At 37.1% G+C, this 120,529-nt stretch overlaps 6 protein-coding genes and 1 long non-coding RNA gene across 7 annotated transcripts; 5 read left to right on the forward strand and 2 right to left on the reverse strand.

The window, feature by feature from the left end:
• Positions 1-442: 442 nt before the first annotated feature.
• LOC145813826 (uncharacterized) lies at positions 443-1,147 on the reverse strand. The gene has a single exon (XM_082909939.1). The coding sequence runs from the start codon at positions 1,145-1,147 to the stop codon at positions 443-445; it is 705 nt and encodes a 234-aa protein (XP_082766065.1).
• Positions 1,148-1,359: 212 nt separating this feature from the next.
• LOC145813827 (uncharacterized) lies at positions 1,360-1,677 on the reverse strand. The gene has a single exon (XM_082909940.1). It carries the CDS (start codon positions 1,675-1,677, stop codon positions 1,360-1,362), a length of 318 nt encoding a protein of 105 aa, XP_082766066.1.
• Positions 1,678-8,489: 6,812 nt separating this feature from the next.
• On the forward strand, positions 8,490-16,834 carry LOC145813584 (uncharacterized). The gene is made up of 3 exons (XR_014356749.1): positions 8,490-8,790; positions 9,494-9,558; positions 16,346-16,834. It is a non-coding gene; the product is annotated as an uncharacterized LOC145813584 (long non-coding RNA).
• A 2,999-nt stretch (positions 16,835-19,833) lies between these two features.
• Positions 19,834-35,568, forward strand: LOC114290775 (Class II aaRS and biotin synthetases superfamily protein). The gene is made up of 7 exons (XM_028234748.2): positions 19,834-21,363; positions 22,657-22,836; positions 25,003-25,260; positions 26,539-26,673; positions 32,147-32,428; positions 33,783-33,923; positions 35,029-35,568. The coding sequence occupies exons 1-7, from the start codon at positions 19,999-20,001 to the stop codon at positions 35,335-35,337; spliced, it is 2,670 nt and encodes an 889-aa protein (XP_028090549.2). The 5' UTR covers positions 19,834-19,998; the 3' UTR covers positions 35,338-35,568.
• Positions 35,569-48,109: 12,541 nt separating this feature from the next.
• LOC114290774 (pollen receptor-like kinase 4) lies at positions 48,110-53,296 on the forward strand. The gene is made up of 3 exons (XM_028234747.2): positions 48,110-49,419; positions 50,782-51,411; positions 52,320-53,296. Exons 1-3 carry the CDS (start codon positions 48,681-48,683, stop codon positions 52,910-52,912), a joined length of 1,962 nt encoding a protein of 653 aa, XP_028090548.2. The 5' UTR covers positions 48,110-48,680; the 3' UTR covers positions 52,913-53,296.
• A 14,935-nt stretch (positions 53,297-68,231) lies between these two features.
• Positions 68,232-77,234, forward strand: LOC114290773 (Mitochondrial transcription termination factor family protein). The gene is made up of 7 exons (XM_028234746.2): positions 68,232-69,274; positions 70,507-70,644; positions 70,812-71,057; positions 72,190-72,303; positions 73,633-73,815; positions 74,924-75,141; positions 76,712-77,234. Exons 1-7 carry the CDS (start codon positions 68,522-68,524, stop codon positions 77,052-77,054), a joined length of 1,995 nt encoding a protein of 664 aa, XP_028090547.2. The 5' UTR covers positions 68,232-68,521; the 3' UTR covers positions 77,055-77,234.
• A 5,346-nt stretch (positions 77,235-82,580) lies between these two features.
• LOC114290778 (vacuolar-processing enzyme) lies at positions 82,581-90,874 on the forward strand. Its single transcript, XM_082909211.1, has 11 exons — positions 82,581-82,615; positions 83,299-83,399; positions 87,544-87,862; positions 87,960-88,124; positions 88,218-88,374; positions 88,580-88,665; positions 88,763-88,962; positions 89,339-89,387; positions 89,621-89,830; positions 90,146-90,352; positions 90,533-90,874. The coding sequence occupies exons 3-11, from the start codon at positions 87,671-87,673 to the stop codon at positions 90,704-90,706; spliced, it is 1,440 nt and encodes a 479-aa protein (XP_082765337.1). The 5' UTR covers positions 82,581-82,615; positions 83,299-83,399; positions 87,544-87,670; the 3' UTR covers positions 90,707-90,874.
• Positions 90,875-120,529: the final 29,655 nt, after the last annotated feature.

A 120,529-nucleotide genomic window follows, 5' to 3' on the forward strand; every position in this document is an offset into this window, starting at 1 on the left:
CCAATCGTGACATCCACGAAGGGCGCTCCGAATTCGAAGGCTTATTCGGCCCAAAGGTGGCAACCAATGATGGGGCTCCGGATTTTGAGTCTTTTAGCATTGGCCAATCGTGACATCTACGAAGGGCGCTCCGAATTCAAAGGCTTATTCGGCCCAAAGGTGGCAACCAATGATGGGGCTCCGGATTTTGAGTCTTTTAGCATTGGCCAATCGTGACATCTACGAAGGGCGCTCCGAATTCAAAGGCTTATTCGGCCCAAAGGTGGCAACCAATGATGGGGCTCCGGATTTAGAGTCTTTTATTCGTTATCAAACCATTATTAACAAGACTGGGATAAAAAAGGGAATTGCATTGGGGAATTCAAAAGAAATACATACATATCAACAAAAGTTCATACATCAACGAAAATTCGAAGCAAGCTAGCATGCCGTACAGGTTGGCTTAATGATAAAATTTGCACAACTGTGTGGAATTCCAAGGGCGCGGCAAACTTCTCCCAACCATGTCTTTGAGCCGATATGCCCCTGTTCCGCAGATTAAATCAACCTGATAAGGGTCGTCCCAGTTGGGGCCTAATTTTTCGTCTGCCGGATTCTTGGTAGCAGGTAATACCTTCTTGAGGACCAGTTCTCCAGGTATATAACGACGCAACTCTACGTGCTGATTGAATGATTTAGCGAGTTGTTGCTGATACCGCACCATGCATGCTAAGGCACGATCTCGGCATTCTTCGATCAGAGTCAAGGCGAAGGCTAACATCATGTCATTACGGCCCATGTCAAAAACCTTGGATTTCAGCGTGGGTAGGCCGATTTCTAGGAGGAGAATTGCCTGGGTTCCAAAGCACAAAGCAAACAGCGTTTCCCCAGTGGATTGCCTTGGAGTAGTGCGATGAGCCCACAACACACTGGACAACTCTTCGACCCATTTACCTTTAGCTTTTTCCAATCTTTTCTTGATGCCATCTAGGATGATTTTATTGGAGGAATCAGCTTGACCATTGCTTTGTGGATAGGCTAGCGAGGAAAAGTATGGCCTAATACCATACGTGTTGCATAATTCTCGATAGACGCCACAATCAAATTGGGTGTCGTTGTCTAAGACAAGTGCCTTGGTATGCCGAATCGTGTTATGATGTTTTTTCATACAAAACGTTTAACATTGAGATCTCGAACACGTGTTAACGCCTCTGCTTCGATCCATTTTGTAAAATAATCTGTGACGACAATCAGGAATCGCTTGTTCCCTGGAGCCTGCGGTAATGGTCCGACGATATCAAGTCCCCATTGAGCAAACGACCAAGGACTAGTGATAGAGCTTAACACCTTCGCAGGCATATGAGTTAAAGGGGAAAACTTCTAGCATTGTTCGCATTTCTTGACATAGCTCTCGGCATCTGTTCGCATGGTTGGCCAATAATACCCTTGTGTTATAGCTCGATGGGCCAATGAGCATCCTCCAGAATGGGCGCCACAGCTATCTTCGTGTATTTCAGCCAAGAGTTCCTCAACTTTGTCTGGATGAACGCATTCCAAGTACGGTCCGGAAAAGGATTTTTTGTATAGCTTTCCATGAGGATCCAAATAGTATCGCAGGGCTTCATTTCGCAGTTTGTAGGCTTCTTTCTTATCCGTTGGGAGTTGCTCTGAGGAAAGGAATGCAGCAATGGGGTCCATCCAACTTGGACCTGATTCAATGATGTTAATCTGAACTGGTTCAGAAGAGGCAATGCTCGGCTCAGGGACAAATCCTACTTCGATTGTCCTTTTGATTTCTGAATCGATGGCAGAGCTAGGCAAACCAAGGCATCCGCATGCGTGTTCTAATACCAGATTATTTGATTCAATTCATGGTGGTTGAATTTCACGAGCAAGCACTACAATAAAACTAACTATTTACAGCATCATGTTTACGACATGCATTAAATGCATGTCGTAGTTAGTACATTCTACGGCATTTTTTTTTTTTTGCAAGCCATTTAATATTTTGTCAATAACAGCATGCATACCATGTAAGTCGTTAATTTATATATTTATAGCATGCAAAAGTATGTCATAAAAAATATATATTTTCACGACTTACAAAAATATGTCCTAAAATATTTGCACTTAAGACGACATACATTTCATGTTGTAAAATATTATTACTTTACACGACATACATTAACATGTCGTGAAAACTTCTGCAAAAAAAAAAAAAAAAAAAAAAATTAATCTGAATTTTTTTTATGGCATGCAAAAGCATGCCGTAAAAAATGTATATTTTCACGGCATACAAAAATATGTCATAAAATATTTGTACTTAAAACGACATGCATTTCATGCGGTAAAATATTATAACTTTACATGACATGCATTAGCATGTCGTGAAAACTTCTATTAAAAAAAAATTCAATCCTTTTTTTTTTTTTTTTTTGGATTTAAAAAAGCTAACAATTTCCAACCAAGCTTCTCACCTTAAATTTTCTTAATTGAGGACAACATAAAAAATAATTTATACATTATTTTATAATTTAGTGTCTCTTTTAAGGGATAATTACACTAAGTGAGATTTTAGGGAAAAAAATTACATATTGTGTGGGTGATTTTTCGACCACACTGCCCGCTTAGTAACCAAGTGGAGAGCACTGGCAGAATAGATGGCACCTGACTGACCTGCAACAGAAATATAAGAATCCCGCGGTGGTTTCGACCACCCGGGGGCACTCCGACGATCAAGTCAGTATATCTCTCAAAGATAAATCAAGTACTAAACTCACAAGCTTGAGTATAAAAAGCATACCTTAGACCCATGGGGGTGCCTCTCTTTTATAGCCAATACAATCCTAGTCCCAATAGCAGCCTGGCCCTAATGGACTTAGGATTACTGCTAATCTGGGACTCCCAGCGGGATAAGGATATACTCTCTAAGAGTCTTATCTTTACCCAAACTGAAGTCTTCTCCCAATCTTGGACTCTTGTCCATATCATAGTTGAGTTCCCTCTTCATTCTAGGACTCTTGTCCCTTATCCACTTATCTCGGATTCTGATATCTTCGGAGGCAACCTCGGCCTAGCCGAGATGACCTCGGCACAACGACCAAGACACGTGGCACCTCGGCTGATACGTCGGCGTCACCTTGCCACGTGTTGGTACTCAGAAAATATATCCCCACAACTGCCCCCTAGGTTCTATTACCTCGGCATTCTGAGGTGATGGAACCTACACTGTTCGTTTATCTGTGCCCCTCTGTCCGAGATCAAACTCGCCGACCTCAAAGTTCCCTGGACTTTACTATCCACTTCTGTTAAGTATCAAGCTTCATGCTTTCCAAGCTGCTCGAGATCACACCTCCTAACCGTGGTTCCAGTTCCATTAATTCGTAAACTCCAAGAGCTTTGCAACTGCTCCACTCACACTCTCTGGTGAGTTCCCGATTTCCAGTCATCTATTTGACTCCGGTGATTTTCATATCGGCGTTCATTTGGTAAGTTCATAAATTCTTACTTTTTTATTAAGCTCAATATTTCATAACTCTTCTGATTTACTTTGAATCTATTTATTTACCATCTGTGGCCTTCTGTTCTCGTCTGTCTTCAAGTTTTTGATTTATTGCTAAAATGCCTGGAACTGTTCTTGTCATATCCGCTTTCTGTTGCTAACATCGTGTCTGGTTCATTACTTTCTCGTTCTTCACGTACTTACTTAGTGCCTGTGTACTTGGATTTATTCTTTGAACTTTGTCATCTTCTTGACTTCTATTTTTTCATTCAATCCTCTGGCTTTTTCTCTTTCTAGCTCTTTTGCTTAAATTCGTCATTGTTCCAAGCTTTCAAGCTTCTGCAACTGTCTTCGTTCCTCTCCTCCGGTGAAGCTTACGTCATTCTGTCATTGTCGTCAGACTTCGGCAATTCTCATTCCAGCTTCCCTCTTTCTGGTAAGCCACTGTTCCTCCTGGTTTTATTTCTTGTTGCTTTCCAAGAAGCTCTGCTTCATTGTTAATCACCATTGTTGTTTTACCCGTTGTTTCCAAATCATCTTCTTGAATACACACTGTTCACACATCTGTTGATTTCTGCCACTGTTCTTGGCTTGACACACTTGTGCAATCTTTTTGTCTTGATTTCTTGATAGCTTCATCACCATTCTTGATTACGAATTACATTCTTGTTTCTGTTTTCTGTGTCTTTTTCCAAATTCTTGCTTTCGTTTCTGTTTTCTGCATAGTCTTAGAACCACGTCCCTTCTTGAACTTGTTGCCGAGATAATGGTAAAGAAGCTCTTCCCAGCTGACTGCCAATGCTGAACCACTGTCAACCGTTGAAGTAGATTAGTCCGACGTTCTTGCCTTAGTCCCTAGTTCTTAGGGTCTTCATCTCTGTACTTTTGTTTTCTTTGCATATGCAATCTTTTTTTGCTTCTGAAAAATGTCTGCTGTTGGCCGATGTTAACATTTCTTGCTCCTTGATTATCATTTCTTCTTCTACTGTATTTGATAGCCATGTCGGGTAATTGACTTCTCGGATGGCCCTGGGCTCTAGAAGTCTGTCTACTTCTTCCTCTACTGCTTCGACGTGCATCAACGTCGGTCCTCTTGCTCGTTGGATTACAGGTTTGGCCAACTTGTCGACATTTAATTTGTGGCATGTGATCTCGGGGTCAATGTCAGGCATTTCATAAGGTGTCCAGGCGAACACCTTTATATTTGCTCTCAGAAAAGTTTCCAGTTTTCTTTATTCTTCTTCGGCTAAGCCCGAGCCGATAAGAAATAAGCGTTCTTCATCATCCTCCTGGACGAGGACTTTCTTTAATGCTTCTTCACTCTTCTCGGCTGGTTCCTTGCCGACATCATCTAGGACCTTCATGTCCTCGTCTTCAATTTCTATCTTCTCCGGTTTTCGAATACTGCAGGTGGATTTCATTGCTGCCATGGAGCAATTCTCCGCCTGCAGTTGATCCCCTCTGACTTCTTCAATCCCATGTTCTGTTGGGAACCGCAATAGTTGATACAATGTTGAGGGAACTGCCCCCATTGCATGCAACCATGATCTTTTCAAGATTTGTAAGGAGATGGAGTGTCGATGATGGTCAATTCTGTTGTGATCTTTCTGGTGCCAGCCTGCACCTCCAAGCTTACTGCTCTTAGTGGTCATGTCGGCGTTCCATTGAACCCAACCATTGGGCCATTGGGTTACTCCATATCATCTAGATGAAAGTCGAGCTCCTTGTAACATCGGACATACATGATGTCACAAGAGCTTCCTTGTTCAATCAGGATGCGTTTCACTTTGGCACTCCCCAACCTGGAGGGATACTACCAAAGCATCATTATGCGGGTGCTGGACTATCTCAAGGTTGGCTTCGGTAAAAGACACTACTGGTCCCAAGCACTTATCTGCCCGATGTCCCTTGTCCCCGACTTGGTACACATGTTGCAGGTGTTTCACCTTCTGAATCTCCCCTCTAATTTCGTTCTCATTGACCCTCGAGTGAATTACATTAATTACCCGAGGTCTTCCTGTCTGAGGTTGTTGTGCTGGGGAAGGCGGAGCTGCTGGCGCCCGAGGCAGTTTTGCCTGTTCTTCCTTTGTTCTGGTCTCATCGACGAGGTCCCTTCAGATTGCCTTGCCTCATCAGATCTTCTAAGTGTGCTTTTAGTGTTCTGCAGACCTGAGTCATACATCCGCCTTCAACATATACCTTTAACTGTGCAATCTCCTCGGGGTTACATACCTCAGGTATAATAGCTACAAAACTTTTTACTTCGGTAAGATACTGACCTGCAAACTTTTCATAAATTCTAACAAGTGTGAAACATATACTACTCAATGTTAACTTTGCAAACTTTTTCTCAAGTTTCAACAAGTGTTTAAACGGTGATCTCGGTCTAGCCTACTTGTAAATTGCTACAAATTTCAACAAGGATTAACATATACTGTAACAGGGATCAACAAGGATTAACATAACAAGTGTTAAGCAATAATCTATTTGTAAATTGCTACGAATTTCAACAAGTGTTTAAACAACATACTTAGCTTTTTCCTCATCCTGTAAATTGCTGCAAATTTCAACGGATGATCATATGTCGGCTTAACGTTATCTTGTAAATTGCTACAAATTTCAACAAGTGTTAAGCATCTTCTCGGTTTAACCTAACTTGTAAACTTTTCTCAAGTTTCAACATCATCTCGGCTTTTAACTTGGGTTAAGCATTACCTCAGTTTAACTTCGGTTAAACATTATCTTCGGCTTAACTTCAGTTAAGCATCATCTCGGCTTATCTTCAGTTAAACATCATTTTCGGCTTAACTTCGGTTAAGCATCATCTCGGCTTAACATCGGTTAAGCATCATCTCGGTTTAATTTCAACTTGTAAATTGCTACAAATTTCAACAAGCGAAGATAAACAATAATCTCGGCTTAATTTCAACTTGTAAATTGCTACAAATTTCAACAAGTGAAGATAAGGAACCATCTCAGCTTAACTTCAACTTGTAAATTGCTATAAATTTCAACAAGTGAAGATAAGGAACCATCTCGGCTTAACTTCAACTTGTAAATTGCTACAAATTTCAACAAGTGAAGATAAGGAACCATCTCAGCTTAACTTTAACTTGTAAATTGCTACAAATTTCAACAAGTGAAGATAAGGAACCATCTCAGCTTAACTTCAACTTGTAAATTGCTACAAATTTCAACAAGCGTTAAGCATCATATCAGTTTAACCAACTTGTAAATTGCTACAAATATCAACAAGTGGTAAATGGATTCTTCTTCTCTCTGCCCCCTGTATGGCTTTCACATGCTCTTTTGTGGACCTTATAAAAGGTCTTCAACCTGGCTAACTGTAGTCTGACCTTGTATGTTTTCTTTTTATCTTCTAGGATCTGAGATTTGCTCATTGTGCTCTTCTCTTCTCGGACTCAGGTACCGAGATCTTATCTTTTGGAATCTTGGATCTGCTCACTCAGGTTGAGCTCTTCTTTTCTCGGACCTACTCATCTAGGCCGAGATCATGTCTTCTAGGATCTGGGATCTGGAATCCGGGATTTGCTCACTTAGGTTGAGCTCTCGTCTTCTCGGGCCTACTTGTATAGACTGAGATCATGTCTTCTAGGATCCGGGATCTGGAATCCGGGATCTGCTCACTTAGGTTGAGCTCTCGTCTTCTCGGGTCTACTTGTATAGGCTGAGATCATGTCTTCTAGGATCCGGGATCTGGAATTCGGGATCTACTCACTCAGGATGAGTTCTTCTATACTTGAATGCTATCTCCTTGGGAGCGCTCATGCCCCCTGACTTTGCATCCCCTTTGGAAGGGTCTTCGTTCCTCCGCAGGTATCTATCCTTCCATACCTGGAGGTCATCTTTGTTGTAGTATCCGCTTCGATCTGTTGTCTTTGGTGTGTCACCTTCCTGGCTGACGTCTTTCACTCCGTGACTCTGGTCACGAGTTTCTGTGTTGCTATTGTCCCCTTCAACGTCGAGTTTGATAGATCTCCCATTCCCAGAAGGAGCGTTGTCTCCAGTCTGATCCTTCTGTCCGTCATTGGCCATCTATTCTTCGTTCGATTCCCACAGACGGCGCCAAATTGTATGGGTGATTTTCCGACCACACTGCCCGCTTAGTAACCAGCTGGAGAGCACTGGCAGAATAGATGGCACCTGACTGACCTGCAACAGAAATATAAGAATCCCGCGGTGGTTTCGACCACCCGGGGGCACTCCGACGATCAAGTCAGTATATCTCTCAAAGATAAATCAAGTACTAAACTCACAAGCTTGAGTATCAAAAGCATACCTTAGACCCATGGGGGTGCCTCTCTTTTATAGCCAATACAATCCTAGTCCCAATAGGAGCCTCGCCCTAATAGACTTAGGATTACTGCTAATCTGGGACTCCTAGTGGGATAAGGATAAACTCTCTAAGAGTCTTATCTTTACCCAAACTGAAGTCTTCTCCCAATCTAGGACTCTTGTCCATATCCAAGTTGAGTTCCCTCTTCATTCTAGGACTCTTGTCCCTTATCCGCTTATCTCGGATTCTGATATCTTCGGAGGCAACCTCGGCCTAGCCGAGATGACCTCGGCACAACGACCAAGACACGTGGCACCTCGGCTGACACGTCGGCGTCACCTTGCCACGTGTTGGTACTCAGAAAATATATCCCCACACATATTTATGAAAAAATTTATAATTTTAATGATTAATATTTATATGACTTCTTACTAATTTGTAATTATTATTTTTTTAAATTACCTTGATTTGATATTTTTCCTTCTTTTAGTAATTTATTTTTTTTTTATTTTTTAGATGTGTCTAATATGAATACAACTAAAAAATAAAATATTTATAAAAAAATATAATAAAATAAAATATATATGAAATGTATTAAATTTTATATTTTTTTGAATTTAGTGATTTTAAAAAAATTAAAAATATTTTTGTTTTAAGTATATGTAAATTATTTGAAATTAAAAACAAATTATTTAAACTATTTAAAAACTTGCAATAACTAAAACAAAAAACTGAGGCCCCGTTACTCTCTCACTCACTCTCTGGGTCTCGATCTCTCTCTCTCAACCCTCTCTAAACCCTAATCTCTCTCAACCGATCGAATCAACCTTCTTCAGCCCCGTTTGATCTAATCTCAGAGCAATTGGTGATTCATCTCAGATCCAATGAGCAATTGGTGATTCATCTCAGATCCAATCTTAAAGCGATTGGAAATTTCGATTTTGAGATTTCGAAGCTCCACCGCCTCCACCATCTGCACTGGCGAGGGGAGAAAGCACCATTGTCTACTAAGGTGAGCACCACCGCCTCTCTCTCTCTCTCTCTCTCTCTCTCGCTCTCAGTTTCTTATTCTATTTCTCTCTCCCTTAAGCTCTTCCTTCCCGTCGAGTTTAGATAACGAAACCAGTGCATTTTATTTAAGAATTTCGTTGTTTGAGCAATTTTCTGTATAATAATTTGTATTTGAAAATTCAGAGTGCAATTGGGTTGACTTGCTGGAGAAATGTTGATATTGCTCTGAGTGATAGAATCAATGAGCACATTACGCTGTTAAATGAGTTGCCTATGCTTCCAAACCGAGGCGGTTGAAGAGTATTCAATTGATTTTGAATTTATAAAATCTTATAGGTGTACATTGCATACTATTTGCATGTATTTTTATTATATAATTTATGGTTTGAGTTATATATTTTTGTAAGATAGCTAATTTAAGTTTGTGAAATTTACATAATTTTGTGAATTTAAAATTTTTTTTAATAGATTTATGTAAATTTGTATTCAACTTACATTTTGTGGAAGAAATACCTTATGTAAGCTTATGAAAACTTACATGATTTTGTGAATTGTGTATATGATGTGCAATCCCTTGCTGTATAATTATTTATCAAATTCGTCACAATTTCATCCAAAATTGTAATCAATTTTCTTAAAACAAATGTGATCATATAATTGTTAATGTTTGATTAATTTAATTATTATGTAAATAATTTATACAGATCTTAACAGGGAAGGCAGCCTACCAAGAATCAAGTTAATGTTGTCATTGGTTTCATTGATACTGGTTAGTTTTCTCCCCCTTTAACAGACCAGTTGGTTCATTTATTAGACAATGCTACCAATATATGTGTGTACAAATGTGGCATCCTTCATTTATTAGTTCAATCAGTCTCTGAGTTTCTTTATTCAGGAACCCATGAAAAGGATACATCTGATGGCACTAGAAAGGCCAAAGGAAAATTTCATATTTCTGTGGCCTATTAAAAGCTACTTAGTTATAGCTATTACAAGGAGCAAATAAATATAGAGAACCCTAATGCAAGAGACACAAAATTATCCACCACCTCTTTATTAGCATGATGCACGTGTTGGGTGGAAGAGCTTTCTGTGTTCCCTTCCATGTTGATAGATAGATCATGCATTTGAAACTTTTTAAGTACCAATGTACCATCAACCAGGGAAAGTTTTTGAATTTAGGGTAGTTTTATAGTAATGAAAAACATTAATTAAGAAAGGAATGGTGGTGGAACATCGTGTTTTGATGAATCAATTCATTTAGAGGAGATGATATGGCAGAGCTTATGCTACTACACACCAGGGTACAAACATTTGGAGTCCTCAAAGTTAATCAAATGGGTTGACTTCAGAATCTTAGAAAAAAAAGGAGGCAATCAAACAGTTGTTTGCTTCAGTAAGATCACCAGTACATCGGCTTTCAGATAAATACGGGCACTGTTAAAATATGAGAGACAAGAATGATGGTATATCCAACACTGAATGTGTCACGCCCCAAACCCGCCCCTAAAAGTTCGGGCATGACCCATACAGAAACGGACACTTAACCTGATATACATATCATATGGGGCCTGAACGGAAGCATTTAATATAATAAAATAACACAGAAAAGCATCCATTGAGCTAAACCTAACATGCCAGGATCATATTCGTGACAGTCATTTATTTTTAGACATATCCATACACATACATGACCACATAAACAAACATTGGTATAGAGAGGGGTCATATACATACATTTTAACCTTAGGTAAATAATTAAAGTGCAAGCCAAAATCTTAACAAAACTTGACATAAATGCATAGACTCGGTCTGGGAGCCTGGGCATACTGAGGTTGACAATTGAAGGGTGAGCTTCAAGGGTTAAGACGGACTCCCAAAGTGATTACCTACAGAACAGACATAATATAAAGTGAGCGAAGCTCAGTGAATAATAGCACATAAACGATTCAATGCTCAACTTGAATTATAATACATATCAATGCATACATAAATAATGAGGCATCAGGTTAATTGATTCTGTATTAATTCTTGAACGGCCTAAGGCCCAGCCTTGAAACATATTGACTTGAAACATAATATCTTGGAACATAATGGCTTTAAGCCCTTGAACAAAGTGGCGATAGCCCTTGAACATATTAGCATTAAACTTTTAAACATGTTGGCATATAGCCCTTGTACATATGGCATGAAGCCCTTGAACATATGGCATAAAGCCCTTGAACATATGTGTTTGAATTCAAGAGGTGTCTCACACGGACTCTAGAGGTGACTCACATCGTAGCACTTAGTTCCGTGTAGCACTTTGTTTCATATTATAATAACTTATCCGGAATGGCCATAGGTCTCATAACTTGCACATATGTATGGACTCAAGAGGTGGCTCGTACGAATTCTAGAGATGACTCGCATTGCAGCACTTAGTTCCGTACAGCACTTTGTTCCATACCAAAAATACAGAATGGCCTCTGGCCTCATAGATCATATAGAATGGCCATAGGCCCAGATTGGCTATAAGCCTCATTCATATATGTATGAACTCAAGAGGTGGCTCACATGGACTCTAGAGGTGACTCACAATGTAGCACTTAGTTCCAAGTAGCACTTTGTTCCATACCAGTAATTAACAGGTTTTACAGACCAACCATACATATCATGTCATATCATAAACGGAAACAAATTTATACATATGCATTATGCTTAATTCATAAACAAAAATCAGAATTCAAACTTAATTATACCTGGCACTTCAATAGTGCTAACAAGTCAATATAAAGCATTCTTGTTCCTCGATACTAAGAACTTGTAATATTCTTGAACTTATAACATACGTGAACTTGTAACAGACTTAAACTTATAACAGACTTAAACTTATAACATACGTAAACTTGTAACAGATATAAACTTATAACATACGTAAACTTGTATATACTTGAGCTTGTAACATGCGTTTACTTGTAACATACTTGAAAACACGGTATTATTACCCCCGGGTAAGGGTCGTGTGCTACTGATGTCATGAATACTTTACATATATGGCCAACTGTTCTTTACTTCCAAAACGTAACATATTAGAACATAGAACATTTCTTGTTATATCATGTCATTACAGTACACTTAGCAAAAACAGAACAGGTAACATCATAATGTGGGCTACATGACAAGGTCATCGATATTGAATTCTGTCTTTGGGTTGAGCCATCCGTAAATCAATCCGTTGTTTATCATAATACTTAGCAGGTATTAACGTATAAAACAATCCGTGGTCTTAGCTAATTATTCGTTAAGAAATAGCGTAGTTCACTTGATCTATTAATAGCATATAGAAGCATACACCTTTGTTTGCTCGTTCATATATGTTACCATATTTGGCTTGTACTTAGCAGAGTACTACTGGTAGCCGTTACATCATTCACATGAGTTGACATAATTAACTTAAGTTTAACACAACGTTCCTGATAATTGCTAATGAGAGATAAGCACATTTACAAATTGAATGATTTCAGAGATACGTGAATACCATGATTCCATAGTGCTTATACGTTCCCTTGGTTCGTCATGAATCACTATAGATATCTTGCACATAATGTTAGTATTCTTTGTCAACAATAATAAAATGTATTGCGCAATAATGCCTTTAGATTTTCCAATCAACATACTCGCAAGAAATAGAATGTTAACAATAAGAATCATTAACGATCATTGAATGTACGACTACCGTACTACTACTCACAGTGTTCAGATGCTTGGTCCGCCCCTGTAGCTGACCCTACACAATTCATAATACACATAGAAATCGGGTCACATATAATTATTTCGTTCTTAACTTGTTTAATTCTCTTTATACCAATTACACATCAATTTGCAATTCAACATAATTCAAACTAAATCCTTGAATCCCATTTCAACATTCCACAACCGAGTTCATGTCATCCATATCCTTAATAAATTATTTCCCCAATTTTTTCCTTTACATTAAAGCATGAATTACAACGTTCATAACAAAGTTCATTCGCAAATTTTAAACATAATTTTCAAACATTTCCAAATTCCAATTAAACTTGTACATATCTAATTCAATATCTCAATTTCATTATTCTACTTTCAATTTGGGCCAAATCATTGGTTATCATCATTAATCAACCTAGGGTTTCAAGAAAATATTGAAATTTCAAGAAAAATACAAACTTATTAACCCATTACTTTTTATTCCAATTTTCCCAATGATTATACATCTAGGAGTCACAATCCATCATTTTAACCCACCAATTTAACTTTCAACATCTCCAACTCTAAACCCTCAATTCTCAAGTTGGACATAATATGCTCAAAACTATAGATTTTGTTTGTATATACACAAAATTCCATAATTCCATCCATGAATGCAAATATTGAAAGGGAATAAGGACCCCTACCTCAAGAATCAAGCAAAGGAGCAAAGATTGAGAAGAATCTTCCAAAAAAATTCGAATTTCAATCGGTTGGAAATGTTGACCCTTTCTTGTTCTCCATCCTTAATGCAAGATCCATGGTGGATTTGTTGATAAAAGTGGAGGAAATCAAGATTTTGGGAGCTAGGGTTTCGGACATGGAAGAGGGGAGAAGAAGAGAGGAAAAGAAAATGTAAGAAATGGGCCAAAAATCTCATATTTGAGCTGCTATCCCGCACAGCCCGCACATGCGGCGCTATTCCCCGCACGTGCGGCTCTGCTTCCAGCACAGATGTAAAAACTTCAAACGGGTATAACTCTGTCATCGGGACTCCGTTCTAGGTCGTTCTTGTGTCCAAATTCAAGCCCCGGAAATAAGCTTTTTAATGGTTCTAACCTCACATTCAAATTCAAAGTGTAGAAAAAGAAAAGGAAAAATGAGTGACGGCTGATTGTAGAATAACTATCCAGATTATACTCTTTGATCCAATCTTACTTTACCATCATACCACCACCTCAATCCATACCCCAAAATAAGATAAAAACATTCTCAATTCCAATAGATATAGTTGAATTAAAACACATTAACCCCTAATTAAATAAGGATGACTTTTGGGGTCATTACAGAATGTGAATCTCCTCACTACAAATTCTGGATCACTTGGTGATGGTCCAGCAAAGAGTAAGCTGGAAAAGAAGAATGAAAGAAGAAAGCTCTGTTATATAATTACATGATTTGTGATAAGTTTGATACACCAAGCAATCGATTCACATATAAGGCATGAATCAACGGAAATAGGAATCACATTGGAATTACTCTATGTAACTTTATCCACATGTTTTTACTTGCAAAAGAAAAAACTTTGGAGGTGTATCAAGTGAGGTTTGCAAAATATGGCGATTTGGGTACTCTGGGTCCTTTGAGGTAAGTATTTAGATGATTTGAATTTTAAGAAATTATTTATTTATTTTTTATTATTATGAAGATTGAAGAATTAATGAGTTTTGGAGGTTTCGAGTTTTTGTCTCCTAACCTTCGTTTTTGAGTGGTTTCTCTTTGACTCACGTATAAATTTATTCTTGTATATTAAATTGTTAAATTTTTGATATGCGCAATATATGGACTTTTAAAATTGTTAGAATTAGAACCTGAGAAATTATGAATCTTGTGATAGTTCAATTGAGGATGCAAAAGAGTCTCTGGCTCTTCCTAGGATTAGTAGTTGAAAATTGAACACGAACCAGTCGCTCTGTAGCTAGGGGTCAAGCCCACTAATGGGTTTCTCAAGTTTGATTTAGAAACTCAACAAGTTTCAATAATTTTTGTGTGTTGACTGTTATGCTACCTAACACACGACCACCCCTTCTTTTTTTTTTTCCCTGAACTTGAGACCACTTGTTTAAAAATTAAATGCTAAGCAGGACACAAGCGGAGTTCGAGTTGAGTTCCAGTTTAGGAATATGTTCAACCTTAACTTATCTACCTAACAAGTTTGATCAAATCAAAACAAGTCAAGCTCAACTACAACAAAGTAGCACCCAATGATTCAATGGGGTTTCAAATTTGACTACTAATCATAGTTATCAGAATCCCGATCCAGATCTTACGATCCTACGATCTTACGATCTATTTAAGTACAATCGATCCGGATCGTGTAAAAAACTCCTTATAGGTAGTATCTTTCGATCCTGGTAGTGGGATCTTATAGGATCGTAGAATCCCGATCCGAATACGATCTTATCCGATCCAATTTACAAGCCTTATTTTGTATTGTATGACATATTTTATTGTAAATTTTATGTTTGTTGTCTAAATACCAATTTATGTGGTCAAAATAAATAATAAAAATTAAGTAGTATTGAATCAAATAGACTAAGAAAAACAAACTAGAAAACAAACATTCAAATATTGCGGTAATTTAAAAAAATTAAATAGTCGAAAAAACAAACTTAGCTTTAACAGAGTCTGAGGAGGGTAAAATGATTGCAATTTTATCCCAATTTTTGGAGAGATTATTTTTGTGACTTGAATCCGCTCCACCAGGGATGCTAATGACAAACCTTATCATTCGGTTAAGTTATTCTTTTGAGTTTTTAATATATTTTCATATCCAACTTTGTTAATATTTTTTCTTCACTTTTTATGCATTATTGTAGATTGTAAAGTATTTTGTTATAGAATTCTTCTTCTTCTTCACCTTCTTTTTTGATGAAATACAATACTTTTGCTATCGAATTTTCTATTGTATAATATTATATGTACATTTTACATAGAGTATTATATTTTTCATAATATCTTCACTTTTTTTTAATAGAATATAGGCTCATTTCGTGTATACTTTATAAGAAATATTTATTTAAATTAAATTATTATGTAATCTGTCCTTTTCGGTAGGATTTTACGATCCTCGATCCAATTCTACGATCCGATCCTATAAACACCTCCAACGTAGGATCCCGATTTTAACAACATTGCTACTAATCTCTCTCTCTCATATTTAACTGCCAACTTGTGCTGCACATTTGAAGCTCCAAAGTTGAAAAAATTGCTGGCTCTATGTTGGCAAGTTGTTGCGGCTTATAGCATTGTGCTTGTTCTAGTAATAGTATTGAGTAAAGATTCAGGGGATCTCTGAAACCAGTTTGATTTTGTTGGACTCTTGGTGGTTCAATTAATGATTGATTTCAGCCCATTAAAGTGATTAAGTTAAAAGTGTGTATATGTATTTGCTGAATGAAGAGAAGAGAATAAAAGAAAGTAAAGAGGGGAGAGAGAATTGAGGAGTGGGTTTGGGGGGCTCTTGGCTCTGACTGAAGAGAATACAATGGGTGTGTTTTTGTATATAGGTCTGATGGGTAGTGGGTTGCTCGTCCTTATGCCCTTTGTGCTAGTATGGGATTGTAAGGCCCCCAATCTTGGACTCTTGAAGTTATTACTATTTTTGATGTTGCTTTGTTGAAGGTGAAGTTAAAAGATTGCAATTAGATGGCTTGAGTTTCCTTACATAAATTATGCAGTTGACCAATGTGAAATTCTGTACTGCTTGATCTTTGTGTTTTTCCCCTTCTCTTCTCCTATCTTTTATGTTTATTGTAGTTGTGTACTCAATTCACCATGTAATGCAGGCAGCACTGTGCTCTATTAGGATTATAAAGAAAGTCCCGGACCTGAATGAAAATTTTATAAACCCTGCTGTTGGCTTACTTAAGGAAAAGCACCATGGATTTTTAATAGCAGGACTCCAACTCTACATAGATCTATGTACAACCAGTGCAGAGGCTCTTGAATATTTTAGAAAGGTAACTTGACCATGGTGTAGACAATATGTTGTATATGTAATCAGGGGTGGAGGCGGGGAGGGGGGGGGTCCTGATAAATTGGATTAACAAGTGTATGTGCACACAAATTGTGTACCCTTTTTATTTATTTATTTATTTATGATTTGGTAACTTATTTGTTGAATGTTTGCTGTAACATTTTATTGAAGTTCTTTCTTTGCAAATTTTGTATTGGTAGTTGTCATTTGTATTTACATCGGGTGATTGTTGTAAAATAGGAACTATGATATGATTTTTATAGTATCATTGTGAATGAAGTTGGAAATAGTTTTGCAATACCTATTGCATATTGTTTTAATTTTCTGAGCAGCTTTGATGGCTATGCAACTAGTAGAAGGAAAATGATGAGAACAATCCTTCCACTTCATATGCAAGTATGCTAGAAATACATCTATGAACTAAAAATACATTTATGACATGCAAGAAAATGTCGTAAAAGACTATATACGGCATACAAAGTATGTCATAAATATATTAAAAATGACCTACGGCATACAAAATTATGTCGTGAAAAGTGTGATAATTTATGACATGCAAGAAAATGTCGTAAAATGTTATATATGGCATACCAAGTATGCCATTAATTTTTAAAAAATAACCTTCTACGGCATGTAAAATTATGTCACGGAAAGTACGATGATTTATGGCATGACAAAAATGTCGTAAAAAGTTATATATGACATTAATGTTTAATTTATTGTTTTTTATAACTTTACCTGTATGTCGTAAATGATGCTCAACTTTTCACGGCATATCATATAACGGCATTTGTGTGTATGTCATAAAAGAGTTTTTACAGCATGCATCGCAAGCCGTAAAAATTCAATTTTGTTATAGTGAGATTGACAGAAAGTGAAAAAAATGTGAACCCATGAATTTTTTAGAGAAACAAAAAAATAAAAAAAAGAGGAAGTGGAGAATAGAATATAAAAAAAAAAAAGGAAGAGGAAGTGGAAGTGGAGAATAGAATATAAAGAATGAGTGACTATATAAAATTTTGTATAGATGAGAGAGTGGTAGAGATTATTAAAAAAAAAAAATACAAATGCAAATGACAGGAGAAATTGAGAAGAAGAAAAAAATATTTTATATATTTTTAACATCATTTTGTATCTGTGATTATGTGAATTTTTATATTTTATTCTTTATTTAAAAGTAATCATTATTAAAAAAATTGAAAGTAAATAATGTTACCATTTTCACCAGTACTATATGATGGCAAAAAATATAGTGATATATATATTTTTTGATTCTGCACTTCTCATAATCTGTTAAAAAAAAGTTCAATATAATTGGTTTAATAGATTGTTCAATAACTTTTTAGTTATGCAAATATTAAAGATACTAGTAAAAAATTATAATTTAAAGCAAGAGATATTGGGGCTCTTTATCCATACCTAAGGTTTCAAATAAGTTACAAATTGCAAAGAAAATCTCATTTCATTTTATCTTTTCTTTTCTTTTTTTTGGCCACACAAATTGAAAAAAAAAAAAAAACAAAACAAAAACAAAAACAAATAAGCTTTGCGATCAAACACAATTTGTCAATTTGTGGAAAAATGTTTGAAATTCACAAAAAATTCTCATAATTTGACTCAGAATGATATGATATAATGGTTGTCAATTTTTTATTTGTTACACACTCAATAATTCCCTTACCAGATCATTGTGGTTGAATTTGTAGAACTAAAAGTATTGATTTCTAACATTTCTTAGGGAGGTGAGTGTAATTTACCCTTCTATATTGGTTGAATGAGAATAATTTTATTTCCACATATCAATTCATTTCAGTTCACACGCTTAAAGAATTTTTTCTTAATATGATTTTGTCTTACAATAAAAATATCATAATAATTTTATCTTCTTAAATCCATACTTTAATTCTAAAACACCATAACCATTCTCCATCACTATCTCCTCACATAGTCTATTTTTCTCTCTACTACGACTGCCTTTCACTATAAACTATACATTCTCACAACATTTGTTGCGAACCACTCACTTTCGAAATTGACTATGGAAGTTTAGGATAAAAGGTGATGAGCTGAAAGTGGCGGTAATAGCGATAGAATGTTGAGAACGGTGACAATCACAATGAAAGAGGAGTTGATAGATGGAAAAAAAAAATTAAATTAAATTGAAGATGAGGATACTATTAAAATTATATATATATATATATACTAAATATATATTAGGGCAAACTTCACTTTACCCCCTATAGTTTGGGCAATGTGCAGATTATCCCCTGACATTCGAATATCACCACATAATCCCCTTATGGTTTGTGGACTAAAATGCACCGTTCACTTTTCCATCCAAGTTAATGGGCTGTGTAATTCAAACGTCCATACAGAGAGTAAGTTACATTTTAAGACCAAAATATCCCTAGAACATCTTAAAATTTGCAAAGGCATGCCATGGGTCTTTCTCCTTCTCTCTCTAAAAGTATAACCCAAAACAAAAACCTAAATTAATTTAAACAACATAATTTCTATCAAAAATTAATGTATATATATATATATATGTATATATTCAAATCAACAAACCCAATGTATATATATGTATATATAATTTGTATTCTTATCCCGTCACACTTTCTGCACATAACCCAAATCAACAAAATTTCATGATCAAATTAACAAGGCTACATCTGATTCAACATAAACAAACTAAGGCTTGTTTGGTTTTAATTTTCAAAGCTAGCATCAATCACATCATTAGATCTGCAGGTTTTTTTTTTTTTTTTCTCTTGAGCTCATTCTTAAATTGAAGATCAAACCTCATAAATATATAACAGTAAATATATACATATATACACACTTCATAAAAACTATATATTTTTTATATTTCTTTTAATATAGTTTGATCTTAAACGTCTTAACAGATTTTATGAATATATATATTCATATGTATAGATTATATATATACAATTTGCAGGTTTATATATATGTGTGTGTATGTGTATTAGAATTGGTAGCATGAAGCTAAATCAAGTGTTTTGTTGAATGAAAGTGAAAATTTGTTAAATTGGTATGGAAGAAGAAGAAGAGAAAGAAGAGAGAAAGAGAGAGAGGAGAGGGGGGAGAGGAGGATATAACACTATATGATGAAGAAGAAGAGAAGGGTCTAATTGTCAATTTACAACTCCTGATAATAAAAGTTAATGTACGTTTTAACCTACCAACCAAGAGTAATGTGAAATTTTCCCTCTATATATGTTTCTAATGTTCAAAACATATATATATATATATATATATATTAGATGCGTGCATGGAGAGAAATTAAAAAAATAATTTCATAGGTAAATAGTAAAAAAATGGGAAAGAGATATAACCCTAATATATAATTCCTGGGACCAGTTCAGAGGTTTAGAACTCGAACTCGAGCATCACCCTCTTTCTCCCTCCTCTTAACTCTGGTTGACATTGGTAAGTATTGATATGGCGGCTGGGGGACGCGAAGTGTCTGTGATAACGGTGGGTGGGAAAGGCGCTTATCTGTCCTCAGCCATAGTCTCCGCCGTCGCCAATGGCCTCTCTCAGTCGCGAATCGACTCATCGGTCCTTGACAGGCTTTCCAATCCTAAGAATCCTCCTCGTCCTCCTCCGTCTTCCCAGTTCAAGTTTTCCCTTCTGAAGGATCTATCCCCTGAGGAATCCAGAGCTGCTCTCCTCATTCTCTTGAACAAGCTCTTGCTCTCCGGTGGTATTCGACCCACCCTCCCTCTTCTTATCTCCGATGCCCTCAACAACAACAACAATAATAAAACCCTAGATTTAGATTTAGATTTTGATCGTGCCTTTGATCTCACTGACGATGAACTCTTTGTTCTGGATAACTCATTGTTTATCTTGGATGGCATTTGCGCAATTCTCGATCACCAGTCCTCCACCTTGTCTGCCATCGCCGACGCCGTGGCCGCTTTGTCTTGCGAGGCCTCTGGAGCCGACGTCTCCGCATTTAATAATCTGACAGACTCTGGTGATGCTTCCTCTGCTAATAAGGACGAGATTGCCGTCGCTAGTGACTTGAAGGTTTTGCTCGTTGGCTCCAAATTGGTTGGCAAGCTCCACTCCGATTCCGTCTCTGAGATTCCCCAGGTCCATGCTACTTTTAGGGAGATTTCCAGATTGGTGCACTCGAGGATGCGTTCCGAATTGAATTCCCCTGTTGTTAAAACTACCGGTGGAACTGGCAAGGCATTGGCCACGGTTTTCTCATCTTTATCTGAGGCCCTGAGGCATTTGGGCATGAGTAGCTGGTCCCGTGCAAAACTTAACATTGATGTGATGAGTAATGTTGATCTCCGCTCTGGGTTGAATGAAGTTTTCGGCAGGGAATGCCCTAGTGTTGATAGTTTGGGGGACTTGCTTATGTCCTCTTCGCAAGCCGGTTTTAGAGGGCAGTACATCAAGTTCTTTCACGAGCTTAATAGATTATCAGAAATAGTGAGCAAGATTTTTGCATGGGAGGCAACGACAGCTTTTATTTCGCTCGAGGGGAATGAACTAACAGAAAAACTTCAGGGTAATGCCATGAATGGAGTTTCTGCCAAAACAGAGAAGAAGAGAGAAAAGAAAAAGAAGGTTTTAGGAAAAGGGACTTCTGTTTTAATGCAGTTTATCAAGGATAGGTTGCAGAGTGGAGTAGGTGAGGCAGTTGATCATTTGAGCCTACTGGAGAAATGGACGCGTGATCTTCTCTCATTCTTCGACCCGAAGCACTCGGGCTTTCACAGCTTATTGATGAAAGTGAAAGAGCTCGTGGAAAGCAATGAAAGTAGGAGACTTCCCAAGCTTCCCAAGGTAATGAGAGTTAATGACTTTGTACTTTTTTGAGTCAAATTCCAGGTGTGATTTTGTGTGTTTATTTTCTCAAAGATCAAAATTGTGTCCGTTGAATCCAGGGAAAAAAGAACAAGAATTGCACTCTCTCTCTCTCTCTCTCTCTCACTCTCTCACACACACACACGCATGCAACAAATTCATAACATAGTTCTTCTTTGATGGCCAATTAATAAACAAAAACATTGATGTCTTTTGGACTTTCTTTTATTACTTTTTTTTTTTGGTTCACTAGGGATATGATGCCCAATGACAAATACAATTCTGTTGTTGTACATTGTTCTTGAAAGTAGAGTTCTAAGGGTGTGATACCGAGACAAGTTTTGCTTTGTGTTTTATGACCTAGGATCGGGCTAGTCTGGTTTGTTTTGCTTAAATTTAGGACATGTGATTTTTTTATTTACCTAGATCCAGCAATGGTAGGGGCATAAAATTTAATCGAGATTTTTGACTGCCCATATTGCCTTGTCTTTCATGATTATCCCTCTCTTACATACGGCATTGTTACAATTATATAACTATCTCCATTTTTTCCCTTTTTCCAGCAAAAGTCCATTTAGGAACAAATGTTGACAGGTTTGTTGTGCACTAAATTTAAGATCATTTGCTTAAATTTGGTCTGGTTTGTTGTGCACTAAAATCCATTCATTGTCTGTGGTAGGGACCTAACAGATAAACTGCAGGTTGGACTTCTTTTATTGGGTCTTTAAAATATTCCAAGTCATTGACTCATTGGCTTAGGACACATTGTAATCTAAGGTTGGATAGGTTAGGGAAAGTAAACAAGGAATTGGGATTGTGTCGGCGTAGGATGAAGGAGATTTTGAACTTGCAAAGGGAGACCAGAGTCCACTTTTATTGGTTGTGTTACTGTGCAAATGGTGAAGCCTACTTTCTCACAACCCTAGCCCCCTCGTGCTAGCTGGAATTTGGTCAGGTCATTTTGGGGCATGTTTTACATATTTCTTTGTAGTTATATTTTTGTTGCATTGTGCCTATAGAATGGCTCTTTTCTTACAACCCTAGCCCCCTCCTTTCTATTCCTCCTTTCTACAGCTTGACTAGGTTTTCTGTTGCTACTTATGTTGTCTAGGCTATGATTTTGTTTGAAGTTGTATATCCTATCAACTATCATCATAAAGCGGTTGATTTAATTGTTCTTTATTTTGTTCCCTGATTAAAAGTAGTTAAATTATTTCAGACTGAATGAGCTTGCAACATTTTTATATTCAACATGGTTTTGTTACGTATCAGGGTACTCGTGATTTTGCAAAAGAACAGATGGCCATAAGGGAGAAAGCATTCTCAATTATAGCCCAAGTTTTCAAGAGGCACGGTGCCATGGCACTGGATACTCCTGCATTTGAATTGAGAGAAACTTTAATGGGAAAATACGGGGAAGATTCAAAGTTGATTTATGATCTTGCTGATCAGGTAAAATATGTTATTAGTTGAAATGGCGTCCTGTTCTTTTTCTCTTCTTTTCTTTTTGTTGAAGTTCTATTTGTAATTTTAATTGGTCAAAGGAATTAGTCATTGTCCTTTTTCAAGCTATGCTTTTAATTTCTAACATAATGCTGATTGAATTTGGTCTCTTGGAAAATGTGGAATGCTTGTTAAGGTAGGGTTGATTCACATGGTTTGATTGGGCTATTGAATGAAAGTTCTTGTTTCCTTGGTCATTTACATGGGGGTGCAATGTTTGGAGTATTCTTATTCCATTTATCTTTCTACAACAATTGCCAGCTAGTTTTGGCATAATAAATTGAGGGGTTATTTTGTTCCTAATTGAAGTTTAACCACTTTTCCATACAAGACCTTTGCCTTTTATTCCAAATTTCATGTTGTTTATTATGTTGTCTTGATCTTGAGTATTATCTTATTGGAGGACTTTTGTAGCGTAGCTCAAAGTTTCTCTTGAGACTATAACGCCACATCTGTTAAATGGCTAAATGCGTATAATAGGTTTTGGAAGCCTAAAGAGAAGGCTATGGATACCATGATGTCAAGAAGTTTTTTTTTTTGGTCCAAGGGGAAGTGTCTGTGGTAGTGTTTAGGCTCTTTAAGGTCTTTGTTTATGTTTATTTAAAACTAGTATAGTGCTGGGTTTATTAATTTTTGTTTTTTGTTGATTTGTACAAGATGAAGGTTTTTGTGTAATTTTAAAATTTGCTGGTATTGAGTTCTATATGGATTCATGAATCTTGTTTTGGGTCAAGTTATTAAATGTGTCATTATACTTGGGTTTTGATAGGTATATAATAGTTTTAGTAGTAAAGAAGGTCAAGGTTTCCTATTTGAAGTCCTAGTTATAGTTGGAATAAGATTAGACATAACCAGGAAGAATACAAAGTGGTATGGAACTCTGGGAGTGGGAGAGGAGAAAGTCTACGCTTGGAAAATTTGTGAAGATGGAGGTATCTAGGGAGGTATGGTTGAAAGAGGACTTCAATAATTCAAATCTCATCCAGAGGATGACACATGCTCATTGAAGTTATGATTATTTTTTTGAAGATTTGCTTAGGTGATGTGAGTAGTAGCAAAAAGGATATTAGATGTGGTGTGGCACTGATGTAGAATTTAACAAAGGATGATATGGAGTTTCATATAGTTGGGAAGCTATGGGATCACTTTATTGGTTAATGTAGTCTAATATTCAGATGAGATGTTACTCATTTTTTGTAAAGGTGCTGGATTGTGGAAAGAATGGATGTTATGAGGATCTTGGGTGTATTCACCTTATTGCATCTTCTTTTGTTGGCTTAATCTCTAGGAAGTGGCATTGGTGGATTAGGCCTGTCAATTTTTTTTTTTTTGGGGGGAGTATTTAAGAATTTTGCAGAAGTATTGGTGTTGACGAGCATGTGAAGAAGAAAAGGACAAATTTGTCTAGGGGTGGCCTTATATTTTAGAATGCATGTTTCTATATGCATTATGAATTTCTTTTGAGTACACTAAAGTTTGGCAATCTAAAAAGCTTTTTCGTTTTCTTTTTTTCTAGTTGTCCTTCATAAGAACTTCAAAATTTTCAAGATGGAATCTAATAACTTGTAAGATAAATGCTTTTTTATGATATGATTGAGGAAAGGGTTGCAACACATCAAACCATAAATTTCTTACTGTACATATCCTTGTATGTTGTTAAACTTTTTAAATATTTTTTATATCAGTTTTCATTTTTACATGATCTATTCTGATACAATATATTGTAAGTATTGTTATATATATACACATCAAGAAGCAAATGGAGGCTCTTAATAACTTAATAGTGCAGATTTAAATTCTTTTTAGCTTATTGTTTTTGAAGCTTATAAGCAAAGTTATCACATGTTTAATGAGCAAATGTGGGGTTTTCAATATGCATGTGTATATGATGTTATAGATTAAAAAGGTTGACATGACATGATGCTTAAAAGAAAAAGCATTGGCTTCAATAGTGACAAGAGTCACATCAAATGCCAAGAAATCCAACTTTTATGGAAATATCATGGTGACCTGGAACTTCGGTTTTATTAGAATAGTAAAATTGCTAGATGAAAAAATGGAGTTAATTTTTGAATATCTAACTAGTTTGTTACTTTTTGTTGGACTTGAGGACAGGGTGGAGAGCTTTGTTCGCTGCGGTATGATTTAACAGTTCCATTTGCTAGATATGTGGCCATGAATGGTATTACATCATTTAAAAGGTATCAAATAGCAAAGGTTTATCGAAGAGATAACCCATCTAAGGGAAGATATCGTGAATTCTATCAATGTGATTTTGATATTGCTGGTCAATATGAGGCAATGGGGCCAGACTTTGAGGTCATAAAGGTTATGACTGAACTGCTGGACGAGCTAAATATTGGTGATTATGAGGTACTTAGATTTTCAAATCATTATGTTGACTGTATTGCATTCACTTATGTTTGCACACTTAATAGTTGATATGAGATTTAAATTACTACTAAAGCTAAGTTTTTTGGCCTTTTATTTTCTATAATATTGTTTTAGTATTTGACCATTAAAATAGAAGTCATATTAGAAAAACATGATTAAGGAATTATGTATGATATTGCCTTATTAAGAGGATGATTAGAATCTCTATTATTAGAATCATATGATTCACGATTCGAATCGTACGATTCAATTCGATTCGATTCAGTAGCTAATCGATACGAACAGGTTGTGTGAATCGCAAATAGCTGTGAATCGTTGGTGAGTCAGTGAACCGAATCGGTGAATCGTGAATCAATTCGATTCACTAAAATTGATGGCTTTCTTTTTTGGTTTTTTATTGTTGGAAAAAGGGTCCACACAACCTATTTAAGGTCTTTAGGATTACTATATGCCATTTTTTGACTTTCTCCCTCCCTATTTACTCTCAAATACTCAAACCTTAGCCTAAAAAAATGAACTTTCTCTCTCTACATTATTCTAAATTTTACATATTCAATTTTATCTAAGTACTTGCATTTACAAAATGAAATTTTTTGAAGGCATCAAGTGAGATATTTGAAAAAGTTAGAAGATTTTGGTTTTTTAACCTTGGAAAAAGTTAAAAACATTGTTGTTGAGTTATTGTTATTTGGAACTTGAAAATTTGTCTCTGTTTGCTTTCTTTATTAAGAATGATTGATAAGAAATAGTATCTAAAAGGGAAAAATGTGAAGTGGTAAACATGGGAACCCATGTTAACTTCTTACCCATACCACATCTAAAACAATATTTTCATTGATTTAAGTTTAAATATTTCATATTTATTAGATATATTTAATATCTAAGTATGTAGATATATTTTTCTATGTAATTAAAAAAATGTGATCGAATCTTTATGATTCGCGATTCGATTTGATTCGCGATTCGGAACAATACCATTTCGATTCACAATTCGAATCCCAATTTGACAACTATGCTTAGAATCAATATATGTCTTTAAGTTTATGCTTTGGTACCCAAGAATCTTGGTGGTGTCAAGCGAGTTGGGCACTTGGATCAGTGCCCTACTATTTCTCATTTAAAACAGCCCTGCTTATGTTCTATATTCACCTGTATATTGTTATTTGAATTTCTGAAAGTGTTCTCCAGCATAATAATTGTTCTTTTTTTTTTTTTTTATAAATATTTTAATCTTTCTTTCTTTATATATTTTCACAGGTAAAATTGAGTCATCGGAAGCTATTAGATGGCATGCTGGATATTTGTGGAGTGCCACCTGAAAAATTCAGAACTATATGTTCCAGTATTGACAAGTTGGACAAGCAATCATTCGAGCAGGTTAAAAAAGAAATGGTGAGGACATTCATCATCCATTTATCTAGAGAGTTATGTTCTTTGCTAAAGAAAATTCATAAGGGATAGTTAGAGATTCTGTGTGTTTCCTAAAATAAGTTAAGAATTAGAATGCCCTGCCTTTTTTCCCCCTCCCTTCGCCAGTTAAGATGATTTTGAATGATATTGAGGAAGGCACATGCTAAGGGGAGATTGATTGCATGCTATTTAACATCCTCCTCTAGTATTGAAATGTGTGAATGGTTGACCCTGAGGTGGCCCGAGTGGAGTCTTCTGGGAAGATGGTAGGTACTAGATGGCAAGGGACCACCAAAGGTGGGGGAGGGGAGAGCTGTAACGGTCTTAGACTGAGAGAGAGAGAGAGAGAGAGAGGCAGTATAGAGAGAACTTATGATCTTGTTAGAGGAGGTTGATGGGTGATTGCTTGCAAGTTGCATGCATTGAAGAGGTCTCCTTATATAGGGGAATCGAACTATTGAGGCAACTAAGCAGTGCACAGTGTCCTATGTCGAGAGACAGGTGGCTCAACTCCTTTGGCTTTGAGCTAAATGCTGTCATTTTTTTGGCCGGAGGTGGTTTTGCACAAGACAAATTTATGATTGTGTTAACAATTATTGAACATATTGATTTGGTGATTATAAGTGGTATTTGGTCATAATCTGTTAGCTAGAGACACAGGAACCATGTGGTGGTTATATTGCTGATTCCAATGCTTCTGTCCAAATTAATATGGATAAAGAGGATAATTTTTGAAGTACGAGAATTGCAATTCTTTTGTAAAAATGACAAATGTTAGTGCCATATTATGAAGCACCAATACTTCAAAACAAGTGCCATATCTATGTCGGACACACAGACACTTCGGGGACACGTATGGGACGCAACGCATGGCGTGTCTCCTTATTTAATTAATTTATTTTCACGAGTCACGCCGGGGACACTACGGGGGCACACTAGGGACATGCCTAGTTGTCTTTTTCCTCATTTTATTTAGTGCTTTTGATGAATGTTGAATATTTATTATTTTTTTCTTATATTTAAATACTTAATAGATCATCCATAAAAAAAGATATAAACTATAAGTGTTAATTTAAAAGTGTTTTAAAAAAAAAAAATAGAATTAGAGTTAGTTTTTATTAATATTGATTGTTTGTAGATGCAATATTAATCTAGATAGTAAATAAAATATATGAAAACATATTTTATTGCTGTGTCCCCGCCATGTCTATGTCTCCATTTTTATAAAATTGTTGTCTCGTGTCCACATCCGTATCTGTGTCTATGCTTCTTAGGTGCCATATATTATAAATTTTTTGAAGAAGGTTTTGGAAGAATAGACTTTCTTGCACGAAGGGCTTGCCTATTGTCGAAGTTAGCATGATTGATATTTAGGCTTGGGACCTTGATTTGATGTTTGATTGGCAATTTTTTTTTTTTGGGTGGTGGGGGGGGGGGGGGGGGGATCGAAATAGAACCCCTTTTTTGTGTATTGCAAGTAGAGCTAATGGGGCTCAGAAACCTAGGGACATTTAATAAAAGCTCGGCTACATATGTCCAATCCTAATTTTATAATCAATACGAATGCATTATTTTGAATCCTAATCTGAATGAAATATGTGTTTGACAAGTACTTGAATCCTAGTAGGTGTTCATATATGTTTTATTCTATGTTACTTAGAATGTAGATCGTTCTAGTACATGGAATGAGAACAGGAACAGGGTACGCCATATGCTCTAAAATGTGGTACGATAAGGGTACATTTGTATATATTATACTTAAGAATATAAGGTACTTTTGAAGTATTTTTTGTTTCATACTCTTAGATATCCAATAAAATGTAATATTTTCTATGAGCATTATAACCCATTTTTTGATGTTTATGTCTTGTCAAAACTTATCTCAGTGTAGATTTTAGTTCATTTTTAATTTTTTTTTTTCCTCCTAAGGTAACATTTAAGGACATATATTGAAAAAAACTTTTGGGATTGCTTTGGGTCACTAAAGTTACCGTTTTAGAACGGAAGTGTACCATGTTTCGGAATGTGCATATCAATACGTAATTCGCTAGTGTATTAGCGTTTTCTGGTAACACAAGTTTTATTTTAGTTGTGGGTTGCATCCCTCTTTATGTGCTTTCTAAAAAAGTTTTTATTTATCAAAAAATAAAATATCTTTTGTGAATAGGTTTATTTGTTTTTGTGTATTTTTGTTGATCTTGAGTTATTAACTTATTATTGATTATTGTTAGAATTTACCATAACCCATTCCACCTACCACCTCCACTACCACACACACTCACCTACTTCACCTACTTTCCTACACCTACCACACACACTCACCTACTCCCAAATCCTCTCCTATATAATAGGAAGCCTTGTAATATCAACAAAACATCAATCAGATATCAATCAATAATATATACATCATTTTTAACATGGTATCAGAGCTATAGGTTAGCTCTTGGTGAGCTTCACCTTCCGGCGGGCGGCAACCTTGCCTTCACCGCCCGCCGGTCCCCTAACCTGTTACATAATCAAATCTCAAACAGACCTGATTCACACCTCCCAAAATATCTCATTTCATTCATCTGTTTCGTACCCTGTTGGCCTTCTTCCTTACCTTGCCGATCGGCGCCACCGCGCTACTTGCCTTGCTGTCACCGCCGTTAGACTTTCCGGCGTTGGTTCTCTACTCGCCGGCCTACTACTCACCGTCCCCCTCCGCGGAGACCAGTCGGCATACATCGCCGGAATCTGACTTCCGATCCTCGTATCAAAAAATCCCCAAGAAAACATTGTCGTTGTTCTTCGATCCAGTCGAGAAAATCACCGCTGGCGATTGCGAGGGAAGCCACCCATGGGAGTAATGTCCTTCTCAGTCCTGTCGAACTCGGTGACAGCAGTGTGGGACTCCTGCCCAGACTTTCCAAGCTTGTAAGCATCCACAGGAACTTGTTTCTCAAAGAAGCCATAAGCATAATCCACTTTCTGAGCAATAGTCCCACCATTGACCTGGATTGCCATCAGATGTACCTGCTTCTGCTTCAGTCCCTCCTCGGCCGCTGCTGGCGATTGTGTTGAACATGGCTTTTCTCTCACTAATCTCACCGAAGCATCTCAGATCTGCATATGATGATCTGTGAGATGACAAATAAAAAAATAATAATAAAATAAAAAATAACAAGAACAAGAAGAATCTCTCTCTTCTCTGTCTGCAACGCACATGGGTTGGTTTGCCCTTTTCATCATTAATATCACACTCTCTTCCACTTTCTTTTCTTTTCTTTTCTTTTCTCTTTTTCTTATCACTCACAAGACCACTCACATGAACCACCCACTATCACTTACAATAATTTATCATTTTTTCCACTCAAACCCTCGTCATTATATATTCTATCTATATTTTAATATATAAACATATACATGTATATACATTGAATTCAATTTCTTTTCTTTTTTTCTCTTTTCTTTTCTTTTCTATCTATACATATATATTCTTATTATTATTATTAAAAAAAAAAAAAAAAAAAAAAGGCCAGCAGAAGAAGATGAACTGCACACCCCCAAACTCATTTCATTTTATTCATGTTGGGGGCTCACCCCGATCACCATTTTACAACAACAACAAAAAAAAAAAAAACAAAAACAAAAAACAAAAAAAACAAAAAACAAAAAACAAAACAAAAAAAAAAAAAAAACAAAACACCCACACCCACAGTGGGATTTTTTTCTTCTCTACTCTGCTGCAGGTCTCTTCTTCTTGCCTCCGTCCTGGACGGCCCTTGCCAGTGTTGCCTCCGGATTTCCCACGCCACCGAGCACATTTACTCCCTGCTCCTCCACTGCAGCATACGGCGGACCTCCAAATCGGAACATCACGGTGGCCTTCCGCTTCAGCTCCTTGTTTTCTGCCCTTAGCACACTTATCTCTGCTCGCGCATCCTTATACATGCGTTGGAGCAGAGCCAGCTGAGAGTTTACATGCTGCACCTCATTTGTCCTACTCTGCAGCCGGTTCGACAAATTTGTGACCGCCGTCATGCTTTCCACACATGCCTTCAAAGTATACTGATTGGCCTCCACATCTGACTGCACTGCCATTTTTTGCTCCACCGACCGCATCGGAAAGTTCAAAGGAGCAAATCCAGAAGTGTTTGGTTGGGGTTCACTGGCCACCGCACCAGTTATTTCTCTTGTGGACTCGTTCAGTTCTGGAAAGAGCGTGAGCAGACCACGGGAAGAGGAGGCCATGTTTTGGGTAGCTGGACGGGAAGAAGAGGCCATGTTGCTGAGTGTTTCAGAGACGGGTTGGTTACAGCGTATTACAGAGTTTCTCTCTCAGGCAAGGAAGAGTTTTTCAGAAGATTTTTAGCAGGTTTTCTGCCTCAGCCTCTGCATTGATTTATATAGAACATGACGAAGCGGCAGCCACGCGCATCGCGCGCCTCTTACCACCAGCCGACAAACGGGCACGCAAGCCAAGGCGCCCACGTGCCTCGCCATCATGTCCGGCACACCTTTTGATGAATTGGGCACGCCTTTTGATGGCACGCCTTTTGACAAAATTGGGCACACCTTTTGAGGGTGCCACTTTTCCAGGGGTCCGACAAGACTCTGTAAACTGTCCCGACACTGATTCCGGTTAGCTCCTTTAGGGGTCCGACAAGACTCTGTAAACTGTCCCGACATTGATTCCGGTTAGCTCCCTTATGGGTCCGACAAGACTCTGTAAACTGTCCCGACATTAATTCCGGTTAGCTCCTTTATGGGTCCGACAAGACTCTGTAAACTGTCCCGACATTAATTTCGGTTAGTTCCTTTATGGGTCCGACAAGACTCTGTAAACTGTCCCGACATTGATTCCGGTTAGTTTCTGCAAGGGTCCAGCAAGACTCTGTAAACTGTCACAACAACTGTCACAACATTGTCTGCTACAACGGTCCGACATGACCCCATAAACTGTCTTCTACAACGGTCCGACATGACCCCATAAACTGTCTTCTACATCGGTCTGACACCACCATCCAGTGTCTTCACCAATGGTCTGACACGACCATCCAGTGTCTCTTATCCTTTTTTATTTTTATGTATTTTCTTGTTTTGTTCCTCTCTTCAAACTCAAGTTGGTTAGTTTCTATCCTCCTTGAGTTTGCGGGGGGCTGTTAGAATTTACCATAACCCACTCCACCTACCACCTCCACTACCACACACACTCACCTACTTCACCTACTTTCCTACACCTACCACACACACTCACCTACTCTCAAATCCTCTCCTATATAATAGGAAGCCTTGTAATATCAACAAAACATCAATCAGATATCAATCAATAATATATACATCATTTTTAACAATTATAAAGTTCACAATTCTTGTTATATTTTGCTTCATTTTATGATATTATTTTTGTTTGAGTCTAAATAATTAACATGCTACGTTTTGATGATAAAATCTACGTTTTTTTCTGTGCCAGGTGGAAGAGAAGGGCTTAATTGTTGAGACAGCAGATCAAATTGGCACTTTTGTCAAGGAAAGGGGGCATCCTTTGGAACTTTTATCTAAGCTTAAACAGGAAGGGAGCAAGTTCCTAGAAAACCAGGGGTCTCTTGTTGCACTGAATGAATTGGAGATTCTATTTAAAGCTCTGGAAAAGTCGAAGTGTATTGACAAAGTGGTTTTCGATTTGAGTCTTGCTAGAGGTCTTGATTACTATACTGGAGTCATATTTGAAGCTGTTTTTAAAGGGGCTACACAGGTATAGCTTTGATTTAGTTGCTAAATTTTCTTTATGTGATTGTCTTGCTTTTGTATTTGATGGCGGTGTCCCATTGAGCACTTTCTTTAAACTAAAGTTGATTTAATTAACAATATAAAATAAAAAAAAGTCTTTACATGTTCACCTTGTGGACTTCAGAAAAGGAATATATGACAAAGGATTTTTCTAAGATTAAGATGTAACCTGTGAAGAAGCTCTGCTATCCCCTGCTAGCCTCTTTGGTTCCTTACTTGTATGGTTATATGTGGGTTGCATTTATTATGGTATTTTATGTATGGTTACTCATGATGATAAAGGACTAGTCTTGGTTTCTCTATTATTAGTTCTGAGAATTGAGAGCTGCTACTTCAATTATTCTGGATAGCCTGGTTTGTCAATAATTGGCTATGTCTAATTGTATTGGTATGGTACGGTCACATTCCTCCAAGGATCAAAATATCTTATTGGTTTGTCATTTTGGTTAGCCTGGAAATGGAAATGTTTCGGAAACATAAGGGAAAAGACAGAAGAAATTACTAATGTATACAAATGCTTACAAACAAAATCTAAAACCTATATAAATGTCAACACATTCTCAATAAATGTTCGCAAACACAAATGTTTACAAACATGTTGGGGTCTATGAATATTTGAAGCTCAATACAAGAAGATTTAAAGACTTGGTTGGGGAAGGGGTTATTTATTTTTCCTTCTTAGTGAGCGTTCAATACCAAAAAAAGAAGATATATAATGGAGATCCATGCAAATCCCAATGGGCAACAAGCTTCTTATCCTCTGTTGTGCCTTTTTATACTCTTTCTTATATTATTTTGCAAGAATATTTCTTGTTTATTTCTAATCAAAAGCAACACATTGACAATATTTCTTAGAAAAAAGTACTTTATGGTAACAAGTGACTTACCATGTTTGTTTTTTCTTCTCCTCTATCTCTTATTGTCTGCTTTCTAGGTTCTTTAAATGTAAATCTTTTTTATTCTCAAAAATTTTCTTTTGATAAAAAAGGCAAATAGGAACAACCATTGTTTGATATTCCTAATAGGTGTTGAAACAACTCATTATTTCAATATGTTTCATAGTGTTGCAGTGAATTTATGTGAGTTTTGTTAGAAACATTAAAATTTTGATATTCCACAGCTGTTTTGTTTCAGTTATGGTTTCTCGGGAAACAGAAACATTTGAGCTGTTTCAATGGACAAGAAACAAAATTTTATTCCTAGCATACCTCAAATGTTTGAGTTGTTTTCCAGTTGGATTTAAGCGTAAATGCAATTATATGCAATAGAGACAAGCCATATAATGTGTCCTAATTGCTCCAACTTATGTATGTCCTCAGGTTGGTTCTATTGCTGCTGGCGGACGTTATGACAACCTTATAGGGATGTTTGGTACAAAGCAGGTACCTGCAGTTGGTGTCAGTCTGGGAATAGAACGAGTATTTACTATAATGGAGCAGCTTCAGAAAGACCAGAATCAGGTGATAGTAACACTCATTATTTTAGTCAATGTACTTGTACCATATATAATACACTATCTTTTTTTTTTTTTGGATAAATCATATATAATACACTGTATCATTGTCAGATTAATGGAACACTGAGGCTATAGTCCATTTTCTGTGAAGAAATAACTAGAAAGCTAGAGCATATCAATCTTAAGTAAGCTTGAATAGGCCTGAAGTAAATTTTAAACACAAAATCCCATTTGATTTTGTCATTAGAGTTCATGCAAAATCATCGCTAAGCAAGCAAGTAATTGCTAGTAATCCTGTTATCAACAACAATTCAACTAGGAAAGGAAAACTTCAATAAAGGAAATCATACTGTAATGCACTAACAAAAACAACCCTAGGCAGATATACACATCTTTGATACGTAATAGACACAGGGACTTGTCAGACATGCGTTGACATGTGCGGGACATGTCAACACAAGTCAGACACATCCCAATCTGTCATTTTGACAATTGGCCACAGGAAGAGGTGGGATCATACATGGTCTTTGTTATTCTTTTCACGTAGCAGTGAATAGCATTCACTTTGCTTGGTTTGAGTTTTCTAAAAACATTTTTCAGAAAATTCTACTTTCTTATTTTCCGTATTTAGTACATTTTTCATATTTTTGTGTATTTATTAATTTATTAATTTTATTTTTTAAACACATCTAAGTAAGATGTATCTAAAAAAATAAAACAATGCTTAAAATTTTAAAAATATTCACTAAAAACAAAAAAACACGAAAAATAAAAAACTCAATTTTCAAAAAATCTTAATTCAAAGAACTCAAACCAAACATACTAATTAGTTCTATGATGTTGTCCATGTTTGGACACCTCACATGAAATCTCATCTGCTCCAATTCCTTAATTCAAAAACTGCAGACATGAACAGTTATTCCTTCTTTCATGCTCTTCCCTGACCTCTTTTTGTAGCAGTCTGTTCTTTTTTCTTGAGATGCCCCTGTAGATCTGTCATGGTTATATTTTGTGTTAGCAGAGCAAGTTTATTTGTAATTGATTAATTATTAGACATGAAAGAAATCTTGAGTGTTAGGCAAGGCACTGATGTTTGTGTTGTTTGGTAGGCTACCCGAGCTACTGAAACTCAAGTCCTAGTGGGTATCCTGGGAGACGACTTATCTGTTGCAGCAGAACTGGTTAGTGAATTGTGGAGTGCCAGATTGAAAGCAGAGTATATTGTCAGTAAAAGAATGCTGAAGCTCATTGAACGTGCCAAAACATCAAGGATCCCATGGATGGTAATCGTGGGTGAGCGTGAACTGAATGAAGGGGTTGTGAAATTGAAAGATGTAGAGGCTGCAAAAGAAGAGGAAATCCGCAGAGATGTACTTGTTGAGGTGCTTCAGAGACGGTTGAGTGGCATGTCACCTTGAAAATCTTGTTCTCGTCGTCCAACCAGATAATACTCTTAATTCAGGATAATAGTTTTGTCTATACAATTCCATTTGGCCTACATATTACTCTTCTGGTTTTGTTTATAGTAAAAAAAAACCTTTTATACATGAGATTGTGGGTGGATGATGAAGTAACTTTTTTTTAATTTTTTTTTTTAATTTTGTGGTTTTGGGCAAGATATACCTTTAATGAAATAGTAACTTTTAAAATTTTGGTTTTGGGCAAGATGCCTGTATTTTAATTATTTTCTTACTACAAACTAGATCACTAGCCAGATGGTTCTCACAAATGCCTGAAACCGGAACTTGCATTTTTTGTTTGACAGGTCACTAGAAGGCCTGTCTGTCAATCAGACACGGCTGAGCCGGGCCTTAGTGTGACTGAGATTCAGCCTGGAAGTAAATACTAGTTGTCCGAGCCCAATTAATTTTTCAGGGATGAAAGGATTTTTATGATTATTATTTTCAACAAATACAAATAAAAATGTTCTTGACCTGCTTGATGATTATGCTGATGGAAGGAAAGAGGAAAATAGTAAGATGGACAAATTGGGATTATTAGTGTAAAGATTGGATTTTTTTTGTTTTGTTTTGGGATTTGGTCAAAATCCTTTTATAATAAAACTTTAATGCATTAAGGACAAATAGAAAAACTTTTTCTTGAAAACTCTAACCTATATCACTATTATCAAAATATTAAATTTTAAAATTGTAACAACCCTCGTACTGTTTACTGATTTATGACCGATTGATTACCGTTAATCACCGATTACTGTTAAACGAAACTGATAATGACTGATAACTAACTGATAATCGAACTGAATGAAATACTGAACCGACTGACTGAAATTGAGACTGAATTGACTGAGTATATGTTAGTTAATTGCATTCTATCTGTTTGATTGTCTGATTATCTGTTCATGCTTATATGTTTAAACTGCTAATTGAAGGCCTTATCGGCGGCCGAACTAGAAATCGATTGATGTTCCGTGACCCTCATAATTAATATGATTTTATGGTATAATTATCGGAAAACTGATTAGGTGTGATTAAATTAGATTAAAATAAGCCAATTGAAGAGTTGGACTTAATTACCGTTTTGCCATTGAGTGGGCCACTATCTCACACACATACTCGAGCCAAGAACAACATTTCCTCAGCCATTTTCCTTCTCATTGCCGACCAAGAGGGAAGAGAGGAGAGAGAGTGAGAGGAATTGAATTCTACCTTGGGTTTTGCTTGGAGAATTGAAGGAATTGAAGTATAGATTGCATATTTGAGCTCCTAGTCTTCTAATTCAAGCTCTAGGTAAGGATCTTATCTTCTTATTGATGCTATTGAACTAGTTCTTGCATGGTTCATGCTTCATTGTAGAACTAAGTCATGATTTGGGTCATTAATGGTGAATTGAAGCTCATTTCTTGCATGCATGGTTGAATTAATGAGTTTTGAGTTGAATTCATGGTAAATGGTTACATGCATGTCCATGTTGTAAGAGTAGACCATGTTTTCATCTTGTTTTGAAAAGAATGAGCTCATTTGAACAAGCTTTGAAGCTTTGATTTGGTTTAAATCCTTGCATGTTTGCATGTTCTTCATATTCTTGAAAATGGGTTTGAATATGGTTCTAATTGACTCACCTTTGGGGCTTGAATTCATAAATTGAGCTTTGAAACTTGTTATACATTGAATTTAATGATGTTTTCCAGAATTTGGGCCCAAGAGGTCGAGTTTGGAGTGGTTGAATGCTTGGTTTGAGCTTGGGAGGCAAATCTGGAAATTCCAGATTTGGCTTCCTCGCTCGAGCGAAGGATTCCCCGCTCGAGCGAGCACCTTTGTCCAGGGCTCCGCTCGAGCGACCATCGAGCGACCATCGCGCGTAAAATTTCAGCATCCAGTACTTTTACTGTTTTGCAGACCGCTCGAGCGAAGGATTACTCGCTCGAGCTAAGCCTTTGATTTTGGACTTACGCTCGAGCGTAGAAAGTCTCGCTCGAGCGAGGCTCCTATTTTCAGCAAACTTTGCGAAATGTTTTCTAAGTGTATTTTTGCATCCTCATCCCATCCTAGGCATTCTTAGGCCTAGTTTAAGGCACCTTGATGAGGATATCATTGTAGAACACACCAAGGCAAATTAGGGATTAAGTTATGAGATTTCCCAACTGTGTAGCTTAGTGTGTTCAACCTGTGAACTGTGTAGGGTTGGCAACTGGGGAGACACGCTCTAGCATACTGTAGCCCAGAACTCTGTGAGTAACAATTGTGTAAAGATATGTTCAACTGATTATCTTCTGAATACTGAACTGAACTGTTTACTGAACTGGTATTATTTACTGAATGAATGTATGTCCTTTATTTCTGAACTGTACTGTGGCATCCTTAGTATCTACGGTTTACTGTTACTGTTACTGTCACAGAGATCTCTGTCGGTTTCCTTGTGGAACCACTACTGTTTACTGACTGATGGCCATCATTACTGTTCGGTCTTTTAAGACCTACTGTTACTGTTATGCTAATGGATGTACCACATATGACTGTTTACTGTACTGAGCAACTGAATTACTGATTGAAATGAACTGTTTTCATTACTGTAAGGACATTCATTCTAAACCCCTTTACGCTTTATGTTATTCACTGGGCTTTAGCTCACTGCTCATATATATATGTAGGTGTACAGGCACCAGACCGCAGCTAGAGGCGTCAGGGTTACTCCAGTTTTGTCAAGCCAGCCTTTGTGCCTCACTGCGAGGTTCCGAGCCTACTGTTAAGGCTTAGGGGTGTTTTAGAATTTCCCCCTTTTTGTACTGTTTCACTGTTTTGTATAGACTGACTGTTTACTGTACTGTTATACAGGGATTAGGTCCCTGTACTGTGTGACTGTTAATTTTGTATACTGTGTTGTACAGACGGAATGTTTTCTGTACTGTTATGTGGGGTTGAGTCCCTAGTTAAATGGATGTAAATATTGTGTATACTGTTCTGTACTGTTTTGTATAATGTATGAAAAGCCTTTTTGCTTACAGACTGTCACAGCTCAATGGACACTATTTATTTACTGTATTGGCTTCCGCCAGGCCCTGTACTCTGTTTCACTGTATTACTGTTCAGCAGGCCTTCGGTAATCTCGGATTACTGGCCGGTTACGGTGCTAAACCCATAGGGCCGGGTTTGGGTTGTGACAGAGTGGTATCAGAGCGATACTTACCACGAGTTATACCGCACACACGTGTCCAAATGAGCTATAGGGTGTCCTAGAAAAGTGATTAGGGCATCTCATGAGCATGTTAAGTGTGTGATTACGTTATGACTGAATATCTGCTAATGTGTTAAACTGGTAAGCAAATGACTGCTTATGTTTAAAACTGTTATAACTGCTTATAGTGAAATGGACAATGCAAATGAACCTGAGTCCTCATCTACTGAGGCAAGAATGGAAAGAATGGAAAGAATGATAGAACTGATAACTGCTAGACTGGAACAACAACAGAACCAACAGCCCCCACCTCCTCCTCCTCCGGTACAGCCGGAACCTAATGCGAATGCGGATGATGGGGATATTATTGCTCTTACCCAGAAGTTCAGCAAAATGAAACCGCCATCCTTTCAGGGAGGCCTCGAACCGTTAAAGGCTGAAGCTTGGGTGCTTGAAACAGAAAAATTATTCGAAGTGTTTCCGTGCTCAGAAGCGAACAAAGTACTGTTAGCTACCTTCACCCTACAAGAAGAGGCTAGAAGGTGGTGGATGTTAATCCGTGAAACAAACATTGTTATGACTTGGGCTCAGTTCAAGGAGTCCTTCTTTGAAAAGTACTTCCCTCAGTGTGTTAGGGATAGGAAAGTAACTGAGTTTGAACAACTGAAGCAGGGCACAATGTCCGTTGCAGAATACGAGACGAAATTTACTGAACTTGCCCGTTATGCACCGCACATGGTGGATACTGAATATAAGAAGGCCAGAAAATTTGAAGGTGGCCTTAATGTGGCAATACTTGACCGGATAAATGTTTTGAAATTACCGACTTTTGTGGGTGTTCTCGACCGGGCATTGATGGCCGAGTCAAACATTGCAGCAGTGAAACAATCTGAGACACCAACAACTGAATGGCATGGTAAAAGGCAGGGTTTCAAATTTAAGAAAGGCAAGCACAACCCAGCCAACAAGAAACAGAATACGGGGACAACAACTAGCCTCAGTCAAGGGAGTGGATTCATACCACCCTGTCCTGAGTGTGGCAAGAAGCACAAGGGAGTCTGCTACAGAATATCTGGAGCCTGTTACAGGTGTGGCAAGGTGGGCCACATGGTTAAAGACTGCCCCTCTGCTCCACAAGCCAGTGGTAAAGCTGCACCAAGCGCAGCAGCATCAAATGCTCCACCAAAGCCTAACCCCAGAGTTACGGGGAAAGAGCCTATGAGGCAAGGCCGAGTGTTCGCACTAGTACCGGGAGATGTGCAGAATACCGAGACCGTTGTGTCAGGTATTCTCTCTATCTGTACTCAAAATGCATATGTACTGATTGATTCGGGGTCTACGCATTCTTATGTATCATATGCTTTTTCACGGAAATTGGATAGACCCTTAGAACCCATGAACTATCTGCTAGCCGTATCATCACCCGTAGGGGGATCCATGACATGTGCTTATATGTACCCCGCATGTGAAATTATTGTTGGGGATATGCATCTGTTTATTGATTTACTGCCATTGAACATTGATCATTTTGACGTAATATTGGGGATGGATTGGTTACAAAAATACCATGCCACTATTGACTGTGTGACCAAGCAAGTTGTTTTCCGTCCACCTGGTTTGCCTGAATTTGTGTTTAATGGGAGTGGAGTAGTACCTCCTCCGTATTTGATTTCGTCAGTGAAAGCTGTTAAATTAATTAGAAAGGGGTGTAAAGGATATCTGTGTTCTGTACTGACTGTGTCTACTGATGATAGTGTTAAAACTGATGTGAATTGTATTCCTATAGTCAGGGAATTTCCAGATGTTTTTCCAGATAATCTTCCAGGAGATTTGACCGATAGGGAGATTGAATTTACCGTTGATGTGATTCCCGGAACACAACCAGTTTCTAAAGCTCCTTACAGAATGGCTCCAACTGAACTGAAGGAACTGAAAGTGCAATTGCAAGAACTGTTAGATAAAAAGTTCATCAGACCTAGCACTTCGCCATGGGGTGCTCCTGTTTTGTTTGTCAAGAAGAAAGATGGCTCACTGAGACTGTGCATCGACTACCGTGAACTGAATAAGGTAACTGTAAAGAACAAATACCCATTGCCACGCATTGATGATTTATTTGATCAGTTACAGGGTGCACAAGTGTTTTCTAAGATTGATCTCAGATCGGGGTATCATCAACTGAAGGTTAAACCGGAAGACATTGATAAAACTGCTTTTAGAACAAGGTATGGACATTATGAATTTCTAGTTATGCCTTTTGGAGTCACGAACGCACCAGCTGCTTTTATGGACCTCATGAACAGAGTTTTTAAACCGTACCTTGATGACTTTATTGTTGTATTTATCGATGACATATTGATTTACTCCAAAAGCATAGGACAGCATGAACATCATCTGAGACTTGCCCTACAAACCTTAAGAGAACAGAAACTGTATGCTAAACTGTCTAAATGTGAATTTTGGCTTGACCATGTTATGTTTTTGGGGCATGTTGTTAGCAAAGATGGAATTTCTGTTGATCCGCAGAAAATTGAAGCTGTGGTGAACTGGCCTAGACCAACAAATGTGACTGAAGTCCGAAGCTTTTTGGGATTGGCTGGATATTACAGAAGATTTGTCAAAGATTTCTCCAAAATTGCCCTACCATTGACTCAGTTAACTCAAAAGGGGACATCATTTGACTGGACTGACCAAAGAGAATCTGCTTTCCAGGAGTTGAAAACTCGATTAGTGACTGCACCAGTTCTTACCTTACCCTCAGGTACGGATGGTTATACTGTATTTAGTGATGCTTCTCATAAGGGTCTGGGGTGTGTTTTAATGCAGAATGGGAAGGTTATAGCTTATGCTTCCCGACAACTGAGACCGCATGAAAAGAACTACCCAACCCATGATCTGGAACTTGCTGTAGTAGTATTTGCACTGAAAATCTGGCGTCACTATCTGTACGGGGTGACATGTGAAGTATACACTGACCACAAGAGTTTAAAGTATTTCTTCACACAGAAAGAACTGAATATGAGACAGCGGAGATGGCTAGAACTGATTAAAGATTATGACCTACAGATATTGTACCATCCGGGAAAAGCCAATACCGTTGCCGATGCATTGAGCCGGAAATCGATTGGAAACTTAGCCTATTTGCTTACAGGACAGAAAGAGTTGCTTTGTGACCTTGAAAAATCTGAAATCGAAATTGTTTTGAGAGAACAAGGTGGAATCTTAGCTGCTATTTCTGCTCAACCGGCACTGATTGAAGAGGTTAAAGAAAAACAGCAACTGGATGATTTCTTGAAGAAGATCATCGAGGAAAGAGAATCCAAACCGAGACCGGGATTCAAATTTGAGAACAACGTACTGAAATTTCAAGAAAGACTGTGTGTACCGAATGATACTGAACTGAAAAGAAGAGTTCTGCAAGAAGGCCACAATTCGAAATTGTCTATCCATCCGGGGAATACGAAAATGTACCAAGATCTGAAACAGAATCTCTGGTGGCCGGGAATGAAGAAAGAAATTGCTGATTTTGTATCCAAATGTCTTCATTGCCAACAGGTCAAAGCTGAACATCAACGACCTGTCGGATTACTGCAACCCTTACCCATACCGGAATGGAAATGGGAGCACATCACGATGGATTTTATCGTTGGGTTACCTCGCTCCAGAAAAGGTATGGATTCAATTTGGGTTATTGTTGATAGACTAACCAAATCTGCTCACTTCTTACCTGTCAAGACGATTTATAATGCGGACAAATTGGCTGTTATCTATATTGATGAAATCGTTAGACTGCATGGAGTGCCTGTGTCTATTGTTTCTGACAGGGATTCGAAGTTTACATCGAGGTTTTGGCAAAGCCTACAGACTGCATTGGGTACTGAATTGAGGCTGAGTAGTGCCTATCATCCTCAGACAGATGGCCAATCTGAAAGGACCATCCAAACTCTGGAGGATCTACTGAGAATGTGTGTCCTTGATTTTCAGGGAGACTGGGAAAGCCATTTTCCCTTAGCTGAATTCGCCTACAACAACAGCTACCATTCGAGTATTGGTATGGCGCCTTTTGAGGCATTGTATGGCAGAAAATGTAGATCTCCAATTTGCTGGGCAGAAGTTGGAGATGGGCCTTTGCTTGGGCCCGAGATTGTATATGAAACAACTGAAAAAGTGAAACTGATACAGCAAAGATTGAAAACTGCACAGAGTAGACAGAAAAGTTATGCAGATGTCAGAAGACGGGACAGAGAGTATGAAGTGGGTGATCACGTTTTTGTGAAAGTGACACCAATGAAAGGCCAGACTCGTTTTGGAGTCAAAGGCAAGTTAGCACCGAGATACGTCGGACCTTATGAGATTATTGAGAAAATTAATCCGGTGGCGTATCAAGTTGCGCTCCCTCCTGAAATGGAACACATGCATAACGTCTTCCACATTTCTATGTTGAGAGACTATCTCCGGGATCCCTTCCATGTAATAGAGCCTACCCACGTAGTGTTGAGTGATGACTACACTTACGAGGAACGGCCTATACAGATTGTAAACCGACGGATCAAGAAACTGAGGAACAAAGAGATCCCGTTAGTGAAAGTTGACTGGCAAAACCACGGTGGCGCGTATGCCACTTGGGAAAGGGAAGATGACATGGCCAAACGATATCCTGAACTGTTTCCACTGAATCCTGTTTTCTTCCAGAATGAAGGTAACTCGAGTTTAGAGGACTAAACTCTTTATAAGGAGGGGAGACTGTAACAACCCTCGTACTGTTTACTGATTTATGACCGATTGATTACCGTTAATCACCGATTACTGTTAAACGAAACTGATAATGACTGATAACTAACTGATAATCGAACTGAATGAAATACTGAACCGACTGACTGAAATTGAGACTGAATTGACTGAGTATATGTTAGTTAATTGCATTCTATCTGTTTGATTGTCTGATTATCTGTTCATGCTTATATGTTTAAACTGCTAATTGAAGGCCTTATCGGCGGCCGAACTAGAAACCGATTGATGTTCCGTGACCCTCATAATTAATATGATTTTATGGTATAATTATCGGAAAACTGATTAGGTGTGATTAAATTAGATTAAAATAAGCCAATTGAAGAGTTGGACTTAATTACCGTTTTGCCATTGAGTGGGCCACTATCTCACACACATACTCGAGCCAAGAACAACATTTCCTCAGCCATTTTCCTTCTCATTGCCGACCAAGAGGGAAGAGAGGAGAGAGAGTGAGAGGAATTGAATTCTACCTTGGGTTTTGCTTGGAGAATTGAAGGAATTGAAGTATAGATTGCATATTTGAGCTCCTAGTCTTCTAATTCAAGCTCTAGGTAAGGATCTTATCTTCTTATTGATGCTATTGAACTAGTTCTTGCATGGTTCATGCTTCATTGTAGAACTAAGTCATGATTTGGGTCATTAATGGTGAATTGAAGCTCATTTCTTGCATGCATGGTTGAATTAATGAGTTTTGAGTTGAATTCATGGTAAATGGTTACATGCATGTCCATGTTGTAAGAGTAGACCATGTTTTCATCTTGTTTTGAAAAGAATGAGCTCATTTGAACAAGCTTTGAAGCTTTGATTTGGTTTAAATCCTTGCATGTTTGCATGTTCTTCATATTCTTGAAAATGGGTTTGAATATGGTTCTAATTGACTCACCTTTGGGGCTTGAATTCATAAATTGAGCTTTGAAACTTGTTATACATTGAATTTAATGATGTTTTCCAGAATTTGGGCCCAAGAGGTCGAGTTTGGAGTGGTTGAATGCTTGGTTTGAGCTTGGGAGGCAAATCTGGAAATTCCAGATTTGGCTTCCTCGCTCGAGCGAAGGATTCCCCGCTCGAGCGAGCACCTTTGTCCAGGGCTCCGCTCGAGCGACCATCGAGCGACCATCGCGCGTAAAATTTCAGCATCCAGTACTTTTACTGTTTTGCAGACCGCTCGAGCGAAGGATTACTCGCTCGAGCTAAGCCTTTGATTTTGGACTTACGCTCGAGCGTAGAAAGTCTCGCTCGAGCGAGGCTCCTATTTTCAGCAAACTTTGCGAAATGTTTTCTAAGTGTATTTTTGCATCCTCATCCCATCCTAGGCATTCTTAGGCCTAGTTTAAGGCACCTTGATGAGGATATCATTGTAGAACACACCAAGGCAAATTAGGGATTAAGTTATGAGATTTCCCAACTGTGTAGCTTAGTGTGTTCAACCTGTGAACTGTGTAGGGTTGGCAACTGGGGAGACACGCTCTAGCATACTGTAGCCCAGAACTCTGTGAGTAACAATTGTGTAAAGATATGTTCAACTGATTATCTTCTGAATACTGAACTGAACTGTTTACTGAACTGGTATTATTTACTGAATGAATGTATGTCCTTTATTTCTGAACTGTACTGTGGCATCCTTAGTATCTACGGTTTACTGTTACTGTTACTGTCACAGAGATCTCTGTCGGTTTCCTTGTGGAACCACTACTGTTTACTGACTGATGGCCATCATTACTGTTCGGTCTTTTAAGACCTACTGTTACTGTTATGCTAATGGATGTACCACATATGACTGTTTACTGTACTGAGCAACTGAATTACTGATTGAAATGAACTGTTTTCATTACTGTAAGGACATTCATTCTAAACCCCTTTACGCTTTATGTTATTCACTGGGCTTTAGCTCACTGCTCATATATATATGTAGGTGTACAGGCACCAGACCGCAGCTAGAGGCGTCAGGGTTACTCCAGTTTTGTCAAGCCAGCCTTTGTGCCTCACTGCGAGGTTCCGAGCCTACTGTTAAGGCTTAGGGGTGTTTTAGAATTTCCCCCTTTTTGTACTGTTTCACTGTTTTGTATAGACTGACTGTTTACTGTACTGTTATACAGGGATTAGGTCCCTGTACTGTGTGACTGTTAATTTTGTATACTGTGTTGTACAGACGGAATGTTTTCTGTACTGTTATGTGGGGTTGAGTCCCTAGTTAAATGGATGTGAATATTGTGTATACTGTTCTGTACTGTTTTGTATAATGTATGAAAAGCCTTTTTGCTTACAGACTGTCACAGCTCAATGGACACTATTTATTTACTGTATTGGCTTCCGCCAGGCCCTGTACTCTGTTTCACTGTATTACTGTTCAGCAGGCCTTCGGTAATCTCGGATTACTGGCCGGTTACGGTGCTAAACCCATAGGGCCGGGTTTGGGTCGTGACAAAAATAATAAAACTTTTGATCTAGATGTCGGTTTTTAATAAAATTAGTATTTTTAGAATCCTCTTATTAAGATCTATTAAATAATATTTATGTTGATTATGAAATTCTTTAAAAAAAAATTATTACTGTCGAAATTGATGTAAACTGTAACATGTTACTATGGTAATATTATTCACGAAAAAATAATAATTTTTACTTTGTCCTTACTCAATTATGCGCCTCTTCTTTAGAGGATTTATGAAGCAAAATAAATTGGGCTATATTTTTTACCAAATAAGGATCCAATGGAGGGGTTTTGGTTAAATTTTCATTTCTTTCTTTTTTTTTTTCAATACTATAGCTTGTTTGGTTTGGTTTTCAGGATTTACTTTTCGAAAATTGAAATTTTTTGCTTTTCATGTTTTTTTTTCACTGATTTTTTTTTTAATATTCTAAGCAATTTTTTAATTTTTAGATATACCTAATATAAATACACTTAAAAAGTATAATATTTGTGAAAAAAATCTTTAGAAAATTCACTAAATACCAAAAATACAAAAAATAAATGAGAATTTAGTATATTTTCGTATTCTTATATATTTATTGATTTTTAAAATATTTTTTTATAAATATTTTACTTTTTATATACATCTAAGTAAGGTGTATCTAAAAAAAGTAAAAAAAAAAATGTTTAAAATTTTAAAAATATTTACTAAAAATAAAAATAAAAAATACGAAAAATAAAAAATTCAATTTTTAATAAATTGAAACTAAACACAGTGATTATCAACCAAATGTTTTCTGTCACTGAACCAAATGAGTAATAAGTGTTTAATTTTTTATATCTTAGTTTTTAAAGGTGGATAAATTATGATTATTAGTGTAATTTAACTTCTGCAATTGTAATTTTAGTATTATTAATTTTTTGTAATTTATAGATTTTTATTTATTTATTTAAAATTTTAGAGTTTCTAGTTGTGAGTTTTGGTTTGGTTTGCAGAAGTTGTTTACTCTGATACGAAACACAGTTTAGTTTTAGGCAAAAAAATGTGTTTTGACAAAAAATGATTTTATCAAAATTTGAGTTAAATTTGGTACAAGATTGAACTAAAATGTTTTGAAATTTGGCTCAACAATAAAGGTGAGTTACAAGAGTACAACCATAATTTCAAAAAATTTGTAGCAGGAGTTTCCAATTACACATTTATTTATTTATGGTTAAAATTTGTAATTTACCATAAATTTATTTATTTATTTATTTATTTATTTGTTACAGGAAAATCTTCCATACCCTCCCGCAGGTCCAAGGCAGCGTCCCTTGCAGAGATCACCAGGGTGTCCTGTTAGCCGTTCCGAGAGCGAGGAGACTGTAACCTGGGAACTTACCCTGACCTCCAAAGACAAGTTTTAGCCGTTTCGAGAGCGAGGAGACTATAATCTGGGAACTTGCCCTGACCTCCCAAGACAAGTTTTAGCCGTTCCGCTTAAGTCAGGACTCGCAGAGCAGGAGAGTATTGAACCCATACCAAGTGCTGATTAAATAACTTGAGATTTGCAGGAGAGTATTGAACCCATACCAAGTGCTGATTAAATAACTTGAGGTTTGCAGAGATCACCAGGTGTCCGGTTAGCCATTCCGAGAGCGAGGAGACTATAACCTGAAAACTTGTCCTGACCTTCCAAGACAAGCAGAGCAGGAGAGTATTGAACCCATACCAAGTGCTGATTAAATAACTTGAGATTTGCAGGAGAGTATTGAACCCATACCAAGTGCTGATTAAATAACTTGAGGTTTGCAGAGATCACCAGGTGTCCGGTTAGCCATTCCGAGAGCGAGGAGACTATAACCTGAAAACTTGTCCTGACCTTCCAAGACAATGATTAGACAACTTGAGGTTTGCAGAGATCACCAGGGTGTCCTGTTAACCATTCTGAGAGCGAGGAGACTATAATCTGGGAACTTGTCTTGACCTCTCAAGACAAGTTTCGCTTAAGTCACTATAACCTGGGAACTTGTCTTGACCTCTCAAGACAAGTTTCGCTTAAGTCAGGATTCGCACAGCGGGGAGTATTGAACCCACACCAAGTGCTGATTAGACAACTTGAGGTCCAATCTCCTAACCAACTGTGCTTCGTCCAGGAGATTGGCCCAAGAGAGAGGGAATTGAACTTGTGACCTTGGAGCTTAAACCCCAAGCCTTAACCACAATGCCACCCACCCTTAGGTTAATTTATTTATTTTTTAGCTACATCCACAGCATATATTATGAACTTCAAATTTCATAGATACAAACTTGTACATATGATTGCGGAAGGAAATGAATAAATATGCGTAAATAAAAGATTAGCTGGTCCGTGTTTAGGGGGGGCACCTATGAAAAATTCAGAGGCCAACCTTGGATCTCTCAGCACAGCGCGCACACTAACACTAACACAATCCCCACCCTCTTCCTCTTCCTCTTCCTCTTCCTCTTCGCACCCGATCCTTTACGCTGGGTGTGTGTCGTTGCTGTCTCATACTACTACTATTACTATACATACATACATACATACATGATGCAATGATGCCTCCCTCCCCACTTACCACACTCTCTCTCTCTCTGGAGGAGTAGATTATTCTCTCTCTATTCACTATTCTATTCTTGGCATGCATTAAAATTTCATACACACACCCCCATCCAATCATTTCTCTCTCTTCCCAAAATTTTAGGAGAGGAAAAAAAAACACACGCGACCCAAAAACAAAGGAGGGAAAGGAAAACAAAAGAACGCCAATGCCATCACAACAACTATACATCATCATTGGAAAAGGAATAGGAATAGGAATAGGAATAGGAATAAAATCCTGCAGCAGCAGCAACAATAATAATAATATTCCATTGGGAAGAAGGATTTGTTTCGAGTTGTCATCGTCCTCGAAACATCCCCATCTCCTGTAATGGGCGCGCACGCAGCCCCTTTTGTGCGCGCACCACCACCACCACCAACAACAACAACAACATTGCTCAATCTCCTCTGGCTCAATCTCCTCCTCCTCCTCTTGTTCTTCTCCTCTACTACCCTCGGCGATGCAGAATCCGACGCCAACGCCCTCATCAAATTCAAGTCCTCTCTATCCAATGCGGATGCTCTCCGTAGCTGGAACATCAACAACAACAACAATGATCCTAAAACCATGAGTCCCTGTTCTGGTAATTACGGCAATTGGATCGGCGTTCTCTGCTCTGAAGGCTACATCTGGGGTTTGCAATTGGAGAACATGGCCCTCGCCGGCGATATCGATGTCGATTCCCTTCTCCTCCTGCCCCACCTCCGCACTATCAGCTTCATGAACAACAATTTTGAAGGTGGATTACCAGATTTCAAGAAACTTGGATCCCTCAAGTCCTTGTTCTTGTCTCATAACCATTTCTCGGGTCAGATTCCGGACGATGCGTTTACGGGGATGGGTTCTCTCAAGAAGTTGTATTTGTCTCACAACGAGTTTACCGGCACCATTCCTTCATCGGTTGCCCATCCCAACAAGCTTCTGGAGTTGAGGCTCGATGGCAACCGTTTTACAGGGGCCATCCCAGATCTTCAACAAAAGGATCTCAAAATCCTCAATGTTTCTAACAATGAATTAGAGGGTCCAATCCCACCCACTCTCGCCAAACTCAACCCTACCTCATTTTCAGGTCTATCTATCTATCTATCTATCTTTCATTCTCTTCCAAATTAATTAGGAGATGATGATGGTGATGATGATGATGACGACGATCGATCCTCTTCCTCTTCCTCTTCCTCTTCATTAGATTGATTTCAAATTCTCAATAATCATTTTCTATGTAAATTTTCTGACTAACTGGTATTGCTGAAATAAAATTAAAAAAATCTCATTACCCAAATTGTATATACTATTTATATACATCTCCATGCTTGCATGATGACTCCTGATCCTGATCTTAATTTTCTGCATGCACAAATCTCTCACATTTGGCAAGGGATACCTCAGGACTATTTCCAATTCTATCAGGGCCAGCTCTGAGATTTAAGGGGGAACTTCGGAAATGGACCCCTCTTACATTAAAAAAAAAAATAAAAAAAAAAATTCATAGATTACAACAATTTTTTTATTTGTTTGTAACCGTAAAAAAGTTTACTTGCATATATAATCATTAAAATTATAAATAAAAATTTATTTTCATATATTAAGATAGGAAATAATCATTACAAATATCCAAAAAAAATTAAAAATCTAGTTTTGTTGCTTTATAGTTCAGTAATAAAAATCTGGGAGTGTGTTGCTTTTTTTTTTTTTTTGACCCCATGTTCAATTGGACCTATAATATTTGGGTCTCTTTTTTTTATATCTAAAACACAAAATTATATTTAGAACCCCTATTTTCAGCCTAAATTTGAGAGCCCGCCTCTCTTGCTTGCCCACACGTCCAGCCTGAATTCTATAATCAAATTCTATGCACTTAAAAGAATATTTTTGTGAATGACCCATCCACATTCGTTTCCTAATAGCTCACGCTGATTGGATGATTTGCTCGGAAAGTAAAAGAAAACATAGTTCTAAATTTTTTTTTTCCCTTTCTCATATCACTTGTTTGAATGTTTCAATAGAAGAAAACATGGAAAGAAATTAAGAATATATTTTTTCCCCCCTTAAAACCCATTTTTTGATTTGAAAGTAAAAGAACATGGAGTTAGTAATTGTTAGTTTTTATAAGAATTGATTTATGCTTTTGTCTCACTTTTATGTTTGCCAAGGAGAAGAGAATAACCCACTATTTTATTTACATTTCTCTCAAAATACCTCTATCTTTTCTTTTATTTTCTATCCGAATTTATCATGCCTTGCCATACCTTGATGTATTTGGGAATAGCTTACACCATTAACAAGATGGACCTCACGCTCTTCTCCATTTTGATGTTTTAAAAGAAAGGGTGAATTGCATTTCATAAACGTTCTTCTCCATCGTGGAAAAATTCAATTTTCATCTCACATATTTTGTTTTCGTTTTTTTTGTTTGTTTTTGTGGACAATTCAGGCAACAAAGATCTGTGTGGGAAGCCTCTCGACTTGGAATGCAAATCCCCGGCTGTTCCGAGTGACCCCCAAAAATCATCTCCCATGAAAATAATTCTAATTGTGATTTGTTGTTTGGTAGCATTGGCAGCAATCATTATGGTTTTAATCATATACCGTCGCAGCTCCATGACACCTCAATTAGGATCTTCGTCCTCCTTAAAAGCCACGGGTTTGCCAGTTCCAGCTGCAGTTGTAGTTGCGGAACAACAACAGTATGGGTCATCACCTGATATGAGCGTGAGTGGCAACTCTAAGAGGGGTGATCAACATGGAAAGTTGTCATTCGTGAGGGACGACAGACAGAGGTTTGACTTGCAAGACTTGCTGAGAGCCTCTGCAGAGGTGTTGGGGAGTGGCAACTTTGGGTCTTCCTACAAGGCTGTGCTCATGGATGGCCATGCTGTGGTGGTGAAGAGGTTCAAGCACATGAACAACTGTGGTAGAGAAGAGTTCCATGAACACATGAGAAGGCTAGGGAGGTTGGGCCATCCTAACTTGCTGCCTCTTGTTGCTTATTACTACAGAAAGGAGGAGAAGTTGTTGGTGTTTGACTATGTGCACCATGGCAGCTTGGCCAGTCACCTTCATGGTATGTTTTCCTAGATAATTACTCTTCGGGTAATTGCCCTTTGCATTTCTGTACTTTTCATTAAATTTCACCTTAGTCTCTGATTTTTCAATCGTACAGACAATCACCAGTTTTTTTAGTTTGTTGTCATATTGTCTAAAGGAAATTGTCTCACATGATGCATTTTTTACAACAAAAATGTAACTTTTTTTCATTTCCTTCTTATTCCATTTTTTTGTTTTTTCTTGTTTCACTGTGTTTTCTCCCTCTACTGTTCTTTCTAAACCTACCCGGGAAAGGCGTGGTTGGTGGTGAGTTTAGAAAATACAGTAAAAGAAAGAAAAGGTTATGAAAAAATATAAAAGCAAAAAATACATGAAAATTACATTTTTGTCCTAAAAATACCTCATGCGAAGGTTACATGATAATTTCGTTAGACAATTCAATGCCAAACTAACAAAAGTGCTAGATCTGCAAATGCAGAAGGTCCATGGTTACAATTGAAAAAAAAAAAAATGAAGATATCAAAGTAGGATTTAATGTAAAGGATAAAAAGTAGGAAGTATAATTTAACCTTATTGTTCTCATCATAATACAATATTCCCTGCCCCCTTGTTTGTTCGGTTTATGTTTATGTTTATGTTTATGTTTATGTTTATGTTTACGTTTACGTTTACGTTTAGAAAAATTTGAAGTGCACAGAATTCCCGGGGCACAACTATATGACATGAGATGGGTCCTATTAAATGTGTGGATCTCATCCCATCTCGTCCTATGTGAGATGATTGTGTCTCATTTTGTTTTATCGGAATTGTGTGTACACACATTATACATACATACAAGAGGGGTTAATGTTTATTATATTCATGAATCCTGATGATCATGGCGTATATTGATGTTGTTGTTGAATGCTGAATCCTGATCAATAGGGAATCATAGTGCGGAACAGCCAGGGCTTGATTGGGCGACGCGGTTGAAAATAGTGAAAGGAGTAGCTAGGGGGTTGTTTTACCTGCACGAAGAGCTGCCCAGCCTAATCGTACCCCACGGTCACCTCAAGTCTTCCAATGTGCTTCTTGATGAATCCATGGAGCCCCTCTTGATGGACTACACTCTAGTCCCTGTGGTCAACTTAGAACGCGCCCAGCAGATCATGGTGGCTTACAAATCTCCAGAGTATGCTCAGCAAGGCCGAACCACCAGGAAGACCGATGTGTGGAGCCTCGGAATCCTCATATTAGAGATACTCACTGGCAAGTTCCCTGCAAACTACCTCATTGCACAATCAGGCACCGATGCCGCAGAGTTAACAAGTTGGGTTGACTCCATTGCTAAGGAAGACACTGCCCGAGTGTTTGATAAAGAGATGGGTACCAAGAACAATAATAATAATATTGATGGTCATGATCAAGTGGGAGAAATGCTAAAACTGTTGAAGATTGGAGTGGCTTGCTGTGAAGAGGATGCCGCGAAAAGGTGGGATCTGAAGGAGGTTCTTCAGAAGATTGAAGAGTTAAATTAATTTAAGTGAAAGGGGAGATCATCTATCATCGAGATCAGCAGGGGACGAGACAACAGCGCCTAGCTTGTGTTGGGTTTGATCGATCTGTTTCCACTCCCCTGACGGCCAAGATTAATTAAATATTAAAAGAAAAGGAAGAAGAAGAAGAAGAAGAAGAATATTGATTGAGGGTGCATGCATGGGATGTTGGGAGAGCTAGCTGGGTTTCAGTTTTCAGTGGAGAGGCTGGGAATACTGGGATGCATATCAGCTGGTTTTAAAATAAATTTAAAATTTTATTTTGTTCTTTTTTATTATTATTAAAAATATATATATGGTTTTGATCATACAGATTGATGTTTCAGGAGGGGTAATCTATAAAAGGTTTTTTTAAAAAAATAAAAATTTGTGGGTTTTTTTTGTTTTCATTCTTTCAATTGGTGGGACAGTGAAATAAAATAAGGTCTTATGTGTAAAAGTAGTTAAAGATTTAAAATTTTGTCTCTCACTGACTATGTTTGTGTAAAATTGGTAATTCATAAAATGTTGGTTACTACTAACCAACCTTTTGGCTAAGTAGTTGTGTAAATTTTGAAAAAAATTTGACACTTTTTGTATTACCGTGCAACAAAAAATAAATAAATTGTTCATATTGAATGGTAGATTTTGTGATTCTGTTGACATGTATGTTCCAAAAATACCAAAGTATGTAGGATTATTTAAAATAAAAATGTACTGGCCTAGAATAAAAAAACCAAAAAGTGTCTAGAATTCTTAATCTAGGGTGTGTGTTTGAGTTGTATTTTGTGCGGGTAACATCAAGAATAAATTGTGCAAATTATGGATAATTTCTTGATTTTTTTTTTTTATTGTGTAGAGCTGCTAGGAAGTGGATATTGTGTAGAGTTGCTAGGAAGTCGATTGGGGGGGGGGAGTCGATTGGGGGGGAGGGGGGGGGGAATAAATTGTGCAAATTATATGAGAGGCTTATTTATAACTTCTTTTTCAGACACTTATGCTTTCGGGGGGGGGATTACGAAATAATTATAAATATTATAAATATATGGGAGGCTTATTTATAACTTCTTTTTCAGACACTTATGTTAGGTTAACTCCTGTGTAATTTCTTATAGAGTCTCAAGTCCTATTTAGATAGGAATGTATTTCACAAGATCCTACATAAACGTTATGTGACATGACATTTATATAAACGTAACGTAACGTGACATGACACCTACATAAACGTAACATAACGTGTCATGTTACGTTTCGCAAACTTAATGAGTTTTTATTTTTTAAAATTAAATGTGAAAATGTTGCTGATTTATGTTAGTGTCACTTTATGTTTCATATAAATATGATCTATGGTAACATTCAATTTCCTGCCATAGATCATAGGTGTTGAGAGGGTAATTTATATAAAAATTGGGCCGAGCTGGGTAATGGGCCGTTATGGGCCACAGTACGAAGGGCTGAGTAAAAAGGCCATGAAGTTACTCCGGTCCAAAAGAGGCTTGAAATTACTCCGGTCAAAAAAAGGCTTGAAGTTACTCCAGTCTCAAAGGGCTTACGGTAAGCTCGGTCGTCACACATGAAGTTATCCCAGTCGGGGCCTCGGTATTGGTTATCCCGATCGAGACATACCATGGTTAGCACCGGGAGAAACCGGGGTAAGAGCAGTGAATGGAAGAGCCGAGCTAAAGTTAGCTCGGTCTAGTCTGCGGCTTAGCATAGCCATGCTTCCCTCGGTCATATTGGAGTCCGACCATGGTAAAACCATCTCACTTGGTTTAAGCAGTGAGGAGGGTGTTGAAGGATAAACATTATCTTTCGGGAGTAAGACTCCTAGGAGGACTCTACATGGAGAAGTAGGAGTCCTAATAGGATTGTGCCACGCGGAACCTATAAAAGCTCACAACATCACCTATGGAGAGGTAACAAAACTTTGATTCCCAAACACACAGAGCTTTTTGTCTATTTGTCTATTTTGCTGACTTAGGCATCAGAGAGGTATCCGACACACACCCGCCGGCTAGCTCACGTTTGTGTTTTCAGGGAGTAAAGCGACGACATACGGAGGAGCGCAGACTTGATCAACAGGATTATACGGGAAGAATATTTCGTGCCCGTACAATTGGCGCCGCCTATGGAAAAATCAGACTAGAACAAAACCTCTTGATCAAGTTTTTCCTCTTTAGAAGCAATGGCGCACAACGAAGATTTGCCGCAGTCCGCCATCGACGGACAAACACCAGAGGGAGGTGCAAGGCGCGAAGGCCTACCTTCTATCCCTCCCATGGCGGACTTGAAGCCACAACGACAGAATCTCAGGAGGGATGTAAGGGGAAGGAGGCGGACTAACAGCCCCCGTCACTCTCGTTCACAAAGTCCTGACAGACAAAGGCGGAGGATTGATCCTCAAGTTCTAGAGGACCACGTGAAGGAGCAAGATGAATTAATAAGGAAGATGGAGGCGGACATGGAGGCCATGAAGTACCAGATCAAGGGAAAAGGGGTGGCGACAGGAGAGGGGCGCAAAGGCCATGCGCCTCCTCGCCACTCAGAAGATCGTAGTAAACATACCATGACATCGCAAGCAAAGAGTAGAAGCCTCAGGACGAGCGACACTTAATCAAGGACTTCCAGAACTCATTACTCCAGGTCTGAGAGAACGAGATCACTAAGGTCTTACACAGAGGGAAGTACCTATCGGCCCTCACACTCGCACCAAACATCATCCAGGCAGACGGAATTGCCTAGATCATCCGACTTACGGACCGTGCTTGAAGAAAGGGCGCGACAGAAGGAGGATGCCAAGGCACGCGACCCACACAGAGTTTCAGCCTTTCGGCGGTTGGCTCCTCGGACGCATGGAAACGTCGAGGTTGGAATGCCAATATCACACCTTACCTACGAACCAACAGATAAAGCATTGGCAAGACTACATAGCTCGCCGTTCGTTCCGGCGATTGAGAATGCATCATTACCCTCATGCTTCATCCAGCCTAAATTTACCACGTACGAAGGGAAGACAGACCCTTACATGCACCTAAGCCACTTCCGCCAGGTTATGGCGGTATATCGACGAAACGAGGCTTTGATGTGTATCCTCTTCCCATCAAGCGTTGGTGACCTAGGCTTGACTTGGTTCGAGAAACTTCCAGAAGGTAGCATAGCCTCCTGGGCACAATTGGCGGAGGCGTTCGTAACAAGGTTCAGAACGAACACTAAAACCCCGGTGGAAATTGATCAACTGCTCTCCATCGACATGGGCGAAAAAGAGTCATTAAAATCCTACAATAGCCGCTACTGGGAGACCTTCAACTAGATTGGGGACTGCCCACCAATCTCGCCATCGCACAATACAAAAAAGGCCTTCCAGTCGGGAATAGACTAAGGGACTCAATCACTATGACACTGCCTCTCACGATGGAGGCCTTAATGGAGAGAGTGCACCAGCACATTCGGGTTGAAGAAGATGGTGCCCGTGCTAAAGCAAAGTCTAGCACGACGGCGGTACCAGATAAAAAGACCACGACAAAGATCAACGCGGTAGAACGTTCGAACAAAAACGGACGAGACAGACGGGACAACGGAGAAGACCAAGATAAAAGATGGTTAAGAGTCCGCATTGCCATTACCACGGTATTCAAAAAGCCAATCTACCGGATTCTAAGCGAGATACGCGATGAACCTTTCGTCAGATGGCCTACCAAGCTAGGAGAGGCTCAGAAGGACTACGATGAAAGATCACGGTGCACCTTCCATAAAGAAAAGGGGCACCGCACTAAAAATTGTACACCATTGAGACAACATCTAGAGGAGTTGGTGGCGGCCGGTCACCTGGACAAATACATTGAAGGAGGGGCGCAGCCAGCCCCCCAAAATGACAACCACCCGAACGGAATGCCAATCGACGCCCCACCTCAAGGCGTGATAAACGTAATACATGGGATATGCGAACCTGAGTGCGTATGTGAGCTCAGGGGCATGATCAAAAAGGCTGAGCACTTAAGGGAGGTTCTAAGTGCACAACCCATAATCAAGAAAGGAAGAACGGAGGCCGCGAACGTCATGTCTTTTTCAGACAAGGACTTGGAAAGAATATATTGCCCTTACAACGATGCACTGGTCGTCACCCTCCGCGTCAAGGACTACGACGTCAAGCGAATTCTGATAGACCAAGGTAGCTCGTGTGAGATAATGTACTACGACACCTTCAAACAACTGAAATTGGAGGACAAAGACCTGGCACCAGTTGTATCCCTCCTGATCGGATTCAACTTAATGCCAGAATGGCCAGTCGGCAAAATTATCCTGCCAGTCAGGGCAGGAAACGTGACAAAACAAGTGAAATTTTGGGTGTTGAAGGTCCCTTCCACTTACAACATAATCTTGGGAAGAACATGGCTCCATGCCATGAAATCAGTAGCATCATCCTACCATCAAGTAATGCGGTTTCCCAACGAAGCCGGAGTAATTGAAGAGGTCTTTGGAGATCAAATTATGTCCAAGCAATGTTTCGTCACGATTAATGGCAGCCGCGCTACCAAGGGATATGTTCACTCGGTGGAAGAACCTGAGAGCAATGAAATGTTCGCAGATGTCGGCAAAGCAGCTGATCAAAAAGCAGTGGAAGACTTGGTAAAGGTAAGAATAGATGAAAAGAACCCGGATAAGTTCTTTTTGCTCGGTTCGTCATTGTCCAACACTGAAAGATTAGAGGTCTTGGAATTCTTGACCTCTAACATCGAAGTGTTCGCCTGGACACCCTACGACATGCCAAGCATTGATCTAAACTTTATCTGTCACCAACTCAATGTCCACCCATCCGCCAGACCAATCATTCAGCGCACTCGCAGATCGGCACTCCACCACGCCGAGATAGTGGCGGAAGAAGTGGGAAATCTGCTAGAGGCAGGAGCTATCAGAGAGGTGCATTACCCCAGATGGATTTCCAACACAGTCGTGGTACCAAAAAAGAATGGCAAATGGCGTGTCTGCGTCGACTATAAGACAGTCAACAAAGCATGCCCAAATGACACTTTCCCCTATCACGGATAGATCAACTAGTAGACCTAACGGCAGGGCACAACCGACTTAGCTTTCTTGATGCGTACAGAGGCTACCATCAGATCGCCATGTACAAACCAGACCAGGAGGTCACATCCATTACAACTCCAAGAGGACTGTATTGCTACAAGGTCATGCCCTTTGGCCTAAAGAATGCAGGGGCAACATTCCAACGGATGGTCACCAAGATGTTTGAACCATTGTTAGGCAAAACAATAGAGGCTTACATCGATGACATGGTGGTCAAGAGCAAGGATGAGAATGACCATCTAAGGGACCTAGGTGAGATGTTCCAGATTCTGAAGAGACACAAGTTGCGCCTTAATGCATCTAAGTGCGCGTTCGGTGTAGGATTTGGCAAATTCCTAGGCTTCCAGGTGACCAACCGGGGAATAGAGGCAGACCCCTCCCAGATCAAAGCTATTCAAAATCTGGAGAGGCCTAACTCAGTAAAAGAAGTACAGCATCTCACCGGCATGGCAGCTGTACTCAACCGATTCATTAGCCGGTCGTCAGACAGACTACGACCATTTTTTCAAGCGTTAAAAGCCAAGTTCGAGTGGGACGAAGAATGCGATCGCGCTCTGGAAAGCTTGAAAGAATACATGTCTTCTCCACTACTACTGGTGACCCCAATACCTGGAGAAGAACTCTTCCTGTACCTGGCAGTCTCTCAGTACGCAATTAGCGCAGTGTGGGTCCGTGCGGGAGGAATCCAACATCTGCCCATCTATTATGTCAGCAAGACATTGCTGGGTGCCGAAACAAGGTACTTGCCACTGGAAAAACTAGCCTTGACCTTAATGATGGCCTCAAGAAAGTTATCGCACTACTTTCACGCCCACACCATAGTCGTCCTCACAGCTTTTCCATTAAAAGCTTTGTTTGAGAGGGCGAACTTTTCTGGGCGAATCTTGAAGTGGGTAGTAGAGTTGGGACAACTCGACATCAAGTTCCAACCCAGAACCGCGTTAAAGGCCCAAGCTTTGGCAGACTTTGTCGCAGAATTCACCTCAGGAAGTCATCATATCTGCCCAGTCGACCTGACTGACACAACTGAACCAGGGATAAAAGTTGACGCCGGAATAGCGCAACTCCTGGTGCAGGATATTCAATCAAACCCCAATGTAGACCAAAGTAAAGAAAGCAAGGAAGAAGCGAACCATGCTACACCCAGCCAAGACTCACCAACGAATAAAAACTTGGTTCAACCAGATAGCAAGGAGCAGACAGCAAGCATGGACGTTGAAGAAAACACCAGCAACATTCTCAACCCCACGGCACCATCTGATCCCTCCACTTGTTGGAAGTTGTTCGTTGGAGAGATGTGGAAGCTCTTTGTGGACGGAGCATCCAACCGCCATGGTGCAGGACTTGGCATAGTCCTCATCTCACCAGACGGCCTAGTTGTGGAGCAAGCAATCAACCTTGGCTTCCCAGCATCAAACAACGAAGCGGAGTATGAAGCACTCCTTGCAGGTCTCAAATCAGCATTCTACATGAAGGCCACCGAGCTAATGGTCTACAGCGACTCACAGCTGGTGGTAAACCAAATTTCTGGCAACTATGAAGCAAAGGATGACAGAATGGCTAAGTACCAAGACTTAGTCAGAAATGAGATCAAAAGATTCGAAGCTGTAAGGATAGAACAGATTGGCAGGGAGGAAAACAGCAGAGCAGACGAACTAGCAGGCTTTGCTTCAATGGTAGATACATCCATCCCTCATCCGTTGCTAATTGACTACTTACCAAGACCAAGCATTGAAGACCCGGAAGTAGAAAAGGTATGTTGCGCCGAACTAGGCCCCTCATGGATGGATCCCATCATACTGTTCTTAAAAGACGGCGTCTTACCGGAAGAAAATAAGGAAGCCAACAAAATTAGAGCAAAGTCGCAGCGATTTTGGCTCTTCCTTTCTATGGCATTGTACAAAAAATCATTCTCAGGACCTTATTTAAAGTGTATTCACCCCAGTAAAGTGGAAGCATTCTTATTCGAAATACACGAAGGGGTGTGTGGAAGCCACCAAGGAGGAAGATCGTTAGCTTACAGAGCCATTTCGCAAGGATACTGGTGGCCTTACATGCAAGCAAACTCGGAGAAATATGTAAAGAAGTACGAGAAATGTCAGAAGTTTGCACACCAAATACATCAGCCAGCTAGAGAGCTCCTACCACTAACCAGCCCATGGCCCTTCGCAATGTGGGGCTTGGACATAGTAGGACCACTTCCAACAGCACCCGGAAACAGGAAGTTCTTTCTCGCGGCAACAGACTACTTCACAAAATGGGTGGAAGCAGAGGCATTGGCATCAATCAAGGAAAAAGATGTGAAGAAGTTTGTCTGGCAGAATATCATCACTCGGTTCGACATACCTAAAGCCCTAATATCAGACAACGGCACTCAGTTTGATGGCAGAATCTTTAGAGGCTTTTGTGAAGAATACAAGATAGAGTTCTACAATTCTACATCGGCGTATCCCCAAGCAAATGGCCAAGCAGAGGCATCAAACAAGGTTGTCTTGGATGGATTGAAGAAGAGGTTAGAAAAAACAAAAGGCAAGTGGGCTGAGGAACTACCTCATGTTCTGTGGGCTTACCGTACCACACCTCGGCAATCAACTAAAGAGACACCATTCTCTTTAGCCTATGGCATGGAAGTGGTAATCCCACTGGAAGTTGGCCTCCCCACAATTAGAAGTGAAAATTTTGATCCAAACTTGAATGGAGAGGCTATAACATTGGAACTCGACCTCACCGAAGAAAGAAGAGAAAGAGCGCTGGTTCACATTGCCTCATACCAACAAGAGTTATCCAGGAAATACAACAAAACAGTACATCCAAGGCAATTCAAGATCGGAGATTGGGTGCTGCGCAAAGTAATGGGAAACACCGTGGTTCCGAGAGATGGCAAGTTAGGGCCCAATTGGGAAGGACCTTACAAAGTGGTCGGATTAGCTGGCAAGGGGGCATACCACTTCGAAGATGAGGACGGCAAAGCAATTCCCAGGCCATGGAATACTGCAAATCTCAAGTTATTTTATTTTTAGCTTTTTTTAAGTATGTGTAATTTTTTCCTTTCTCAATAAAACAAGTAGTTTCTTTTCAGTATAGTTGTTTCATTCTGTAAAAGATTGTTTTAGTAAGTTAGGGGCATTAAAAACATAGTTGGCTGGAAAAACCAACACCCCTCCTAAGCCCAAGATAAGGATCCAGGCTGCAGGACGTTTGGTCGGAATAACCAAACACTTTACTCTAGGTTGGCTGGAAAAACCAATCTAGAGGTTGGCTGGAAAAACCAACACCCCTCCTAAGCCCAAGATAAGGATCCAGGCTGCAGGACGTTTGGTCGGAATAACCAAACACTTTACTCTAGATTGGCTGGAAAAACCAATCTAGAGGTTGGCTGGAAAAACCAACACCCCTCCTAAGCCCAGGATAAGGATCTAGGCTGCAGGACGTTTGGTCGGAATAACCAAACACTTTATTCTAAAGTTGGCTGGAATAACCAATTTAGAGGTTGGCTGGATTAAACCAACGCTTAGTACTCTTCAGCCGAAATAAGGATATCGGCTAAATAGTGGTTGGCTAGATTAAACCAACCCTTAGTACTCTTCAACCGAGGTAAGGATCTCGGCTAAAGAGTAGTTGGCTGGATTAAACCAACTCTTAGTACTCTTCAGCCGAAGTAAGGATATTGGCTAAAGAGTGGTTGGCTGGATTAAACCAACTCTTAGTACTCTTTAGCCGAGGTAGGCATATCGGCTAAAGAGTGGTTGGCAGCTGTAATAAATTTCCAAAGTATAGGACCGGGATATTTATCTCGGCAGGAAAATGTTAGTCTGTGTACAAAAGTGAATGCAGGTATGGCACAGATCGAACAAAAATATGCAAGGTTTTTTCATTCAAAAGCAAGAAAAAGGTACAATAGTTGGGGACTCAGCCCGGTTACAAACTTTTTTGTCCGACAAAAAGAAGAAAAAACAAAATCAGTCAAACAGATCATCAAGATCAGCATCAATATCAATACGGAGCCCGGTTTCAGACGGTAGCACGGCCTCGGTTGAGAGCTCGGTGTCAGCTGGAAGCATGGTTTCAGTCGGCAGCTCATTAGTCAGGTCTTCCACTATTGGCTCCAACCGAGCTGATTGATCAGCAGGATCATTGACGACCGGGGTGTCATTAGGCTCGGTTTCTTCATCATCATCTGAACCCTCAAGGAATTATTTCTAAAGGGTAGCAGCGTACTCCGCTAGTGAGCTCGGTATGAAGTACTGAGGAGGATTGAATACCTCGGTCTCAGGTCTATGACCGAGCTGCACCATGGCCCCGCGCCAACCGCACTTAAAAAAGAGATCATTCGTAGCCTCACACTGCTGGACGTAGAGGGCTTCGCCTTCCTTAAAACCCCGGAGTTCGGCATCCTTCACACTTTCCTTCAGCCTGGTGATCTCGGTGTCCTCCTTCTTCTCAAGCTTTGCAAGCTGGCGCAAATACTTGTCTTTCAACTTGATTGCAGCCTTTTGTTTTTCAGCTTCAGCCGAGCTAACAAGACCGGTCAGGCGACCGTTCTCAGTTTTTAGCTCGGCTATCTCCTTCCTGGCCTCTTCCAGCTCGGTATTTTTCTCGATTACTTCGGCCATGGCTTGCCTTGCGATTTTTCGAAGCTCCAATACACGCTTGTGAGCAATGTGGTTCTTTTGCAAGGCCTGGAAAAGAATGGGAAGTAACTTGTAGTAAAACTGAGCAAAAAGTAGTGCAAAATTAGAAAAATCAGCAAAGGAAGCTACTTACAAGCACCATGGATTTGGTGGCCGAACGGATGGCCTTTAGCTCGGTCAAATTTTTGTGATGCTCCATGTCTGCTGGTAGGCAAACACTCTTGGCAAGATTGAATGCCATTAGGTGATCTTTTTCAGCAACCACTGAGGCGGTGTCCTGAATAGCTCGGTTCTGGAAAGTGATTTTGGGAGCCCACTTGGAGGAGCCAGCTCGGTCGGAAAGCTCCAGTTGCGGGCTTGGTGGAGGGCTTGGTGGAAGAATGGTTTCATCTTCATCAACAAGGCGTTGCTCGGTTTGGGTAGTCCGGGCACGCTTGCTTGGGCGAGATGAGGAGGGTTGTTGAGCTGGAAGGGCCACCACGGTTTCCTGAGTTTGGATGGGTGGTGGTACCTCGACTCGGTTTGTTTCGGTTATGAGGGCCCTTACTCTGTTCCTCTTTGCCATCTCTTCTTCGGCAGTAATTCGGGCCGAGTTGATTTCAGGCAAGGTTGGATCCGGTTCAGGAGATGCCTCTAGCAAGAAGTCTGTTACTCTGGCTTTTCGTCGACTGCTGTATCTGTACGTCGGTTCAAAATTCAGTAGCTTGGCCCAACTTTTTTTAGGATATCGTAGTGCGGCGCGAAGTATGTTTAGATTGGGGTAGCCGTACAGTGACTTGAGGTGGGCTGAATCTGCATAAAGAAGACAACTGTCAGTTCGGTTCAGGAACAAGAAACCGAAATAAAATGAGGCATGCAAAGAAGCCGAGGTAGTTATACCGAGGGTTCCTTTCTTCCAGTTTATATTGCGGCCTGGGATCTGGGCTTGGTGGTCTTCAAAATTCCCATATACCCAGAAAAAATCGTCATCATTTAAGTCTTTGTCCGGTGTGTCCTTTATTATTTTCTCTCGGCGGCGGCGTATTCTTAGATAATAGACGCAGCCATCTTCTTTTGATCTTAGGGAATATTGATGGAAGAGTTCGGCTAAGCCGAGGTTAATGCCAGCTCGGCGATTTAGCTCGGCTATACCATTTATTATGCTGTATGAATTTGTGGAGAGTTGGGTGGGGCATATCCTAGTTTGCCTAAGGAATTCACAAAGTAAAGGCTGTACAGGGAATCTTAGTCCGATTTCTATAATGGACAGGAGGGTAAAAGGTACAAAACCTTGGTTTCCCCATGGTATGATATTTTGTTTGGCTAAGGTGAGATGGACATCATCAGGAATGTTATACTCCCTTCGGAATTCCGCCAAGCCACCAGGTGTGTCTACTAGAAACCTATATTTACCCATTCTCTATTAAGTTATGAATAAATTAAACTGGTGTTAGCTCGGTCGGAAAAAGGCGTTGAGTAGCTTGGTTAAGCGCTCAAAGGAGGGCCTGGGCAACCTAAAGTCAGCAAAGTGAAAAGAAAAGCGTTAAGCACAGATCATGGAACCGTGCTAAAAGAAATAAAGGCAAGATAAATATAGTCCTAGCTCGGTTTGTAAAAGGGATTTGGTATCTCGGTTTGTGCAAGGGGTTTGTTATCTTGGTTTGTGCATGGGTTTTGTTAGTCCGGTTGAGCCTTTAGGGGCAGTGCTCTTAGTTCGGTCTGAACTACGAAGGCTGGTCTAGTCCCAGGTTATAGCTCAGCCGTGGTCGAGACTATCAAGCACACTATTACGCAGACTTAGTACGGTTTGTTAGCTCGGCAAAATTAAATCAAAAGATGTTTTACTTGTTGAAACTACTGGTACGGTGTTAGTTCTGTTATACTGTGATTTTGGATCAAAATCAATGTTTTTCAGTTTATTCATGGAAAATTGGAGGTTCTATTACATGGCTCTTCAACGAAAGAAAGGTATGTGTTTTGAAAAAACACACAAAATACATGTATTATAAAAGCAAATGTGAAAAACAACAAAAATAAGGCAGATTTGAGTAAACTTACCAGGACAATAGGAAGAAATCGAAGATGGAAGCAACGGTAGTGAAGAACACGAACTCAGCAAAGTTCAGGGTCGAGAAGAAATAGAAGCCCAGAGAGAGAGAATGAAAGAAATGAATAGTAGGTTGATAGATTCAAAATGAAGAGTGTGTTTTGCGTAGAAGAAAGGACAAAAAAAAAAGAGCGGGACTGTTCAAAAAGCACAGAGTACGAAGACGGCGTGACAGCTGCATTGGGCCAATCAGAGTGGGCCACGTGTCATGGGAATGGGAAACGATTCAGTGGCTATGATTGAAGAGACGTTATGACCAGACAGGTAGAGCCTGGTGTAAATTTAGTTCGGATAGAAAGGCTCAAGTGTTTGGCTCGATTGTGCAACTAAAGTTTTATAGCTCGGTTGGAAGGCTGAAACTTTTTAGCTCTGTTGGTAACAGATAATCCCTATCATGCTGTGTAGATGGAATTAAGGGACAATTGAGAGGGTAATTTATATGAAAATTGGGCCGAGCTGGGTAATGGGCCGTTATGGGCCACAGTACGAAGGGCTGAGTAAAAAGGCCATGAAGTTACTCCGGTCCAAAAGAGGCTTGAAATTACTCCGGTCAAAAAAAGGCTTGAAGTTACTCCAGTCCCAAAGGGCTTACGGTAAGCTCGGTTGTCACACATGAAGTTATCCCGGTCAGGACCACGGTATTGGTTATCCCGGTCGAGACATGCCATGGTTAGCACCGGTAGAAACCGGGGTAAGAGTAGTGAATGGAAGAGCCGAGCTAAAGCTAGCTCAGTCTAGTCTGCGGCTTAGCATAGCCATGCTTACCTCGGTCATATTGGAGTCCGACCATGGTAAAACTATTTCACTTGGTTTAAGCAGTGAGGAGGGTGTTGAATAGGGGTGAGCATGGTCCAGATTGGACCGGATTGGGGTAAAACCAGGACCAATCCGTTATCTACGGTTCTTGAAAAATTGGAACCAATCCAATCCGTTTAAATCATGGAACCAATCCGAACCAATCCATTTAAATACGGATTGGATCGGTTTAGGACCACGGATTCACATAATTAAATAACAAAAAAAAAAAAAAATATATATATATATATATAACACTTTAATTTCATAAAAATATAAACATAGCGCTATATCAGTTTCACAATAGCAACATGTTTTTCTATAATAGTGACATACTGTTCTAGAATTTAAACAACTATAAGAAAACTGGTTTCACCATAAGGATTTAGACCTGTTAATCATATTATTTAATTTTGATGATGTCTAAAATATTATTTGTAACAATTTGGATTTTTTTAATATACATATTATTTGACACAAAATATTATCTTTTTAAAAATATATATATTTGTTAAAAATTAAAATAAAAATATTTTTGAAAACTTTACTATTCACTTTTTGAAAATTTAGGCTGATCACTATTCACTTTTTGACAAAATTAAAATTGATTAAAATGATTGATTGTATTATCTTGACAAATATGATATTAATGAGTTGTCTTCTTTTGATAAAATTAATATGGAGTGGTAGAATATATTTAGTTTAAAATCTCTACAACATATACAATATTTTAAAGAGGGCATATATTTTCAGATCCATCATAAATATTATTTAAAGAGATTTTTCTGTGTATGCAAATATTTGATCAGAACATATATAACATTATATATATATATATTGCATATAATATAAATAGAATACATCACGTGCGCTATTAAATTTTTTACATTACATTGATTATATCATATTATAATCAAACAAGAAGAAAAAGATGGAGTTATATATATATGTATATATATATATATTTTATAAACTAGATGGAGAAAATTATTTGTTTGTTTGAAAGTTGTGAACTTTGTATTAAATTGTCTACAAAAATGGTGGCTCCATGTTTGAAATAACAAAAAGAAAAAATCAGTCTTATTTTTTATCTTTTGCTGACTATTCAAAATCAAGGAGTGTGCTTATGTAAGCGATGACATCAAGAGTGTGCTTGTATAAGTCATGACATTAGGAGCGTGCTTATGTAAGCCATGACGTCAGGAGCGTGCTTATGTAAGCCATGACGTCAGCAAGGAGCGTCCAACGGGTATATTTTTGTGTATAAATAGAAGTGTTGGATGTGGAGAAAAATCAAGAACTTGAAGAGAAAATTTTCTATGAGCTCCAAATTGTATTCTTCTCTTGCACTTTCAGATCTAAGTCTAACTTTTGTTCTTACACTTTCATATCTACTCTTTGTGAGAGAATTATTGTAAAAGTGGGTTCAATTACCACTTATTCTTATTCCTTATTTTTGTGAGAGATTTTGTAAGGGTAAGGCATTTATTGTTGAGTGAGGCTCAATAGATAAGAGTAAGTCCTGTGCCAAATCCACAAGCTTGGTGGTGTATTTATTCAATTGATAGTAAAGAAATTCTCAAGGAGGTTCCTTGGGGAGTGGACGTAGGCCTAGCGTGCCGAACCACTATAAATCGCAGTGTTTGATTTTCTCTCTCTATCTTTTCTACTTTTATATTGATAATTATTATTCTGTTTTTTTTTATTTATTAAAATTCTGAATATTGTGTTATTTTTAATATTGTGAAATTTTTAATAACCTAATTCACCCCCTTCTTGGGTTGCCTATCTGGGATAACAAGACCATTACAAATTAAAACTAAAAACTAACAAACAAAAGTAATAAAAGAAGATATTATACGGTTTTAGGTTTGAGTTTAGATTTTATATAGAATAAGAGAAGATACTATGGGGGAGAATGTATAACAAAAATATAGACTATTTGTATACGGTCCGGATCGGTTCTAATCCGGAACCGTGAGGTTCAATCCGGAACCAATCCGTGGATTACGGATTTTTAATTCTTCAATCCGGAACCGAACTGCGGATTTAAAAAACCAATCCAAACCTATCGGATTGGACTGGACTGGATCGGATTACGGATTTCACGGATTCCTTGCTCAGCCCTAGTGTTGAAGGATAAGCATTATCTTTCGGGAGTAAGACTCCTAGGAGGACTCTACATGGAGGAGTAAGAGTCCTAGTAAGATTGTGCCACGTGGAACCTATAAAAGTTCACAACATCACCTATGGAGAGGTAACACAATTTTGATTCCCAAACACACAGAACTTTTTGTCTATTTGTCTATTTGTCTATTTTGCTGACTTAGGTATCGGAGAGGTATCCGGCACACATCCGCCGGCTAACTCACGTTTGTGTTTTCAAGGAGTAAAGCGACGACATACGAAGGAGCGCAGACTTGATCAATAGGATTATACGGGAAGAATATTTCGTGCTCGTACAGGTGTCATGTTACGTTTATGTAGGTATCACGTTACGTTACGTTTATGTAGATATGATTTATACTAACATTCAATTTCCTATGACTTATGGGAATATAAATTTTTTAGTAGGAGCATATGTAGCATAAGTCTCCTAATAGGACTTATAAATAATTTTTTCTAAATATTAATGCTATAATTTTTTTATTAATGAGTAATTAATTTTTTCTGCTAGCATGGTAGAACATTTACAAATAAAAAAATATTATAAGTCTCAAATTTCGTATCAAACAAAATGATTAAACTTTTTTTAAAACCTCACACGCATGTGGGATTTGGTTATCTGTTTACCAAATTCATCTCTTTCATTGTTGGAAGTTTTATAAGGTGACAAATAATGAATTGAAGATCATTTCAGTAGTCGTGAGTGGTAGTAGTAGCAGCCGCATAGTAGGTATCTTCTTCAGCTTCTGTCAGTCTCCTTGAGGAAACCAAAACCTCTGTTGACGAGTGAGGAAAAGGAGGATGGTAGGGTTTTTTGGTAGTTGTTAGTAGTTTTGTAGTGATAGAGAGATGATGGTTGCGAAAATGACTACAAAAATCCTTTATAACCCAAGGAATTTGACAATTACTACCTCCTGCTCACCAAAAACACCACCAACACCTTCCCACTCCAACAATAATCGGAGGCTCATCTTCTGTTTAAACCTTTCATTTCGCCGCCCAAAACTCTACTACCCTCCTCCTCCTCCTCCTCCTCCTCATAATAATAATATTATTAATAATCGATATCCCCAACAGCCACGCCCTGTGCGAGCCTTCTCTCTCCCACAACACCACGACGACGACGACCAATCACCCGACGAGGACGATGACGATGACGGCGCTCACAAAAGCTGCTCTTCTTCTACCCTCAAAGATGAAGAAGATGGAGAAGATGGAGATGCGAGAGAAGCAGTTTCCGAAATTCTTCAAGAGTTTGGGGCTTCCAAGGAGGACTCGATCCACATTGCAATGCGATCTCCCAAATATTTGGCCATGCTTGTTGAGAGCGTACGCGACTTGGATGACCTCTCTCTCTGGAATTCCTGGTCCAGGAGGAGAAGGAGGAATGATGATGAAAATATAGGAAAGGAAAAGGAGGAGGAGGAGGAGGAGGAGGAGAAAAGTCTGTTGTCATTAAAAGAGAAGGTGTATTACATGGGCATGGAGAAAGGCGATAAGGGGATGCTTCCTTTCCTTGAGAGCCTTGGCATGACTCTGCCTTCCGCAACTCACTTGGCCCGCTATCTCTCTTCCCAGACTCTTCCCAACCTCATTCACAAGGTACTACTGCTTACTACTTACTACTTACTACTACTATTATTTTCATTGTCTTGAGGATGCACAATTTAAAGTTCAAACAATTGTCAATTGTCTGTTCGCTAAAACTGGAATACTTATCAAAAGAAAACTGGAATTGTGTTTGGGGAATTTGGGGAGGTATTTGGAAAGGGAAGGAGAAAAGGTGTATGAAATGAGGTGAAATGTAGACATGAAAAATATGCCCACATTGTGTGGGTGTTTCATGTTGTGGAGACCGAATAAAATCAATTAAGAAGAGGCCAAGGCATTTGATCGACATCAGGCCAAAAGCATTTCGGCCTTGACCAAGGGCTCATGAAGCCGAATAAATGAATCGGCCATATAAGGAGCCGAATAGGAGTCATCACTCAACTAGAAGGCCGACTAGGTAACTACATGCGAGATCAAGAGTGGGCCCAACTCTCGGGCCCAGAGGTAATATAAAAAGGGAGGGATGTCAACTAAATGAGGTATGTGAGAATTTACAAGATAACTTGAGATAGAAGTAAAATTGGAGAGGATACTGACTTGCCCGTTGGAGTGCTAATTCCGACACCCCCGACCGGAGTGTTCATCCCTTTTCCAGGTAGCAATTGAAAGATCAAGAGCGTCTGATCGGATCTAAGAGTATTTCCAAACCACTTTACCACACATGTCTATTCTTTGATTAACAAAGTATGTGTGTGATGTGTATTTCCACACAATATCACCAGCAAAACAATAAATAACTAACCAAGTTAATAAATATTGGTCATACAACTTCAAATAATTCATAAACTTTTTCACAAATTGCTTCATTTATGAAAACACTGCATTTCATAGATCAGAGTAATCATCCTGATGAACATCTAACCAGATCATGCAGCAAGATTGTAGGGAGAATCAAACATAGAAGAACAACAACAAAAACAAGATCAATGCTCTTCCTCATACTTCAATTTGTACTCATTATACAAGGCCTAATTCGTTTTCCCCCTCATGACCCCAAAAACATCTAAAAATAACAAAATTACATATTTCATGCCCTAAATTAATGCTAAAATAAATCCTAAATTTCAACACTTAGTCTACGCCTAAAGTTAAGTAAATAGCTTTGCACGATTCTTATCACCGAACTTTTTTTTTTAATGTTCGGAGCCTGGTTTTATAACAAATAAGCTTTGTCGTTTAGTTTAGTTGTCTAGAGGTGTTGCTTATTCAGCGTTTGCTTATAGGTTAAGTATGTGAAGGAAATGTTCTTTTCTAGCAGTGACGATAAAGGGCTTATTGGAAAGAATGCTCGCCGAATGATGATGTACCTATCAATTTCTGTTGATGAGGATGTGCAACAAACCTTATCATTTTTTGAGAAGGTTAGTATGTCTCCCTGAAATTTTTATAACTAATCAATACTTTTGAGATACAAGTGTCTTAGGTTCTTTTTATTTATTCATTATGACTCATGCATTATAAGATGAACTTCATGATGTTTACTTGATTTAGTTATGTCGAAAGCAGTATTTTCAATTTTATGTTGCAGATTGAAGCAAGGCGTGGAGGTTTGGACGTGTTGGGCTCCCAAGATGCCTCTTTTCGATACCTCATTGAATCATTTCCACGTCTTCTTTTGCTATCATTGGAATCTCATATGAAGCCATTGGTGGAATTCCTTGAAGATATTGGAGTGCCTAGAGGGTGCATGAGAAATATTCTTCTACTGTTTCCACCCATTTTTTTCTACGACATCGAGAAGGATATTAAACCAAGGATACAAGCTTTTCAGAAGGTATCAATATATTCTAGATGGCAGCCTTTTTATTATGTTGATTGCACCCTATAACCAAAATGTTTTTATATATATGTAGTTACACATTGTAACAAGGACATGTAAATTTGCACTGAAGCTTGTTTCTAGGTATCCTTTACTTTAAATGCAGTTTCATTCTTAAGATAATTAAGGATTAATAATTAAGATAATGTAGGATTAATAAGGCCATAGTGCAATTAACTAGTTTCTTAATATGAAGGCATATATTTGTTTTGCCTGTGTTGGAATATGTTAAGATATATATTACTCTTCTCTACGAACATATCCCTTCCAAAACATCATTACTTGAGGTGTACATTTCATGGTTGCTCAAGCTATGTCATCGTTTTACAACCTTGACTCCTTACAATGTCTGCACTTTTCAAGATGTAGTCTGTAGATCAATGTAAATGGTGTATGCAGTTTTCCCCTTTTGAGGGCAGATTGGAAATTAGTTGCCAAATTTTATGAAATGGCTTGACTTTATGATGTTGTGGGCATATGCCTAAACCAATTTCGGTAATATTGAATTGATGCAAGTAACATTGAATTCTTTTATCTGCTGTTAGACTATGCATGGGAGCATCTGGGACATGAGGACTATTTTGGCATTGTTTCCAGTTGGCTCATAGCTTCATATTGTTTAAGAATTAGGTGAGCTGAAATTATGCTGATCAATTAGTTCCATGATCTTCAGTACATGTAGAAGACAGATTGTCTTAGGGTTAGAAATGGTGGAGTTGGTCATCCTAAATGCTTAGTCTGTCAGCTAATTGTTTTTTTGAAATGTATGATACTGTTTGATGTTGGGTTATGGTTAGTCAATAAATTTCTAAGCTATGGAGCCTTTCTGCTTTGTGACATCTATTGATCTTGGAAGTATTGTTATCATGTTGATTTTTATTGCTGCTGCATTATAGCACTATCATAGTAACTAACTATTACACATTCTATAAATAACTTTTCCTTGTTTGTTATCTTATATACAGACACAAACACGTCTCACGTGCACAAACACATATTGAACTCACTCTTTGTGGATTTATGATTTGTGTTGTTGACATGTTGTCTGCTTATGATTTTCAGCTTTTGTCCACATCATGTCTTTCAGGTAGATGCAGGAAATAAAGATTTTGGCAGGATGTTGCTGAAGTATCCATGGATTCTTTCTACAGGCATTCAAGAAAACTATGAAGAAATCCTTTCTTTTTTTGATATGGAGAAGGTAATAGTTTTAATATGTCATAATTCCATGCTTGGCCAAGTTTTGCCGGCAATACACTTCTCATTTATGTCTGAATAAATCGTTTGGCTGTCCTTAGTGGTTGTGATTTGTGTCTATTACATGTGTTACTTGTTCAATGTTGTGGCTAAGAAGCATGAACCCTTCTAAGAATGTTGTGGATATATACCTATTAATTCCTCCTCCTTCAAGTTTTTTTTATTTTAGGAACTTTAAAACTTAAAACCTTCAATTTCTTTTTAAATAAACCTTTTTTTGATAGATGTATAGGACACTTTGTTCACACTTCTTTTCCAATATATAGGATGTGGAAAATAATATCTTACTATTTTGATATCGTAAAATAAGTGTATTTGTAATGCAAAAGTGCAAAAAAAAAAAAATAGTTAGTATTTCAGCGTATATATCAATATCAATATAGATATATATATATTTATGGGTAAATTAGACTTATTTCCCTTGACCTTTTTTACAAATTACAGAGACCTCCCCCATGGCTTTTGAAATGACATTGACCTCCCTTGTCAATGTTGTTGGATTAACAGGGTTAATGGAGTGTATATTTTTACAATTTTAACCTTGATATTTTCCTCTTTTAATTCCAGTAATACTTCTCACACCCCTACCATGCCTCTTACCACACTCAAGCCCTCCCTCTACATCGTTATTCCCCAATTCCCAACCCTGATCTCTTAGACATAACCCAAATCCATTATGCCAGCACCACCATACCTCCCCTTCCTCTACAAGCTCACCACCTTGTCTTCCTCTCCCTCTCATCAATTTCGGCAACCCTGTCTCCCTCTCCCCGATTTCTCTTTCTCTTTATCCTCCTCCCCCATTGACAGAATTATTTTGCCTTTCAAACCTTGATGAAGAATATCTACTAGGGATCTTAGTTCTCATCAGCTGGACTCTAGCTCTACTTTTATTGGACAAATGTCTTCATCATTCTTCATGACTATGATCGTGGAGAAGCTGGAATTTTTGCTCTATATTCATTTCTCTGTAGGCATATCAATTTCCGAGCAGACTTACCATACAAAACACATGGTTGCAATCCGATAACACTATGAGATATTAAACGCGAGGGAGTGCTTTGCAATCCTCCACAGCTCAATTCCTTCTTGCTTTCCTAGTACTACTTGGAACCTGTATGGAATATCATTTGTTCCTATATGCCATATTATAAATTTCCCTTGTGATATTGTGTAGCTCTTCTTTCTCCGTACTTTACTAACAAGACAAATTGGCTTGTAATTACTTGATACCAGAAATGTTACATTTGATGCATTCATAATTTTTATGCAGGTACCAAAAGTTAGTATTGATCTTGCAATCAAAAGCTGGCCTCTTCTTTTGGGTTGTTCAATTGGCAAGCTGAACTTGATGGTACAACAGTTTGGTGAATTAGGTGTTAGAAACAAGAAATTAGGTCAGGTCATTGCCACAAGTCCTCAGCTGTTACTGCAGAAACCTCAGGAATTTCTGCAGGTCAGTAATTGAGACTTCTTTTTTTAAAACATGTCTTAGCTTTTATGTGCAAAAAAATTTCCTCATAATTTAGAAGCTGTTATGCCATGAACCATGATTCTATTTGCATTATGGATACCAAGAATTCGTAGTCCATTCTTTTCTTAATCTTGAACTTCCCGTGGAGTTGTGATTCATGATGTCATTCCTTTCATCTATTTTGTTCCCCTTGGTTTTCATTCTTTGTTGCTTCGTGTAATTAACTGAATAAATTATTTCATATTTGTGTAATTTTGAAAAATCTGAAATGTGTTCCAATGACTCTTCGGCATGCATAAGGGATGTGGGTGCATATCAATGCAAGTTTTCTTTCTCTTGGGTTGTAACATGTTTGTCCTTTTGTAGAATGTTAATGAAGTAATGGTGATAATTGAACACATTTGTGTAACATTTGTCCTTGGGTTCTTCTGATAAAGTCTTTAGAAGATTCTTGATTCTGGAGAAGTTTTACTGTCCTATTTTGGTGTTTAAATACTTTGTGTGTTGATTTATGATAATAAGTGATTGCCATAGCTAGTAATTCTCTGGTACACTGGTCCCATGACAGGACAGATTTTGAATGACTGAGGGCTTAGGCAAGTCACAAGAAATGTAAAGCTAATTATATCCAAAAGCCCAAAGTCATTTGCAAAGTGAGTCTCATTATGAGAGAGTTTTGATATTGCTATACCTTTTAACAACTTCTAACGTTATGCAGACCAGCTAAAGTTTAGAGGCAGAATTTGTTGTTCATAAACTCGGTTAAGTGTGTCGGGTTTCCGGTGTTTTCCTAGGTGCTGTATTCATCTAATTTAGGTGGCCTTGAGTACTTGTATTTTTGCAGCTATATTTGTTTTATTTTATTTATTTGCAGAATGCGAGTGGGGAGGGGGATGCAGCTGGTTCTCAAGCTCCTTGGGAGGCTTGAACCCAATCGTGTACTTTTGCCAACAGTACCCCCAGACAAAATATTTCCAAGAATGTCACGATTTTTTTTTATGATATTGTTTACAATTACATAGTGTTTGCTATCTGCATTGACAGATTCTTTGGAGTCTTTTAGTTGGAAACTTACTATTGTCATGTACAGGTGGTGTCATTTTTGAAAGATTTGGGACTTGATGAGGAAACAATTGGTAGCGTACTTGGTCGCTGTCCTGAAATCTTTGCTACAAGCATTGAGAGAACTCTCAATAAGAAACTTGATTTCTTTAGTACTATTGGTATCTCTAAGAGCCATCTTCCTCGGGTTATCAGGAAATATCCAGAGCTTTTTGTATGTGATGTTGACAGAACCCTGCTTCCTCGGTAATGCTCTTAATTCACAAGTACATGATGTCAGTAATCTAACTGTTTAATTTGTACTTCATTTACCATAGGATTGTGTAATGCATGAAATCATAGTTGTCAAATCGGGATTCGTATCATGAATCGAAATGGTCTTGTACCGAATCGCGAATCGAATCGAATCGTGAATCGTAAAGATTCGGTCACTTTTTCTAAATTACTTAAGAGCATTTATCTTAAGACTTGACAACTATGATTAAGACTTGACCTAATAACCTTGAGGTTATGGGTTCAAGTCTTGGGCCCACCACTTTGTGTATTATGCCAAAGGTTAGGTGTGGACTCAATCTTTACCCTCCCAAACACACATTAATGTGTACTAAGTGGGCGTTGTTTTTTTACTTAAGAACATTTATCTACACATTTAGATGTTAAATATATCTTATGAATATAAAATATTTAGACTTAAATCAATAAAATGTTATTTTGAATAATAATCACTTAGTTTAATAGGTAAGAAGTTAACAAAGGTTTCTATGTAAAATCACCATATTTCCTTTTTTCTTTTTTAGATATTTTTTATCAACCATTCTTAATAAAGATGTAATATCACCATCTTGCCTTTTTTCTTTTTTAGATATTTCTTATCAGCCATTCTTAATAAAGATAGTAACTAAATAGACAAACTATCAATTTCCAAAATAACAATAATTAACAACAATGTTGATATTTGGACAATAAGCATATATACTTTTCTAAGTAACAGTGAGCAAATAATAAGAAGGAATTATTTAGAATCTTTTATTTTAAAGCCTAAAACATTTTAAAAAGTATAACGGACCTCACACATGTAATATTCAATTTAATAAAATAATAATAGATAATTTATAGTGTAATTTTAATCTTAAACATCTTTAGAAGATATATTATGATTTTTTAAAAAGAAAAAAAAATCAGAAGAAAGGTTAAAAATATGTTGGGTCTGATTGAATTTAATTGGATCCTATTAAAAACTCCATGATCACTAAAATAACAATAAATCATGTATATATGTTGGTTATTTTGGTATTAAATGCTATTAAAACTTGTATTATGCCATTTTCACTAAAAAGATGGAGAAAAAAAGAGTCGAAAATATGTCGTACACAATAATTTTAAAAATTGCATGAATCTTAAAAAGTGAATCGAATCGTAACGTAAATCGACTGTGAATCGTGCGATTCACTAGAGATTCACTTCCAAAATAGATTCACCTATAGATTCGTATCGATTTTGCAAAAATTGCGAATCGAATCGCGAATCGTAAGATTCTGATAACAGAGCATGAAATCAACAAATTATCAAAGGCTCGGTTAGGTGTACAAAATTGTATGACCTGCTCTCCTGTTTGCCGTTTCATGGCAACAAATTAAATAATTTTCAAAATCAAATTTTGGGCCATAACCCATGAGTTTCTGGTGCCCTGCCAGATTGAGTTTGGTGGCAACTAAGACTGCGAGTGTGCTTTAGTATTGATTTTACCAATCAAGCTCCCACTGAACAGTGGTCAATTTTCTCGTATGTTTTAACTTAATTCGATGTGTTTTGGCAGCATGACATACTTAATGAAGACGGGGCTGTCACAGAGGGATGTTGCGTTTATGGTCCGTAGGTTCTCACCATTACTAGGCTATAGTATTGAAGAGGTTTTGAGACCAAAGTTAGAATTCCTAGTGAACACCATGGAAAAGCCTTTAAAGGAGGTGGTGGACTATCCAAGGTATTTCAGTTACTCACTGGAGAGGAAGATCAAGCCCAGGTACTGGGTGCTGAAGGGAAGGAGCATGGAAGAATGTAGCTTGAAAGATATGTTGGGTAAGAATGATGAGGAATTTGCAGCCGAGCTTATGGGTGTTGGAAGGATGATTGTTTCCCCTCCCCCTAATCTTCAATGAATGCTGTGTGTATATGATAAATGCTTCCTTTTGTATGCATATTATAGTGGCTCCTTTGTAAAATAGTCGACAATTTTTAACATATTTTTAAGTTCACATCCTCATGGTTATATATACAGTTCTTGGCCCTAGTTTGGATGTTGGATTTCTGCAAGGAAGGCAAATGAAATTATTTGTGCACATCCATAAGAAGATTTGATGCTTGCGTATAACCTCCCAGTAGTATACAATATTTTGGATAGATTTAGCTTCAATACTTCAGATTTTCATTAGAATTGCGACATGCCCAATTTCGCTATATGATAATAATTTTTTGTTATTTCTGTTATCAATTATTGTTACTATTTTTCTTTCTTGCAGTTCTAGCCAAAGAGTAAGTTTTGCAGGGGTGCAGTTGGCATAGGTCCAAGCAATTGCCTCTAGCCATGATAATGGCAGTGTTTTTGTAGGGTGTCTTATGTTCCGTTTATGCCTCCATCCTCAATTCGGGTGGGATAATTTATCCTGTCTCACCTTACGGATGGATTATTTTGGGTGGTTTATCATTTTTTATGAATAAATTAAAATTAATTTTAATAAAATAAAAAGAGAAATATCAGAAAAGTGGCATGTAGGATAAATAGTAATACCATTTTAATGGATATCTTTTAAAAAAATAATAATATACATGGAAGATTCAAAAAGTACCTTCAATCCTGTATTATCTATAATGTCTTGTCTCTTCTTTTTCCTCTTTTAGTTTTCCTATTCTACAATGATCGTCGGTCATTGTCATCAATGTTGGCATTCTGTTGGTGATCGTGGTAAAATTCTCCCCCTCCCCTCATCCCCTTGTATTCTCTTTCACCCTTCTTGGCTACCACCATCGATACTCCCACCTTCCTTGCGACTCTCCAATCTTTCTCCCACCATAGCCATTGCCACCCTTCCCAATGCATCATTGCTTCCCCTCACACCACCCAACAAGCCCTAGCCATGGAGGCCATTCTAACTCCCAACCCCTCCTCATCACAATTGTTTCCATTTTGTCATGTTGTTTGAATGGAGCAAGGATCCTCTAGGGTATTTTTTTTTTAAAGTTTTCTAGAGTGGTGTATTGTGTGATTGAGATTTAATAACAAGTCACATCAATTTTTTTACATTAAATCTCAACCACACAATACACCATTTTAAGAAACTTTAAGAAAAAAACATTCTAGAGGATCCTTGGTGGTTTGGATGTACTCAACGTAAGTACAAGTTACAAATGTGATAATCCACAGTATATGCTTGCATGAGACACTCGCAGTTAATACTCATGCTCGATTGCACCGAGTACATTTTACAACAAGGGTTGAGGGGGGGGGAATGGAAGGAGTAGGTGGTTTCACCAGATACATTTTGGAACAAGGGTTGAGAGGGGAGGGGGGGAATGGAAGGAGTTGGTGGTGGTGGTGGTGGAGGAGATGGTGGTGCTGGTTTGTATAATGTTAAATAAAAATATTGTATGATTTTTCTTAGTTGTTTATTGTAAATATATATATATATATATATATTTATAATTAAAATGATCAAATGATATATTGACAATAAAATAATTTTATTCTCACATTATTTGAGTGTGTGAACAAAAACAATATATGACTAGGTTTATAACAGTGACTCTCATTTGAAAAAAAATTAAAATTAAAATTATTGAGATTATATTATTTTTCACTAACTAAAAATGAAGAAATTACTTGTTAATGTAAAGGTAAAAAAATATTTTCAAATCAATGGCATGCTCTATAGACGTGTAATATTCCAAATTTTTCATAATTTTATAATTAAATTTTAAAGAAATCACTGACAAGCAAATTTTTCATTAAAAAATCATTTTGCTAACAAGTATCTTAGAACACAAGTAAAAGATAAAAAACATTAAAATTAATCTACGATCTCTCTTTCTATTTTGTAATGTAAAAAATTCACAATATTATTTTATTATATTTAATGTCTTCAACCCCACACTCATATATACGATAGAAAAATTTTCAAATCAATCCCACCTCTCTCCCCGATCTCATCACTTCACCTCCACCGCAGTTGCCGGCTCCTCCACTATTGCTGCCACTACTGCCAGTGCCTCTCCCTTTATATCAACTTCGCAGATCGACGGATCTGCCGCCATCATCACCCTCACTTAAGGAGGGGGCTGTTACGACTCTCCGTTTTCAATGGTTCCAGCGTTAAAGATTTTAGAGATTCAGGGTTAATCATACAGAGAGGAAATTCATAGCCATTGGGATCAGAAAATGCTGCGACACCACCAGAGTCGCAGACTGGTTCGAATTTGCCAAACTCAATAACGCTGATCAATATTCAGAGGGCTTGTCTGATGAAGATTGCATTGGCGAATTGGTCCAAAGCTGGAGGCGGAGAGAGGCTGAAGAAGCCTTTCAGTCCGGATTTGGTAAAAGAGATTTACGACACGGAGTTGCTGGTCAATGAGGGTCGGAAGCCTGTGCCGCTGCAAAGGGTGATGATTCTGGAGGTGAGTTAGTACTTGGAGAATTACCTGTGGCCCAAATTCGATGGAGAGAATGTGACTTTTGAGCATGTCATGTCAATGATACCCATGATCAAAGGGAAAATTTGATAATTCAAGTAGTCTGAATTGGGCTATTGCTTGGTTACTGATAAGTTTTGAGGATAATGGGAAATAAATTATTGGGTTTTACATTCTATCTAGGCCACTGCAGGTCTGAGGCAATTGCAAGGCAATGCACCCGATCAAATTTGAATTTTTTTTGATTTATAAATGAATCGAGAGAAATTTGAAAACTCAAAAAAAATTGATCAAAATAAACTCAAAAGAAAATTGTTCAAAATAAACCCAAAAAAAATTTGAATTTTCTCTGTGTTTGAGTGAATTTCCTCTTTGTCTTAAGTAGTTTATTCATACTTGTGGCTTTAAATTTTTACATTCCAAAGGTCAGGGATTTTTTGAAGGATAACGAGCACCTTGAAATCTAAGGTTGATTGGGTTACGGTATTGGATTGGGCTTAGGAAGGTGCTTAAATGAACCTAGAGAAATTTGAAAACCTAAAAAAAATTAGTCAAAATGAACCCAGAGAAATTTGAATTTTCTCTAGATTTGAGTGAATTTCTCTGGGGTGAAGAGGGGAATTTCTCTGGTTTTAGAGAATTTCTCGGGGTTGAAGTGAGAATTTCTCTTGTGAGATTTTCTCTGTGAAGTTGAATTTTCTCTGGATCAATTTAAGGGACCTTAGGCATTATTAAAATATTGAATGTCCTTTATGTTATAAAATCTTAATAACAGGGATCTTAAAAAAAAATCTCATTTTTCTTAGTTCTTTATTGTAAATATATATATATATATATATATATTTATAATTAAAATGATCAAATGATATATTGACAATAAAATAATTTTATTCTCACATTATTTGAGTGTGTGAACAAAAACAATATATGACTAAGTTTATAACAGCGACTCTCATTTAAAAAAAAATTAAAATTAAAATTATTGAGATTATATTATTTTTCACTAATTAAAAATGAAGAAATTACTTGTTAATGTGAGAGTAAAAAAATATTTTCAAATCAATGGCATGCTCTATAAACGTGTAATATTCTAAATTTTTCATAATTTTATAATTAAATTTTAAAGGAATCACTGGCAAGCAAATTTTTTATTAAAAAATCATTTTGCTAACAAGTATCTTAGAACACAAGAAAAAGATAAAAGGCATTTTTTCAATACTTTTTTTCTTACTTTTCCAATATTAATAAGTACCCCATGGCACTGGGTAGCATTTACCTTGAAAATTATGTTCTTGATTTGTGTCCTTTCTCCATCATTTACCTTTTTATTTTATTAAATTCAAGTAAAAAAAATTTTCGATATCGCGCATTCTAAAGGAATAATTTGAGATTTCATCAAATTAGTGATCAATCGAAAAGACAAGTGGGGATATTCGACCGGTTGACCGGTCAATGTAAATATTTGTTTTAACTATAAGAAATTTTGTAAGGAGGTAATCGATTAAAGAGATAACTGGCCGAACATCTGACCAGTCGTTTAGTACTTATGCATCACTAGTAAAGCTAATAATTATTTATAATAATTTGATGAAAGATTTTAATATTTTCAATTTAATAAAAAATTTAAAATATTTTTAATTTGATACTAATTTAATAATAATAACGTTGAAACACTAATTTTATACGTTTTTTATTTTGATAAAACGTAAGAGGAAGCTTTGAAGACGCGGTAAGGAATTGGGATTTTTAGATTTATTTAATTTTTCACATAACAACTGCCGCGCTTGTGGGCCGATAATATGAATTCTTTTAAATAATAATAATGAACATGAGAACGCAGCGCTCTGAAATTTGGAGGGGCTTCTCGGATCGAATGGAATGGAATGGAATGGAATGGAATGGGGAATCATAGTTTTCATTCGTTAACTTCTGGTTTCGATTTCGATTTCGATTTCATTTGGGAATACTACATAGTAAGTAGTTCTATTGCTCCAACTTTAATTTACTCTCCCCTGCTCTCTCTCTCTCTCTCTCTCTCTATATATATATATATATATGAAATCCACTCATATATATTTTTGTATAATTTTGATATTTGTCTTTGATAATCTTAATGTTGTCTCGGATTCTCTGTCTGTCATCTTATATTTCCATTCTCACAAAATCACACACACACACACAGTCTCTCTCTCTCTCTCTCTCTCTCTCTCTCTCTCTCTCTCTCTCTCTCTTACATTTCGGTGTGTATAATAATTAGTTTTAGTGACATTTTCAAAAAGTTAAATCAACAAATTTAACATCTTTCTTTTCGTTGGTTTTGCAACAAATTTAAGAACACCTGTCAGTTATCCAAATAGAAAATTTCTATCTTTACTCTAAAGTTCCCAGGCAGGAGTATTTAATCATCATTTACAGATATTAGTCAAAACTATGGAGGATATTATTGTTAATATTTAGTATAGTAGGGATAATTGTGTTTTAAGCCTCCTATACAAATTTTATAGTCCTACAGGTGTACATGTATACACACTTGGATATTGATTATGTGGACATTGATTCTGGATTTTGTGGCGTCAAAAAAAGATAAAATAAAATTGCACTACACACATGAGAATCTTTTTGGTGCAACCCCAACACCAAACCAAACCCAAGAGACGCTTGCACCTCGTGAAAATGAATTTTGTTTCCCATTGTGCCACTGGTTAAAGTTTAATCAGTTGCAAATTGCAATGTTATGACTTCTAAAGTCAAGAGAGACAGACAGAGAGACGGAGAGAGAACATAAACACTGCGAATTGATGCTGCTCAATTTTGAAGTGACTACTCTTACTCTTATTCTTATTTATTCTCTCACTGGTTATAGGATTGAAGTTGTTGCTAACCGATTCTGTGGGCTTTTCGACAGATTGTGATCGTGATCGTGGACTTGTGTCACAATGGGGACTGTGATTAGTAAAACTGCAAATGGCATTGGAACTCTTTTAGGAAATGCCTTTGTAGCTCCATTAAAAGCTGTTTTTGGAGGATCTTGCGAGTAAGGATGTTTTTTTTCCCTTAAGTTTTACTTCTATTGCTCTCCTTGACTAATGCCAAATATAATTCTCATTAGCATAATTAAGTGGCCAGTTAAAGATGTCAACACAATACAAACTCCATTGTGTGTGTATATTAGCTTATTTATTCCATCCATATGTGGTTAAGATGAATGCAATTAATCCTGATTATAATGGCAAAACTAATTAACCATAAATCATATTCCCTTTTGTTTGAATACTAATCAACTACAAAATCCAGAATTTTCGGGTTAGTGAGCCGCATCTTATACATGTTTAAATTGTTCTTCATATGCTTGCACTACAATGGCTTTAGATCACCACAAGTGGTGAATACGAAGAAGGTTTTCCCAGATTCTTGTGAGAATTGCATGAGAAATTTCCCTGCTGTTCACCTTTAATTGATCCCATGTTGGACCATATTACTTTTTAGTCCAATATTGATCTAATAAATTCATGTACAACCAAGTCACTTCCAGGACTGTGGGGGTTGACAGCTACTTTAATTAATCGTGATTTTCTGATGAAACTCATCTACATCTGAATAAGATCCTAATGTTTTACCTACCAAACCATAATTTCCAAGGTTCATTTGAACATATACGGACCTATTATATTGACTGAAATTCAGAAATTGCTTTGACCAATCAATTCAATTCTGCAGGGGTGTTTGTTCAGGAACATGGGATATAACTTGTTTTATCGAGCATATGTGCATCTCCAATCTGGTGAAACTGTTAATGGTTTTGGGGCTTTGTTACATAAGTAAGTTTTTCTTTGATCTTCTTCTTCTTCTTCTTCTTCTTCTTCTTCTTCTTCTTTTTTCTTTTCCCTCTGATAGTAATTTAATTGTTGAAATTGTGCTCCAGTCATGATGCTGCTGGTTTAACGTGTGGTTATCTTAAATTTTCTTCTTATCAAAATTTTAATGTAAAAGGGTTTATTTTTTGTGAGTGCTGACCCAATTTATCTTTGTTCAATACTTTTCCCCATGTTTCTCTTCCAAAGCCATTACCAATGTGGTTATTTTGGTTTGGCTCATTCAAGAAACTTAGTTGATTTGTGGATTCTAAATTAGTTTTTTAACTAGTGTACATTTGTTTGATTGTTAATGATTGATTACTTATTTATTCTTTGTGCCCAGCTTTAATGTTCTTCTATCTAATGTTCGAGCTGGGGATATGCCAATGCATAGGAAGAAGCCTTTGCAGGATGTGTTGGGCTGCATGTGAGACATACTGGTTCGCATTGGAAGATTTCACCTGTTTTCTTTGTCATAAGTTAAAGAATGTCAAGCGGGTAAACCGTCAAAGCCGGCACCGGTGCTGGCGCCGCTTTCGTGATGTTGAGTTAGGGTGTTCTTCCAGTGAAGAGAATACATCTCTAGGTGTTGATCGAAGTGTCATTAGAAGGAGGAAGCTAATTAGGAAGAGAAAGGATAGACCGGGGAGCACTTTCTACCCTTTAAGACAGGTTCCTAAAAATAGATATGGTAGTCACAATCACCACCACCACCACCACCACCACCATCACTTAAGGTTGAAGACCAGAGAAGTGTCTGTTCATGTTAAGGGCAGGTCTCAAGGAGCAAAGTACTCAAGACAGCTTCAAATGAGGAAGCTGAGTAATATTCGAAGAGAAGCAGTATTGTTCAAGAAGAGAAGGTTCAGGTGATGATCATAATATAGCAGTAGTTATATGGCCTTGTGTGTATGGAGTCTATGGACTGCAGGTGTTATTGTCTGAGATGTGAGGAATGGATTGGTAAAAGAGGACATAACATATTTGATTGTACCTCTATTTAGGGTGTATATGAATGTTTCTATTAAAAGCGGAATGCAAATCTCAGGATTCAATTGTAACAATAGCTTGTAACTAGAAGATTTCTTGATATCATGTACCACTAGATGATGTTTAAATCTTTCCATTTAGTCATTTGTTCAAGTTTGTGTTGGTCAATGTGGTAAAGTTTTTATTGACAATCTTGCCATTTGTTGAAGAGCGGCTCCCAGTGATCTGTGATTTTTTTTTTGTTTTTTCAAAAAAAAAAAAAAGGAGGGGGGGGGGGGGGGGAGCCTATTAATGACATAATTATCTGTAGTTTTTGTCATTATCTTTCTCATACCCAAGATCAAATCCAAACCATCCATTCTGCCCTGGCTTCCTCGTCATCGTTTCAGAGAACTTACAAGAGAGAGTAAGATTCTTTTTAAAAAAATTAGCCTAATAATGACATAATTATCTGTAGTTTTTGTCCTTTTCTTTCTCATACCCAAGATTAAATCCAAACCGTCCATTCTGCACTAATTCTCTATAAAGAAGCTTGCCCTTGTTCATTTTATAGCACTTACAAGAGAGTGCGAGATTAAAGCCTCTGGGTATAGAGGTCATGTGAGATATTGAGTTTGCATTGGTGTTTGTATTCTGGCTTTATCAAGGTTTGGTTCCTCTTGTATGCCATGAAGGCCTTTGGGTAACTACTTTACTTCTTCACAAGATGGTTAGGATGTTTTCTCCCATGTTCTCATTTAGAAAGTTTATTTTTTGTTCTTCCTCTTCTTTATTGCATATGCATTAAATGTCCTGTATTTGAGTTCATGCTACTCTAACTCGGTCAAAATACTAAATTTCTTTTCTTATGACAATTTTTAGTTCTTTTTGTCTTGGACAATAATTTTGTCAAATGTTCACAATAAAATTGCCAATAAATAAAGTGGATAGAAATGTTGGAGTTGTCGTATTTTGGATCATTTATGACCCTTTTGAGGAAAAAAGTGAAGAATAGTATTTAATCATGATGCATCCACAAAGCAATGTGAAAAAAAAAAAAAAAAAAAAAAAAACAGAGGATTATGGTATTAATCTATAGATAAACGATCGAAAAGGTAATTTGGGTGGTTCCTTTCTGGCTATCTTGTATAGTTGGTTGTTGGGTTGGGTGACTCCCAACTATGACCTTTTTTTTGGATTTTGTAGAGTTGATGCAAGTGTACATGGGCTGCTTCCCTTTGATGCTTCTATTGATACTTATTCTTACTTAGCAACAGAGAGAAAAAATTAAATGGCTTTGAGTGTGTGCCTGAGGGATAGAAAGAGTAATTTAAGACTGCCTTAATGGGTTAGGTCTCATTTAAATATAAAATTTGAAATTGACTAGGAGTGGAGAGAGTAGTTATGATGGCTTTAATGAGTTTTAAGTGTCATCAAGTTATGTAGTTTGGAATTTAGTGAGAGAGATTTGCTACAAACACAAAAATGATGCACATATTGGGTCACATACAAGATACAAAGGGTGGGTCCCACATGCGGGTCCCACACAAGTGAGACCCACCCTTTGTGTCTTGTTTGGACCCATTCTGTGCACCATTTCTGTGCACTTAGTTTTTCTCTTACTGAGATGAATAAGATTTTTCTTTAATGACAGCAAGTGTGGTAGCTCAAGTCCTGTGTAACAGTTTTTGGACACACAAGTCCCATTTTCGAATGCAATTGGCGTTCCTACCCTTTTGATGGATCACATCAATTTGCAAGTCGAATGATGATCAGTTAATAAACTCATAAGCAATATGTAACAAAATCAAACCAAATATTGAAATCAAAACATCTCAAAATTGAGAAGGTCGGATTTGAGATCTGAAGATCTGGTCTGTAGGTAAGAACTGAGAATGTTCTCAATTTTAGAACTGTGAATGATTTCAGTTTATAATTATCAAAACTAAGAAATTTCTCAATTTTTTTAGTATTAACTGAGAATATTATCAGTTTTGAGAAATTTCTCAATTTTTTTCATGGTTAAAATCGAAAATATTATCAATCTACTCTTACTCTCTCTCTCTTACCTTCACCTTCTCCTCCTTCCACATTTTCGAGATTTGGAAATCTCCAAATCTCGTTCGAGATAGGCATGACAGGGTCACGACGGTGAGAGACGGTGATGGCGACGGTGAGAGACGGTGATGGCGACGGTGAGCAGGGGGGGACCGCGACAGCGAAAAGTGATGGGCGATGACATGGTTGGATTGTAGCAGGGGGTGAAGTGCAAGAGGGGCGAGAAGGCAGAAGGGGCGACTGAGGGAGGTTGCCGTTGGAGGAAGGAGATCGCTGGTGGGGTTTAGCGCCAAGGTTGCCGGTGGTAGTTTAGTGGTGGTGGCTGAAGAGGGCATGAGAGAGAGAGAGAGAGAGAGGAACAAAATGCTTTGTGTTTTTTAATTTGTAAGGGTAGATTGGTCATATAAAATTAACATAAGTTTTGTGAATAGGACCTAAGCTACCATTAATTGTCAAAATAGGGCTTGACTGTACATTACCCTGGTTTAATTAGGTGGCGGTTAGAATTTACTGAGATGAATAAGATTTTTGTTCAATTAGGTGGTGGTTAGAATTTACTGAGAAAGAGGTATGCCGCATAGACACTCTATGTGGAGGATAGTTAAATAAGTATGTGTGTATGACAAGTTAAGCCATAAGATTCATGGATTTACTGATTAGGCCCTTTTTTGGCTTCTTTTCTTTAATGAATTATTTGTTCACATGAGAGTGAATTCTATATTTTGCAAACCATTTATCACTAAAGTTTCCTTATTAGTTATGAACAGATTACAATTGTTTCCTAAATAGGTTTGTCCTACTGTTACATAATGGTTTGTTTGGAGTAAAGTCTTCCACATGGTTTTCTGGATAAAATACAATTATTATTTATCTGAGCATGTTTGTGGAGGCTTGTGGTGGTTGATAGGTGGACAGCATAGAAGATGTAGTCAGATTTGTCACAAAATAACTTGCTAACTTTGTATTTGTCTGTTGTTTTCTTATTATTTTTCCATATGGGTAGATAGATGAAATGCATGCCAACCCAAATTATAATCCTATGACTCATTTGCCAATTTTGATAATGAAACTAAACTCGCAGGTTTTGGTGACTTTGGTGACGTAGTTTTCAAGTTTTGTGGTGATCTGTGACCATTACCAACCAACAAAATCTCCCTTTATCAATAAGCTCTTCAGCCCACAGGCATTCCTTGCTTGTTGAAATTACAATGACTAGTTGCAGTCTTGGTGTACTTCTCTTTCTTGTACTCTTAAGCTTTTCTCTTGAGAGTCAGCAGCTTCATGGGCATTCATTCAAGTTATCATCAGAGGAAACAGGATCTCATCATGTTGGTATGAAGGGAACTAGATGGGCAGTTTTGGTTGCAGGCTCAAATGGTTACGAGAATTATAGGCATCAGGTGACATTTAGCACCCATTCTTTTATACTGTTTTTAAATTTGTTTGAATGAATTGGTAGATTTATAAGTAATAGTGACTTCTTTGAGTTTCTTTTAGGCTGATGTATGTCATGCCTATCAATTACTGAGGAAAGGTGGATTGAAAGATGAAAATATCATTGTTTTCATGTACGACGACATTGCATTCAATGTACAGAACCCTAGGCCTGGTATCATCATAAATAGGCCACAAGGTGAAGATGTTTATGAAGGAGTACCCAAGGTCCTTCTGTTTCTCGATCTTGAATCTTAGCTTCTGAATATATCTATGAAATTTTACTTCATATTCTTATTGTGTAAAATTTTATTCTTGTAGGATTATACTGGACATAATGCAAATGTCCATAACCTTTATGCTGTTATACTTGCGAACAAAACTGCTCTTACAGGAGGTAGTGGCAAGGTTTTGGATAGTGGTCCAGAGGATCATATTTTCATATATTATACTGATCATGGCAGTCCCGGGGTGCTTGGTTAGTAGCTCAATAATTTCTGTGAATTTGAATTAATGTTCATGATCTTGCAATATTACACAGTATGCCAAGGACTCTAAATGGATTTTCAACTTATTTGAAGTACAAAAAAACTAGTAATGTTTGACAGACATCATTTTAAAGATACATTAGAACTATTCATCAAAGCTAAACTAGTGGTTTTGATGGTGTTATTTTTAATCAGCGATGCCTTATGATGATTATGTTTATGCTAATGATCTCATTGATGTATTGAAGAAAAAGCACGAGTCCAATACCTTCAAAAGCATGGTACATCATTCTTGCACTGTTATTAATTAACAGTATAGCTTACATAACTTTTGGAGAGAGCTCTTACTTGGTAATGTGTTTATTTATGAAACCTTAGGTATTCTATCTTGAAGCCTGTGAATCTGGGAGCATGTTTGAGGGCCTTCTTCCTGAAGGATTAAACATATATGCAACCACAGCAGCCAATGCAGTAGAGAGCAGTTTTGTAACTTATTGTCCCGATGACTATCCTTATGTTGCCCCAGAATATGACACTTGCTTAGGTGACTTGTATAGTGTTTCTTGGATGGAAGACAGGTACGGTAATTTTGAATATAGCCTCTTATGTTGTGTTTGGTTCACTAGAATGAAAATGGAATGGAATGCAATGCTCATTCTTTTGCCTTCCAATGGAATGACCATTCACTTACAATGGTGAATGATGATTCCATTTGCAATGTATTTTTCATTATTTTTTTAGTACACAAAACGTGAGAATGATAGTGGCATGCTCATTATACTTTATATTAATGAACCAAACACTACCTCAGAATTATTGTTTTGGATGCAAAGAAACTGAGGCTCCTGGAAACCAACTTTTCTTTCTTTAACGTTTCACTTTTGATCCTGAAAGTGTTTCACAACTAATTCCTTTGCTTTCTGCTTATTATTCTGTATTTCATTATTTGGGCAGTGACAAGCATGATTTGCGTACTGAAACTCTGGAGCAACAATATGAAGTGGTAAAATGTCGAAGTTCTCATTGTATTGGAATTTTTTTGGAAGTTGAAAACAAACTAAATTATAAAGGAGAGAACTTTTGAAGTGTGTATGAAACTGAGTGGATATTCCAATGTATCATGAAGTATAGGAAACAAACCATTTACATAGTGAACTGGGCAGCAATCCTTGATATCCTTTAATATTTTGAATGGACTCCACCGGTCCAAATGATTTATCATAATTGCATTCACAGGTGAGGAGGAGGACATCAAATGAGTATCCAGAAAACGGCTCCCATGTCATGCAGTATGGAAATTTGAGCCTTAGAAAGAAGTCTCTGTACGATTATTTGGGTACAAATCCTGCAAATGAGAACTATACTTATATGAGACACGATTCCTCGACATCAATTTCAAAGCCTGTTAGCCAAAATGACGCTGACCTCCTTCATTTTTGGCACAAGGTCTCTTGTATTTTAATTATTTGTTTTATTATTTTAATATTTCATTAAGCTGAAAATTCCTGGTTATACCAAACTTAGGTTTACAACTTCTTTGGAACTTGTTATCTGCATAAAAATTATTAAACTTTTGTTCTTTTAGTTTTTGGAAAATCATAATCACACCTCACTTTTAGCCTCTCACACTCTTTCTAGTGAGAGACTGAAAGACCCAAAAAAAAAATATATAGGGTGTAAAAGGTTAAAAGTGGAGTATATGTGTCATTTCCCTATTTTTTTGTCTGTTCGATTCATAACAAATTATATTTATTTCTCCAGTTCCGCAAAGCTCCTAAAGGCTCTGAAAAGAAACTTGAGGCTCAGAAGCAATTAATTGATGAGTTAAATCAAAGGTTGCACATAGACCATATTATGATGTTTATTGCGAAGCTTCTGTTCGAATCTGAAAATGGGCTGCTGATGCTGGAAACTGTTAGACCTGCAGGACAACCTCTTGTAGATGACTGGAACTGCTTGAAGACACTTGTGAGTTTTACTAATCTATTTCATGCTTTTGTATGTAAATGTTTATCCTATCAATAACATTGCAAAAAAAAAAAAAAAAAAAAAAAAAAAAAAGAAGAAGAAAGAAAGAAAGAAAGAAAAAAACCTAAATCTAACAACAACAACAATGAAGTGATTTGGTTTCAACTCTGTTTCATGCAGGTGAGGACTTATGAGGAACATTGTGGATCTCTGTCAAGGTATGGAATGACGTACATGCGTGCCATTGCTAACATGTGCAATGCTGGGGTGAAGATGGAGCAGATGGCCATGGCATCAGCTCAAGCTTGCATGGGGACCACACTGATTCATGCAGCTCCCTCTACAATGAATTAAATTAAGAGTCCTAGTACATCACCTATATCTCTTTAATGTTCTTTGAACAGTCTCTGTGCATAAAAAATGAATTGTGAAAGCTATTTGCTTAGCTGTTTGATGATTTCTACCATGGATGAAGCTTTGATTTATGAATATTATTATCAGCTTAAATAAGCAGCTTGTTCAGATTTGGTTGGTGTGAATGTTAGAATTGGTGAACACTTTGCAGGTTGAGGAGTTGCCATTAAATTGTTACGCCTACGGCTACGTCAATGTCACAATTGAGTTAATTATTTGTAGATTATTAAAAAAATTATTATTAATGTCATAGTTTTGTAAATGAGTGTGTAATTTGTACGTCACTTATCACAAATTACACATATTAGAGTGTATAGATTCTGAATACATATACACATTATATATATATAATTATACTAAGACACTTGTCAAATATTAATGAATATCACCCTACCTCTCATCTATGAATCCCAATACATATTAACACCCTCAACTAGTTGTCCAGTTCCTATTATTTCATTCTCATCTTCAAATTGTGTTTACCTAGGAGTTATACCTTGATTGGGATCTGGCCTGCACCACAACCTCATCCAATGACCTTCTGTCATGTGACACTTCAATTCAAGATCATGCTATGTGGTTGACGTCCTAGACCCACGTGGCCCTACTTACAGATATGTTTTCACAATTTTTATCTTCTAAATTTCTATGAACATTTAAACAAATGAGCAATATTATTGTGAGTCATTTACCCTTTGTTTTCTCGTAAATATACTATTTTGAGGTTTCCCTATGACCTAGAATATCAAAAAATTAAAAAATGCAAGATAAAAGAATAAAGCATAGAAAATAAAAGTAATATTCAACATACAAAATCGTATGTACTTTTTTTCAAATAAATATATATTAATAACAAAGTCAAATTAAGACAACAATTCTTGCAGGTACTCGTGTGAAAAATTAATCAATGATTGAGATTTTGCGATTCTTACCAATAAAAAAACAAGAATGAAAGAAAAATAAATTAAAAGAGAAAGAGTACAAATATGTTATCATAACATAAAGGAGATGAAGAATAATAACCAAATTAAACCAAACCAAACCAAACCAAACCTTAACTTCTATCAAATAAGGTCAACAGGAGATGAAGAATAATAAAGGAAATCAAGCGAACATGTGAAAAAATAATAATTTTATAGAAAAACAAAAGAAATTAATTTTTATTATGTAAATTAAATTTGAGAGATTTGAGAGAAGAAGACAGAAAAAAGAGAAGAATTAAAGAAAATAAAAACTCACATGACATGACACACTAAGGTAGCATTTGGTTTAATTTTAGAATCATGATTCCAATCAAAAAATTTCAAAACTCAAAACTCTATTTTTAAAACCAAAAAAAAAAAAATTAAAAAATATATATTCTTTAAAATTATTTTTTATTTTTCTCAGAATTTTTTTTTTATTTTTGAAGAAAAATATTATTTATTTATTTTTATTTTTTTGAAAAAAATATTTTGTTATTTTTTTTAAGTATTGGCCAAATAAATTGTTATGATTTAGACATATATCAACAATCCAATTTTTTTTTGAATTTAGAAAAAAAAAATTTAAAACTTAAATATTTAAAAAAATTAAAATATTTAAGAAATAAAATAAAATATTTAAAATAAAATTATATATTTAAAATAAAAAATTAAATTTTTGAAAAATTTTAAATATTTAAAAAATACAGTGCATAGATGTAATAAATACAACGCACATAAAAAAGAATAAATAAATATTTACAATAAAAAAATATTTACCCTAAAAATATTAATTTAAGTATTTTTTAAATATTTAAAAAAAAAACCAAAACAATTTCAAAGTACAACTCAAAATTAAAAAAAAAAAATATTCAAAACTCATAACCCAATAAGTTTTTTCTTTTCTAAACTCATTTTAAAATTTTATCTTTCAAAATATAACTCCACATTCAAGCCATGATTTTAAAACTAAATCAAACAAAAATTTTGTGAGTTATGTAAAGAGTCAATAACAAGTAGATAGGTAAAAAAAATTAAAAATATAAAAGATAATTTGTGAATACATTGATGACCTGTGGCAACTGTTTAGATAGTCACATTGCAAATTTTAGAGCATATTAATGAGAGGCGCAATTTTATTTATTTATATTTATATGATGGTTAATTACTGTCATATCATATGATTATTTGACGATGTCAGCAATATTCATCAACAAAATTCTATTTACACACCACATTTATCTCCTTTCATTTTGAGAATTTTTTTTTTCAATTTTACTTATATGTGAAATTACCTTTAAGGACAAAAGATAAAGATTAAATAGATTTGATTATCTCTTTACATCCATTATATTTCAATCTCTATTTCTTTTCTTTCTTTCTCATTTCTTCTTTTCTACGATACATCTACTTTCAAAAAGTAAAAATCACAGTGTTTTGATCATAAAATAAAGTAATGGACGAATAAATAATGATGAATGACTAGCAAAAAATTAAAATGGTGAGTTTTTTCCTTTGTTTTTTATATTTTCGTTTCGTTTTTTAAGAGGGTTGTTCGTTTTTTGTTCAGTATACCAGAACCGAACAAAATTAAATAGTCCAGAATCACACTGTCCAACAAAACTACATATCCGATAACCCATTGCAGAACAAAAAAGATTTGTTTAGTAACCTACAAAAACTATATCAGATAACCCACTGTTGAACAAAAAAGATTTGTTCAGTAACTTACCGTCGAACAAAAAGTACATGTCCGGTAACTCACTACTAATCATTTCCAATTTCATTTTTCTAACATTTTTATTTTTATTTTTTTTGCTTTGAATGATTATGCTTATATTAATTGTAGTAAAACTAATAGTGCATTGTTAATAGACTACAATCATGAATTCATTACAAACGAGTAGGGGTATGCGTGGTGCGATTCGGGAGATTTGAGAGTAAAATTATATATCGAATAGCGGATTAGCGGATTGGCAAATTGCAATTTGAGCAATTTTGGACAGATTGGCGGATTGAAAAATATTATAATCAATTATTAAGTATTTGCATAATATATTTACATAATATTATTTATTTATATATATATAACCCAAACAAATTTTACATAATACTTTTCATATATATAACTATTAATTTGTAATAAATTTCACATATTAAATTTCTTTTGCACTTATTTTTACTTTGATATTTCATTATAGGTTAAAAAATATATATGTATTAACTATAGCGGAGCGGAGCGATTCGATTTCAAAGGCGGTTTATAAATTTTAAAGTTTAAACCGTGATTAGCAAATAGAGTGGTGCAGATTGATGCGAATTAGTGTGATTTTAGCAGATTTGGTGATATTTTGCACAACTCTATAGACGAAGTTTGTTAGATTTATTTGCTTCCTGATCATCCAGTACCTCCAAAAGTAAGTAATTGGATTCGTTTTCATCACTCATGTGCTAATGGATAGGAGAAAGCATATACTACCCGTATTGATAAACTTCGTACACTTGTCAACCTGATATAGTAACTACTGAAACTATTAACATAGATAAATTGTAATAATATCTCAGTGTATTTTTATATACATTTGTATTAATAAATTTGAAAATATTTGTATTGACAAATTTTATGAATGTTTTTGTACACTTCATTTTTTATGGATGCTTGATGTTTTAAGGAAAGTGAATCTGTAAACATGCGGCAATCGATGGCTAGACAAATCTAATTTGTTCGGTAATATAACACCGGAATAGTTCAAATTGTTGGGCAATGTACAACCAAACAGGCCCAGGATAAATTTAGAAAAAAAAAAATGATGTTTTGAGGAAAGTGAATCTGTAAATGTACGACAACAAATGGCTAAACAAATATAATTTGTTCGGTAACATAACATCGAAGTAATTCAAAAGGAATAGGTGTGATAAGAAAAATCTATAAGAGTTTTGAAAATGATTAATTTTGGAATTATAAATGGTGTAATGAGAATTTTAATTATTTCTTAAAGGTGTAATGAGAAAATAGGTGTAAATAGGTAAAATTGTGGTGTAAGTAGAATTTCCCTATTTCATTAAAGTTCATAACGGTCGCCTAACAAAAAAAATAGTGGAATACTATGCAATTTACAGAAATAATAGGATAAATTATAAAGTGGCTGTTATTAACACCTACCTTATCTCTTTGGACACTCTAGTTTTCACCCATTTTTTTAATTATAATTATACCCTGAAATACAATTATATTAAAGGACAAATTTTAATAGAACACTCACCTACTAAATAAAGACCATTAGAATAATACTCTACAATATTATACACCCACCTCCAATCCCGCCAAACCATTCTGTTACCCAAAAAGCAACCTAAGAGGAGGGGTGAATTAGGTTTCTACAAATTAAAATTAATAACACTCCAATAAAATTAGCTACTAGTACAACATATTATTAACAAGCACAATGATGAACTTAGCAGTAAATGATCAAGCAAAATAACAATGAAGTATAACTAACATACATGATAAATCAAATGATTAACATATGAATATTAGAAAGCTATAGCAGTAGTAGGAAAGTAAAGAGATTAGGGAAGATGAGACAAACAGATTTATAGTGGTTCGACTTCAACTAAGTCTACATCCACTCGTCAAGCTTCACTTAAAATTTTTCACTATCTTCTAGCTTCACAGGGGTGCTAGCAACCTCTTTACAAATGGAGCAATCCTCCACGGATTTTACACAAACTTCACAAGCCCAAACCCTTGCAAATCTTAGGTGATTCACAATCACTCTCAAGATTTCAAGAACATAATGTTTGCAATACTTTTACAAGATGAAATGGTATTTTTGCTTTCAAAGAAAGCTTACAATAAATATCTCTCAAAGATAGATATATAAAATGAAGCTTTAATTTTTCTGTAAATCTCACACACGAAAGATGAACTTAATGCTATAAGGCTCAGTGTATAATTTCTGAGAATAGATGTGAGTGATTATAAATCAAAGAATATTTTCAGATTTTTGTAACTTGTTTATATTATAGTCTTTAGTATATATAATGAAAATTATAACCGTTTATAACCGTTGTATTCATTTGAATTTATAATCGTTTATAGCTGTTGTAGTCATTTGAATTTATAGCCGTTGTACTTCCATCATTACCAATTTGAATATCTTCCACTCCATCATTACAAATTTGAATATCTTTCACTTGAACCTTTTGGACTTTTGAGCCTTTATAGTGGTTTATAGCCGTTATACTTTTATCATTACTAATTTGAATATCTTCCACTTGAACCTTTTGAACCTTTTGGCCTGCTGTTGTGCTAGGCTGTTTGAACCTTTATTTTGGGCTGTTTGAACTCCTGATTTAATCAAATATTAAATACATTCTAACAACATTTAGGATAAAGGTTTAGGTGAGAAATAATGGGACAAAATAAATTTTGATTCTATTTTTCTTTTTCAAATAAATTAAAATATAATTATCAAAATAAATTTTGGATTCTATTTTTCTCTTTCAAATAAATTAAAAAATAATTAAATAAATCATCAAAATAAATAAGTCTAACACATTTGACAATGGTTGAAGTGTCACAACCCACCCTGGTGCCTAGGGTTGGATTCGCAACTAGTTAAATTCTAAAATTTCTAAGATTAGTTCGAAGTAACTAAATAAATAATGCAGCAGAATGAAATAAAAGATGTACATAAATATCTGAAGCGTACATGGGAATTATTATTTATGTAACATAAGTCAGATAATAATTACAAATAAACATGAGAGAAAAAAAAGAAGAGTTTTAACAGCTATAAGCACATAGCAGCGTGATGAATATTATACTAAGAGTATAAAGGTATACAAATCACCATGAATAATTATTTAGGCTAAATAATAAATAGTTTGGTTCGAATAAATTATTTTAAATAACAGACATATAATACAAAAATCATATATGCAAAACAATCATAACCACGGTACATAACAGAAACAGAGGGTCAATAGATCCATGACAGGTAGAGGTTCACGAAGTGACTTGTAACGCCCTGAAAATAATATACTAAGTCAACAGTAAAAACTAATACAAAAGACATAAGTAGAGTATTAGGTTTCCATTAATCAGAGTCAATTTACAAAAGGGGCACATGTATTACACATTCATAAGCTCTACCCTGAATCTATAGCATATGGCACCAAATTAAATGATCTATGAAATAAATGCCCTACAGGCTTACATCTTTCCAAAATAGTTCTTGGTTACAACAAAAGCAAGCCTAGCTCAACACGATTTAAAGCCCTTGGCTATACAAAATAAATATAACAAAATAAAAGCTCTTACTCCCAATCCCTCCAAGCTACTACCTTAGCGGAGACATATCACCGGTACTTGAAAATGATTTTTCCCAATAGAGTGAGCCAAAACCCAGCAGAAATAATCTAACACAATATATAAACCTTAACAAGGTTATAAACATGATGCACATAGCTAATGCTCAAAGATAAAATTGTTTACAACTCTTCTTCCCAAATCCCTGTTATGTCAAGTATGATATCCCAATCCATTCTATATCAATTCGTTTCCTGTCATTTCATATCTTTTCAATTTGTGAGGCATACCCATTGTTATCCAAACAACCCAACTGAGATTACAACTCAGTGATTTTCTTACTACACAACCATTACACGCAAACACTTCAATTTGTCATTTTACGAAAATTTCGTCCGCGGGAATCGATACCTATGTATACATAATGTTTTCAGGACTTTCACCTTGGACGCACAAACCAATTTAATTTAATAGAGTCCATCCTCTTTCTTCTCCCAAACATGGAGTACTTCCCCTTTCTCCTCCCAAACATTATACATATACAATGTATTATACATATACAATGTATTAAACACAGTCATATTCAATGACAATCAATAAGAGATTAGTGTCATGACCCGAACCAGCCCACGTGGATTGAGGACATAACCGGCCAGTAATCATGAGATTACCAATGGCCTCAAACCAAACCAAATGTATGTTAACAGAGTTAATGGGGGCCAAACGGAAGCAGTTTAAAACTTTGTCCATAGAGTTGTGCTTACATGGCACATCATAACAAACCGTACGTATGCATATTAATAACTCACAGCAAAATATGTACTACACAAGGTTCTGTACATACAGGATCATATAAGTTTAAGTCAACCCAAGAAAACTGTATACAACATATTCAAAGACTTCGCCCACATGACCAAAATAAAACAGAATGACAAAAAGGCGAAGTCGGGTCTCGTGCGTGAGACGCAAGGGCTGACTCTTCAAAACCTTTGTTGTTCCTCACAGACTTCACTGGGGCTGGGTTTGGACTTTTCTTGGCTCACCTACAAACACATGAATGAGCGTGAGCGAAAGCCCAGTGAATAATATCGAGTAAAGAAGTTATGCAAACGGTATGTAGAACAATATGCTTCAAACGGCCTTGGGCCCAATTCATATTTTTATTTATGTCAAACTGGCCTTTGGCCCATTCATTTATTCATATCAAACTGGCCTTTGGCCCATTCATTTATTCATGTCAAAACGGCCTCTGGCCCATTCATTCATTCGTGTCAAAACGGCCTTTGGCTCATTCATTCATGTCAAAACGGCCTCTGGCCCATTCATTTATTCGTGTCAAAACGGCCTCTGGCCCATTCATTTATTCTTGTCAAAACGGCCTCTAGCCCATTCATTTATTCGTGTCAAAACGGCCTTTGGCTCATTCATTCATGCCAAAACAACCTCTGGCCCATCCATTCATTCTTGTCAAAACGACCTTTGGCCTATTCATTCATTCGTGTCAAAACGGCCTTTGGCCCATTCATTCATGTCAAAACGGCCTCTGGCCCATTCATTCATTCTTGTCAAAACGGCATTTGGCCCATTCATTCATGTTAAAACAGCCTCTGGCCCATTCATTCATGTCAAAACAGCCTCTGGCCCATCCATTCATTCTTGTCAAAACGGCCTCTGGCCCACTCATTCATTCGTGTCAAAACGACCTTTGGCCCATTCATTCATGTCAAAATGGCCTCTGGCCCATCCATTCATTCTTGTCAAAACGGCCTCTGGCCCATTCATTCATTCATGTCAAAACGGCCTTTGGCCCATTCATTCATGTCAAAACGGCCTCTGGCCCATTCATTTGGCATAGCAGCATTGTCCACCAATCGGATCAACGAGCTTATAAAACTTACATAGAAGTAAATAATTTGGACAACAACATATTTCAGATGTCTTTGTTAAAATATTACTCACAGTGATCGGTTGGTTGGTTTGCCCTGGAGTTCAACCCTACACATTCCATGAACACAGACGGGTCACAAACAATTCAATCCGTTCTTAAATCCACATATTCCTCTTTAGGCTTCATTCTTATCTCTTTAACTCTTTTATAAAGTTTAACGCATGCCTAAGAGTACTTAGAAGTGAAAAAGAACGGAAAACGAAACACAGAATGCACTTTCAAAATTTCAGAAAACAGGGTCCCCGCTCGAGCGTGGACTTCCCTGCTCGAGTGGACCCATGAGGTCTACAAAAGTACTGGATGCATCAAAATTACGCTCGAGCGTGAAGTCTGGTGCTCGAGCTGAGGGCCTGTCTACATAGCTCCCCGCTCGAGCGTGAACTTCCCCGCTCGAGCGTACATCTAAGTCTGCAAAAATACTGGGAGCCCAAATTTCATGCTCGAGCGGCGGTTTTCCCGCTCGGGCGGACATTAAAATTCTGAAAAATCCAGAACATGTTCTTGAGCTTCAATTTGATGTTCAAAGGTTCCAAATGCATGATTTTGGCTCAAACTTCACATATACATATCCTAACATGGTATAAACACCAAATTACAATACAATGAAGCTCAATTTCACAATTTAATCACATGCATGTCTCAAATTAACTCAAACTCATCACCAACACACTGGATTCAAACATGCATGCCTCAAACTCCCATGATTTGCACTTGCATGTAAAATATACACAATATCCTCAACGTAATTGGTGAAGAGATGATCAAATACATGGACTTAAACCAAAAAAACCCAACATGGATCATACACATTGTGCTCAAATATGGAAATTCATAGTAATTTCCTATATGCATGCATCTATTGACTTTAAATTCAACAAATACAACTCAATTTCCTTATAATCAAATTAATTCATGTTCTTGACCATTAATCAAACTTGAATTCACAATATTACCCATTAAACTCATGAATTCAAAATCAATTGCTTACCTAGAAGCCCAATCTTCCCAATCTACGGTTAATTCTTAAGTTTAACTTCAAGACTTCCAAGCTTCAAGACCAAAACATAGATTTTCTCCCCTCTCTCTCCCTAATTTGGGGTCTCACCCCCTCTAGAGAGCTAAATCAGCCAAGAGATGAAACAAGGAGAGGGATTGAATGTGTATTGCCCTTTTTATACAAGTCCCACTAAATCAATTTAATAATAATAAATAATTGGGCACTAATTCATCAATTAAATCATTTTAATTTGATCTGAATCAATTTTCAATCAAATTTCACCATAGGCTCTAAAAATTACGCTAATCACAATGGCGTAGTCAATTTCGGGTTTCGTGGCCGATAAGGCCTTCAATTTAATTTCCAAAGCAGATAATCAAACAGATATTCCTACGATGAACATATAGAAATTCAAAATCACATATTTTCACATAAATAGTACATATAAACATATCAAACACATGATCATATAATAAGGACCAATTAGCATAGTGCGGAACAGGATTATCACAATTAGTCTCAATTTACCTAATTCCCATGCAATTCCACAACCATCATGGCTATCCTCCACCGATAGCCCAAAACAGATATTTCTAAACAGATATACAATCTATAAACAAATAAAATTTTCAAATTTCCATAGGTGGGAGATGATACACATCTAATTTCATCACTTATATCAGCATCTATCTAATTTCATATTCTCGTTTTCAATTTCATTATTTATGCAAAATAATTGCTTAAACATTTTAGGACAAAATCCCATTTCCTTCCAAATCTCAATCTAACCATCAAATCATCTATTTTAACACAACACAAGTTCATATTCATTCCCATGATCATTTCCAAGTCATCCTTTTTAAAACCCCTCTCTTGAATTTAAACCCCAAACCCTAGGTTTGTTAAAATCACCTCAAAACCCAATGTTTCTCACACATCAAGGAATAGCCAAGTTAAAACTCATAGAGAATGTAGAGAGTCCCTACTTCAAGCTTAGAAGACCAAAGGATGAGATGGAGAACTTCAAAGATGCTAAAATCAAGCTTTAATCGGACCAAAATTGAGCTCTTGAGATGCACTACCTTTTTAACAAAGGCACACGGGTAGAGAGATCACTAGATCTAAGTGAAAATATAGAGAGATTGTGAGTTTTAGAGAGAGAGAGTGTCTTGATCTAGTGTTTTGAGGGAAAAAGAAACGGAAAACTAATGTAAAATGAGGCTACTGCAAATTGATATATGCACAGTCCGTTCAAGCGTAAGAGTTGACGCTCGAGCGTTAGACACAATAAGTTGTTTCGCTCGAGCGTAAGAAATGACCACTCGAGCACAGAATACATACATCTAGTAGTTTTGTAAGCAGAAGAACATCACTCGAGTGCAAGAATGGCCGCTTAAGCACACACCTGCTCGAGTGTAGGAAACGCTGCTCAAACGTAGAATACACTCTCTTAGTAGTTTTGTAGACCTGCAAAAGTACTGAGAGTTCACAAAGCTCGCTTGAACGCAGGAGCAAAATTCTAGGTAACAAGAGTTAGGAAATCAAACAACTAACCTGTTCTAAACACAACCACAACAATCCCAAAACCAAGTTTAAGGGAGAAGAAGATAAACAAGACATATTCAACAGTACGAAACCAAAGGCATGTGACTCGTATCTAGATTACAACAAGGGTCAGGTCAAAACCCGTATCTAGATTACAACAAGGGCCAGGTCAAAACCAGAATCTCTATAACACTAATCAAAGAGCCAATGGTTATTTAAGTCACCTAAGGCAAGTGACTCATCAGAGAGTCACTAAAGTAACAATTCAGAGGGCCAATGGTTATTTAAGTCCCCCAAGGCATGGGACCTCCATTGTAGTACTTATAAAAATAAATGGTTATATACTCATTGTCAAATAAATAACATAATTGAATGTTAATATAATTATAAATAAAATAAAAAAACATGATTTGCATAAAATAATTTGTAAAGTAATAAAATAATTTATGGTTACTTAAGATATAATATAACTCACCTTAATATCAATTCCTACTATTTTTTTCCGATCCCTCCGAGTTCCACCTTCTCTTACTATTTCTTGTATTTTTTTATTTTTTATTTTAGGTTCATTTGCTACAGTCTTAGCTCCTTATATAGTTGGCTACCGTGCTAATTTACTTAATCTACGGTATATTGGTACCATCTCTAGCCCCCTAGGTTTCCTGCGTTGCTTGTCTTACCATTTGCCATATCTTTGTTTCAAGGTAAGCTAATCTCTTTGGCTTACAACTCATATCACTTAGTCATAATTTTACTTTGGCCTACATAGGTTCCTAATTGCATGGTTATATTTGGTTTGGCCCAAAAATATACTAATCACATTGTTATGTCTAGGTAATAATAATACCCTTAATTTACATTTTAGTACGTATAATTAAAAAATTAAATATTTAATTTAATTTAAATTATTTATTTATTAAATTAATTAATCAATTGGGGGTGTCACATGAAGTCCATCTTAATCAACAACCTAAGCCCTAAAGGTATTCCTCTTCATCACCACCCTAAACTTATTCTTTTTTATCGTTTAATTCGTTCAATATTGCACGTTCAAATTGTTTGCACTACTCATACCACATATCAGTTTAAGATTTCAACATTCATTAATACTTATAGAGCAATGGAGGACGATGACAACAACTTTGATCAGGTTAGCGTTGCATTGGTAAGTTTATCTATATTGCACATTAATAATTCTTGGTTGTTTTCGATTGTTGTTGTTTTGTTCGAGCTTGATCGGTATTGATTTGCCGACTGTTAAGGTTTTTTTGGGTTACACAATGCTAAACATAAACATTTTCAGAAGATGGGTTCCAAGCAATACTATATCCAATTAGCACTAGTATGCCAAATAGTTCAATTTTGTAGAGTTTTTTCCCTAGTTGTATTTTTTTTCTAAGGGTTTTCCCCTAGAGTTAGAGGTTATGTCACAATCCAAACCCGTCCCTATAGGTTCAGCGTCGTAACTGGCCAGTAATCCTTGGATTACCGAAGGCCTTTAAACAGAATAATATACAAATAGGAGCTGCGGAAGCAAATGTACAAAATATGCATAATCCATTGAACTGTGCTAACATATGTGGGACAGAGAATTAAAACTTATATACATAATATCAAACTTCTTTTACATCATGCCTTGTCATACAGATAGTGTCTTAAGGGACTTGGCCCACAAAAACAAAGTAAAACCAAACAGAAACGTCTTTATCATGGTTCACAAAATCAGACGAGAACCTCCCTGGGAGGCACAGTGACTGGCTTACCCAAAAACTCTCTAAGCAGCAGCTTAGGCTTGGCCATGCGCCTACTCACATACATACATAATATTAACAGTGAGTGGAAGCCCAGTGAATAATAATAGAGTAAAGTGGTTAACTGAATGATGTCCCACAACTAATTCGGTAAACAGAAAAAAAATTCATAGTCACATTCTTGTTCGAGTCATAACAGAAATCAAAATTCATACTTAATCTTACATCTGTTAGTGCTAACAGATCACATACAGAGTATCAAAGATCATACTTGTCAGTTCCATAGAGGAACCTTCGGCCGGGTACGGATAACCTCTCAGTTCCGTAAAGGAACCTCTGGACTGGGAACGGATAACTTGTCAGTTCCATAAAGAAATCTCTGGAATGGGAACGGATAACTTGTCAGTTCCATAAAGAAACCTCTAGCCAGGTGCAAATAACTTGTCAGTTCCATAAAGGAACCTCTGGTCCGGGTACAGATAGCATGCTTGAACCACATAATTAATGCCATAAATATTTGTGAGAATTGAACAATCATTCATTATATAGAACATAACATTATGTAAAACAACTTATTCCATATATAGAAAATACATAAAATTGGACATAGCTTTACTACGTTACTACTCACAGTTGGCTCCGAAGCAAACAAACGGAGTAGGCAAATCAAATATCTTGTGGTGCGTGACCTACACAAATACAGAACGAATATGTACTAAATTACACACCTGGAATCATTAACTTAGCACTTTCTTGTCTTGGTATGTTTCTACTTTTTACCCTCATTACTATGTCTTAATCTTGGCCTAGGAATGCCTAGGTGTAGACGCGACCGAACGTCACGGGAAAATCTCGTTTTGTTCATTGGGCTTACTACAGTTCGGACTCAAATGTCACGGTTCTGAATCTAATCTTGCAAAGTGCAATGCAAGACCAATAAATCACCAAAGAGTCCAAATCCAGTAAATCGTTTTGGAAAAACTGATTTTTGTAAAGAAGTGCCAAACATGGACTGCTTTGCCAGATACAGAGTCGCCACCTAAATATTTTTTTTTTGGGGGGAAATTTGGGAAACCCTGACTCGTTGCCTAAGGCCACGTGTCCGTCATCACCAAAGTTGCCTCGGCTCAGGAACTTAGGTACGAGAGGGAAAGGTCATGCAATGAGCACCCCCGTTCGCCCGATCAAAGATCGACCTGTACTAAGCGTGATATCTTGTTTTTAAAAACACATGCGTTCTTATTTTGGTTATTAGCCTAGAATTACTATGTGATGCGCACAACACACAATTATAGACTAGATCGCCTAAATTGGAATAAAACATCTCATGTTTGTTTGTTTAAAATTGGTTTGATAGTGCTACTCGTAAGTAGGCTAAGACGTAGATTTGCCACCCACAAGCGAGCTTAGAAAACAAGATTTTACCACTCTCAAGTGGGCTTAAAACTCACATTTCGATGAATTGTTCCAATTCAAGTAATCCAACCTTCACCCACAGGCATTCAGGCAGTTTAACACATAAGCAGTTAGCCTCATGGCAAGCATGCTGTCATGTTAACACTCACACTCATGCAAGATGCTAAAATATAAAAGCTTACCTAGTATTCCCAACCAAAACAATAGCTAGTTAGTAATCAATGCATGATCTTAGCTATGTTAAGATGGCTAATGCAACACATGCAAAATGTAACTAGAAATAGGCTCGGCTATTCTAAAATGACATATGAAATACGACAATTGATACATGTATTCAACTTGGAATTGAAATACGAAGCAGTTAGTATGATGCGCTAAGCCCGGTGCATGCAAGACAAATGAATGATGCACACATGCAAGCATAAGGATGTTAATCAAAACATGGCCTAGAACTAACCATCGTAAGCGGTTAAGTAAAATGGAGAAAGACGTGAGGTTAGAAGACATTCACACACTCACGCACACTTATTACAAAATTTGCCCTCTCGACGAAGGGTCCGAATGAATAATACAAACCAACTAATTAATTAACTACCCTAGCTAATTAATTATTACAAAACCTTAACTAATTAAGCAAATTAATTAAGTTACAAAACAGTTAAAGCGGCCTCAAGAGGAGGGACAAATGCATGCTCGATCGGCTGCACTCGGAAATCCGTTGCTATGCCCCATGTTGCCTCTGTTTGCACACTTATGCTTCTCTGAAAACTGTGAAAGTTCCTGTGATGATTCTGAACCACTCCATGGTCATGCTGAAAGGCCATCGGCTAAATGGTGAAGCCATCGGCCAAAGGAAAGGTGTCATAGACTACTTATGAGGCTATCGGCCAAACACTTTTAGCCGATCGGCCATCTCTTCCTGTAAAATGCTCCTTTTGCTACAGCAGAGGACAAACAGAGGTATGGCAATACATTTGCAAGACAATGTTTGCAACTACACCCCTTATCATTTTTAAGACTCAAAGGTGTATAGTGCTCGACCATCGGGCCACCAATCACGCATTTCGATGCATGATAGCCAAAAGAGCCAAGTGTGCAACAATCAATATGGAATGAATGCACAAAACACATGAATGCCTCACACTCTATCATGTTGGATCAAGAGTGTCGGCGACTGAGAATTTGAGGCACATTTCGTCACTTCAAGTACGAAAAGTCCCTCAGTTCCCATGTTTGGTTTGACACTCCAAACCAAACATAACGCAATGTATGCAACAAGGAGGAGCTATGCAATACAATGAGGTTAATGGTATGCAAACAACTCTAATGCAATATGAGCATGCAAGTAACCATGCAAACAACTCAAGCATGCAACAAGTATGCATCAATGCTATACAATACAACTAATATGTAATAGGCATGCAACCTAAACATGCAAACATGTAACATAATAGACATTTAACAACAATATTAACAACAAGCATGCGGCAACGTGCAATGCGATAAGCATGCAACAACACGCAAACCGCATGATCTATGGGCTTATACTGAAAATGGATAGGCCTCAGCCATACCAAGAACAGTGGCCGAAATGCGAACAAATGAAAACAAAAGCATATGAACACTTTGGTCGCCAAATAAGGCATGAAGATACAAACTCTTAAGAGCACTTAAAGAGTGAAAAGCATGCGAGTGTGACAACACTACATGCTCTGAAATGATGCTAGGAATGATGCCAAATCACACAAAGAAGTCAAGCATAACATGCAAGAAAGCTCAAGGCTTAAGGCAAGCCAAGGAGCTTGTACTAAGGTCACATGAGTCAAGCCCCAAAGCGCCAAGGACAACCAAAATAGTCCTAGATCTTGCTAAAAGTAGTCTAAAACATGTAAGGGCCAAAGCTAAAATAAGCCAACACAAAGGGCGTAAGGCATTATGCAAGCAAGGCTAACAAAGGGGATTGTACTACACCTATTACAACCAAGCATGACATGACTTAATCAATTAAAAACAAAGTTATGGCATGTCAAAATAAGCCCAAAAACCCATTGAGATGGCATCCTAAAGACCTAAATATGATAGCATTCACAATGATCCAATCATGAGGCATAAAACACCAACTTTTCAAAGCTTTGAAAGGATGAAAAATGCAAGTGTATGGCTACACTACATGGACTGAGATCACATAAGAGATGATGCCAAATCATGAAAAAGGGTCTAAGTAGTGCATGCTAATGACTTGGACACTCAAAGCCAACAAACTAGAATGTATGGTAGCTATGTAAAGCAATGCATGTATGATCAAAACAACATGAAATAGAGCTTTAGCATGCTAAAATATGAATAAAAAAACTCCTTTGGGTAGAGCCAAAATCTTGCTAAAACCATAACTTAAGCACAAAGCATGCATGTTAAGGCAATAGAGAAGATTACACTACAAGTGTATGGTGCATGCAAGAGACCACTAAACTAACCTTAGATAGAGGTATAACATGACAAAATAACACCAAATACTTGCTGAAATGAAGCCAAAATAAGCTAAGCAAACATGCTACTATTATGAGCCATCAAAGCAAGCAAATGAGACACAAGGAGAGAGGGGTGTCCCTCTCCTATACAAGACTCCAAAACCACCTTTCCAACACTGAAAATCCTTTGGATTTCAGTGGTAGAAAGGTCAAAGCAAGATGGTTCCAAAGCTCAAAAGGGAATGCACAAAATGAGGCCAAACAAGGCCTCAGGGGGGGTAGACTACCCCCAACCAAAAAGTGACTTTAAACAAACATCTCAAGCACACAAAAACATAACTTTTTGTAGTTTAGAATTAAGCTTAAAACAATATGCAAGTAGGTCTAAAAGCTTAAGCAAGAATGGGGGATCAAAAGGTTAAGAGCTCATCCTTGTAGAACCTCTTCAAGAACACACCTCTAGTAGGTTTTCTGAGTTCAAACCAGCCCAAGAACACCAAAACCAACTCCTAAGGATCTCAGCAACCAAAGGATGGTGTATTACTAGGTGTTGTAGTGCAAAAGTAAAGACAAAATACCCTTTTAGGCACAAACACACACACAAATATAGAGAGAGAGAGATATTCTATATCAATTTTCTAAACCCTTGAGAAGGGAGGAGGAGCTCCCTTCTTATAGGAATTCAATTCCAAAGCTTATTGGAGAAGCTAGAACAAGGTGCAAATCCCTCCATACACGTGTATGGAGGATGGGAATTGTGCTCACCAGCTGTCACAACTGGCAGAAAATATCTGCAAAAAGCAGATGGAAAGGTCTCGGCTCAAAAATATGGCCGATCGACCACACAAAGTGCCAATCGACCAAAAAAAGTACCGATCGGCCACAACTTTTGGCCGATGGAAAGAAAATAAGGCCGATGGCATCATGCCTTAACCGATGGGTTGAGGGGATGACCAACAAGCCACCCTCTTCCCTTAGAAGCAAAGCCACAAATCTTTGGTCTACAATCAAGCACAAAACAGACAAGCTGAGAGATCCTAAGGCAAGGCGCGTAGCTGAGACCTTCGAGAACTCAAAACGAACACGAGCATGGATGATCATCGAGCGTTCAAACGATGACGTTCAAGTCTTGAGGACGGTCAAAAATGGGGTGTCTACACTAGGATGCAATGAGAATGCTAAAATGCACTTAGAAACACCTAACAAAACTTGCTAAATACAGGGGTTTCACTCTAGCGCAACTTCTTTCGCTCGAGCGGACATGCAAAAATGTAAGTGGTCACTCGAGCGTAACTTCTGTGACTCGAGCGGTTTATAAACTCTGCAAAAAGTACTGGTTGTGTGATTTTTCCACTCGATGGTCGTTTGAGCGCAGCTTCTATCGCTCGAGCGGTCTGCAAAACATATGAACTTCTAGAAGCTTATATTTCATGCCCGAGCCAATTTTAGGTCGCTTGAGCGGAAGTGCAATATCACAAAGTAGTCGCTTGAACGTAAGATCTATTGCTCAAGCAGAGGGTGCAAATTCTGAAATTTTCAGATTGCACTCCTCAGTCTAAAACTCAAATTCCATGCCATCAAACTCAACCTTTGGGCCCAAAAACTTGAGAAAACATGTTTAAACTTGGAAAATATAGAGATTTAAAGATCATTTCTTGAAATCAATGCCCAAAAGCTTGCTAATTGCTCAAAAGCAACTCAAAAATTTAAAAACATATCATATATGCAATATTGGATTGAGTTCAAAGATTCTAAATCATGATCAAAGAAGGCAAATTGATGAAAAACATGATGAATTCTCAACACTATGGTAGACTTGGTGCGTGCATGTGAAATCTTAGCAATTAAGCTCAATAATGGAAGAAAATGTGCATGCATGCATTGTGTGTTCCTCTTTACCTCACTAGCTGAATTCTTGCATAATTCAACTAAATTCTCTTGAATTTTTGGTGAGTCCTAGCTTAATTCTCCAATTGCCCCTTAATTACCTAACAATTCCTCACTTCCTTCTTGAAACCAACTCTCATCCTCTAATTCTCTCCCTCTCTTTCATGTTTGGAGTCTCTAGAGTAAAGGAACAAGAGTGTGTAATGTAGGCAAGAGTATACATGAGCCTTATATAGGCCCCATTAAGTTGACTTAATTAATCTTAGCTTAAATTAAACAAATGGTTATTATTTATTCTAATTAATTAGTTCCGAATCGAATTTCAATTAAACCTATCATAAAATTCTAAAAATTCCAAATAACACATAACCTAAGTCAATTTCATGATCGGATGCCGATAAAGCCTTCAATTCACAGAACGAAAAAGAAAAGCAAACAGATATTTCTACCGCGAATAGATACAAATGCAAATAACACATTGTTACCCAAAAAGAAACCTAAGAGGGAGGATGAATTAAGTTTCTACAAATTAAAATTAATAATACCCCAATAAAATTAACTACTAACACAACAAATTATTAACAAGCACAATGATGAACTTAGCAGTAAATGATCATGCAAAATAACAATAAAGTATAACTAACATACAGGATAAATCAAATGATTAACACATAAATATTAAATAGCTATAGCAGTAGTAGGAAAGTAAAGAGATTAGGGAAGATGAGACAAACAGATTTATAGTGGTTCGGTTTCAACCAAGCCTACATCCACTCCTCAAGCTTCACTTGAGATTTTCCACTATCTTCTAGCTTCACAGGGGTGCTAGCAACCTCTTTACAAATGGAGCAATCCTCTACGGATTTTACACAGACTTCACAAGCCCAAACCCTTGCAAATCTTAAGCGATTCACAATCACTCTCAAGATTTCAAGAACACAGTGTTTGCAACACTTTTACAAGATGAAATGGTATTTTTACTTTCAAAGAAAGCTTACAATAAATATCTCTCAAAGATAGATATAAAAATGAAGCTCTGATTTTTTTGTAAATCTCACACAGGAAAGATGGGCTTAACGTTATAAGGCTCAGTGTATAATTTCTGAGAATAGATGTGAGTGATTATAGATCAAATAATATTTTCAGATTTTTGTAACTTGTTTACATTAGAGGCTTTGGTATATGTAATGAAAATTATAGCCGTTGTAATCATTTGAATTTATAGCCGTTGTACTTCCATCATTACCAATTTGAATATCTTCCACTCCATCATTACAAATTTGAATATCTTCCTTTTGAACCTTTTGGCCTTTTGAACCTTTATAGCCGTTTATAGCCGTTGTACTTCCATCATTACTAATTTGAATATCTTCCACTTGAACCTTTTGAACCTTTTGTCCTGCTACTGTGCTAGGCTGTTTGAACCTTTGTTTTGGGCTGTTTGAACCTTTGTTTTGGGCTGTTTGAACTCCTGATTTAATCAAATATTAAATAAATTCTAACAACATTTAGGATCAAAGTTTAGGTGAGAAATAATGGGATAAAATAAATTTTGATTCTATTTTTCTTTTTCAAATAAATCATCAAAATAAATTTTGATTCGATTTTTCCTTTTCAAATAAATCATCAAAATAAATTTTGAATTCTATTTTTCTCTTTCAAATAAATTAAAACATAATTAAATAAATCATCAAAATAAATAAGTCTAACAATCTTCCCCTTTTTGATGATGGCACACAATGATATTTTGATTTGATTTGGGAGTAACGAGGGCTCCCCCTCAAGTCATGCTCCCTGAATTCATTTCTAAATACATAGGTTATCACATGTGTAATAAATACGCTTTAATCAATAACATGATATAAGATTTAAGATATCAAACTATAAATACATAACATCAGATTAGTTTGAAAATAATACCATAATACATAACATCATATAATTTTCTCTCCCTGTGACATTATCAAAAGAAAATTATGGCTTAGAATCTGGAGAAGAATGAGTAAAATGATAGTGATAAATGGCATCAAAAAATAGATAATCAAAACAGATATATATATACATACAACTCTCCCGCGTCTCTCTCGTTTTCTCAAAACGCGGTTGCCACGCAGCCTGGCTTTTGTTTTATTGGCCGACAAAATCAGTTCTCCTCGATTGCCGCTTGCCTCGGCTATCTCTCCCTCCTTGTCTTCTTCTCTTCAGCATCTTTTTTTCAGCCTTTTTCTTAATCACACTTGTCCATTTTCTTCTACACCATTCTCTTCTATCTCTTCTGCACCACTCTCTTCTGTTTCTTCGCAACTCATTTCTTTTATACCTCTCACCTCTATACCATGGCTTCCTCATCCCGTCCCCTCACTCTGTTTCCGGACCTGAACAATTTCATAAGCTCTGTTGGATCGAGTGCCTCTACTCCTACTCTTCCTGTCATTCCTCTGCCTAACCTTCTTATGATGTCGATTAAGCAAATCATGGCAGCTCAATCTGACATAGAAGCCAATCATTTCACATTGACGTCCTGTATAGAGACGGTGACGGTAGTCACAAAATTGGCTCACCGATTGCAAAACAGGACGAGTAAGCTCTATCAGGTCAAAGCCCAACTCGCTCTGCTCTAGCGCATGTACAAGGATACGTGAGTAGAAATAGGCGCACTGAAGGCCGAAAATAAAGAGCTTAAACGGAAGACAACCTCCATGGCCCGATTTGGAGCAACGTCGTTCTTGGTCTTTGATAGTCAGCGAGGAGTCGTCGCTCTCGACGAAAGCACGGGGGCAGGGGCATCAAGGGTCGCCTAAGGTGATAAAAAGAAGAAGAAAACGATGGAAGAGGCAAGTAAGTAAGATCGGCATATGGCCAGAAAAAAATGAAGTTTTTTTTTTTTTATCGACGTATGGCCGTAAAAAAAATAAAGGGTTTTTTTTTTTATGTAAATATTTGTATTTTGATTTGTTTTTGTTTTTATGTTTAAGTACTGAAAAATGAAATTAACAAGCAGAAAAAAATAAGAAAAGTAAGTCTAAACAAAAAATAATAATGAGAAAAAAAAATAAAAGAAATTAAGCCTAATAGCAAAAAAAATAATAATAATAATAAATTAAAATAAAATAATACCAGCAGAAATTGAACTTAATGGAATGTTGGTGTTGCTAGAATGGTAATGCAAAAAAAATACCCTAAGGCTTTAAAAAAAATCAATGTATGCAAAATTAATTTTACCTTAAGATGCAGAACTCAAAAAAAATTACACAATTGAGAATAGCAAACTGTTAAGGAGAATAAATGTATGAAGGACTTGAGAGCATTCAACTGATATAAATGTTTCCATATCAATGTAGCATCAAGTTTAGGTAAATGCCATGAGTGCAATAAGCAGAAGTTCCAAAGATCAAGAATGAGACACATATTTTAAGCGTAGGCATGATTTTTAGGCAAGAGCATCATCAAAGAGTACACACTGCAAATCATATGAAGCATGATCAATATTTTTCATATCAAAATAATAACAGTATTAGCTCAAAGGATATAAGATAGAATTTTTAGTTCAAAAGCTTAAGAGAGTATATGAGGCATGCGTTAGGTTCAAGAGATGAAAAATTTTCAATCTTCAATTTTCTTTCATGAGGAATTCATCTCAAAAGAGTTTAACAAGTATGTTAGCAAAACAATTTCTCCCCCTAAGCTGGTGCTACCCTTTTCTAATGTGATTTGTGTAAATATAACATTCATAGAACAATCACTGTTACTCAATAAAAACACAGCACAAATCACTTCTTATCACAAACTCAAAAGGTAAAAAATAATTCAATGATCAAACAAGAGTTTGGAATGCTATTTTTCAGAATTTTCAAGTTGTAGCACATAGCATAATATGCATAAGAAAATAGTGTTATACTCTTTGTTTTATTAAAAAAATGATGCAACAATCTCATTTAATCACATAACATTATCAAGAGGCATTTGCATCAATTCAATCCATATACTCAAGTATGATAAAACATTTTACTTAATGTGGAACACAAAATGAATGTTATAAACAATTAATTCAACAATTTATCAAGCATTTCATGAGATGTATGCCAATATAATCTATATTCAAAAGATATTCAATAGGATAGATGCAATGTCTCTACAAACGTATGATACTTCTTTTCATTTAGACATTGTTGATGAATCATAATTAAAGAATTTCATAACTCATTCAAATATTCCAATGTAAAGCATATAAGCATGAAATTTTCATATTGAGCATATTCTTGAGATCACAAATGTAGAATTCAAAATATAGATAGTATACATCTCAAAAACATGCTACGACATCAAAATTGATTCTATAAAGATATGACTCAAAAAGGAATTAACATATTAGTATGAAGTCATATATAAGATATAAAAAGTATGCTCACAAAAAAACATTTATTACTTTTTATCTCTTTTTCATAGCAATGGATGACATAATATACAATGTTAATGAATACATGAATCATTCATATTTTAATAGGCATTCATCAAAATAATATAATTATCATTTTTGAGTTCAATGAAGGTTTGAAAGAAACTAGCAGAACATGACTTAGCAAACATAGTACACTTAGGTTACATGGAAGCAATGATTAGACACAACCTATTGTACACAAATCACACCTTAAAGAATATAGAACTTTAAGCTTAAAGGTGTGTTAAGAGTTATACCTTCATTTATCTCTTTGGAATCTTCACCCATACATTACCTTTATTGTTCATTTTGGTGATTTTCATTTCATCATTCTTCTTCTTCTTGTAGGGGCTGATTTTGCTCTTTAGATTGAACACTCTTGTTGTACATTTCCTCTCGAAGTCCTTGGTGTTCTTTGAGATTCCACCTACAAAATATCTTGATTTCTTTTTTGGTACTCATACTTTCTTGGATCCATAAGGATTAGTCTCAAGAACATTTAATCTCATAAAAGGTTTAGGAGGATCAAAACCAATGCCTACTTTGTCAAAAACACATTTTTTATTTCCAAGAAGCTTGTTGAAGTTTTCTTTTCCTTTTACAAAATTTTCAAGAGTTTTGTTTAATCTTCAACATTGTTTTTCAAAATGTTTTTCTCATTGACAATAGACGTAGAGCCATTTTTCAAAGTAGCATTTTCTATTTTTAAAACATCCACATCATTTGAAAGAGAAGTAACTAATTTCTTTAATTTAGAATTCTCAACACAAACATTTTTAAGTACGTCATGTAATTCATTGAAAGCACTTTCAAGTTCTACATAATTAGAAATTACCTCATATTTAGTGAATTCTTCTTCTCCAAAAGCCATGAGACACAGGTTGGCTACTCCATCATTTTCTCCCCAAATGGCTTCCTTTTTACTGCCATCCATCATTAAAAGTTCATGAGCCATGAGTGAGCCTAGGAATTCTTCAATGCCTAATTTTGTTAGGTCTTTTGCTTCTTGGATAGTTGCAACCTTAGTTTCCCATTCAATTGGCAAAAACCTAAGTATTTTTCTTACAAGCTCATCATTAGTACTCCCTCCGTCCCAAAATATTAGTCCCTTATTCCATTTTTTATTGTCCCAAAATATTAGTCCCTCTTCAAAAATCAAGTACAAAAATAATATAAATTTCCTATTTTACCCTTCTTTTAAATTAATAAACAACATAAAAAGTACAATTATGCATTGATATTCCCAAAAAATGTACTATCAAAAGGATAATTTTGGAAAATCAACTTTTTTCAAATGCAATAATTGTACTACTAAAAAAAGTTGGATTCCCCAAAAGGGACCATTATTTTGGGACGGAGGGAGTATAAGATTTACCAAGAGATTTTAGAGCATTAATAATATTGGTAAATTTATAAAACATCTCAGAAATAGATTCAAATGATTCCATTGTAAAGAGTTCATAATCATGAATAAGCATGTCAATTTGAGACTCTTTTATTTGACTAGTTCCTTCATAGGTAATTTCAAGTTTATCCCAAATCTCTTTAGCAGTACTACACCCAGAAATTCTATTGTACTCATTTGCATCTAGTCCATACACAAGAATAAGTTTGGCTTTAGCATCAGCTTGAAGTTATAATCATGCTCATCAAATTCATCCTCAAGTTTAGGCACACTGATATGGTCTACTACCTTGGTAGGGATTTTAGAACCTTTAGTGATAATGAGCTACAAAGCATAATTGGTAGCTTGAGAATACAAAGTCATTTTTTCTTTCCAATGAATATAATTACTACCATCAAAGAGAGGTGGCCTATTGCTAGCTTGTCCTACAGCAGAGTAAGTAGAATACATGGTTGCTATGGATCAAAAACTCAAGATTGTTAAATCTAAACAAGAGCCCCAGGCTCTGATACCAATTGTTACCCAAAAAGCAACCTAAGAGGGGGGGTCAATTAGGTTTCTACAAATTAAAATTAATAATACCCCAATAAAATTAACTACTAGCACAACAAATTATTAACAAACACAGTGATGAACTTAGCAGTAAATGATCAAGCAAAATAACAATGAAGTATAACAAACATACAAGGTAAATCAAATGATTAACACATGAATATTAAATAGCTATAGCAGTAGTAGAAAAGTAAAGAGATTAGGGAAGATAAGACAAACAGATTTATAGTGGTTTGGGTTCAACCAAGCCTACATCCACTCCTCAAGCTTCACTTGAGATTTTTCACTATTTTCTAACTTTACAAGGGTGCTAACAACCTCTTTACAAATGGAGTAATCCTCTACGGATTTTACACAGACTTCATAAGCCCAAACCCTTGTAAATCTTAGGTGATTCACAATCTCTCACGACCCCATTCTGCCCCTAGTAGAATGGTGTCGTGATGGCCAGTAATCCGAGATTACCGAAGGCCGACTTTCAAAATTCACACACAATCAGAGTATAAATATATGGGGCTCACAAGCGCGGAAGCAATATATACAAATCTAGTTAGTCTATAAGAGCTGTGCATAAGTCAAATGGAATGGCATACAACTTTACATAGCTTTAACACTTGAATACAAATAAAACGAAGTACAAAAATACATATTACATCTTAATCAAAAGGCTTCTCAAACCGACATGTGCAAATTACAAGTATTACAAGCCGAGAAGCATAATTTTCAAGACTGCCGACGTGAATACAAGTCAAGCCGACATAACAAAAATCCAAAACAAGCTCGCGAATCATATCTAGACGTCACCGCCTTCTTGCTCATCACCTACATATATATATGGAGAAGGTGAGCTTGGATACTCAGTGAATGGTATAAATAATAAAGGTGTTTGCATGACTGGTATTCAAGATCTTTATCAAACGATACATAACATAATTAGTGCAAGTCAAGGGATGAACCAAGTCTATCTAGCAAATCCGTCAAGTTTCAAAGGATGCTTATTAGCATCATTATAATACAAGTGATGACATCTCGGCAAACAAACCCACGCGGTAAACCGTCAGTGGCAAACAAGGCAAGATAAGGCAAGACAAGGGAGATATCTCAATTCAATGGTACAGTTGCATTATAGTCCCCTGGCACTAAGGACTTGTGCTACAAATGCTTAGAGTCCCCCTAGCACGTACGGACTTCCAAACTTTGTGCTGCAAATGCTTAGAGTCCTCCAGCACGTAAGGACTTTCCAAACTTTGTGCTGCAAATGCTTAGAGTCCTCCAGCATGTAAGGACTTCCAAACTTTGTGCTGCTGCAAATGCTTAGAGTCCTCCAGCATGTAAGGACTTTCCAATAATGTCATCAAAACAAGGTAGTACATATTTTCCAACTAGGAATAACCATTCATGCTTACAAATACTTTTCAAAACAAAGCAAAACAAGACTTTTATCAAAGCATTATAACATAGCTTTATTAGAAATACCACTCACTTAGCTCTTCAAACGTCGGGGTCAAGGCAAGTCCAAGTCCTACAAACACATGACAAAGTCTGTTGAATGTACTTTCAAACAAGTTTCACATGCATGCAAATGATCTCGGCTAATAACAAGGCATCGGCAAGTAAGGGAACAATGATCTCGGCTAGGAAGGACAACACTTGATTAAGCTGTGCCACACCTTAGCCTAGATGTGCCACACCTCGGTCTAGGTCATACCACTCCAGGACAAGATCACTTAGGTGCAAAGGTAACATCTCGGCCTTGGTGATGAACACCTCGGCCTAGATAATGACATCTCGGCCAATATGTCAGGGCGAAGGTGGAGGCCAAACAAGGTAACTTCCAAGATGGTCTTAGATGCAAGAAGTTTAAGACTAACCTAAGCTCAGGGTGACCTCGGCTAAACCCACACCGAGCAAGGTACAAAGCATGCTGTATCACTTAAATGAACAAGGACAAGACTTGAAATGCAAGCTTAACAAGACAGAATCACATGAATGCATATGAGTATGGTTAGGATAGTGTGAGGGTTATTACATCCTACCCCCCTTAAAGAAGTTTGGTCCCTAAACTTGAGTTACCTTGATTCGAGAATAATTCCGGGTATCGGACTTTCATTTCTTCTTCCATTTCTCATGTAGCATCCCTGCCGTAATGCTCTTTCCATTCAATTTTCACCATCGGTATTGCCTTGTTTCTCAATTGCCTCACTTGTCTATCGATAATACGTATCGGCTTCTCTTCATAACTTAAGCCTTCATCAACCACAATCCCAAAATGATCAATCACATGCAGTGGATCCCGTATATACTTCCTCAACATCGAGATATGAAACACATTATGAACTTGACTTAATCTCGGTGGTAAAGCAAGTCTGTAGGCAACTGGGTTAACTTTCTCAAGAATTTCAAACGGCCCAATGTAACGGGGTGCCAATTTACCCTTCTTCCCAAATCTTGAAACTCCTTTCATCGGCAAGATCTTCAAAAATACATGATCCCCAACTTCAAACTCTAACTCCTTCCTTCTCTGGTCGGCGTAACTCTTTTGTCGACTCTAAGCAGTCCTGATTCTCTGTTGGACAAGCTTGATCTTTTCGGTTGTCCTTTGTACTAGATCGGGGCTGATCAAAGCTCTATCTCCTACCTCGGTCCAACATATCGGCGATCTGCACTTCCTTCCGTACAAGGCTTCATACGGCGCCATGCAAATGCTAGCTTGATAATTGTTGTTATAAGCGAATTCTACTAATGGCAAATGTACTTTCCAGCTTCCTTTGAAGTCCAATACACATAGTCTAAGCATATCTTCAAGTGTTTAAATTGTTCTCTCTGTTTGGCCATCGGTCTGGGGATGAAAAGCTGTACTAAACCTCAATTTGGTCCCCAAAGCCCTTTGCAAACTCTGCCAAAATCTAGAAACAAACTTTGGATCTCGGTCTGACACAATGGACATCGGCACACCATGAAGTCTAACGATCTCATTCATATACAACACAGCAAGTCGATCAGCATTAAACGAAGTCTTAACTGGCAAGAAATGTGCTAACTTAGTTAATCTGTCGATTATAACCCAGATCGAATCCATTCCCTTCTGTGTCTTCGACAAACCAATCACAAAGTCCATGGAGATGTCTTCCCATTTCCACTCAGGAATCGGCAAAGGTTGGAGAAGTCCTACTGGCCTCTAATGTTCTACTTTCACTCGTTGACAATACAAACACTGAGACACGAACTCGGCTATCTCTTTTTTCATGTTCGGCCACCAAAAAGTCTGTTTTACATCTTGATACATCTTGGTGTTCCCTGGATGAACTGTAAATCTGGATCCATGAGAGTCTTGCAAAATCTTTCCTTTCAACTCTGGGACGTCGGCCACGCACAATCTTCCTTCAAACTTAAGCACCCCATTCTCAAGGGTGTAACCTGACCTCGGCCTGGTGATGATTTCGTCAGCTACCGTCTTCAGGAATTCATCCTCCATTTGCCTTGCCTTTACTTCCCTAATAGTAGTCGGCTCCACTGAAATCATGGCTAGGCATGCCAAACTTCCCACTGACTTCCTACTCAATGTGTCGGCTACCGAGTTTGCTTTACCTGGGTGATACTGAATCTGCATGTCGCAATCCTTCAATAATTCAAGCCATCTTCTCTGCCTCAAATTTAGTTCCTTTTGAGTGAACAAAGTACTTCAAGCTCTTGTGATCTGTAAAAACTTGGCAAGAGGCTCCATACAAGTAGTGACGCCAAATCTTCAAGGCAAACACCACGGCTGCTAGCTCTAGATCATGGGTTGGATAGTTCTTTTCATGAAGTTTCAACTGACGAGATGCATATGCTATGACTTTGCCCCCTTGCATTAATACACAACCCAAACCCTTATGTGAAGCATCACTGAAAATCTGAAATTCCTCCTTACCTAATGGGAGTACAAGAACTGGTGCCATAACTAACCTTGTCTTTAACTCTTGGAAGACTGATTCTCTATCATCGGTCCATTCATATGCTGTTCCCTTCTTAGTTAGTTGTGTCAATGGTACTACAATCCTTGAGAAGTCCTTCACAAACTTTCTATAATAACCTGCCAAGCCCAGAAAACTACGAACCTTGGACACGTTGGTCGGCGTCGGCCAATTCATAATGGCTTCAATCTTACTGGGATCAACCGATATACCCTCTTCATTAATCACATGCCCTAAAAATGAAATGCTGAAAAGCCAAAACTTGCACTTGCTCAACTTGGCGTACAACTTCTTGTCTTTCAAGATTTGCAGGGCAAGTCTCAGATGATTCTCGTGCTTAATTGTACTCTTGGAATAGATCATTATGTCGTCAATAAAAACAACTACGAACTTATCTAGATACGGCTTAAAGACCCTGTTCACCGAGTCCATGAATGCTGCAGGAGCATTGGTCACTCCGAAAGGCATTACCAAAAATTCGTAGTGGCCATACCTTGTCTGAAAAGCAGTCTTCTCAATGTCCTCGGCTTTAACTTTCAGCTGATGGTAGCCCGACCTAAGGTCAATCTTGGAAAAGACTCGTGCTCCTTGTAGTTGATCAAGCAAATCATCAATCCTAGGCAATGGGTACTTGTTCTTAATGGTTACCTTATTAAGTTCTCTGTAATCAATGCAAAGGCGAAGTGTGCCATCCTTTTTCTTAACAAATAGAATGGGTGCTCCCCATGGTGAAGTGCTCGGCCTAATGAATCCCTTATCCAATAATTCTTGTAATTGCAGTTTCAGTTCCCTAAGTTCAGCTAGGGCCATCCTATAGGGTGTTTTGGAGATAGGTTGCATTCTCGATATGATGTCCACAGTAAACTCTATTTCTCTATCGACTAAGTAGCCAGACAACTCATTTGGAAAGACGTCGGGAAATTCCTTAACAACTGGTATGTCGGCTAATTCAACACTTCCATTCAAATCACTTAATATACTACACAAATAACCTTGACACCCTTTTTGGATCAACTTATAGGCTTTTATGGATGAGATTAAGTAAGGTGGGGGTACTACTCCCTTACCCTGGAAAAAGACCTCGGCTTGGTTTGGGGTCTTCAATGTGACGCTCTTAGTAACACAAT

This window comes from Camellia sinensis, chromosome 15, assembly GCF_055761805.1.
Source record: "Camellia sinensis isolate YWXY chromosome 15, ASM5576180v1, whole genome shotgun sequence".
Classification (NCBI taxonomy): Eukaryota; Viridiplantae; Streptophyta; class Magnoliopsida; order Ericales; family Theaceae; genus Camellia; species Camellia sinensis.

What these genes read in the sequence shown, in the direction of transcription:
- LOC114290774 (XM_028234747.2), top strand. Translation starts at nt 48,681, where the DNA reads ATGGGCGCGCACGCAGCCCCTTTTGTGCGCGCACCACCACCACCACCA. An exon ending in CAACCCTACCTCATTTTCAG is followed by an intron (nt 49,420 to 50,781) that starts GTCTATCTATCT and finishes TGGACAATTCAG; the next exon opens with GCAACAAAGATCTGTGTGGG. An exon ending in CTTGGCCAGTCACCTTCATG is followed by an intron (nt 51,412 to 52,319) that starts GTATGTTTTCCT and finishes CCTGATCAATAG; the next exon opens with GGAATCATAGTGCGGAACAG.
- LOC114290775 (XM_028234748.2), top strand. Translation starts at nt 19,999, where the DNA reads ATGGCGGCTGGGGGACGCGAAGTGTCTGTGATAACGGTGGGTGGGAAA. An exon ending in GACTTCCCAAGCTTCCCAAG is followed by an intron (nt 21,364 to 22,656) that starts GTAATGAGAGTT and finishes GTTACGTATCAG; the next exon opens with GGTACTCGTGATTTTGCAAA. An exon ending in TTTTTAAAGGGGCTACACAG is followed by an intron (nt 32,429 to 33,782) that starts GTATAGCTTTGA and finishes GTATGTCCTCAG; the next exon opens with GTTGGTTCTATTGCTGCTGG.
- LOC114290778 (XM_082909211.1), top strand. Translation starts at nt 87,671, where the DNA reads ATGACTAGTTGCAGTCTTGGTGTACTTCTCTTTCTTGTACTCTTAAGC. An exon ending in ACGAGAATTATAGGCATCAG is followed by an intron (nt 87,863 to 87,959) that starts GTGACATTTAGC and finishes AGTTTCTTTTAG; the next exon opens with GCTGATGTATGTCATGCCTA. An exon ending in GTTTCTTGGATGGAAGACAG is followed by an intron (nt 88,963 to 89,338) that starts GTACGGTAATTT and finishes TTATTTGGGCAG; the next exon opens with TGACAAGCATGATTTGCGTA.
- LOC114290773 (XM_028234746.2), top strand. Translation starts at nt 68,522, where the DNA reads ATGATGGTTGCGAAAATGACTACAAAAATCCTTTATAACCCAAGGAAT. An exon ending in TTCCCAACCTCATTCACAAG is followed by an intron (nt 69,275 to 70,506) that starts GTACTACTGCTT and finishes GTTTGCTTATAG; the next exon opens with GTTAAGTATGTGAAGGAAAT. An exon ending in GACAGAACCCTGCTTCCTCG is followed by an intron (nt 75,142 to 76,711) that starts GTAATGCTCTTA and finishes GTGTTTTGGCAG; the next exon opens with CATGACATACTTAATGAAGA.
- LOC145813827 (XM_082909940.1), bottom strand. Translation starts at nt 1,677, where the DNA reads ATGGACCCCATTGCTGCATTCCTTTCCTCAGAGCAACTCCCAACGGAT.
- LOC145813826 (XM_082909939.1), bottom strand. Translation starts at nt 1,147, where the DNA reads ATGAAAAAACATCATAACACGATTCGGCATACCAAGGCACTTGTCTTA.